The sequence below is a fragment of the Phalacrocorax aristotelis genome, unplaced genomic scaffold (assembly GCF_949628215.1).
Source record: "Phalacrocorax aristotelis unplaced genomic scaffold, bGulAri2.1 scaffold_34, whole genome shotgun sequence".
NCBI lineage: Eukaryota > Metazoa > Chordata > Aves > Suliformes > Phalacrocoracidae > Phalacrocorax > Phalacrocorax aristotelis.
The window spans coordinates 1-136,551 of NW_027441361.1; the positions used below are offsets into that span (position 1 = coordinate 1).

The 136,551-nt window shown below is 49.5% G+C and overlaps 3 protein-coding genes, 2 long non-coding RNA genes and 1 pseudogene across 5 annotated transcripts; 2 read left to right on the plus strand and 4 right to left on the minus strand.

Annotated features, from left to right (window-relative positions):
- Window positions 1–312: 312 nt before the first annotated feature.
- LOC142051417 (olfactory receptor 14C36-like) lies at window positions 313–1,238 on the minus strand (annotated as a pseudogene).
- Window positions 1,239–2,668: 1,430 nt separating this feature from the next.
- On the minus strand, window positions 2,669–27,991 carry LOC142051418 (protein ELYS-like). Its single transcript, XM_075080552.1, has 24 exons — window positions 27,768–27,991; window positions 26,305–26,558; window positions 23,353–23,533; window positions 22,358–22,565; window positions 20,970–21,086; window positions 19,924–20,008; window positions 17,790–17,940; window positions 15,216–15,348; window positions 14,947–15,128; window positions 14,410–14,471; window positions 11,658–11,748; window positions 11,481–11,570; window positions 11,174–11,318; window positions 10,669–10,673; window positions 10,308–10,403; window positions 9,447–9,540; window positions 7,849–7,972; window positions 7,663–7,719; window positions 6,305–6,451; window positions 5,368–5,555; window positions 5,053–5,197; window positions 4,845–4,958; window positions 3,553–3,700; window positions 2,669–3,467 (listed from the first exon to the last, which is right to left on the minus strand). The coding sequence occupies exons 1-24, from the start codon at window positions 27,886–27,888 to the stop codon at window positions 3,331–3,333; spliced, it is 3,075 nt and encodes a 1,024-aa protein (XP_074936653.1). The 5' UTR covers window positions 27,889–27,991; the 3' UTR covers window positions 2,669–3,330.
- Window positions 27,992–37,282: 9,291 nt separating this feature from the next.
- LOC142051437 (uncharacterized) lies at window positions 37,283–39,940 on the plus strand. The gene is made up of 3 exons (XR_012658472.1): window positions 37,283–37,805; window positions 39,214–39,380; window positions 39,841–39,940. It is a non-coding gene; the product is annotated as an uncharacterized LOC142051437 (long non-coding RNA).
- A 12,120-nt stretch (window positions 39,941–52,060) lies between these two features.
- On the minus strand, window positions 52,061–55,374 carry LOC142051447 (forkhead box protein J1-like). The gene is made up of 2 exons (XM_075080576.1): window positions 54,852–55,374; window positions 52,061–52,960 (listed from the first exon to the last, which is right to left on the minus strand). The coding sequence occupies exons 1-2, from the start codon at window positions 55,350–55,352 to the stop codon at window positions 52,160–52,162; spliced, it is 1,302 nt and encodes a 433-aa protein (XP_074936677.1). The 5' UTR covers window positions 55,353–55,374; the 3' UTR covers window positions 52,061–52,159.
- Window positions 55,375–58,064: 2,690 nt separating this feature from the next.
- Window positions 58,065–61,005, minus strand: LOC142051438 (uncharacterized). Its single transcript, XR_012658473.1, has 3 exons — window positions 60,834–61,005; window positions 60,298–60,359; window positions 58,065–60,131 (listed from the first exon to the last, which is right to left on the minus strand). It is a non-coding gene; the product is annotated as an uncharacterized LOC142051438 (long non-coding RNA).
- Window positions 61,006–76,761: 15,756 nt separating this feature from the next.
- Window positions 76,762–101,880, plus strand: LOC142051419 (protein ELYS-like). The gene is made up of 24 exons (XM_075080553.1): window positions 76,762–77,127; window positions 78,336–78,589; window positions 81,362–81,542; window positions 82,330–82,537; window positions 83,810–83,926; window positions 84,888–84,972; window positions 86,963–87,113; window positions 89,553–89,685; window positions 89,773–89,954; window positions 90,428–90,489; window positions 93,152–93,242; window positions 93,330–93,419; window positions 93,582–93,726; window positions 94,227–94,231; window positions 94,497–94,592; window positions 95,360–95,453; window positions 96,928–97,051; window positions 97,181–97,237; window positions 98,451–98,597; window positions 99,788–99,975; window positions 100,147–100,291; window positions 100,386–100,499; window positions 101,511–101,658; window positions 101,744–101,880. Exons 1-24 carry the CDS (start codon window positions 77,007–77,009, stop codon window positions 101,878–101,880), a joined length of 3,075 nt encoding a protein of 1,024 aa, XP_074936654.1. The 5' UTR covers window positions 76,762–77,006.
- Window positions 101,881–136,551: the final 34,671 nt, after the last annotated feature.

The window sequence follows — 136,551 nt, forward strand, 5'->3', positions numbered from 1 at the left end:
GACTCTTTTTCCCCCCACCTATGTCCACAGGCACGGCCCCTGCAGCTTCATAGAGGTCTCAGAGGAAGGGTCTTGCACAAAAAAATTGATGCAGAGTCCTTTTTTTTTCTGTTTAAATACACAGAGAGCACAGTTCCTCATTTACACAATCTCTGGGTCAAATTCAACAGTAGACAGTGAATTAGAAGTGGGATAGATAATAAAACTTTATTGTGCACTTGCACACACCCCAAAAGTATTTCAAGGTAAAATAGGCTTGTCATGAGTTCCATTCTGAGTGCTGTGGAGAAGGCAACAAGCAGTTTCTTGCACCTGAAAAACATCCAGTGATCAGTTTCCCCACTGCATCCTTGAGCTCCTGGTTCCTCATGCTGTAGAAGAGGGGGTTCACTGCTGGAGGCACCACCGAGTACAGCACTGCCACCACCAGGTCAAGCGATGGGGAGGAGATGGAGGGGGGCTTCAGGTAGGCAAATGTGCCAGTGCCAATAAACAGGGAGACCACGGCCAGGTGAGGGAGGCACGTGGAAAAGGCTTTGTGCCGTCCCTGCTCAGAGGGGAGCCTCAGCACGGCCCTGAAGATCTGCACGTAGGAGAAAAGGATGAAAACAAAACAGCCAAACACTAAACAGGCACTAACCACAAGAATCCCGACTTCCCTGAGGTAGGTGTCCGAGCAGGAGAGCTTGAGGATCTGGGGGGTTTCACAGAAGAACTGCTCCAGGGCATTGCCTTGGCAGAGGGGGAGTGAAAATGTACTGGCTGTGTGCAGCAGAGCATAGAAGAAACCCAGTGGCCCAGGCAGCTGCTGCCATTTGGACACAAGCTCTGCTGCCCAGCAGGGTCCCGTAGTGCAGGGGTTTGCAGATGGCCACGTAGCGGTCGTAGGCCATGACCGTGAGGAGAAAAAATTCTGCTGACATTAAAAAGACAAACAGAAAGGCTTGTGCAGCACATCCCATGTAGGAGATGTCCCTGGTGTCCCAGAGGGAATTGGCCATGGATTTGGGGAGAGTGGTGGTGATGGAGCCCAGGTCGAGGAGGGAGAGGTTGAGGAGGAAGAAGTACATGGGGGTGTGGAGGCGGTGGTCGCAGGCGGCGGCGGTGATGATGAGCCCGTTGCCCAGGAGGGCAGCCAGGTAGATGGCCAGGGAGAGCCAGAAGTGCAGGAGCTGCAGCTCCCGCGTGTCTGCAAATGCCAGGAGGAGGAGGTGGGTGATGGAGCTGCTGTTCGACATCTGCTGCCTCTGGGTATGGGTCCTATAGGAAAAGACAAAGACAAGTTAAGACAGGTTTCTCTGAGCAAAAACTATGTCTGGTTTCTGGTTTAAAGACGGTAGCGGGACTCGTCAATCCTCCCGCATCACCCCCAAGTGCACCCAGGTCCTCGAGCAAAAGCAATGCCACGAATGGGTTTGCCTTTGCCTGAGGCAGGAAGAACCCAGACTGTTTTCCCAGAGGCTGGTGCGTGACAGGGGGTGTGATACACCCGCTCTGTGCCGTGCCCTTTGGCCCAGGTGTCTGTGAGGGTGTTTCAGAAATGAGTCCCATTGTCTGACTCAGTTCTCTCTGGGGTGCCATGTCGCCACAGGACTTGGACTTGTTTTTCGAGCCCCAGGAGAGTGATCCGGGCGGTGGTGTGGGGCACGGGGTATGTTTCCAGCCAGCCGGGCGTTGCTTCCACCATTGTAAGCACATGGCGCTTGCCTTGGCGGCTCTGTGGGAGTGTGATATAGTCAATCTGCCGGGCCTGCCCATATCTGTATTTCAGCCATGGTCCACGTCCGATGCTTCCCCACAAGGCGACAGGACCCATCAGTGAGCAGGGCACACTGCTGCTCATTTTCTGGCAGTTTGTTCCACAGTGGGGCCTCTTCAGCACGTGGCACCCCCTCCTCTGGGGATATTCCAAAGCCTTTGCCCTCTGCCCAGTCCATGGTCACTTCCAGGATTCCTGGGCCGCTGGGGTTTCCTATTCAAGCCCGCTGGGTGATCAGTGCGACCCATTTACTCCATGTAGCATCACTTTGTGCTAATCCCACCTGGCACTGCTTGTGGTTCTCCCGAGTGCGGGGGGCTTTGAAGAGCTCTTGGCGCACAACGGGCACCCAGCCTCTGTTCGCACCATACCCGATCGTCGCTCATGGGCTCTTCCCTGAGCCGGTCACACACCGACTTCCTGCATCCTTCTCTTCCTGCCTATTAACATTACAATTGTAGTATCAAACTACCAGCAATCAGGCTTTCACTAATAATCCATGGTTTCGTCTGGGTTTAAACCAAGTTCGAGAGCAAGGCACACCACACCGATGGCTGCTGTGGGATAAGCCTGCTCTTGAACCACGCCGGGTGATGCACAGCCCAGGAGTGAGTGACCTGAACCAACAGGCACATCAGGAACCGTCACCTGCATTTTTCCCTCTACCTCACGTATGGGTCACCCACACAGCTCAGTGCATTGGAAAACGCTTTTTATTTGAGGAACAGCTGTAATTCAGAAGGAACCGCAGAACATTTCTCTCCGAGCATCTCAAAGGCACTCATTATCGTGACTGCTTTGGTGAGAACAGCATTCCTGCGATGGAAACCTGCAAGTTTTGCACAGAAGACAAAAGTACCAACAACATAAGAAACAAATGCTATCTTACTACGAGAAATTCTATTATTTCATAGCATTTGCCAACTGGCCTAGACTAAGAGGTTACAAGCATTGCCTAACAACTCACAAGAGGCTATGGGTTGGCTTCTGCCTGGAGCTTGTTTCTTCCCCACCAGAAGCTATTTATGGTTGGTTACATGGGAAGGGATGAAATTGGAGCAAAGACATGGATTGCGCTGACAACCCTGAGAGTCATCTTCCATGAGAAGGGGTTCTGATGGGGGATTAAACTACTTAGTTATCTGCGGCCTTATTTGCACGCCGGGCATGTTCTTGTAGTACGATCTGGCCAATGTCTTGGTCTTTTCTCATGGCAAAAGGACAGTAGAGAAGGGCAGTAACTGACCTTCATTGCCCTCAAGTCCAAATATACCAGTACTGAGGTTGATTTGGCCACACCACCTGTAGGAAAAACATCTGACAGCTACAGGCCTCTTTCCTGCTCTTTATCGTTCTGCCTATTTTTAAGTAAATAAGGCAGAAAAATGTCAGCAAGTGGGAAAAGGTTACTATCTGATCACACAATCAAGTCTAGCAAGATCCATACACCAATAGCTTGATGGTAATCAGGGTTTTAGTTTCAGCTCTCTTAAATTCTCTAAACATATTTACCATAATATAAATATATGTTTTTTGCATAACAAACATTATCATAACAGAAAAACTCTCTCTCAACTGGGTTTCTGCTCATTTCCTACCCATAACTCTCTAACTTTGGCCAACACACGACTGCTGAAAGGTGCCCTTGGATGCACATTTCCTGTATTAGCTGGTTTTGTTACTGTCGAGAATGGCTTTGGTCTTGCGGCTGTAAAGCACGAGGGAAAAACGATCAGCCTTGTGCAATCAGAGCGATGGTTAGTTGTGCGTTATATTCCCCCCCTAAAAATTACCTTCTCTTGGTCCGGACGAAGGCAGATGGTAAGGCTTGGCTCTCTCTACAGCCAGCTGCCTCTGACCTCTAGGAAGGGTCTTGCCGTGCTGGGCTGAGAGAGAATTTCTGGCAACTGCTCTCTGTCTCCAGCGAGGAGCACAGTCGTTCTGATGAACGAGAAGCGTAAAGCAAGAAGCTAAATAGTTACAAGAAGTTCATCGCACGGAGCTGTCGGTGCTATTTCGAATTAGGGAATAGGTTTCCTCTACAGGTGCAGTAAAATACACCCCCTGCACAGAACGGCAGCCAGTTCTGCCCATCAGCGCACACCAGCTTCACCCGGAATTTTTAGCCAAGTGGAAGGAAGACTAGAATAATAGCAGAACCTACAACTTTAAGGTAAAACCATGCCGGCACCCTGCAGAACCTCATTCTGACACACTTGTCAGCACCCACAAGTTTCACGTGGCTGACAAAACAGCAGCCTTTCCCTTGTTTTTCCTGAAACGCCACTGCCCCAGGTGACTGAATCTCCAGGGCAGCGGCAGGTTACGTTGGACAAGAGGAAGTGAGGATTAAAATGAGGAAGAGAAAGCTACCTACACACCCCTTCCCCCTGGATGGAAGCTTTCAAATGCAGGACCTCAACCTTCCAGAACCACCCCATAAGTTTGCTTCCCTGGAGAACTATGGTTCCGGAAAGCAGCACATGGATCACAGAACCACAACAGAAGTTCCCATAACACAGAATTTGATATGCCTATTTTGAGATACAGAAGTTAGGTAAGAATTTCTGTCCAAAAAGTGGTAAAACGAAAGCTGTGGAATTGCAGACCTCACGCTATAACTTGAGGAAATAATAAAAAGAACAACCCATGATGCAAATGTTGCCTGTGGGTTGGCACCCAGAGCTGCGTGTGAGATACAGGAGATGACATACAACACACTCTTCATTCCACAGTGACCCAAACAACTTCCAATAATCCGAACCCTATATAACGTACGTCCCTGAATAACTGAATGGTAAGAGTGGCTGACAGGAAAGATACTTATTTAATCCTCAGACACAAACAAACTCTTTGACGTGGAGTCAACAACAGCCTGTAACACTGAATTTCCAACTTCACAGGGTCGCTTTGGAGAAGTGAAATTTTTTGTTCAACTTTTAGGTTCAGCTGTAACATAAGAGACTTATTCCTAGAACTTTAAAGAACAGTGTGAAAAACAAAGCAGGATTTTTATCTGTAGTCTCAGAACCGGTCAGTAACCCCTAAGAGAACCTTGCACACTTGGCAGGACTTTTACGCTTACCATGAGATGAACGTTCATCGCCTGGTTCAGCTGTGGTGCTGCCGTACAGTTGGCACGCTGCAGATGCTGGACTAAAAGAATCTCATGAGTCCGTAAAAATTTCTCCAAACACTTCTACGAGAAATAACACATTTTAAAACATATATGATGACCCTGCCTCTTCTCTTGGCAAAGAAGGGATTCAGATTTTCCTCTTGCCCACACTTACTTGTTCAGAGTCTGTGAAAGGCAGCCTCAGGAAGTCTTCCACTAGTCCCATCTCCCGACAGATGTCATACATGTCTTTTAATAGCTCTTCCTCCTTTAACTTAGTGGTGTGTTCCTGCAGCAGAGCCCAAGCCTCCGCCATGCACCTGTAGTTAATTTTGTGAGACGTAAAGGCATATTAATGGTATCACCAAAAAGATGCCCCACAAATATTGTGCTCAAAGTTCAAAGGAAGTGTAGGGGATTGTGATTTCTAGTGTTTGTTCTCCACCTTTCACAGTATTTGAGTGCCAAATGGTGGCAGATATTTCTTTACCTATTGGACAACAGCACAGTGAGGAAAAGCCGCTCTTCACAACTGCTTGAGAATGGTGGCTTCATCACCTGCATGTATCTGAGGGCTCGCCTATGCTCTCCTTGGCACATGAGGGACCGAAGAATTCGCACGTGTTGCCACGACACAGGTTTGGTTGCAGCTGGTTCAACCAGCAGGGCCAGGGAGTTCTGCAGAAGGTAGAGATCAGGTTTCTTAAGATACATAGACACACACACGCACAACAAAACGATTCAAAAGTGTCTTCGGTAAGGGTGAATCTCTGTTGAATAAAGTTAGATGGTGACTAATGAAGGGCTTGGTACCGGACAGGTAAATATAAATGCTGAAGTCTGCAGAAAAAAATATTCAGTGAGCCGTACAGAACAAAGGGAGTCCTTTGACAGGAGTGATTCACACCTGGCCAGGATAACCAAATCTCCGTAGGCAAACATCACCTCTTATAAAGACAAGTCATTCTCCCAGGCAAACAGGTTATATTAACATTGTGACGGGCAAAGAACAACCTTCAGCATCAGAGGGAACATGGATTAGATTGAAAAGTCACTTTTGCGGTGTTCTGTCTCAAGTCTTGCTGCCAGGATGGTAGTTTGAATAGTTAAAGTACCCAAACCACTGCTTTTGAGAAAGCGCTCGACTGCTCTGCTGAGAACAACCTGAACAGACGGCTTTGGCAAGTCACATCTCAAGCATTATTAACGCTGACTTCTTCATTGTCTTAATCCATTTCCTCTCAACGTAATTAAAACCAAACTGCAGATCATCACGTATTGCTGAAGGTGCTGCTGAAGCAGGATTACAAAAGAAGCTTCCCATGTTTTATCACCTGTTATTAGCTAAGCACCAGGGTTTTTACATCATTTGATAGATCACAGCATTGTATTGCAATGTGTGCCCAACTAAACTGTCACATACTTACATCATAATCCTTGTGGTCTAGAAGCCAAAAACCTCGAATAAGCTTAACAAGGCTCCAAGGGATGGCAAAGGCAGCTGCGAAGGAGTCGACGGAAGGTTCTGTTTTAGTTGGAAAGGGATGCATGATGTCTAGCAGCAAGTAAATTGTCTGATATCAAGTATCTAATTAAGGCTAACAAATTGCAAGAACAACAATTTATCACATGAAATAATATTACTCCTATGATTAATATAATAGGAATAAATAATAAAAGGAAATAAGAATAACATAGTGGTAGGACGCAGAAAATACTCATGTATTAGTCTTGCCGTTTTATGCTGTTGCAACCTGAAGATAGTCAGGCCCTAACAACAAAATTGCATTCTGAATAAATAACCAGAAAGACAGACTCTCTGATTTCTCTAAGGCATTCAGAAAGGTTGCCTTTCGATATTTAAACAGTTTCGTTGGAAACTCAGGCTCCCTCTTTAGTCACTGGAGCCACCAGCTAGACATTCAAAACACGAGAACGGCCAATGCTTGATTATTAAAGCAAACAAATTCTACAGCTGGTTTCTTCCCTCCTTTCCAGCGTATATAAAACAAGTGAAATTAGGGTGTCCTTACAGCACAGCTTAGCTCTGAATGATTAAAACAGGATTTAAACCAGTATGTGGATCACTCATCGGCAGTGTCACTTTCTCTTTCTGACAGCTGGTTTGGGGGGTCTATTCTCATCAGAGAGCTCCGGGGTGCAACAGCTTTAAAGCCCCTGCTCTCTAGGCTCCCCTCTCGGCTCAGGCAACACACAACAAAAGCAACACAGTGTATTTCGGCAGCTTAAAAATTCAGTTTCTGCCCAATGACTTTTCCCTTCTCTCTCTCTATTATTCTGTGTGCCTGCACTTGTAACAGCACAAAAGCAAGCCCTCTTAGCTGTGCTGGAAAATGGATGATTTCAGCAAAATCAGGTCCTGGTAAACCGCTGTCAGAAATCCTTTTGCTCTGAAGCAGCACATTCTAGTGCATCGCTCGAGGAAGCAGCTGTTTGCTACAGCTGTGGGTGCTTCAAAAATGAAAACTGTGTCTAAATTTTGAGAAAATCTAGGGAGCTTTCTACATTAATATTGCTTAGTAAACCTGTTTCCTCATAGCAGAAAAGACTTTGCAACAAAACATTTTAAAAATTCCTAAAAAATCCACAGTACAAAGAAATCAAACAATGCTTCTGTCTGCGACTTAATTCTTAACTACACGTGTTCATCCGCAGTGTGTTTGAAGCACAAATTAGAAAATGCATCGAACACGTAGGTGACAGACATTTCAGACCCCTGATGCGCGTATACTGGAGGTGTAACAGAAATAACTCCAAGGGATACGATTGCATGTTTGTGGCTTTCTTCAACACCTTCTAGCAAATAGAGCTCCAGCAGTGCCTGGAATGAAAAGGTAGAAGCTTTTTAAAACTCCTCTCTTTGAGAAATCATTGGCTTTGGGGGAGGGCTGGGCTGGGGCTGGGGTTTGTTGTGGCTGTTGTTGTTGCCTTCAGCGAACACAACACTCACCCGTAAACTAGGAGGTGGGTATTTCCCCGTTCCTCCTTCATCTCTCTGCCACAACTTCTCAACTCGGTCTCCTAACTGGGAAACCATGCCATCGACCATCAGGCAGTCAGAGTCCCGTTTTCCTCTGGAACAAAACGTAGCGAGGATTTGCACAGAGGAAAACACTAATTCTGGCCTCTCAGTGTCACAGATTTCCTCCAGCCAAAACAAACCCAGCTAAAGCTCCCACGACTCCAAGAAAGGAACAAACAGACAAAGGCATGATCGTGACTTGAAATAGACTGGAAAGAAATTTCGGAGTCAGGTGAAAGGTGCTCATTAGATCCTAGTGAATTATTAAAGGAGCTCCAAATAGGAATCCAAAAAGCTCCCTTATTAAGGGGAAAGTTGCAGCGACCTTTTAGTTTTCAGGTTTTCTTTTGTGCCGCATTACTTGTAATACAAGGGCAGTGTGAGCAAAGCTAACCCAAACCCCATGCCTCCAGTGGGAGCGTTCCCACACACAGCGGTGAGACCACAGCACGGAAATGTCAGGCTTTGGTCTCAGCACCTCGCTTTTGTTACTGAAAAACAGTCACGGTCAGAAAGCTGAGCCCACAGCTGAATTCTGGTATCACCTGAAGCAGCACGTTTGTGCCTCTGCACATGCCATCACAGTGACGGAGGGCTGGCCTGTTAAACACGGCATTGCTCAGAAGCCCATCGCAGGCTCCTGCGGGCTGCGACGCCAGCCTTTCATTTCCCGAGGAGGACGAGCAGAAGCAGCACGCTGGAGGTGGTGCTTCTAAGGAGCCCGTGAGCCTGTACGAGAGTTACCTGAGAAGGACGCGCAGGAAGAGGAGCTTGAAAGCCAACGCCTGACATAGAGCAGCTTCCACCTGGACTCCTCCTGCTGCACCTTGCTCACGGTGCCACAGCCACGGCTACTTGAGGACTTTCTTTAGGTTACAGAACAGTTGCCAAAGAAAAATCTGTTCTCACCTAACCCAAGGCACATCACCATTATGCTCGTGAGCCAGCCCAGGAAAGGCAGTTCCCGTGAGGAAGGCACTTTTATCCAGTAGCCAGGAGCGCGCTGGCTGTGCCAGCTGCATGTGACTCTGCCCATCTCCTTCAATGACACCGCGGTGCTTGGGAGTAGGAGATTTGGGCCAATCCCCTTATCACCATCTATCACTGGTCATTGAGAGAGATTATTTTTGCTTTGTTTTTTGGTTTTTTTTTTCTAAAACATGCTTTCTTCTGTGTCCAGAACAATTGCTCTGCAAAGGCCGTGCCTTGCTGACCTGGCCGTGACTGATCCTGTCCTCACCACACGACCTTTTCCAGTGGTAACAAATGACACAGAATTGCCAATGAATTACGTGCACGTCTAAACAATGATGATACCAACAAAGGGCACTAAGCAGAGGTATATATCAACATTTCAACACAGGAAAGGAACCTCTCTGTTCAGCAGGACACACGCATCACTCCAGTCAAGAGTGTTGCCGGCAAATGCATGAAGCATAGCAAATACAGCTGCTGATGGAAAAGCCACTTGCTGCCGCTTCTGAATTTGCAGCGGAACTGCTCTAGAGCTTTCCTGCACGTCCTACCTTGATAAACGCTCCAGTTTCTGTCGATGACCAGCGTAGTAGCTCCGAATCAGAGGATAATTGTAGAAAGGTCTAGAGAAACGCATCTCATCACCTACAGGCAATAAATAAGAAGTAAGTTAAAGAAGTCATATCACATTTTCAACCTACAGTTTTTGACTAAAAAGACAGAAGAACACACAAGCTGAGCATCAAAAGCACAGGCCAGCCTCCGACTTTGAAAGAAGCCCATCCTCCTTCTGCCTTTGCTAAAAGAGACCTACGACACAGGAGTCAATTCCTCCTTGTCCTAAGTGCCATTTCAAGCTTACAGGTGATGTAGCATCCAGAACATGTAGTGTCAGCTGAAGTTCACTCTAAAAAAAACCCCCCAATTCTCAAAGGGAATGGGTTTTTAAACATGTCATGTGAACATGCGTAAGACAGTTAAGGCTGACAATAGGGTTTATAACCCATCCAAATGGTGAACTATTTCCAAGGTGTATTTTTTCCTCAAACAATCCGTAAAAAGTTCAAAACACGCACGTCAGGCTTTTACTGTAAAATCAAGCATTCCCGTGTTGGTGCTTTAGGAGTTACTTGTTTACAATCCCAAGGATTTCAAGCTGTGGGCACGAGCAACTCCTTCACTCAGAGGCTTAGTGCTGTTTCTGAGAAACACCCCAGAAAGAAACTGCTTCCATCATTCTACACGACGGAGTTGAAAAAACAGTGAAATCTCAATTTCAGCAGCAGAACTTCAGCATCTGCTGTCACTGAACCGGCACGACTTGGTATTGATGAAGCCTTGACAAAACCACGGGGAAGCACGTGTTCATAGGAAGCACTGACTGCTACAGATGCGTGACAGTTTAGGCTTACCTGAGCCCTCTGGCAGGAGACGGGACCCACAGAACCAGAGGACCACTCGTGCATACAAAGCTGCGAGGCTGGTCACCGCCAGCTTGTTTGTCAAGTCTGCAAAACATGAAAAGAAGCTTAAGAGGACTGTTGGTGTGCAATTTCTTTTGTTTTTTATAAAACTCCCCTCATTGCACTAAAGAGAAAGTAGAAAAATAACACGGTAGGAATCTTTGCCTGTGCATTTTTCACTCCGTATCACGTCCTTCTCTGAAGTAAAAGCCCACAATCACAAGCAACCCCTACAAAGAAGAAGATTCACTAAAGGTTTAATAAAAAAAAGTGAAGTCGGAACTACTAAATCCACTCATGGATAAGGCACCTGTTCTTCACGTAGCAGAGAGGTTTACTCTAGCAAAGGGATTTTTTCTTTTCTCCTCAATATGCCAGGAACAAGTTCTAATAGAAACAGCTACAGAAACTCATGCAACTCACTTCACATGTTACTCATTTAGGCTTCCTCTCTGATTTTAGTAATTTCCAGCCCAATATTTGCATGCAATTACGCACTGCTAGCTGACAATCAAAGGGAGTATTTGTCACAGTGCCACATCCCGTTGCTGTAATTTCAGGCCGGGTGCTTGCACAGCTCCTTGCTGAACGCAGCCTCCCCACCCACTCGCACGAGCTCCCCAACAAACTCGTGCCCTGAACTCAACGCACGTTAAGTGGCAGCCCCAACCCCTCCCATTTAAGCCCCTTCTCCCCGCTACATTTGACTTTCTGCCAATCAGCAAAACCAACAACAGCTCCTCTTTCCACAATTACAGCCCCAGCATCGTTCCAAATCTTCATAAGACACACCAGAGAGTTAGAAATACTGTGACAAACCTTTTCCAGCGAGCTCTTGTGCCTCTGTTAGAAAACAGTTTAAGACTGTGCTAAGGTTGCTCAAAAGCAACTGGCGGTGCTGCAGAGCCTGTAACCTCTCCGGGTCAACGGAGTTGCAGGAGCCGTCAAACAGCGCAACACCTTTTCAAGAACAAGTATGAAATCGTTAGCCTACAGAGCCATTTCAGAGTTTCAAAGTGCACTTCCAGATCTGCGGGCAAGACCATCTACCAGCAGATCACTGAATAAGCTCAACTGGAAAGACTGATTCTAGGTTTGCAGCATGGCTGCACTAGTACTCACAGATTTGCTCAAATGCGCCTTTTGTATAGATCACTCGGCTCCACGTCCAGTCAAGGGCCAACTCTAAATTAGCAGCAGAACTTGGCTGCTCTTTAAAAAGAGAGAACAAAAAAGAAATGAATCAAGAATTCCAAACGAAGAAACCATGCAACATAAAAACCACATAACAAGTCTTACCTTTAGATGTCCAAAGCTTAATGCAGCCAGTCAGAAGCCCTACAGAACCTGTCTGGGCAGCCGCTGACAAGACCGCCTCTAACTGCTCCTCCTAAAAGTAACAGGCGAAATCAAAGGAGAATCCTACCTGCTTTCAACATCCAAACCACCAACAGTAAGTGCTTGTTTCGAACTCTACACTCACTCAGGCATCACAGGCTGGGCTGCTTGTTGCTTTGAGGAGCACATGGAATTTTCCCCATGACATGACAACTTCCCAAAGGCTAATTCTAATCTTTATTTGCATGCCTCTGCATTATCCTCTCAATTTACTGCGTTCCAATTAACTATTCCCAGCAACGTGCCCTGCTTATACCCATGGCACATGGGGTGCAGAGAAGTTTGCCATCAGGAATGCGCGAAGGGGACAGAACAAACAGAACTCTGCAACGTTTGCATGGAAGCAGTGAAGCCAAGATCAAGCAGCTTTCCAGGCTATGAAGACATGAAGGAGTTACGACACCCCAAACATTAAGTTGTCATTTCCCAAAACGACAGAAAAGAAGTGAAACATTGATGTTCTAATAGGTTTCAGTTTTAGGCGCTTCAAACACTGTGTTCTAATGCCATGGCAATCCTTCAGAAGGGCAAAGCACAGGCAGGCACAGACGTGCACTGTTAAGGAGTAGCTGAGTGCAGCTGGTGTTCTGATACTTCTTCCAGGTGAAATGATCATCGAAACATAGAATCATAGAATCCTTAAGGTTGGAAAAGCCCTCTAGGATCATTGAGTGCAACTGTCAACCCAACACTACCATGTCTCCTAAATCGTGCCCTCAAGTGCCACGTCTACATGTCTTTTCAATACCTCCAGGGATGGTGAGTCCCCCACCTCTCTGGGCAGCCTCTTCCAACGCCTGACCACCCTTGCAGTGAAGGCATTTTCCCTAATATCCAACCTAAACCTCCCCTGATGCAGCTTGAAGCCGTTTCCTCTCGTTCTATCGCTAGTGACCTGGGAGAAGAGACCAAGCCCCACCTCACAACAGCCTCCTGTCAGGCAGTTGCAGAGAGCGATAAGGTCTCCCCTCAGCCTCCTCTCCTCCAGGCCAAACAACCCCAGGTCCCTCAACCTCTCCTCATGAGACCTGTTCTCCAGACCCTTCCCCAGCTTTGGTGCCCTTCTTTGGACACGCGCCGGCAACTCTATGTCCTTCTTGTCCCGAGGGGCCCAAGACTGAGCCCTCAGCAAATTTTCCTTTTTAGGGCTTTTGCTTTTTGTTTGCTTGTTTCTTTGGCTTTTTAAGCACATTCAGAAGTATCTTTCCCTTCTAAATAAAATCATCACATTCAAAGCCATTTCTACACATTCGAATACACACATCAGATTTCCATCTTTTTCTGAAAACCAGTCTCAGACAAGGAAACACACCGAGTACAACTTACGGTGGCAAACAAAACCCCAAACCAAGCTTCTTGTCCCTAATTCTGAGATTTGTCTTACTCACATTCACAAGCAATTCCTGCTCAAATGCCTAACAAGCCTCTGAATGATCTAGTCTCAATTCAGCAAAGGGTGTGACAAATTTCTGCATTTCCCAATTATTTCCAACGTGGAGCTGACATCAGATCACCCAATCTGAATGGAAGAGCCTACATCAGGCTTGCAAAAGAGACAGCCTATGGGCCAGGCCAACCTGCCAAGACGTTCATGTTAGCTACCACACTGTGCACAAGTGCTCTTTGCCCCAGCGCACCCCCACAGATCTGGTGAGGAATCCAGTAGAGAGGAAGATGAGGGCAGGGAAAGCCTGCTCTCCCCTTCCTACTAAGTGCTCCTCTGCCTGATGACTCGCTCGCTCAGCATTTCGCTTGGAGCCTGCCTGGGTGAAGATGGGTTCTTCATCACAAAGGCTGCATCTCTCAGGGAAATCCTTCAGAGGAGAGAGAAAGGTTGGTGCCCTGCAAATGGGAAACCTCTGAAGGAGGGGGGTGAAGTCACTGCGGTGGGATAAAGCAGAGAGAAGGTGGTGGGTGTCACGAGCTAAAGGTGACTGAGGTGTTGCAGCAACAAGAGGGCAGTCCCAGAGGAGTCAATTGGGCACCTGTAGCACAAGGCAAAGGCTACAGGGGTGAAGATCTGCTTTGAGAGGCTGCAGCAAAGCCGACCGATGAAGGGAAAATACAGGGAAGTCATCGGGTAGAGCTGCCAACAGCAATTGTTTGCTGCAGCTCACTGCCTTGGAAGCAAATGATCAGGTATAGTCCCGCAAGCGGATGTTCGCAGCCACTCGCATCCGAGTGAGACACCCCCATCGTCAGGTTCTGCACGGAACCTAATGCTTTGAGAGACCGACGGGGGAGAAGGTTGTTCTGAGGGAAAGATGCTTCCTTTTCTCCGTTCTGTCCTCTTTTCCAAGGTAATCAGGGATCAAAACCCGAACTCAGGACCACGCAGGCAGTTGCACTCATTGATGAGAGAGAAGGAACAGCTTTCCCCGACTTTCTCTTCCTGCTCCTAGAGCAGCACTCTCTTCCTTTCTAGACATTCAGGCCCTGATCGTGCTTCAACAGGAGACAACGGTGGGTTTACACTCCCAAGAGGGGACCTCAAACATTACATTTGATAAAACTGGTAGGGTACAATTGCAGTTACGCGTGTGGATGGGCAGGAGGAGCATTAAATGGTCCCTGACACCGAAAGCAGCGCCATGGAAAGCTTAGGAAAGGTCCATCTCTTGACATTCTCCATAAAGATACAGTAAAAGCTCACCTCCTTCTGGAAGCCGCTGCACGTCATATGAACAACACCAGAGCTCAGCAGGCACGTGCCATCTGCAGAGACAACGAACGTTGGACAACATTCCATACTCTCACCATGATGGTGGCACCAGTTTACATTTTTGTCACAGCAACCTCTGGAAAGGTACAACTGAGTACCCGTTCTCCTCATGACATCACTTACAGACTTTTTTAGAAAAATAATGGCTGAGTGTAGAAATTTTACCTCCGGGGCTATCGAGGTGCTGTGCTTTGAGCTTCAGCCCAGAGTCATTTCATTTGATCACCAGCACCACCTCACGGGCTGCGTTACAGAAGCACCCAACCCCCAGACCCAGCCGCCTGTCAGGCAGGTGTCACAACAGCACACACTTGGTCAGTACAACGTCACCAGAGTTGGGTGGGTGGGGGGTTGGGGTGTTTTGGTTTGGTTGGGTTTTTTGCGTGACAAACAGTGAACAGGAGAACCAATAAATGGCATTTGAGCTCGGTTTAAGCTTATCACTACTCAAAGCCGTGTAATACCTACCAAAATTATAGGTGCTTGGGTGAAAACACAGCTCAGGTTGTGGATAAGAAGGAGGAACTCTCCAGCTTAGGCTGCGCTCCTGCACCACAACATCCAGAAGGAGGTTTGGAGCAGTCGTGCTTGTTACAGCGTCCAGTGACCACAGTGCAAAATAGGGGCAGTCCTGAAGGGATTCTTCTGGCCTGAAAGAAAACAAGCGCAGAAGCTAAACGCCAACTTTCCAATGAATTATGGGGAGGGATACTGAAAACAGCTTCATAAAAACCTACCTTAGTGAGCCTGGCATTTGAGCCTGATACCAGCAGTCAAAGTCAAATACACCCAAATAAGTAGATGGTTTTTCCTGGCCGCGTGTATTCACTTGCCAGCTGAAGACTGAGACACTGGTGTCAGGAGATATGACTGGAAAAGACAAGACATTGTTTCTTAGTGGGAGAAAATACAATCTATCTGACATTTTCAAAACATCACTTTCTATTTTGGATTCATTCTGTTACGTCACTCATGAAACGCAACACTTGACTAAGAAGAATTTTAACAATGTACACCATAGCATCACCTCTGTGATAGGTTTCAGTCATGCTGCCCCCCTTTGCGAGTTCAACCTGTATCCGTCCTAAGACAAATCCAATACACAATTGTCAGGTAATCAAGTTTCCCATACAGTAAGAGTGCATCAAGATGGTTAGAAAAAAACAAAAACCAAAAAACCAACCCACCACCCTAGGAAAACATACATTGCTGCTTTTAGAAAGCATACAAATTCTTGTCATATACACTTGATCACTCAGCTGGCATTATTAATTTCCAGATTCGACTCGATTACGAGTGTTACGAATAGCTCCTTTCCAGCACAGTCAGAATGAAAGAACACAATTATCACACAAAACAAACACCAAAACCCAACCCCAACAAACAGGAGATTGGAACAAAGAGTTTAACATCAAACATTGACCATGTTACACTCGGGTTCTCTCAAGAAGTGGCATGGTCTGTCGCCTCTGGGGAGAAGGCATTCTCCAGATGTGAGCAAAGTGGGGGGTGCATCCTTTACCCTGACAGAGCAGGGAACCAGGAGACAGGTCATTTGGCAAAATGGGTCTCTGTTCTCTGCTGAGTTCATCAGGGCTGCTCAGGGAGCCTCCCACGCTTTACTGTGTTTCATCGTGAGCTTCTGTGCCCTTTCACTTGTGTGAGCCGCTGAAACTGCCTTTGAAGATGTCAATTAGTTTCATAAATCAGAAGCCAGCTGCATTTCTAACCTCAACCCACATCCAACAGAAGCTCATGTGGGCCTACAACTTGAATAGTTTCTGGATAAAAGCTAATGAGGAGCCATCAGAAAAATGACAAGCATTTTTCCATGCCTCAGACTTCATGAAAAGGGGACCGAAAGGGCCTTTTTTGTTGGTTTTGGTTTGGGTTTTTTGGTGGGTGTGCGTGTTGGTTGTTTTTGACAAGGTTTTAGAAGGCCCTCTCCTCAGAATCGTGACACAAGTGGAGAAAATCCAAAGGAGTTTTCATTAGATTTTGACACGCTGTTGTTAGAGGATGGCACCCCAAAAGAGGTGGAAGCTGCCTCTTCAGGACTAAGTCAAAGCTAATAAACACAAATAGCCTAGAAAGTCATGCCAGTGTCGTCTTTGTAACAAGCAGACATAAGTTAAGGCCAGTAAGAAGAGAGGGAAGGGCATTCACACACCCAAACAAAAGGCTGTGGAAGTTATCACTGCAGCCGGCTCAGAGATGTGCTCAGAGCATCACTGGATGTGCAAACCCAGAGATGCACATCTCATTATTGCAAGGTAATGAAAGACACCAGAGGAGTTTTAACTGTCGGTCCGGACGAGGGAAGCCAGAAGCTATTGCTTTAAGAGCTTGTAGGTGTAGGAACCTATTAGACACAGAGAGGGCAAAGTGCACAGGCAGATCATAGACTCGTAGAATCATTTAGGTAGGAAAAGGCCCTTAAGATCATCGAGCCCAACTGTAAACCTCATACTGCCAAGTCCACCACTAAACCCTGTCCCAAAGCGCCACGTCTGCACGTCTTTTAACTCCCTCCAGGGATGGTGACGCCACCACTTCCCTGGGTAGCCTGTTCCACTGCTTCGCAACCCTTTCTGTGAAGAAATTTTTCCTAAGATCCCAACTAAACCTTGTGCTCTAGACCCTTCACCAGCTTCGCTGCCCTTCTTTGGACACACTCAGCACCTCAGTGTCTTTCTCGTAGTGAGGGGCCCAAAGCTGAACACAGGATTCGAGGTGCAGCCTCACCACTGCCGAGTAGAGGGGGACGATCACTGCCCTACTCCTGCTGGCCACACTATCTCTCATACAAGCCAGGATGCTGGTGGCCTTCCTGGCCACCCTGGCACACTGCTGGCTCATCCAGGTGGTTGGGGAAGGTATCAAACAGATCTGACCCCAACACCAAGCCCTGGGGGACACCACTCGTGACCGGCCGCCAGCTGGATGCAGGTGCAGGCATAGGTTGGAAGAGGGGAAAAAAGAAAGTTGAGGGAACATTCCTAAGCAATGGAGGGGATGATCTTACTGTTCAAAGATGAGAGCTGGAGGAATAAAATGACTGACAGGCGTTATAGAGGTGACCCCACCATACATCGCTACAGCATGTCAGCAAGCATTGAAGGGAAAAATAGGGTTTATTTTAACAAGTCCCACAGAATTTCAGCACCCAGTTTTTCCTTTGAAATAAGCCCAAGAAGTTAGTCTATACAGATATTGAAGACTTTCAGGCTGTGGGTATGGAACAGCATTCATTGCTTGGATGCCAAAGCCATTTCGTTTAGAATCACCAAACACGGGCATCAGGAACAAACCTTCATCAACGCTGTCTTCTCTGTCAATGCAGTTGGGAAAGATTTCTACAGCCTGACAGCTGAGTAGTTTGGTCTTGCTGCCCTGCCCTCTCAGGGGAAAGGCTCCGCCCGCCAGATCCAACCTGTACTTTTCAACACAGGATGCCAAACGCTGCGGAAAAAATCACAGGAGAGAGAAAGGTCATTCTGAGAGAAAAGCAGACATTACACCTCAGTAGGAAAGAATGTCTATGTCTACTAGAACCTGCATATTGTACTGTATCTCTCCCAGGCGCTTAATCTGATGGCAAAGAGAAACTACAGCTGACACGCAAGAGAACTGAGTGTCAAACCGTAACGGGTAAGTTTGGCTGTAAAAGCTTTGCACATTTTCAAAACTGAGCATTTCCCTCACATTATTGGTTCTAAATGTGTTTTGCAGAATTCCCTGCACCATCCCGGTTTCTTCGCAAACCTACTTATTTATCTAGAAAGAGAGACCTGAAATAATGCCATACATAGGCATGCAAAGCGCTTTGTTCCATGACTTGATCACAGAACTGATGAAGTTAGAGGAGTCACGGCCTTCCAGCAGCCAAAGCTCTCTTGCGAGGCATTATCTATAGGCACACACCGCTAGAGTGAAAGCCCATCCCTCGGGAGTAGCCATGAGAACTTCTTACTGAGTCACACTCTTCTCTCAAACCACGTCAGCTCCTGCCAGCTCCTCCTCTCACCTCCTCAGGGACTAAAGGGTGAAATACGCCTCCCTTCCTTCACCAAGTGCAGCCAACAGCAAAACAACCCGGCGGACATGGCATGCACGTGGGCAAGGCGTTTAGGATCACAAATTCCTACAGAGTCAGCAAACTACTTTGAGACCTACAGAAACTCCAGCAGGATTGTGTGGAACCTCTGAGACCACCAATTGCTAAGCAAGCATTGACTGAAATACTGTCTTTCCAAATACAGCACTTGGTCAAATGATCTACCCTACAACACATGGGTGTGTGGATTGTGGACAAAGAGAAGCTCTACGGTTAAAAACCAACAAAACCAAAAGCTAAGCAGCTAAAAATCTCCAAAACCTACCAGAAAATAAAAAAATTGATTGTACCTCATTCTACCCAAGTTTCCTAAAGTTTCAGAGCTCTAGAAGGAACTGGCATGAGCTGGCACGAGACAATCCATTCTTGTATGACCTGATATGTTACATTTAACTCACCTACTCTGAGAACAGGCAAGCTTTCTCTTAACCATTCTAGGAAATACTACTAATAAATATCAAGGCTGTAGAGCACAGATCCTCTCCTACCGCACCTCAACAGGAAAGACATGCTCTGAATTAAGATTACTTTCCCATCAAAAAGATTTTGCAAGGGTTTCAGGCGTAACACTGAATAAAATTATACATTCTAAAAACGCATCTTCTATCTGTTAGATAACAGAGAGGTAAGGCTAGTTCATCTCTATTTTAAACACAACCTCTTTGGAGCCACTTCTAAAAATTTACATACACTTTTTTGACCAAATCAGACCACTCTTTACTGTATTTATGTATTTTGCTGGCTTCAAGAGCTGAGTTCGTAGGTAACACAGCCAAAAAGTAGAAAGAGTTCTCTTTAGAGCTACTAAGTTTCAGGACCAGCACCGAAGAGACCCTGCAGGTGAGCGTCATGTGAAGTCCTGCTGACAGAGCTCAAAGGGAAAGCAAGAATTTAAACCTGAAGACCGGAACAGAATAAAGCTGTACGCCCGTGTTTTAAGGAAGGGAGACAGACAGAACCTTATTCAACTCTGCATTTGGTTAAACAGAGCTACTCAAAGCCCTGTCTTCTCTTCCTACATGCCATTCAGTTGGTGTTTAAATGAAGAATCATTTTATTTGTAAAAGCTGCTGCCTCTTCAGGAACTGAATTTATACGGGCTCTTTGCAGACGGCTCTGGCTGGAACACACGACACGGCGGTATGAAATTGTACGACTTCTTTTCAAAAAGTATGGACAAAGGCCGTGCCCAGGAAGACTCAGCAAAAGATTCTTTCTTTTTAAGTCATCTCTGAATTGTCATGGTCAATATTCTCCCTGCCAACTTCACTGATGCTCCCTTAGGGAAAAGGACTCTTTCCAGCCTTTCACGAACGTGCACGTCTTACCTCGTACATGACTTGTCCTGAAGCCAAGCGCCTCCTGTCTGCGAACGCTAACTGCAACAGATGTAAACTCACGGCATCGCCTTCACTGGAAAAGGTATAAATGATGACATTTGGTTACAAAGCTGCTTTATAGTCCTCGTTACCCTTTCCTTAGATCTAGGCTGAGGTTTCCTGAATAGCACTGTCTTGCTGAAAAGAAAAACAGCCCTTCCCAAAACCTAAGAATTGGTCACATTTAGCCACCAAACCACAAAGGAGGAAATTTGGACACTAACAGCTTCTGGGGCAAAGGCTACCCATACAATCTGGAAGCTTCAAGGTGTTCTATGGAATAAAAATGGTTGGGAACAGTTGTTTGCATTGAAGAGCTCGCAGTCAAAACTGCTTTACAGTCAAACTGATAAAGATTGCCACTCCATGAGCAGCCGAGCTGAGTAAATAGCTTGCTGATGCGGAAGGGGGCAGATCTTTCTCCCCTTCCCTTCCCACCAAAGCTCCAGTCCCTCTCCTGCACACACGGCACCTTCCACACCCTCGTTTCAGTCATTAGCCCAGCAGGAAACCACCGACTTGGCTGCTGAACACCTTCCCTGCCAGCCGAGCTGAGCTGGCTCACCAGGGCTCAGGCTGGCACCAGGGAACCGGCCATGCTGTCACCTCCTCCTTTAGGGGCAGCAGGCTGGTGGATCCGCACCTTTAGTGCTCTGGAGCTGCAGCCTCCACTGCGCTCCATGGTATCTTAACACCACGGTGTGAATATCAAGCAAACCATGAAGCAGTCATCAGGAAACAAAGGAAGCCATTTAAGAATGCCAGCACAGAAATAGAGCCACTGTCGCTTTGCTGCCTTTCAGCAGGGAGGAACTAGTAGGTCCCTCTTCATCCCTGTTACATCCTGTACAAATCGCACCGTCAGCTCCTTCCATACCGGAGAGAATCTCCTGCACGGCTAATTCAACAAAACAAATACACGTGGGTCAACTCTAGGTGAACAAATACTCAAAAAAAAAAGAAAAATCAGTGGCCGATAGTAAGCTTTTATTCACCTTTCTTGCGTCGACTGAACAGCCCACAAGTAGCAACAGTTGCGAGGATCATGCTCAGGCTCTTGAAAAGTAACGGCGCAGACAGGAATCCTTCCTCCTTCAAGCTGACAGTGGTGCCTGCAGGGTTAAAAAAAAAAAGAAAGCAGGTGAGCCTGGTGGCCCTGCCTGTTTGTAGAAGGGGAGAAGCATCTTCTGAGCAAAGAGCCCCTGACGTGCTTCTCCTCAAGGCACAGAAGGTCACACTCCCGTCTCAAACAAGGGAGTCACGGGAGCGACTGCTTTTGATGCAACAGCCACGAGGTGAGGAAATTACTGTCCATCACGGGCAATAACCTGGCTTTATCTCCTCCTCTGCCTGCGGAGCAGGAACATGAAAGATTCCTTCAGCTGCCAGGCAAAAGATTCTTCCTACTCTTGTCGCCTGCTTCAATATTGAACTGAAAATGCAGCCTCTCTTCTGCACAAGCTGAAAACAGTGCCAAACACCAGTAGTGTCTTGTTTCTTTACTTGGACTATCTAAAGCGTTTCTCCTCCAGACTTCTGAACCTTCTTTGCACCTTCACAATCTATTCTTGCCACCTCACTATCCCTCCACTCTCTATTCATGCCGCCAATAGTTCCCGGTGAGTCACTGCAGATTTGCTTAAGTGAATCCCGATCTGAATTGGGTCAGATATTCCAGGGGGGATTGCTCTTTGGCAGAGCTGAAATCATCTCCCTAATTTCTCTGTTGCTTATCCCTTGACACAACCCTTATTCCACCTCCAAGTGTTCCAAGCAGACTTTCATTCCCATGCAACGCTGCCTTGGAATGGGTCAGTCCCCTCTTTTGGTCGAGGCTGAAATGTGGGAGAGAATGTCTTTTCAGCCACAGATCAGCTCTTGAGCTTTCATGTCTCACTCCTTTCAACCTGGACGCTTTAAAGAATATTATCACCACAATCCCATCATTAACATACTTCAGCCTTTCAATGGGTGCCCTCATTGCAGGAGCTGGTTCTGAGAAATAATGTCTACAATCTCTTTCATTGAAGCACACACAACTCCTGCTGTCACTGAATACTGCTGGTGGAACAAACTGCCTTATGGAAAGCAGCTCTCTCACGCCCTAACTGCTTGACAGAACCCAGAGAAGGGAGCTTTCCGCAGTTCCTCAGCCCACAGGCACAATAAGGAGAACAATCCCAGCCCGCTGGGGAGAAGGCGGCCCACTGAATCCAGGTATGGCTCAATGGTTACTTCAGAAGGGGATTCCTAAACTCTCCAAGATTACACTCCACATTTCCCTCCCTGAAAAAGGGCTCTTTAAATTAACAGACTTCCTCCTCAAGCAGAGCCTTGAGAGCCCTGCACCTCCAGGCGTGACCAAGTGCAAAGGCCGACTTACTCCCGCTGCAGAGTTTTCATATTCCACAGTGACAGGGAGCCGTCGGAAAAACCCACAGCGAGCTGGTTGCTTCTGCTGATGTAGCACAGGGTCGATATTGCTGTTCCTGAAGAACACTGTAACTGAAGGCAGAGATGTCTCCCTGCTCTGGTCACGGTTGCTCTTCCTTGTGAAACGCCAGCAGCAGCTCTAGTGACAACTGTTAGACCTGCACGCACAAAATCACACAATAAAGGAATGCGTTATGCCATTCAGGTTGCATTTGAAACACTGACGTGACAACATGTATGATCTAATTCTACCATCCCCGGCAAAATACCCATTGATGCAATACTTTGTCTGCTCTTCCCATTTTGTACGCATTCAGAGCACATAGGAACTCTCTGACTGGACAGGTATCCTCGCTCCTATTTCAAAACCAGGTGAAAGCGAAACCTCCATAGACAAATTCTTCCTGGGCTCTGCACATCAGGAGTTTGGGCCTCATGGTGAAGCTACTTGAAGTGACACCAGCTCCCGAGGCCACTCTTGTAAGAGCAAAAACAGCGTATGCAATCCGAGTACACCAAGTACAGGTTCCGTTTGGTCAAATGCAGGGATTTTGGTAAGGCATATTTACTTTAAAAAACAAGCCTAAACTTTGCCCCAAGTCAATGAACAGAAGCAGAAGAACATTCCCAGGAAATAGGGCACGTCCGACACACCTTCCTGTCAGGCAGCTGCACCGACTCGGATGGTCAAATTCCTACCCCTCACTGGCGAGAGTCACCGTGACAGAGGGACCCTGGTGGGAGGGGGTATTTGTAACCTTAGGAGGAGTATGAAGCCACTCCCATTTTTAATCCATTCAGGACTAGACGATGTCAAACCGCCACCTGTAATCAGCAGCCATACACGTCTGCACAGCAGTAGCTTCAAAGTGGGATGCGTGTTGGTGATTTAAAAGACACAAGTTTTCTTACTTTTCCATTCAAGTTTAGAAACCGCAAGCTCACCCGATGGTTCATTCTCCCTCTGACTGCAAGAGAGATCATCCAAACCAAGGTCCACCACAAGCAGATGACCAACATCTGTCGCCACTGCTGCCACGCCACAAAACCCTTGCAGAGCCTGGTGCAGGTGCCAAGGCCTCACGCTGGCTCCTCCGGGGTTAGTTATGGGCTCTACAGCAGTTACCTACAGGAAAACTACAAGTTAGTATTTAAGCTCTTTGACAAGCTAAATAGAAATCACTCAAAAGTGAAGCCAGAACCAGCCCATCAGAAGCAAGAAAGTAAATACAGGGTTGTAAGACTTAAAAACACAGCATTGATCCCAATTATATCCAGACAAAACAAACAAACAAACCAACCCCCAAAAATGTCCGGTACAAAAATCCGTTACTGCCTTCCGTTTACTGGGTTTCCTGCAGGGATTTCGCTGAGCTCACTCCAACTGCAATGGTGCAGTCTATTATCACAGCTTACCAAGTTCCATTTTCTACTTAGAAACCATTAACTCGAAGACAACACAGAAAATCCGTTAAATGCAAGAAACTTGACCGTATTTAAGGGACTGGAGTAAGAAAGACCAAACTCACTCTCGCTCTCCCACGGCCCCCAGCCCGTCAGCACTGGGGTACAGCCCACGCCTTCTTTGCCAAACAGGTATTAGGGCAAATCTCGGCTCTCAGTCAGACGCGGCAGCGGCCAAGTTGCAGGGGAGACACACCGCTGCCACGGCAATGGAGTATTGTTACAGATAGTGGAAGGGAGATACCAGCTTAGGGAAAGTTACACCAGTCCTCATTTAGAATCAAAAGAGCAACCAGGGAAAGCAGAAAAGTTTTCAGTGCCGAAACAGCGGCAAAAAGCCCAGCAGCTGGTTCGCCAAAAGCCAGCTCCCGCTGAGGAGAAGCGCACGCTGCTCTGTAACACACGGAGCCGCCTGCCAGCAGCTTTAGTACAAGGCCCTGATGAAGACAGACCTTTCAGCACCTGCAGCCCCTCCCGGGACAGCCCTGGCTGCTCCAGCAGAGACACCAGCACGTGAGGGCTCCTGCACTCAGGCTCCACAACAGAAGAACACGGGCTGCCCTTCAGCCTCCTTGCATAATGTCACACAGTGACACCAGGGAGCTTTACATCAACACCAACCTGTTACACGACAATGGAACAGAGCAGTGAGCACCACAAGGATTCCTTTTTTTATATATATTGGTTTTTCTCCCCAGAGGTGGGGAAAAATTGACCAAACCTCCAAGCCCCAAAGTTCTCTCCTCTCCCGTATCAAGCACTTGCTGTGACTGCGCTGCCTGGCAATCTGCTACAGCATTTACCTTTCCTTTGGGCCACAAGAATTCTACTCCTAGAAGTGCCCGCAGTAATTGAGACAACTTTATATTGTTTCACACTTCCTGGAAATCAGATGAAATCTCCAATCTTCTCAGCTACTCAAAGCACCACCAAAAGTGCGTTGATTATTCGAATTCTTGCTGCTCCAAGCCTTGATGACTCTCAGAAGGAAAGCAGAAACACTGCACATATCGTGCTGCAGAATCAGCCAAAGTTCCCGTGTTGCTGTTAACTTCTTTTTCTTTTAAGGTCTCGTTTTGTTGTTGTACAACTGGCCCCAAATCCACCTTTTCCACCTTTGCATACAGGTTCCCAGTTTTAATGCTTCAGTTTTCCCTGTAGAAGCTCCTGGAACTGCCTATTTTCCCACGGCACCAGGCACTCGCTTTGCACACTCTCCTACACTGCTGCCAGCTCATTCTGGGAACGAACGCAGAAATCCTGTCTCAGCTCCCTCACTCTGCATGCTGCCCTTCTGCCTCACACAAACCAGGAAGAGTGGGGAAAATACCATTCCAGAGCTCTGAAACATGCAACCGTTATAAACCAATTTAATACCATTAATATTTTCAATTCGGGTTTGCTTTTACAAGTCTGAATGGCTGCACGTCTATGTCAGCACACAGCTTGCCTTTCCATCTCAAACGCTGAGATTTACCAGGACGATCGGCAAACCCACACAGCGGAGCACCAACCCAGCTCAGCTCGTTAGAAATCACCACCACACAAACGCGCACTGCCAGCAATCACACTGTAGCGCTACAGACAAACAAACCCTGCCTGGATTCTAGCAAGTCAAACCCAATCACGCTCTGGAAAGCTGAGTAATACGGAAGTATTTATCTGTCGCAGATTCTAAGGTGGTAAAGATAGAGTGAACCTTGATGTTCCATTACCTTAAGGTGACTCTTGTCTACATTCAGATAAGGAGCCGAGGGGAAAGGACGTCATTTGAGTTTATGGGTTAGAGAAGGCAGGGAAAATTAGCAACATTACACCAGAGTATCCCACCGGCACAAGCACCATATGCAATAAGCAGAGGTTCAAGGGCTTCAGGCTGAAAGTCGGTCTGTAACCACCTGCCAGGTAACGCAGTGAATCCTGTTTTTTCCCATCCTAAGTCAACAGAAAAATGTGCTTTGCTCTAAAGTCACCTGCTTGCTAGTCCCAGACTCCTGGGAATGTGCCGAAGTCAGCTACAGCACAGCCATGGAAGTCTGAGATATTTTAAAGACAGTATTTCTGACATAATGAACCATTCAGGACATGTATGTTACCAACACTTGAAGGCAGGGTGAGGACGAGGTCTTTGTCACTCTGGCTAAAAAAAAAAGGTAGTTTTCAAGGCCTTTTTGTCAAAGTGGAGAATTAGGTAACTACGTGCTCTACTGTAAAACCAGAAAACTTGTTTGACTCTCTCAGCAAACTCAAAGGATAACGGTACCGTTAACCCCACGATTTCACATCAAGGTGCTCTCGACTGGACACTCTGCAGTGACAGTATGATGACACAATAGAGAAAATGGACGTCCTAGCAAAGAGACGCTCCAAAGCTGCTCCTGAAACAGCGTTATGCAGCACCTGACAACGTTTCCCCCATTAAAAAGGACCTACCCTTCCTGGCAGAACTACTGCTGTAACCACGCTTGATGTTCCAAGGTCGTACAGGCAGAGAACACTTCCCTCTGCTTCTCTCAAGCCAACCAGCAGCCCCGTTCCCGTCTGCCAGGAAACCTCCTTCACCACGCGGATGGTGGGAGGCTGCTCACGGGCTCCACTGAAACGGTGTGCAGAGAGCCGCTCTCCCGTCACAGCGCTCACGACCTCCAGCTGAGGGCCACACGCCAGCCAGGCCAGCCCATCTCTCCCTGGAAGAAGAGAAAAGGCTGGCTAAAGCAAACTCCCAAGAGAGGGTTGAAAACAACGGGAAAATCACAATCACTGCCCCTTTGCTTCAACAGAAGTACCTCACAGAGCAAGAGAGGCTTACCCAATTCCGGTCGATTATTGAAAATCACCCACTGAATCCTCAACCAATGCATCGTAAAATGAACCACCTTATTATTTTGCATTTGGACTTGTCATTCCTGCACTGAAGAATTCTGGTTGTTTGGGATAAAGATTACAATAGATTGGTCTCTAGTCTTTATACCATATTCAGCTTGGTTTTGCTAGAAATCATCTAAATACATAGGAGAATACAACTCCTAAAGCATATACTTCAAATATGGCAAAATCTCAGCCAATTCTTTTCTAGTTTACTAACTTTGCTCGACACACGCCTACTTTGGGCAGGGATTTGGACTTCAACAAGGAATTACCTTAAAATGGGCACTGCGGGAGCCAATTTCAACTTTTACACACGCTGATCACAGAGAGAAGTTAGCACATTTAGTTTCACTGAACTACTTCCAACACAAAGGGAGTATTAACTCAACTACTGCACTTACAGTCACACAGAGAGATCCTACATGGTCTTCACAGGCGCCCGGACACCCAGGCAGGCCCCCAGCGCTACCTTCAGATCACCGACAAAGTCAGCTACCTCATCTGCTCAGCCGCTCTCAGCAGCTCTCCCGGGACACTCCTCTTGCGTCCCATTAAATGCTCTGCAAACCTGGCTGCAGCGCCTAACAGGGCTTTCCTCTTCCTTCTGTTTTTAGTCAGGCTAGGAAAGAAAAAGCAGGGGGGGTTGCCTCTCTAACACTGTGGAAGAACTAGTTCTGCACGGGATGTTATGATGGTACAAATAAATACAGCCCAAAACCACACCAGGACTTTTTTGAAAACTGCCTTTCCTTCAATTAGAAGTTGAGGAGGGCTCACGGACTTGCCCGTGTTATTTTAATAGCTCAAGACTGGCGCAGGCTGTTGTCCTTTCAAAGTTTAACTCTACTAATGTTTTAATGTTAACATTTTTCATCATTTTGTCATAGTTCATCCTTTCTGTTCTCTCAAAACCTGACGCACCTGAGCAGCACCAACCTGACACAGCTGATACTGTGACCCCGTGCCTCAGGTCACCTCCAGGCAGTAACAACTTCACAGCAAGACCCAATTTCAAGGAAAAGGCTCACCTCTGGAAAACCGCCCACGCAGCACAGAACCTCGGGTGAGCTCATCTTCCCCAAGAGCCTGAATGGTCACCTCGGGAAACTGCAGCAGGCTGCTCGTTACCTGAGCCGCGAGGTCTCGCATTCTTCACTGTGAATAGAGAAAAAAATGCAAAAAGAGGCTCCTGACAGCCATCGACATTTTTGAGATTGACAGAACTTTCATCCCTTTGCCGTGAAAAATCTCCCGTCCACCTCCTGCGGCTCTTTTCCTTAACAAAAGGGCACTCAGGACAGGTTTGGATCTCACAGCAGAGCAAAAGGAGAATCCTTTGCTTTTCTGATGCCTACGAGATCACCAACAAAAAGGGACGCAGGGGTATTGACAGGATAAACAACACGGGGAAAAAGCCCAAGACACTGGAGTCAAGTCAAGCAAGGCGGCACGAGTCAGAGACCGAGTTTTGCATTAAAAAGCTCCAGAAAATAAATAAGAAAGAAGAAGTTGAGAAATTACATGTTTGAGCAGAATCACATACAGCCAAGTCAGTGTTCTGGGATGTCACCGTTGACTGACATGTAGTACATGAAAGTCAGATTCAAAGGCCAACAATGTTACGGGCTTACTGAAGGAAAAGCTAAAGATACGGTCAGTCGCAGCTGAAGACGTGATGTCACAAACCAGGTTCACTTCAGTGCCACCAAAAGAGAGGCCTTGCTGCTGCCCCCCTCTCTCCATCTGCTCCTTCCTTCTGCTCCTGTATCCCTGTGCCTTCCCTTGCCCTGACCTGCACACGTTTTAGAGCTCCTTAGGAGCCACATTAACTCCCCAAGCAGACAGGGAACGCACCCACAAGAGCAGAGAGATTTCCACCAGCTTAGAGAGTGAAACGGGGTTGCAGAGAGAGCCAGCAAGCATAAAAGCTGGCACAAGGAAGGAGGCAGGACACTGCACCGGGAAGAAGGAGAGGGGATTTGCCCATCTCCATTCTGTGGCCGTAAGCCGTCCTGCTAGCTCATGCACGTGTGAAACCACACACTCACTTTGCAAGGAGAGCTGCAAGAAACCCCTTCGCTTTTAGAAAGGGCAGCACCCAAGGCACTCTCAGTCAACTCTGGACTCCCTCGTGCACGTAGAGGCTCACTCTCGCACGGAGGGAGGCTGAGGCTGACGGGCGTCATTCTTTCACTCAGCCAGATGTGGAAGCTAAAGTGATCTCAGGGAAGCGTTAGTTACTTGGTGGTCAGAGAAGGGACACCATTGCCTGACACTGCTCAGGTCACATTGTCTAAGGAAAGAGGACAAAGAGTGGGAAGAAGCCAAAGAAGAAGAAATGGAAGAAAAACTATGCTGTGTTGAGAAAAACAGCATCCGCTTTGTTGAACAGCAGGGAAAGATCACAATTATAGAGCTTTCTGAATTACTATTAATGACTGGTTCAGTGACATTTTCCCCAGAAATACAGCCCCCAACAGCCCCGATCCCGTATCTGATGCAGACCACAGATTTCATTTCCCTTTAAACGAAAAACAAACAAACCTGAGACACATCAGCGTTTGACACTAGAGCCACTTTACCCAGCTGCCTCCTATGGTTATTCTCCAACACGACTATTCCTGCATGCAGGAGCTGCAGTCCCTCTCCAACGCGGCAAAGCTAGCAAAAGCTCCTCAGGTCACTCCTGAAAGTGTGCTCTGTTGCACACTGCTTGGCGTACCTGGACAGACGGGCGCAGGCGCCGAGTGTCTCAGGGCAGAGCACACACGCAGCCGTCCTGACAGAGGCAGAGCCCAGCGAAGACAACGTTCCCAGTGCTCCCACAGCGCTGGCCCCTCGCAGCACCGGTTCCAGAGTCACGGAGTCACAAGGGAGAGAAAGGCCTTCCGGAATCCCTGGGGGCAGCTGGTCCAGCCCCTGCGCAGGCAGGGTCACCCAGAGCAGGCTGCCCAGGGCCAGGGCCCGGCGGCTGCTGAACCCCCAGTGCTCAAACACACCCCTTGCAAACAGCCGCCCGACGAGGGGAACTGCGGAAACGTTGGCAGCCCACGCGACAGGCCCAGGGGTTTGGGGACTCGCTCCGACCAACTGAAGTATCCTCTCCTCCACACCAGTAAAACACCACCACACCAGCAGGGGCTTGTCACCATTCTTCCTCCAAAGCTCCGTCCGACGGCTCACTAGGCAGAAGACACAAAGTTAAGGGAAGCCTGATTAAGTTCGTTTCACTGCCTTAAACCAGCAAACCCCAGGCATGTGGATGCAGGAAAACGAGCTGAAGCAGGCAGGGAATGAGGAGCCGCCCTCAGCAGAGCAGGACACGGCACCGTGTGCCCAAACACAGGTGACAGCTGCCAGCCAAGGCTGACACAGCCACCCTGACTGACGGGCCTAAGGCGGCACTTGAACCACCGCGCTCAGCCCCACACCCCAGACGGGGGGTCAGCGGTGCCGACAGGATTAAGTCCTGACTGACTCCCGACAACAGACGCTGACGCTGACTGGCGCCAGCCAGCTGAGTCCGGGCAGGTGATGCTGGCCGACTGACGCTGGCCGACTCACTCTGGCCAACTGACGCACGGCTCGGGTCCTCCTTCTGCCCTCGCACCTGGGCATCACCCCTGATGGAGCTGGGCGGGCAGAGGGGTCCCTGGCGCTGCCACTCATACCTGTCGGGCAGAGCTCGGGAAGCTGGAGAGGCCCCTGACTAGTAGAGGCGCTACTTAGCGACACGGAGCCGCTACTTAACAGCAGCTGAAACATCAGTGTGCCCTCAGCACTATGCCAGCGACGCTGAAGGACATTAACTCTATCCCAGCTACAACCAGCACAGCTCTGAAGTTTTTAACCACCTCTCCCGTGGAGAAGAGTGTGGATGAAATGCCCAGCTCCCCGTTGGCTGCAGACCACAGGAAGGCACCAGAGATGGTTCTATAATTTTGTGTGAGGGAAAGGGCTGCGGACAAACCAAACGCATTCGATATCTAATACTGTAATCACCTGCGCAGTTAGGCTCTCTTCTCAAACTCCTCCTTCCACCTGTCAAGAGGATTTAACTACATACGTAAAAAGGGAAAAAAGCTTCCTGCCTTTTTTCCCTTTAAGTGAGACAAGTCCTTTCCTATTCAGGCTCTGCTTAAGTCTTAAATAGAACTGGTGACAAAGTAATTCCCTGATCTCCTCTTTCTGCTTTCAGAAGATCAGATGTGATGTTTTGAAGTAACAACCATGGGAGCTGCACTTACATCCGTCACAGGAACTGCTTCCACAGCAGGCACTAACAGCGGCATCGGACATTGTATCTTCACAAATGAGACACAACAACTCATCTGGACTAGGATCACCAGAGCAGGATGAGGAGGAAGAAGAGGGCGATGGCTCCTCTGGCAAAAAGGGAGGCTTTTCCTTCTTTCCTCGCACAGAAGCTTCCCTGGAGGGGGAGAGGGCCTGGTGGGAGAGAAAAGTTTAAAGATGGGTCAAAGAAAACTTTTCCAAGCTTTGGATTTTATCAAAGGAAGAGAACAGGTGGAATTCTTCTCACTCCACATTCGCCTCCTAAAACATAGGCCTTCAGATTAAACTACTCTTCTAGAGCCACACCACCAGAAGAGGGAGGGGGGAACAATTTTCCTGCTGCAGAACTCTCCCTTTCCTTTGATCAAGCAAGAAATTAGCTCAGACCAGAAAAATAACTTTTTGACAGCGAGAAATCAGGTGAAATGAATCCCACCTCTCCTTTGCCAGACGGCAAACGTACATTGCAGGCGCAGCACCAAGTTAGTCTCCGATCAAGTTAGTCTCTGAGTGATTACATTTTAGAAAGGAAAGGAGCCTGTGTTACAGCTTCTCCAGAAGGAGATCCATGGCAGCAAAACAGAAGTGCTACCAAGTGCAGTTTAAAACAGCCGCTCCTCTCAGCACACAGGAGTGTTTTCTTAATTTACAGCAACAGGAAAAGTTCCGTCTCTTCCACACACGGGAGTTCATAGAAGTCAGAGGGGGAGGACATCTCAGTCCAGCGGCAATTTCTTACGTTTTGCAAGGAGCCTTTGCAACATCAAACAGAACCAAAACGACCTCTCAAAGAGAACAACTCCGCTACAAACACCACCAAAACGCTTTGCAGAAATACACGTTCTTAGCACAGCACAGGTTTAACCAGCTTCCAGGGGCATGAACACGGGGACCACCCTACTGCGACGTTAGACAGTGTCACAGATTTTAAGATTAAGACGCAGTGACAGTGCTTCCTCCCCCGTAACTGCAGGCGCTGGCCAGTTCGGTTGCATTGCCACTCACACTTGTGCGCGTGGTTTCTCTTGTTCACTGCTCGGTCAGTCCAATTCATTCCATACTTACGCAGGAAGAGCTGGCATCGCATATTTCCCACTGCTTGTCAGCACAGCACCCTTTGGGTTGGGATCTTTCACCTCCACCATGGAACTCCACGGAATTCCTGTGCTCTTTCTATCTCTGGGAACAGGCTCAAAGGTTTTGTCCTGCTAAGAAAAGAGGTGCAGACTTATGTCGTCTGAAGAACCACGTTTAAAATGACATTTCCATGAGTATTTGAAGCAGCAAAAGCCTCTCATCCTCTCATTTTACCCAGCATAAGTGTTGCTCAACTAAAATACTCCTTTGCCTCAGTGAATAGAGCCGGGATATTCCAAAGGCTTGGGCAGGGTTTTGAACTCACTCGACATTCTTTGGCTTAACTTCAGGTTCCCTAAGGGCGAAACACCCCTCAGCTCACCATCCACTCAGAGAAGGGGCACAAACCCGCTCCTCCTCCAAAGCGCAGTGCAGAGTGAGAGCTTAATTCCCTGCTCTGGATCCGTCCCTGGGGAAACTCCTATTCGCCACCTGGGTACGAAGGTTGGATTCATGCCTCACGCACACACCTTCAGTGAGTAACGTTCAAGGGCATGAATACTCAGCCAGAGGCTTGGGCAATTAAAACACGCAACTATTCAATAGGTGGGGTCAGCAGCAACAGCTTGGTTTTATACGAAATACTAAAAACTGTGAACCGTCATTAAAGGACTTGAAAACTGAAAAAATTTCCAGCAATATTGAAATACATAAAAATATGCAAGCAAGCTCTCAGAGGGCAATTGATGGACTTATTTAACGTCTATGACCTGGAAAAAAGAGCGTTTCACGTTTATAACTCCAGGTGTCCCTTGAATCCTGAAGGGCTTTGCAACACTGCCTTAGAACCTCTCGATTTCAGTTTTACTGAAATAAACTCAGCAGTGTTTCTTGAGAGCTCAGGCTCAAGTGCAGCTTTACCACAAGGAAAAAGGGTAACTGTCCTCTTTCTCCTTTTCCAGCCTATTGAATTATATCATGCCCCCAGCCCCAGGTAAGCTTACGCTAGGAAAACATTATCAGAGAGACACGTGACTCACTGCTTATCGTCTCCTCAGTTGTTCAAAAGCGCAGAATCAAATCTCACAGTCGGCGCGGAGGGACGGACCGCGCGGAGGGACGGACCGTGTGGAAGGAGGGACCGCGCGGAGGGACGGACCCCGTGGAAGGACGGACCGCGCGGAGGGACGGACCCCGTGGAAGGACGGACCGCGCGGAGGGACGGACCGCAGAGAAGGACGGACCGCGGGGAGGGACGGACCCCGTGGAAGGAGGGACCGCGCGGAGGGACGGACCCCGTGGAGGGACGGACCCCGTGGAGGGACGGACCCCGTGGAAGGACGGACCGCACGGAGGGAGGGACCCCGTGGAAGGACGGACCGCGCGGAGGGACGGACCGCCCCAGACCCGCGGCGGTAGGTATTACAACACTCTGGTGTCGCTCTCGTTTTGTCTCTCCCCCCTTTCTCCCTTTTTTCTCTCTTTCTCTGCTTTTCTCTCGCGTCTCCATCGCTGGCCAAATGAAGGGACTTGGCACTTGGATTCCGTTTTGAGTCTTAGTTCTGTTCCCGAGAATGTAGAAGGAACGTGGCCACGGCAACACGTTGGAGTCAGTCAGAAGTTAAGCCCAGCCGCCCCCAACCTCCCAGAATTCCCTGAGGTCGGTTGGAAAGCAAGGGGGTTTAACCTCTGCCAAATTGTTCAGCCCGACAGTGGATCGTGACAGACTGGTAGGAGTGTTACGGAAAAACGCGGTAAAATCAGAAACAACTCTTTAACAGCAATTTAGTATTAAAGAGCAGGCATTCTTTATTCACAGCGCCGGATGCACGCGGGATCGCTGCTCCTAACGTGCGTACCTTACGCACCTTTCCCGTACAATTTATAGATCAAAAATTTACATATTCATAGATATTCATTATTGTCCTTTCTACCAATCAGCACAAACTTGCTCGTTCCATATGTAAATTACTGCGCAGACTCAGTTATCCTCTTTGTTGTTCTCTTTTGAGTAGGTGGTATTACTTGGGTCGGTGGTGGTCCGTGAGTCGGTGGTCGCGATCTCCCCCTGTCGGAATTACCTTTTACCTACTTGGCTCTTAATCTTGGCAGTCCTGGCCAGTTTTCTCAGTCCGCTACACGAAACCACATTTTGTCATCCTTTTCTGACAGAAGCGCATTGTCTATTGTTTCGTTCACATTAATGATTACCGAGGGACTAAAATGCAGATCAAAGAATGCACTGATTGGTATACTCCATGTCCCCAGACTTAACGTCCAGTTGGATAAGGCTGTACAAGGAGTATAGCAACATCTATGGTTGGTTAATTCGATCGCTCTGGTTACAGGAGCAGCAACAAAGAGGTGGTTTTAGCAGTTTTTCTCCAGCAGGTATGCCCTGCTGCAAGGTCTGGCCTATCGGCCCAAGGACTGGACTAGAAGCAAATAAAGAGGAAGCCATCAGCTGCTTCCGTTTGCAAGAAATACCAAGTCAACAATTGCTAAGTTCTTCCTGTTCATATCTCAGGGTCCTTTAGAGAGCTTGACATCTCCGCATGATTCCCGCGAGGCTTCGGCTACCACGCGGGCTGTGCCCCACAGCCTCGCAGTTAAATTCCCCTTCCTGCGCTGCAGCTGCTTCGTGCAGTGGCCATAAGCTGCTCTGTTCCTCCTGCGTTTTGCTGGTGAGACGGCTGTACGAGGGCGATGCTGGCGGCACACACCGGCTACGGGGCTGCTCCAGTCCTCCTCTACACCCTTCCCTGTTCCCTCTTGCTCCTTCTAGCAAGAGGTTGTAAAAGTAGCAAGTCACTTGAGCAACTCTTCTCTAGCATGCAAGTCCTGTCAAACCAGTAACATGATACACCTTAAAGTCTCTGTTCCTTTATGGATTATAGAGCTGAGACAGAACACCAGCAACACCACCATCACCACCCCCAGCCACGGCAAAAAAGATGACATTTCTTTACAGCCAGCCACCAGATGAGCCGGTAACAGGAGTGTGTGCCACTGGGTCGCTGAGGCCAGCAGGGACTGGGGTCCATTTCTGAGCAACGCTGTCCTGTATAGAAACAAACCCGTTCCTGCTTTTCAAAAGCTTTCAATATTAGACATGAATGAACTGGTCAGTAAGATACCTAAAACAGAGGTTTTCAAAAAAGAGGATTTCAAAAACATTATTTTAGCAAATGGATTCATGAGCAGAGGGACCACAGAGACCTTTCACGCTTCTACAAAAGCAGGTCTTATATAAAAATCACAAGCAAAACAAGCTGAAAGTAAAAATGCAAAAAAAAAATGAAATAAGAGAAAGAAAATGGATTGGGGGGCAGTGAAGACAAAGTATTGTCTAATCCTTTTGTTATTTAGCTGTATAATTATTGATTGTGCTGACAGGTCGCTGACAGGTTTTGGGGGGTGTGCCTGGGTCTGCTGGTTGCTGCCAATTTTGGGGGAAACTTGAGGATTTGGGGGTGTTGCTGTGTCAGGTGCATGCTGCTAGGTCTGGTGGGTGCAGCCAGGTGTGGGGTGCGTCTGGATTTAGGGTTTGTTCCTGGACTGGGGCAATGCTACCAGGTCTAAGGGTTATTTTGGGTTTGGCGGCTGCCGCTGGGTTGACGGCAGCCTCTGTTCCAGTGGACACAAACCCTGTCCCTGCAGCAGTGCCAGCAGTGCGTCTCGTAAGGCGCTGGGCACTGCTGTGGTCACGCTGCGCTCTCTGGCTGGTTGTTTCAGCAGGTCGGCTGCACGGCTGGCCTCCCTTGAGAGGCGCTGGGGTGCCACCCTCAGGTGGATTTCACTTGCTGTGTTTGAGGTGAAACTGTGTCCCTCATGTTCAGAGTGCTTTAGGATAGCACACACCATGCCGGCTGCTCCGCCTTGGTAGTAAACAGTGTGTTTCTGTTTGTGGTTTTGTAGTGCCGTTCCTTCTTTTGAATCTCTGATGCGGATCACTCGGGGCCATTGGTGGAGGCTGATTTTTGCACCGTGCCTGCTGTGTTGCTTGTCAGTGGTGCAGGAGGGGAGCCGGGCAGCGCTGCTCCACTGCTGCCCCACTGCTGCCCCACTGCTGCTTGCTGGGGTAGCCGTGGAGGAAAGAGGCTTTAGGAAGTCCCTTCCTAAGTCCAGCGGAAGCTGAAGAGGTTTTCTGCCAGTGGAGTTCCTGCTCTGTATGAGGTTGCTGCCAGGCACTGAATTTGTGCAGCCTGCGCTCCTGTTGACTTGCTGCTCTGTGTCACAAAGGGGTTTGTCAGGCAACTGTCTGGTGAACAAGGCTTCCGTGGTGCTTCGCTGTCTGGATATTCCAAAATAGGAGAGGGGCGCAAGTTAACATTTTTGAGGTGAGTTGAGCTTTTTAAGTTTTGGAGCTGACCGATCCAACAGAGTTGTGCTTAGGAAACCACAAATCTGGTATTTGAGGGCTTGTTGCACCCAGAAATCAAGCAGGCTGCATCAGTGTGACTCTAGGGATTGTTCTGCACAACGAAAGCTAAAGCGAGGCATACGTCACTAAAGGCGGCTGTGGGTTAGGCTAGATGAGCCACATCTACAAGCCTTCCCACCTCAGCATCTTCTGTGGTGTGCTTAGGAGATGAAGCTGTGCCTTGCTGTTGAACTTGGTCTAAACCCAGACGAAACCATGAGTTATTAGTGAAAGCCTGATTGCTGGTAGTTTGACGCTGCAATTGTAATGTTAATAGGCAGGGAGAGAAGGATGCGGGAAGCAGGTGTGTGACTTCTGTGAACAGCGGCAGCACAGGCGTGTGTGACCCTAGGAATCCAGGGCACAGGAAAGCCTTTGCTTCTGATCCAGCCTATTGGTCTCACAGGAGCTTCCGAAAGGACGAGAACGGCATGCTCATCTCCGCAGGATCCAGCAGTTCCGTGGTCCAGGTAAGCCTTGAGTCAAAGAACCAGCTGGAAGCAGCTGTCACTAATACGCAGCTGGAGGCCGGTCAGTTCCTTTATCTCCCGTTATTAACATCCATGTCAGCGTAACGCAAAAGACCGGCATTTATCACTTTCCTGGTGTGAAGCAGTGGCTAGATTTTATCTACGTGTCTTGTCATCCTGGAACTGAGTGTTGCTGTCAAGTGTGCTTGCCAGTCTTGATTGCTAATTTAAACTGCTAGTGAGGGCTCTCCTGGCAGAGAGCAGTGCTTGTGTGTGCATTTGGTGGCTCACTTATGAAGAGGAGGCACTTGATGGTTTGTTAGAGAGAGGTCTCTGGTGATCATGGTCAGGGAGTGCTGGAGAGCGCCTGGCAAGGTTATAACGCCACGCTGCCGGCGTACGGTCAGAGGGGCTCAGGGAAGAGCCCATGAGCGACGATCGGATACGGTGCAAGCAGTTCCTGGGCAGTGATCAGGAAATGGGGCAGTTGCCCAGAACTGCTACTTTTACTCTCTTCCCATCTCCCATCACTGGTTTTTTCTTTCTTTCTCTGTCTGACTCCCTGCCTGTGTTTTCTAACTCCTCCCTGTCTGTCCTACAGCCTGTTGCTATGGTCTCCTTTCTGTGAGGGACCCGTGTGAGCTGTGAGGCACCCGTGGGTTCCCTGAGGTGGAAGGCAGTCGAGTGAGCGGGGCTGCAGCACAGGGAGGGAGGGAGGGAGGGACAGACAGACACAGAGAGAGAGACAGAAGTGCCTGAGCTGTGCCATGTGCCTGGCAGTGCAGAGAGCAGGAACTGCGGTGAGTCCTGGGCCCCAGGGTCATGTCACCCCTCTCCTGCATCCCAGTCCCTCCTGACACCCCCTTCCCTTTCCCTCTGAGGATTTGTGGTAGGATACGTAGGTACATATCTATGTATGTGTGTATATGTTTATGATATTATACCTAGACATATACATAATACAAATATTATAATTTCAAAATATTTATTTGTAAAAAAATAAATCTATTCTTTATAAAAATAGAATCATATTATCTTAAACATAAAAAATACCTGTTTGTGGACGTAAGCCATCCCCAGCCCAGCTCAGCCACCCGTGGGGTGGGCAGGGGATGGGTTAACCCCCCACCCTCCCTCCCACTGAGCAAATGCCCGCAGGCAGAGAGAGGCGCTGCAAAGCCAACACCCAACTCTCTTAAGGAATTCAAGAAGAAACAGGGATGTGGGAGAGGGCTGGGGCTGGAGCAGCTGGGTGCTGGTCTCTGCCTCTGCATCTCTTCTGCATGTGGAAAGGAAAAGTCTTTTTCTATTCCCTGCCGGTGCTGGATTATGTGAGGTCTCCTGAGCTTATTCTTGGTGTGGGAGCACCAAGAAACAGAAAAACAAAAGTTGTGGGGGAAGGAACCAAAGATGCTGGTGAGCGTTGCCTTTCCCCTTTCCTTTGCTCCTCGAAGCTTTCTTCTCCTGCCTTCCTGCATGGACCTGCTCGCCTCCTGTCTCTCCCTGCTGAGTATTTTCTCCCCCGGAGTGCCCCAGGTCCTCTGGATGAGCTTCTAACGGGGTCGCTTGGTCCTGCAGTCTTTGTCTTCCCAGTCATCGTGAAAACTGTCAGCATGGCATGGAAGCAGAGTGGAAAAGGTGCCTGCAGAGGTCTCGGGCGTGAGCTCACGGGGGCTCTTAGTGAGCACAAGCGGGTGCTGAGAGCCTGCCCTGCTGGAGGGCCTCACGCTGCGTTTGCAAGCTGTCCTGGCACTGCCCCTGAGCTGCCTGCACAAGTTGAAGAGTTGGCTGGTGCCAGTGGGAGGAGGTGGGACTGGATGGCGGGAGCAATGGCTTCTCCTTACAGGAAAGGCTTGTCCAGGTGGGACCCTAGTTGCCACCTGCTCTGGGCCGGTGCCTTTCAGCCGCACCATCCCTTGCTTGTTCTTGGCGAGTTGCTGCACACCGAGAGAGGCCAGAGAGCTTCTTCAAGCAGCGCACCCAGCTCGCTGCCATGCAAGTGCTTCTCCACTGACGTGCTCTTGTGACCTGTGAATTCTCACGGCTGCTTCTCTGTTTGGTACCCGCAGGGTCCGACCGAAGGCACCGTCTGCGGTTCAGAGCCGAGCTGCTTGGCCAAATCAGTTCTTAACCCTGTGATGGTCATAGCAGGAATGAGAGCCAGGGCACCCTTCTCCATGTGAACGTAGTTTCTTCTTCTCCTTCCAGCCTGAAAACCATGCGGGAAAGTGCTGGCCCTTGCTGGGAAGTCGGGGACAAGCCTTCATCAAGCTGTCTGTGCCAATCCTTCCCAGAGCAGTCACCATGGACCACGTTTCAGGACAACGTTCCCTGGAGACAGTATCGGCAGAGCTCCAAAGGACATGGCTGTCTACGTGAGTGGTTTCTCCAGAGTGGGGGGCTGGGTGTTGCACAGCGTTTCTAAGCCGGGGGTGAGTATGGGTCAAAGAGTCCAGCGGCCTCTGGCCTCCTCCTGGCTCGCAGAAGCAGCAAGCTCCTTGGAGCTGTATTGCGCTTCTGTCCAATATACTGTTCGAAAGGAAGGTTCTGGGGCATGATGGAACTCGGGGAGCCACAGGGAAGAGGAGGTGGCACAGCGCACTGTCCTAGCCCTTCTGGCTTTCAATCCCCGTGGGCATTTGTGACCCTCAGGTTACCCCCCTCCCCCTGGGAACATCTGCTCCTTCTCTGAGTGGCAGCCTAGACTCGCTGAGTAGGCAAGCGTGGCGTGCTACCTAGGTGCAGCTTCTTGTCTGCTCCTTGCGCTCGTCTTCCTTTGACTGCGTAGCTGAAATAAACCCGTGCTTCACCGACTGAAGTTAAGTCTTCCCACAGTGTGTGAGGCGCTCTGGTTTCTCCACCCCCGTGTTTCTCTTGGGCCTGAAGTAGGAACCTGAGGAGCAGGGAAGGCTCCTGGGACAGTTCACTTTCCAGGCAGTGCTGAATCACAGTCAGGCCTTGCAGCTGAAGGTACGGAGACAGAGAGGGAGGAGAACTGTAGGAGAGGAGGAGAAATGCGCTTGGCTGGGGAGAAGCTTCCCTGCCAAAGGGCTATAGGCAGCCCTGTCCTTGAGCGTGTGCCACGCTGGCCTTTCTTCTGCTTTAACTTCCGAACAGCGTGTGCCTGGAGAGCTGTTCTTTTTCTCTTTCCTTTTGGGTTTAAGCTTCAGTGCCTACAACCACCGCAGCTGAAGCTAAAACCACCTTGAGTGTCTGGACTGCAAGTGGCTACAAGTGGCCACATCCCGTAGAACGCACTACTCCTGGCCTGCTGGTGAAAGACTCGAAATCCTGGCCTTTCTGAGGCCTCTGTTGCTGCTGGTAGCGAGTAGTGACAGGGAGGCCATTCTGCTTCAGTGCCTTTCTAGAGAAGGCAATGAGACATTATACTAACAGCACTGGGTCTTGTGACTGTGGAAGCAGGCTAGAAGACCTTGCCAAACTGTTTGCTGAAGCTTCTGGGAGCTGCTTCTTCCTTTACTCTTCTTGCAGCCAAATGAGGTAGAACAGGGTCACACTGTCTTGACCACGAGAGGTGCAAGGACCTCGCAGGGCAGCCGGAAGGAAGGTGTTGACCGAGGCCGTCACCGCGGCACTGCTCTGTCCTTAGTCAAATGCTAGAGAGGAAAAGGCAGCTCCGAAGAGGGGGGGACGGTTCTGGGCCGGTGGGTTATGGGTAGCCGTAGTCGTTGGCTATGTCCATGCTGGCCTCCTTCTGCACACAAATGTGCAGCTGCCCGGTGACACCTGCAGGGCCGCCCGCTCCCGCTCCTCCTGGGCCAGCGCCTTCACACGCTCCCGCTGGGGCCGCTGCTCGGGTGTGATGGGCACCGACTGCTCCTGCTCCTCCAGCGGGGTGGGCGCAGCCGTGAGCCCCCCCAGGGCCCGAAGGACAGCGGGGAGTCGTTGGGAGGTTGTGGCGGCATGTGCAGCTGCTGCGGCAGCCCCTCCCGTGGGGTTTGGCCTCCGTGGGCGACAAGCACAGCCCGCTCGGCTGCTGGGGTTTGGCGGCAGACCTGGTGCGTGCCTTGCTGCTCGATGGTGCCGCCGGTGCCGTGTCCTTCTTGCCGTCAGCGGGGGCTTGAGGCATCCAGTGCTGCGCTGGGTCTCGGGGCTGCCATCAAGGAATTGGGTTCCGGGTTGGGTGGTTGGGGCATCAGCCCCACCACCTTCACTGTGTGCCCCAGCAGGTGGAAACTGTGGCTGGAGTTGAGCAAGGGCACCCTCAGGACGATGCGGAGCGTCCTCAGCGCCGGGTGGGGATGCTGCTCCTGGGGATGCCGGTTCCAGGCTGCGGTGGGGATGCCGGCAGCGGCGCAGGGTCAAGGCGGTGGGATCAGAGGTGGCACCCAGTGGGCCTAGGACTGGCCCCATCAGGGCGGGCAGAGGGGACTCCCGTGTCTCACTGGAGCGGTGAGCGCGTCTGCCCTGCCTTGCCCCTGCACCCACTGCTCCGCGGCTTCATCCCGGGCCGGGGCCTCCTGGGGCCTCCCTGGGGTGCTGCAGGGGCGTGCGGCCCAGTGCTGCCGGGAGCTGCGGGGCCCGGCTGGGCCCTGACACCGGCTGTGCTGGCACCTGGCAATGCTGTGTGTTCCCTGGAACGTATCGCAGCCCCCGGGCAGCGGGGGGCCGTAGCTTCCAGCATGGGTCTGTGGGACTGGAGCAGTTGAGGGTCACAAGGCTGGGGTGGGGCGTGGGGTGGGAGTCCCAGAGCAGCAGTTCAAGGCCTCCGTGCTGTGGTGTCTGGGTGGGACGGCTGCTTTAAATCTGTCCCATCTGCTGCATGAAGGGCCTTTGCCCCTTGGTGTTGCCCTGGTTTCTAGGTTGCTTGGCGGGCACGCTGCTGATGTTGGACGCTCTGCGCTTGCTGCTTCCCGCCTGCAGCCCGCTGCTGCCTGCCCTGTGCCATCCCCGTGCAGCTCTGCCTTTGTGGTTTGCCTGCTTGCTGCCCACCTCTCCCCACCTGGGCCCCACCCGGCAGGAGGTGACACCCGGCGGCAGCGGCAAGTGGGTCAAAACCACCTGGGGCTGCCTCCACAGCGCCTCCTCCAGCAGCTGGGCCATGTGGGGCTGGTGACGCTGGGGGTGCACCTGGGCTCTGGCCAAGGGCGTCAGTAGTGGGGACTGCAGGACGCTGAGCAGGGGACTGTCCAGAGGAGCCTGCAGGGGGTCGTTCTGGGGACTGTCCACAGGACTGTCCTCAGAAGTCTCCTCTGCCGTCTCCGGAGGAGCCTGCAGGGGATCGTTCTGGGGACTGTCCACAGGTCTGTCCTCAGAAGTCTCCTCTGCAGTCTCCGGAGAGCTCTCCTCGGAGATATCCAAGGGCAGCCAGGTGGGGAGGACTGCCGACACCCCGCCCTGGTTCCCCTTGGTGTCTTGCAAGGGGGAGGCCGGCACACCCCTAAAGGGGTCGGCATCCCCCAGCATCCCCGATTGCAGGCAGCGGTTGCACCAGCCGCCCTCCGCCTCGTACTCCAGGAGGTCAGGGTCTTTGCTGCAGGAGGCAGTGGTGTCCAGGCTGTCGGGGAGATCGGCGAGGATATTTTCACCGTCCACCAGCATCACTGCTGCCAACTTCTCCACCTCGCAGCCGCCCTCTGCCCTGTACTCCAAGAGGTGGGGGAGCTTGTTAAGTGAAGTTGTTAAGTCGAGGACATTGGGGATGGTGTCCCCGCCATCCACCAGCCCCGCCGCCACCAGTGGCTCCTTGGGGCAGCCGCCGTCCGCCACATACCCACAGAGGTCAGGGTGCTCATCAAGGGCCTCGGCAGTCACGTTGGGGACACTGGTGGTCAGGGTGGTGTCCTCACTGTCCCCTAGCCCTGCCACCACCGCATGGTCCTGGGGGCAGGCGCTATCTGCCGTGTACATGGAGAAGTCGTGGAGGTCATCGAGGAAATCGGCGCTGATGAGGCTGTTGGGGAAATGAAGGCCATTAGGGATGGTGTCCTCGCTGTCCCCCAGCCCTGCTGCCACCACTTGCTGATGGGGGCAGCCACCCTCTGCCACGTACTCGGAGAAGTCAGGGACCCGGCTGAGGAAGCTGGTGAAGTCGTCGACGTCGTCGACAGAGACCTCGCCGACCCCCAGCCCCGCCGCCGCTGCTGGCTCCTTGGGGCAGCCGCCCTCCGCCACGTACTCGGAGAGGTCGGGGAGCTCGTGGAGGAAGGCGGCGAGGCTGGGGCTGTCAGGCCCATCGGGGAGGCTGTCCTCGCTCTCCAAGGTGTTGAGCCAGGAGAGCACCAAGCTGGCGATGGTGTCCTCTGCCAGCTCAGGACAGGCCTCAGCGAAGGCCTGTGGCCCCTGCTCGGGCAGGTCGACGGGCTTCTCTGGGGCTGCCGGGGTGGTCTCCACTGCTGAAAAAGCAAAGAGATCCAACCCAAGCGCGGGGTGATGCAAGCTTTCCTTGGCACAGGGCAGCTGCCCGCGGGTTCTGCCACCCCCCAGAGCTCACCTTTAGGCTCCATCCTGGTTCTGCAGGTCGGCAGAGCCAGGGCGGTCTGGTGGGGGCTGGCAGCAGGGACACTGTCCTCGATGGCCACCACTTCCTTCTTGAAGCCCTCTGATAGCTTCTGGGCGCTGCCGGGCAGGGTGTGGAGCACAGGGTGCTCCTGGACCCAAGGCTGAGCCGTGGGGCGGCACGGTGGTGGGTCGCCGGTGTGGGCAGGGGCACGCAGCAGGCAGGAGCCCGTGGGGTCCATGGGCTCTTGCTGGTCCAGGGTCCGTGGCCCCATCCCCCTCGGCTGGTGGGGCACCAGCGCCTGTGGCACCACCTGCTGTCCCCAGCCGTAGGCAGGGGGACAGGGAGCAGCCATGGTGGGGAGCGACACCCCATGGTTTAGCTGCACCCCGTGGGGGAGCTGCTCCCCATGGGGAAGCTGCACCCCACTGGGGAGCTGCACCCCACTGGGGAGCTGCAACCCAGCATGGAGCTGCATCCCATGGGGGAGAGGCACCCCAGCTGGAGCTGCACCCCAGCAGGGAGCTGTACCCCCATGGGCATCCGCACCCCACTGAGGAGCTGCACCCCAGCGGGGAGCTGCATGCCTTTCGGGTGCTGTACCCCCGTGAGGGAGCTGCACCCCAGTGGGGAGCTGCACCCTGTGAGGGAGCTGTGCCACTGGGGGAGGTGGCACCCTGCTGGGGAGCTGCACCACCTGCCCCGGGGCCCCCAGGGACCCTGGCACCGCCTGCCAGACGGTGGGCTGGGACAGCTGGTGGGTGACGGTGTGGAGCTGGGCAGGCTCACCAGACACTGCCAGCCCCGGGACAGAGGGCAGCACGTGGGCACTGACCGGTGCTGGCATGGCTGGGGTGGTGAAGCTCATGCTGGGCACCTGCGATGCCGTGGGCAGCCGGGGAGGGAACCTCTCTGTTGGGGGAAGCAAAGAGGGGTGGTGGGGTGAGGTATTGGTGGGCAGAGCCTGTTGGGGGGTTACCTGGAGGGCAGGAGCACCACGAGGAGCAGGAGCCTGATGCCGTACCTGCCTGGCGGTGGGTCAGTGTGGGGTTTGTTTGGGGCAAACACTGTTCTGGGGTTCTGTCCCCAGGGCGATCATTCCGCCAGCACCTGCCTGAGCCAGCCTTGCCAGGGCTGGATTTGTCATGCCTCAGCAACTGCCCATCACCATGATTTCCCATCCTGCTGATGATTTTCTGTCCTCTGTGCTGATTTCTCATCCGGATGAGGGTTTCCCATCCCCGCCATGAATTCCCATCCCAACGATGATTTCTCATCCCAGTGATGGCTTCCCATGCCAACAATGATTTCTCAGCCCTGGGATGGTTTCCTATCCCAATGGTTTCCCATGCCCACAATTTCCCTCCCAAGCATGATTTTTGTGGAGAGGTGAATTTCCTTCCCAAGGGGAAGGGATGCAGCCGGTACAGGCGGCCCTGCGGTGCTGCCATGGGTGAGCTGCCCCATCCCCACCACTGGGGCGGGATGGGGCCCTTTTTGGGGTTGTTTTTGTGCTGCCCCTCTCTGCCCCAGGGTGGGGATAATGCTGCTCCCAACCGTGGGGATACCTGGCGCTGGTGGTACCGGTACCTTGTGGCCATGCTGGGGAGCTCTCGGGCAAATCTGGCAACTGGCCTGTGCCAACTGAGGAGAGAGGCTGGGACGCAAAGTATAGCGGTACAGAGGCACCCTCACATTCGTGCCCTCGAGCTGTCCCGTTCAAACTGAGGCACCCCAGATGCAGTCTTACACGTGTTTTTAGACCGTTCAAGCGTTCATCTCCAACGCTAGTTGACCGGTTGATACTTAACACACACGCGTGCGCTGGTGTTTTGCAGAGCAACTCTGTGGTTCTGTGGTATTGTCATCCGTCTGCTTGCTTTTTCTGAGAGCCGAGTTGCAGATCCTGCTTCCTGTACCTGGAGAGATTCCCTATTCGATGTGTTTGCTTTTCTTGCTTTTAGACTAAAGGCAGATACGCACTGTAGTGTAAACTTCTAATTTGTTCCCATCCCAGAAGAGTCTGATTGTCAGTGTTTGACTATTTCTTGCATTTGGGGAGAGGGGGCAGGAGATGGCAGGTATTCTTCTGCCCCAAATCTGGGGTTTTTGCATACTAGCCATAGAGGAAAGAGCAAGGGTGCCAGCTGGCGAGCCATGCAAAAAAGCAGTTTCCTTCATAAGTGATTGCGACTAGTTTCCTAAAGACAATGTCCGTTTCAGGCAAGAGCAAAAGAACAATATCCCAAACAGTATTGTGTTTGTGCAGGTATTATGAAGGAAGCGTTAATCCTTTCCAAACTTGAAACGCAGTAATCAGTTTCGCATGTTAGCAAATGTTAGTAGTTCTCTTTCTAAGATCTCTTTTCTGCCCTAAGCTGGTCTCTGTGCTCCAGGTTGTCATTCTGTATTCTGTGTTCCTCAGATTTACGGAGGAGAGAGAATCAGGTGCAGTGATTGAAATTACCGCTATTGAAATGCAATCCTGGCTACAGGATTGTTGCTGTCATTCATGTATTCATACAGCCCAGTAGTATGTCAGCTCCGCCGGCCTTATTTGAACGGTCGTGTTTTCCAGCCTTCTTAAAGATTTGCCTCTCCACCACAATGAGTAGCCATTGTTAGCTTGTGGTTTTGCCATGTCTTTCTGGTGTTGGCTCTGAATAAATGAAGTACACTGGTGAGTTACAGCGTCTCTTGCACAAACACTACAGCAGCCTCCTGGTGCCCATGAAGCATCTGCAAGCAAAAAACCCTGAATTTATGTGGCTCTGCGTGCAAGCTTTGGGTGTATTGCTGCAGTAGTTGTTGCAGTGCTTTCAGGCCCTCCCCAGTAATTCTGGACACCACAGTGTTGCGCTTCTAAACGTGGCCTTGTTCTGGGGGTTAATTGAAATGGGTGTGCCTAGCGCTGTCTTGTCGATGCACGCTCCGTTTCTGGTTGGGCGGCACCCTCTCCTGGTATTGTAATGCTGCCCTAAATGAGAGGAGAGGTGCTGCTGTCGTCAAGGATCAGGTAAATAGCTGTATGCGGTTCAAGGCAAGAGTGGCACTGCTGTTCTGACACGGAAAATGAACCAGGCAGATGAGCTTTCTGTTCCTTCAGCTGGAAACATTGCAGAAACCACTGTTAGAGTGGCTCCTGTTTGGGAGCGAGGAATGGAGGCTGTAGTGGTGGAGAGGCCTTCCAAAATGCGTTACTGGCCTTGGAGTGTGTTCCTCAAGGTAAGTGGATGAAGCAACCCTTGTGTGGTGATGTAAAGTACGTCCTTGTCCTTCCTCCCCTTCGGGAGGTGCGTGGCTGTAAGTGCGAGCCCGGTGGTGTTCTAGCAGTGGCAGGCAGCATGAGCCTTCCTCTTTGCCCCTAAATTCCACAGCAGCCTCCGAATTGCCCTCTGCTCATGGGGCACTTTGGATGGTGTATGAGTTGTTTGTCAACAATATCCGTGGTTGTATGTCTGATTCATCATGAGTAGAGCGCAGCTACAGATCAATGAGTGTGTGAAATCTCAGCAAGTTTTCAAATGTAATAACTACTCCCTAAAATACTGCAGCATTTTCCAGATTATCTTAAAGCAAATTCTGGCAATTGAGACCTTTCTGGGTTTTTTCACAGGGCTCCTAAGTTGCGCCTAATCCTAGGAACTGCTTTCAGGTGACGTTTCCACTCCTATTTTCAGTCGATACAGCACACGTAACAGATTTAGTATTTTGGCGCTGTGATGGCTAAGTATGGCAGATATCTGAGCACAGGGCTTGGGCTTCCACAAAGAAACACTGTTCTAAAGGTGCTGCTGCTGACATTTCTGTGACTTCTTTGTCAGGTCACTGATGTTTGTCACTCAAGTAAACTTGCACCTCAGAGTGTCTGGGCTATGGCTGTTCTTTCTTAGAACTTGAAGTACTGCGTCTGGTAGCTGTCTGTAATCCTGGGGATATAGAGCCTGGCTAAAGGTACCTTCGTATTTTGATGGTTGGTTATTTAAGAACCCAAAACGGTAGCACAGACTTTGTATTTTTGATACTTCCGCAGCAGAGACAAAATACCTGAAGTCCCTGAAGGGGGGGATCACTGTCTGTGTATCCTCTTTCCTGGGCTTTTAGGACAGGAGCAGGGGTGAGGTTTTGGAGATAAGCACCTCTTCTCTGCCCTGGGTTCAGCACTGAGATTACAGACATTTTCTGTCCCTATTTTACAAGTCATCAGGTCTGTTCTCTGGGTGATGTGAGGGAGGAGAGGGGCCCTGTATATGGGAGAGAAAAGGCCGTTGCCCTAACAAAGGCAATAGGTAAAAAGGGACCTGAGAGGGCTCTAAAAGGATATGCTCTGAGAACAGCTATCCTCAGCCTTGGGATATGGAACATAGACTGTGCAGCAGCAAATAGAAAACTCAGACCTGATAAAACACTAGCACGTACCTCCCGCAGCAGCCCAGTGATGTTGTCCCTCTCTGTGTCACAGCACCCTGTCGTCTCCTCTGTAACAGTGACAAAAGTCAGACGAGTTCATATTTCTGTGGGTTTACATGGCCAATACTGTCCCACCCTCATATTTTTTCCTGTGTTGTCCAAATAACCTTACTGCGTTGAGGAAAATAATGAGAAGTGTGGTTAGGGACTGGAAACGGATGGGATGGGGTAAGGGAGGAAAAGAAATACCCATTTTAAGTGTGTTGTGTTTATTTTTATAATCCTGATGTGAATGCAGTCCTCGTCCCAGGTAATGTGCGTCTCTGTGCGTGTGCTGGCCCTGGTGCTCGCTCTCCACTCCGGTGTGTGGGGAGGCTTTGCTGGGCCTCTTCTTGCTAAAGTAGAGGGTGTGCCTGGGGTACCTGGAGTGGGAGGGCTGCCTGGGGAAGGCTGTGACACCCACAGATCACGCCTCTGGTCTTTTAAAATCAATCTGTGCCATTGCTGCTGTGCCCTGGAGCCGTTCCTGAAAGCTGCTGTGCGAGTTGCAGTTGGTGAATGCAGTCAGTCTGCGAATTTCAGTGGGTTTTCCCCTGTCAGCAGAGAGCCACGTGGAAAGGGGATGTCTCAGCCCACACTTGGTTTTCCTCGGGACTTTGGCAAGTAGTTATTTGTGTAAGAATTTGCCCCCAGAGTTGGGAGACGCGTGGAGGACAATATCCTCCTGCTAAGCAGAACTAGCTGTGCTGCAGGTGGCAGAAGGGCAGTGTTTCAAATCACTCCTAAGCACGATGGCAGTCATTTGTGTTCAGCTCCTGAACAGTGGCTCCTGCCCAGCAGCAGGATTACAACAGGTAAGAATTATTTTTGTGTGGTTCAGTAGCTCACTACTGGGAAGATGCCAGATGGGGATCTGTAGCTGAGCCGTGGGGAACTCAGGTGGACGATGCTTCAGATTTGGTCCTCAGCTGTCACCCGACACTGAGAAGTTACCTGGGATTTGATTGCTGTGAAGTCAGCATGGTCAGCAAATGTACTTCAGTGAAATTAAAAAGGGAGAAGAAAGTAGTCTTTGAGCAGAGACTCACAGTTTCTTCTGCAGTTCCGCCAGCTTTCAGGGATGGCTCTTGAGATGGAGGTCTGACCCCCTCTCTGCACTGGCATAGTGGCCCCCTTCATAGCAATAGTTGTCTGGTCGTGTTTGATTCCCCTGGTTTTAGCGTTTGTTCAATTACGGACAAAGCACTTTTTTTCTGTGCTATTGCTTCCGTAAGTCAAGTCAAGCTCTGCAAATTTGGGTTTCAGGGTTCCAACAATGAGTTGATTTCCTTATCCCTTGAGGACGAATATCCCCGTGCACACCCCAATGCACACTTTAACCTGTTGCGAGCGATAAATAACAGACGAAATCTGATGTGCTATAACTTGTTTACCCACAAAGCAAAGTGCAAGAGAGGCTCCAGCTAAAGGGAAGGTGAGGTATTAGGGACAGGGTAACAAGGCAGAGACCCCCCTCTCCCCCCGCTGCTGTGTTTGATTCTGGAGGACACGCTCCACATCCATGTGTTGTTTCAGAGGGTCTTCATCTCTCTGTTGTTGTTTTATTTGTTGGTGTACCCTGCACTGTCTCCTGTTGTTGAAAATCCGACTGCTGGTGCTGCTTCTAAAGCAGAGTTGTGTCCCCTTCAATGAAACTTGCCAAGTCAGGTTGAACTGATGAAGCAATCGCTGGGTTGTTTTTTTTTCCCAGTAGTTTGCTGTTTGAAATGTCAGCAGTCTGTCTCAGAGGGCAAGTGTATTCCGATTCCCAAATCATCCTGCTGCAAATGCATGCACATCAAATACCGCTTCTTTGTGATGCCCATAGGCCCAGTGCTCTTTCGCTGGCTTGAGAGCAGCAGGTAGCTCGGAAGCTCTGCAGCGCCAGGGAGGGATGGGGCCAGGCGGTGCTGGTAGGGGCACCTAGCCTGGCTGCCCACAAGCAAAGGCTGTTGGGGTTGAGCCGGCAACTGAGCCCCACACAGCCGCTTGCTCAGCCCCCCCACTGGCAGGATGGGGAGAGCATCAGAAGGGCAAAAGTGAGAAAGCTCGTGGGTTGAGATAAGAACAGTTTAATAATTAAAATAAAACCATAATAACAACAGCAATAATGCAAAGAAAAGGAAAATAAGGAGAGAGAGGCGAAACCCGGGCGGGGGGAAGGGGGAATGAACAACCCAGACACACGGCACGTGACGCGGCCGCTCAGCACCCGCCGACCCGCCGATGCCGGTCCCTGAGCAGCAGCCGCCCCTCTGTGCGCCCACTGCCCCGGGTAATAGGCTGGTCGTGGCGTCACATGGTACGGAATGAGCACCCCATTGGCCAGTCAGGGTCAGCTGTCTTGGCTGTGGCTCCGCCCCCCCGGCCCCTTGCCCACGGGGCGGAGCGTGGGAAGCTGGAAAGGTCCCTGGCTGCTTCGCCAGCTGCAGCGAAGAGGAGTGACCCTCTCCCAGCCAAAACCAGCGTGGTCGCCACCCCTTATTCCACACCGTTTTCGCCATGCCCAGGTCCCATACGATGCAACGCAACCTCACCAACCACCACCCCTCCCCTCCCCAGCCTTTGGCATCATACACAGACATCACTCCCTTTGTCTATGGCCCTTCCCTGTAAAATGTCCATAAAAACGTCCACTTGTGTTTCTCAGGGCAGCTGCGGTGCCGGGTCCGGCCCTGGCACAAGCAGAGGGACAGTCCCACGCGCTCCCATCATGTCACCCCCAGGAGCTCCCCGCAGGGGCAGGGAAGGATGCTCCGGGGGTTGGGAGCAGCTCCCAGGACTTCGGACACCAGGCACGGCCACCCTGGTGCCACACGGGCGGTGTGTAAGCGTTGCCGCGCAGGTGGGGGTTTGTGCCTCGGTTTCCCCGTGGAGAATTGCTGTGTCGCTGCAGAGGGGGGTGATGGCACCCCCGTACCGGGGCTGGGTGTACAGCCAGGGCTGGGCTGCTGAGGTGTCCCCTACCCACAGGAGAGAGGGTCAGACAGAGCCCGGCGGTGCTGGAGGGAAACAAGGAGGCAGAAGGGGTTTTTTCTTCTCTATTTTTGTTTTTAATTTGTAAATAACTTTCCATGAAAAACGTTAAATTGCACACGTGTATCTGCAGTTCTTCAGTATCATATAGAGGCCCCAAAACAGGAAAATATCACAAAAACAACAAATAAAAAGAAGCATCAGCAATACAGATACCAACACCTACAGTGACCCCCCCCCAAAACCCGCAAGAGGCATGACCCTTGCTCCCCAGCCCCGGGACACTGTCCCCAGCCTACGTCAGCTAGTGAAAGGCAGAGAGGGTTTATGGTGGTCTAGACCCCTTGGCAACGGCAGTGAGGGGTTTGGGTAGAAAAAATACCAAAGCCAGTTGTGGGAGCGACCCCGTCCCCGCTGCTCCTCTCCTGTCGCGGGCAATTCCGGGACCCTTGATGAAACCTGTTGCTGCTGCTGCAGGAATCCTCCCTTGCCTGGTCTTGGTTTACAGAACGATGAACACAAGCCTTTAAACAATGAAAATATAAACCAACTCCCAAACTGCATTTCCCCTAACCCCACTCTTAGGAAATTCTAGTGCTAAAAATACAGGTTCCTTTGAATATATAATCGATAATAGATTCTATAAAAACATCTAAAGAAGCAGACTTGCTGAATTTATAAACCTTTTGTTCTTCCCTAGGTAGAACCTCCCTAGGAGGGAGGTTGAACTCAGAGGATCTAGAAGGGACCTCTACGTACTTGCTAGCTAATTATCACACTATACCTATGACCTACCCTAGGCAGAAAATAGGAAAAAGAGAGAGAGAAACAGAGGGACGAAGGGGTGAGAAAATTGCACTTAGTCTGTCGAGCCCTAAGCCACCAGGATCTCATGTCTTGGATGGGATTTAGCGGGTGCTCTGTTAGCCCTGAAGGAACGTAGGCCGTGTCCTTTGCCACGGGGAAAAAGAAAAAGACAATTCACATGTATTCCTTTAAAAGCAAAAAAATAAGCAGTGTTGTATTTCTTCTCCTGAGGAAACTCATGGACTAGAGACTTCTGACGTGGCCTTTAAAGCTCTATCAAGCTGTTCCTGTGGTGTTGGTTTTTTCTCCCCGCGGTGTTTCTGTGAATAATCTTACAATGAAGCTGGTAAAAGTCCCTGTGAATGTCTCTGTCTCTAGAAACTCTTGTCCCTTGTAAGTCCCAGCAGCTCTGGGGGAGCATCCTACTAAAGCCTGTGCGGGCTTTGGAGAGTGACTGGCCCCTTATAAGAGGGACACCAGACTGCTCCAGTCGCTCACATCTGCTGGCAAAGAGCCGTCGCTGAGTTCAAACACCTCCTCCACGTTGCCGGAGTTGGAGAGGTAATCGTTTGCCCCTTGGTGCCAGGGGTGCTGCAGGAAGGCCGTGGCCATGAAGGTTTCATCAAAGTCCAGGTTGTCGTGGTTGGATTCGGTGAGGACGTGCTCCTGCCCCTGGGGAGAGGCGATGTGGTGCCCGTGTAGCATCAAGTCCAGGTCGCGTGTTAGGGGGCTGATGGGAGGCGTGAGCTCCAGGTCCCCAAAAGTGGAGAAGTCTCCATTCAGGGTGGTGTTGAGGATGGCTTCCCAGTCAAGGCTGCCTTTCAGTGATGCCAGCTCAGTCTGCTCTTCCTGGGTCAGCAAGGCAGGGTTGGAAAGCCGAGGCGCCTTGGCCGTTTGCTCGGGCAAGGGCTGCTTGCGCTTGTGCCCTGCTTTGCCATCCGCTGGGTTCCAGTTCTGGTCACCGGTGACTTCTTCAAACTCTTTCAACAGCTGCTGTAGCTCCACGCTGACGTTGAGGCTGTTACTGGAGGCGCAAGCTGAAGTGGTCGGGCTGGCGACGCTCTGTGCTTCTTGCTGGGCTCTGTCGGTGACAGCTGGGTGGATCTGCACCGGGGGCATCCTCCGCTTTTTGAAGGCACCACTCTTGAGCCGGTCGGCGTATTGGGGGTCAAGCTTCCAAAACCCACCTTTCCCTCGCTCGCCCTTCTCCCGGGGCACCTTGATGAAGCCCTTGTTCCAGGAGAGGTTGTGTCGGATGGAGTTCTAGACCCAAAACACGAAAAAACCAAGGCTGAACCTCCATTATCTTTGAAAGGTCGTGGAGGACAGGAGAGGTGCCCGAGGACTGGAGGAAAGCAAATGTCACTCTAATCCTCAAAAAGGGGAAGAAGGAGGACCCGGGAAACCATAGGCCAGGCAGCCTCAGTCGAGTGGTTCTGAAGCCCTGAATGTGCCTGGAGTGATGTGACTAATTCGAAAGGAAACTCAGCTATTGGGTAAATGCCCCAGCGTTGGACTTCACAAAGCTAAGACTGGATTAAGGGATTGGATATGGTAGAGGTGGGTGGTTTTTTTTGTAATGTTGCCTAGATACCTTTATGCTTATTTATCCATAACCCGTAGTGCTGAAGAGGAAAACCAAGGCTTGAACACTTAGAGCTGTTGAAAAACATGCGCACACCCACACCGCACCCCCCCCCCACCCCCAAAACCCCTCCTCCGGGCTGAAGCCCGGGTGTGTTGGCTCCTTTCCAAAGCACTCAGCTCCCACAGGGATATCTCCATCATCTCCCCCCAGAGTAGGTGGCATGACCTTTCCAGGCTGTCTTCATGTATGGGAATGAGGAGAGGGGATGAGAACACAGCCAAGAAGAGACCAAACCGAAGAGAGAAGAGACCTAAAAAAGTAGAGAAGAGACCAAAAAGAGAGAGGGAGGCAAGAGAAGCAATAAGAAAAAAAGAAAAAAAAAAGGAGAAAAAACAAAAATGAAAAAAAATTAAAAAAGAATAAAGAATAAATAAAAAAGAAGAAAAAATAAATAGAAGAGAAAAAAGAAAAAAGAAAAAAGAAAAAGGAGAAATAAAAAGTAGAAAAAATAAGAGAAAAAAGAATAAAGAATAAGAATAAGACAAAAGAATAAAGAAAAAAGGAAAAAAGAAGAACAGAAAGCACTGGGCTGCCAGAGGCGCTGGCGACCGCCCTGCGCAGGGAGAAGGTGGGCAGCACCCGGGCAGGGGGTTTGCAGCGCCGTCGCCCTGCCCTGCCCGGGCGAGCACCGCTGCCGGGATCGCTGGCGTGCTGCGGGCGCGGGCTGCGAATAACCCGAGCAGAGGGACGAGCCTCCCGGGTCCCTCCTGCCCTGCCACAGCCGAGAAAGCCCCCCGTGCCGGAGGTCCCGTCGTGTGCCGGGGGAGGGCAGCGAGCCAAGGTGGCTGGGAAAAGCCCCTGTGCTTCAGGCTGTCCCCAGAGCTGGTGAGCGTGGGGGAGCTGGCCCCTGCCCCCCGAGGGCACGCTTGTGCTGGCTGGGGACAGCAGCCCTATTTGACCTCTCTTGGGTTTCCCTCTGAGGCCTCACTGGCTCGTCACAGTGATGGAGCCTCCTTTGCCTGTCCCAGGGGTCAGGAGACCTGCCCTCTGCCCTGCTTGGAAAGCAGCAGCATTTCTGCTCTGGACCTCCGCAGCGAGGGATTTGCGCAACAATCTGCCTGGGGGTCGGCTCCGTCCCTCTCCTACACCTGCTCCTCAGCCCCCAGAGGCACTCGGCCTGGCGATTTCATGTGTGCTCACCCCCGAGGGACTGGGGACCCCACGAGAGCGCCAGGAAGGTGGAGCTGGGCACAGAGACGCCTTCGCCCCAGCACCAAGAGGAGCCGGAGGGACCAGCAGACCGGTGGGTACCTCCTCGCTCCCAACACGGCCCCGGGCTCTCCCCTAGAATGGCTCCTTCCCTCCGCCGCCCTCATGGCCGTGGCATTTCTGCACACCCAAGCTCTTTCCCGTTACAGCCCTTCCCCGCCGGCTGCCGGCATCGCTCTCCTGCCAGCGGGATCCAGCGTCCCCGCAGGACCTTGCCTTGCACCGTGGGGGCTGTGGAAAGCCCTCCCCAGCCCCGTGGGGAGAGGGGAGAAGGCAAGAAGTCTCCAAATCTCGTACCTGCCAGTTGGGATCGGCGTGTCGGAAGTAGCAGAAGTTGTCAGTAATCCACTTGTAGATGGCGGAGAGGGTGATTTTGGGCTTCTGGCTGGCTTCCATCGCCATGCAGATGAGGGTGGCGTAGGAGTAGGGTGGCTTGATGTGTGGGTTGGTCTTGTAGTCGATGTCCTGCATGAGCTGAGGGTGCGCGGCCGTGGGGTGGTGCGCCGTGCTCAAGGTGGGGGAGGAGATGGGCTTGCAGGGAGTGTGGGGCATGCCCATGCGTGCCGGGTCGGCGGCCGGGGGCGAGCACGGCGCGGCAGAGCTGGGGATGCTGTGACAGTCCTGGGGGTCCGGGTCACTGGGGCAGCAGGAGGACTTGCCCATGCAGGCGCTGATCGAGAAGTCCTGCAGCCACATGAGGCTGGTCAGGCTGTCGTCCAGGTCGTCCGAGTCCCCCACGCTGCCCTCCGGCCCTCCGTCCTTTCCTGCCTGCAGGCAGCGCAGCCACCCCTCAGCCATGCCTCGGCACTTCGGCAGCTCCTGCTTTCACGGGGTGCACGTGAAGGGAAGGGAGGGGATGGGGCAGATCCTGCAACAGCAACAGGGAGAGGGTTGAAGCTCCCTGAAGCGCAGCTGCTCTCCGGCACCCGGGCAGGGCTGGCCCTGGGTGCTCCGGGTGCCGCTGGGCGAGACCCATCCCCAGGGTGCTGCGCACTGGAGCCACAACACCTCCCCGGGTGCTTGAGCAGCCCCAAACTCAGGGAAATTCCCTCAAACCCCTGTGCCACGGTGTCACCCAGACCCCAGCAGGCCAGTGCTGCCCAACAAGCCTTCAGCCAAAGTAAGAAAGAATAAAAACAGCCAAACCCCCCTCAAACAGCCAAAATCCAGCCCTGCCATCCCGCAAAGCAAGAATGATTCTCCCACCTGCTGCTAGCAGGACAAAATCTCAGGCTACACCACCTCGCCAAAATATCTTAACGTTCCCCTCCTGCTACCAGCTTCCCTTGGTTTCCTGCTCTTTCTGCCTCTCCCTTCACCTAGCGGCCCTAAAACAACCCGGGGAGGGGGCACAGGCCCAGCCCAAGCACACCCTTACTCAGCGAGAGCCGGTGGATCCAGGCGTCCGTTATTCCCGGGCTGGGGCTGTGGTGTCCGGCTTCGCTGCCGGGCTGTGAGCCCAAACTCGCGTGTCTTTGGGCGAGGAGAGGCCCCCGAGGCCGAGGAGCCCAGCACCGGCTGCACTGGGGCAGCTGGGGCCGAGGGTTCCGTCATTCGAATGATGCTGCGACCAACAGTCAGGGGGTGTGGGCGGAGCGGAATCACCCGCTCTGCTCCCTCAAAACAGGCTTTTCCCCCCAGAATAAGGCTCAGCGGGGCGACAGCTTGTTTGGATGCCTGATCCCCAGTGTCACCACCCAGCCCTTGCACATTCCTGTGCCCCCGGTAAGGGAGAGCCCAGAAACCCTCACGGCAGTGGTTGGGGGGAGCGGCGGAGGGAATGCAAATAACAACAAAAATAACAATAACACAGCTCCTGGCCCTGCGGTTGGTCCTCGCATGGCCATGGGGAGGTGGAGGGGACCTGCCAGTTTGGGCTGAGACTCGGCTATTTGAGGGACGGAGCCCCGGGGTGGGGATGGGCAGGGTTGGGGTACGCGGGGAGGTGGCAGGGAGGATGCGGGATCCCACCGTACCCCGCACCCAGTGCCAAATCCATCCCCAGCAATCCCAAACCCCACATCCTGGTGCCCCCGTGGGGCTGGTGCAGGGGCAGCCCCAGCCCTTCCCTCCTGCCTGGGACCCCCCTCCACTTGTGACCGCTGAGGAGCCCACAGTGACCAGGGCAAAGCTGAAGGGGGGAGGGGGGCTGGTAGAGCCCCAGATTCAAGGATGGGGCCTGCCTTTATTTAATTAGAAGGATTACAGACACATGTCTCTCTAAGAACTCCCCAAGCCCCACCACTGCCCGCCCAAGGGCTTTAACAGAGACCAGGGAGGGACCCCCAGCACCCCAACCGAGGGGGCCAAGAGCAGCCATGAAACCCAAGGGAAGCCGTTTGCTTTCCCCTTACACTGTAAGGCCTGCCCTTTGCGGGGTGGGGGGCTTCGGGGTGTCTCCGGGAAGGTTTAACCACCAGGCACTCCTCCTGCCCACTGCCCCACGGGGGAAGGACCCCTGAGAGCAAGGGGCAGGGGGGCGGCCAGACCCGCTCTCGGGGGCTGCTGCTGCCACCAGTGGTGCGGACAACAAGGGCTTTTCCTGCCAGGACCCCCGGGGGTTTGGGCCAGACGAGCTGGGAGGGTCAAACCCTCTCCCCAGCACACGGGCAGAGTCCCCTCTGCTCGCGCCCTTCCCCAGCGGCCGCAGGCTGGGAGCTGGCGGGTGCTGGGACCAGCCGTGGAGGAGGGAGGAGGCGACTCCCAGGGGAGCGGGAATCTCTATCTCCCTTTTCAGCAGACCGACAGCCAGAAACCAACCCCAACCCTCAGTTTGCTGCCCTTCTAACAAGTCACCTCCCTCGGGAGCAGGGCCTGCCTCTGCAAAAACACACCTGAAGGCAGCAAGAGCTCGAGGGCTTTCCAGAGCAGCCTGCAGCAAAGCACTTCAGGCCTCAGCGCTCCCATCCCCACCCTCCCCCTGCGCAGGGTGGGGCTGTCTGCGAGCACCCCACTTGCCGCAAGGTGCTTCCCCCCACCACGCATCAGCCCCTCCATTAAAACCAAATTATAACCCCCCCTTACAGCCCTTCTCACCTTCAAGGCATCAGCTCCCAGCACGAGGTTTCTTCCCCGGCGCTGGAGGGATTTCTCTTCAGCGCTCCTCTTCTCCCCTTCCCCTCCAGGAAAGGTCCCCTCTGGGTGTCCTCATCCGTCCCCGCAGTGCCGGGGCCCCGGCGCCTGTGCCCACTGCCCGGCCACCCGCACCCCGCACCAGGAAGCTGCCGCTACCCCCGGCCAGGCTCTCCCTGCAGAGGTTTCGTTTGCATTTGCACCTTCTCCATCCTGGCAGGGCTCGGAGGAGGCAGGATTTAGGATGGGTCGGTAATGCGGGTTGAAAGGGACATTGGGAAGTGTTTAGGAGACTTGAAGCAGCTGGGCTGGTTTTGGGGAGGTGCAGGGGGACGGGTGGGTGGATGCTCCCAGCCAGAAAGGGTTTCCACCCACCGAGCCCCCAAGACCCCGACTGCCCTCGCCTTGTAACCACAGAATGACTCTGGACACTTTGTTGACATAAGATACCCTTTATTAAACGCGCTCTTCAAATCCAAAACACGCTCAAAGCAAAGCCGTAAGCAGCAATCTGGTTTCCTTCCTTCAATCCCTGGCGGGTGGATCCCTGGAACAAGGGGCTGCCCTGCGAGGCAAGGGGCCGTTGCTTTTCACGCCACGCTGCCGGCACTGGCAGCTCCTGCCCACCCCTCGTCCCTGCTGGGTGGCCGAGGGCAGCGCTGGCATCACCCACGCCAAAATCCCGTCTCTCCTGAGCCACGGCGGAGGATGCTCGTGGCTTTGCTCGCAGCACGCTGCATGGGCACAGCCTCCTCCCGGCTCCTCTCCATCGCCGTGCGCTCGCCGGCAGCCACGGCCCCTCTGAGCAAGCGTCAGGTGCCCGCACGCAGCCACCCCGCTCTGCAGCTGCCCCCTGAGCTTGCTGGGCCACTCCTGCAGCCTTGGGGACACACAGCTCGGAGCGGCCAGAAAACCCTCCTGGTCGCCTCCCAGGACCTGCCTGTCCTGCCCCGACCCGCCCCGACCACAAGCACTGTTGCAGCCCTACACCGGGGGGCCTGGCCAGGCCTGGAGAGCTCTCCTTGTCCCCTTTGAAACCACGAGGAAGGTTGGGCTTTGGTAGACAAGCCACCGCTGGAGCATCAGACTGATGTTCCCTTCCCTGGACACCATCCAGCGACACCGTCCCCCCGCCCCGCTCTGCCCCACCGCTGGGCCCCATGGCCACCTCCCTGGGGCTGCCCAGGTCCTGGAGCCCTGGTGGAGCTGGGAGGAGGAGGAGGAGGAGGGGGAGAGAGGGACAGAGCGGCAGAGAGGGGTGGGACAGGGCAGTGGGGGGGCCCCCACGCGCCAACTGCCCCCGTTAATACACCGGTCATGGTGTCACGTGGTATGGAATGATCATCCCATTGGCCAATCAGGGTCAGCTGCCCCGGCCGTGGCCCCGCCCCTCCCAGCCCCCTGCCCACACGGCAGAGCGCGGGAAGCTGGAAAGGTCCCTGACCACCGCAGTGAGGAGAATTAACCCCTTCTCACCCAAAACCAGCGCAGTCTCCAGCCCTTATTCCCTACCATTCACACCATGCCCAGGTCTACACCATGTCAGAGCCTACATCAGGCTTGCAAAAGAGACAGCCTATGGGCCAGGCCAACCTGCCAAGACGTTCATGTTAGCTACCACACTGTGCACAAGTGCTCTTTGCCCCAACGCACCCCCACAGATCTGGTGAGGAATCCAGTAGAGAGGAAGATGAGGGCAGGGAAAGCCTGCTCTCCCCTTCCTACTAAGTGCTCCTCTGCCTGATGACTCGCTCGCTCAGCATTTCGCTTGGAGCCTGCCTGGGTGAAGATGGGTTCTTCATCACAAAGGCTGCATCTCTCAGGGAAATCCTTCAGAGGAGAGAGAAAGGTTGGTGCCCTGCAAATGGGAAACCTCTGAAGGAGGGGGGTGAAGTCACTGCGGTGGGATAAAGCAGAGAGAAGGTGGTGGGTGTCACGAGCTAAAGGTGACTGAGGTGTTGCAGCAACAAGAGGGCAGTCCCAGAGGAGTCAATTGGGCACCTGTAGCACAAGGCAAAGGCTACAGAGGTGAAGATCTGCTTTGAGAGGCTGCAGCAAAGCCGACCGATGAAGGGAAAATACAGGGAAGTCATCGGGTAGAGCTGCCAACAGCAATTGTTTGCTGCAGCTCACTGCCTTGGAAGCAAATGATCAGGTATAGTCCCGCAAGCGGATGTTCGCAGCCACTCGCATCCGAGTGAGACACCCCCATCGTCAGGTCCTGCACGGAACCTAATGCTTTGAGAGACTGACGGGGGAGAAGGTTGTTCTGAGGGAACGATGCTTCCTTTTCTCCGTTCTGTCCTCTTTTCCAAGGTAATCAGGGATCAAAACCCGAACTCAGGACCACGCAGGCAGTTGCACTCATTGATGAGAGAGAAGGAACAGCTTTCCCCGACTTTCTCTTCCTGCTCCTAGAGCAGCGCTCTCTTCCTTTCTAGACATTCAGGCCCTGATCGTGCTTCAACGGGAGACAACGGTGGGTTTACACTCCCAAGAGGAGACCTAAAACATCACCATTTGCATAAAACTGGCAGGATACAGTTGCAGTTACACGTGTGGATGGGCAGGAAGAGCATAAAATGGTCCCTGACACCAAAAGCAGCGCCATGGAAAGCTTAGGAAAGGTCCATCTCTTGACATTCTCCATAAAGATACAGTAAAAGCTCACCTCCTTCTGGAAGCCGCTGCACGTCACATGAACAACACCAGAGCTCAGCAAGCACGTGCCATCTGCAGAGACAATGAACGTTGGACAACATTCCATACTCTCACCATGATGGTGGCACCAGTTTACATTTTTTTCATCACAACCTCTGGAAAGGTACAACCAAGTACCCATTTTCTTCATCACATCACTTACAACCTCTTTTAGAAAAACGATGACTGAGTGTAGAGATTTTACCTCCGGGGCTATCGAGGTGCTGCGCTTTGAGCTTCAGCCCAGAGTCATTTCATTTGATCACCAGCACCACCTCACGGGCTGCGTTACAGAAGCACCCAACTGCCAGACCCAGCTGCCTGTCAGGCAGGTGTCACAACAGCACACACTTGGTCAGTACAACGTCATCAGAGTTGGGTGGGTGGGGGGTTGGGGTGTTTCGGTTTGGTTGGGTTTTTTGCATGACAAACAGTGAACAGGAGAACCAATAAATGGCATTTGAGCTCGTTTAAGCTTATCACTACTCAAAGCCGTGTAATACCTACCAAAATTATAGGTGCTTGGGTGAAAACACAGCTCAGGTTGTGGATAAGAAGGAGGAACTCTCCAGCTTAGGCTGCGCTCCTGCACCACAACATCCAGAAGGAGGTTTGGAGCAGTCGTGCTTGTTACAGCGTCCAGTGACCACAGTGCAAAATAGGGGCAGTCCTGAAGGGATTCTTCTGGCCTGAAAGAAAACAAGCGCAGAAGCTAAACGCCGACTTTCCAATGAATTATGGGGAGGGATACTGAAACCAGCTTCATAAAAACCTACCTTAGTGAGCCTGGCTTTTGAGCCTGATACCAGTAGTCAAAGTCAAATACACCCAAATAAGTAGATGGTTTTCCCTGGCCGCGTGTATTCACTTGCCAGCTGAAGACTGAGACACTGGTGCCAGGAGATATGACTGGAAAAGGCAAGACATTGTTTCTTAGTGGTATAAAAACCAACATATCTGATATTTTTAAAACACCACTTTCTATTTTGGCTTCATTCTGTTACACCACTCATGAAACACAACACTTTGCTAAGAATCATTTTAAACATTTACACCACAGCAAACACCTCTGTGATAGGTTTCAGTCATGCTGCCCCCCTTTTCAAGTTCAGATTGTATCCATCCTAAGCCAAATCAAATACACAATTATTAGCTAATCAAGTTTTCTATAGAGTAAGAGTTGATCAAGAGGTTAGGAAAAAAAGAAATAAAACAAGCCCAACAAGTTAGCCTACACAGATACTGAAGACTTTCAGGCTGTGGGTATGGAACAGCATTCATTGCTCAGATTCCAAAGCCATTTCGTTTAGAATCACCAAACACGGGCATCAGGAACAAACCTTCATCAACGCTGTCTTCTCTGTCAATGCAGTTGGGAAAGGTTTCTATAGCCTGACAGCTGAGTAGTTTGGCCTTGCTGCCCTGCCCTCGCAAGGGAAAGGCTCCGCCCGCCAGATCTAAACTGTACTTTTCAACACAGGATGCCAAACGCTGCAGAAAAAATCACAGGAGAGAGAAGGGTCATTCTGAGAAAAAGCAGACGTTACACCTCAGTAGGAAAGAATGTCTATGTCTACTAGAACCTGCATATTGTACTGTATCTCTCCCAGGCGCTTAATCTGATGGCAAAGAGAAACTACAGCTGACAAGCAAGAGAACTGAGTGTCAAACCGTAACGGGTAAGTTTGGCCGTAAAAGCTTTGCACATTTTCAAAACTGAGCATTTCCCTCACATTATTGGTTCTAAATGTGTTTTGCAGAATTCCCTGCACCATCCCGGTTTCTTCACAGACCTACGTATTTAGCTACAAAGGGAGATCTGAAATAATGCCATACATAGGCATGCAAAGTGCTTTGTTCCATGACTTGATCACAGAACTGATGAAGTTAGAGGAGTCACGGCCTTCCAGCAGCCAAAGCTCTCTTGCAAGGGATTATCTATAGGCACACACCACTAGAGTGAATGCCCATCCCTCGGGAGTAGCCATGAGAACGTCTTACTGAGTCACACTCTTCTCTCAAACCACGTCAGCTCCTGCCAGCTCCTCCTCTCACCTCCTCAGGGACTGATGGGTGAAATATGCCTCCCTGCTTTCACCAAGTGCAGCCAACAGCAAAACAACCCGGCGGACATGGCATGCACGTGGGCAAGGCGTTTAGGATCACAAATCCCTACAGAGTCAGCAAACTACTTTGAGACCTACAGAAACTCCAGCAGGATTGTGTGGAACCTCTGAGACCACCATTTGCTAAGCAAGCATTGACTGAAATACTGTCTTTCCAAATACAGCACTTGGTCAAATGCTCTACCCTACGACACATGGGTATTACTCAGCCCTCAGCCCCACCACCCTCCTCCTTCTCCCACATCTGGCCATCTCTGAGGCCACCGCCCCCCCGCGCCCAAACCCCCCATATTTGGCCACACGCGTCGCCCACAGGCACAATCAACACCACAATGGGCTCCTGCTGCCAAGAGCCACCTCGCTGTTGCTCGGGACCTATAAAAGCAGGGCCCCTGCAGCTGGCCCACACCGCGCCGCGCTTTCAGGATGTCGCATGCCCAGCGTGCTGGGGAGGAAGAGGAAGAGGGGTTTAGAAGCTGAATGTGAGGGTTTGGGTGTTAAAAATGATGCTTTCCTGTTAAAAAGGGGTTTGGGTGCTTTAAAGTGAGTCTTTGGCACCTAAAAATGAGGTTTCATTCTTTAATAGAGGGGTTTGGACCCTGAAAGTGAGGGTTTGGCACCTAAAAGGGGAAGCTTTTAGCCTTAAACAAGGGGTTTGGAACACCAAAAATGAGGGTTTGGGACTTAAAATAAGGATTTCAGCATTAGAAGAGGGGTTTGGCACCTGAAAGTGAGGGTTTGGGACCTAAAACTGAGGCTTTGAACTTAAAAGACAGGTTTGGACTGTGAAAGTGAGGGTTTGGCTGTTAAAAATGAGGCTTTGAGCTTAAACAAGGGCTTTGGACTCTAAAACGCATGGTTTGTAATGAGAAAATGATGGTTTGAGCATTAAGAGACTGGATTTGATGCTAAAAGGGCACAGTTTGGGGCCTAAAAAGGAGGTACTGAGCATTAAAAGAGGGGGTTGGACCCTGAAGGTGAGGCTGTGAGACCTAAAGCTGAGGCTTTGAACCTAAAAGACAGGTTTGGACCCTAAAAGTGTGGGTTTGGGACCTAAAACTGAGGCTTTGCGGGTGAAAGGAGGGTTTTGATCATTAAAAATGAGGTTTTGGCACCTGAAAGTGAGGCTTTGGATGCTAAAAGTGAGGGTTTGGGGCTTTAAAAGTAGGCACTGAGCATTAAAAGAGGGGTTTCGACCCTAAAAATGAGGCCTTGGGTGGTAAAACTGAGGCTTTGAGCTTTAAAACTGGGGTTTGAACCCTAAAAGTGAGGGTTTGGGACCTAAGAATGAGGGTTTGACCCTAAAAAAGACAGGTTTGGACCTGAAAAGTGAGGGTTTGGCACCTAAAAATGAGGCTTTATTCCTTAATAGAGGGGTTTGGACCCTGAAAATGAGGGTGTGGCACATAAAAATGAGGCTTTGAGCCTTAAACAAGGGCTTTGGACTCTAAAATGCACGGTTTGGAACTAAAAAATGAAGGTTTGAGCATTAATATGCTGGATTCGATGCTAAAAGGGAGAGTTTTATGTCCCAAGCCTGTCTTTCAACACTCAAAGCCTCAGCTTTCAGTCCCAAACCCTCACTCTCAAGGTCGCAACCCCTCTTTTAAGGCTCAAAGCCTCATTTTTAACACCCAAACCCTCACTCTCAGGGCTCAAATCACTCTCTTGACTCTCAAAGTCTCAGTTTTCAGTTCCAAACCTTCACTTTCAGGGCCCAAACCCCACTTTTAAAACACAAGGCTCATTCAGGGGTCCCAAACCTTCACTGTTAGGGTCCAATCCTGTCTTTTAGGCTCAAAGCCTCAGTTTTAGATCCCAAACCCTCACTTTGGGGATCCAAACCCCTCCATTTCATGGAGTAACCCTCATTTTTAAATACCAAACTCTCCCTTTCATTGTCCAAACCCTTCTTTTAATGCTCAAAGCCTCATTTTCAGGTCCCAAACACTCACTTTATAGCACCCAGACCCCTCTTTTAACCTCAAAGCTTTATAGTTAGGACCGCAAACCTCACTTTTAGGGTTCAAACCCCTGTTTTAAAGCTCAAAGCCTCATTTGTAAGAGCCAAACCCTCACTTTCAGGGTCCAAAGCCCCATTTTCACACTCAAAGCCTCAGTTTTAACACCCAAAGCCACACTTTCATCATCGAAACCCCGCTTTTAATGCTCAGTGCCTCCCCTTTCGGTCCCAAATCCTCACTTTTAGCATCAACTCTGGTCCTTTAAGGCACAAACCATCATTTTTTTCTTTCCAAAGCCTCACGTTTTAGAGTCCAAATCCCTCGTTTAAGGCTAAAAGCCTCATCTTCAGGTACGAAACCCTCACTTTCAGGGTCTAAACCCCTCTGTTAAGGAACAAAGCCTCAGTTTTAAATTCCAGATCTTCAGTTTTAGGGTCCAAACACCTACTTTTAAGGGACAAACCCTCATTTTTAGGTCCCAAACCCTCACTTCTAGCATCGAATCTGGTCTTCTAATGCTCAAACAGTCATTTTTTCGTTCCAAACCGTGAGTTTCAGAGTCCAAACCCCTGTTTTAAGGCTCAAAGCCTCATTCTTAACACTCAAATCCTCACTTTCAGGGTTCAAATCCCTCTTTTAACTCTCAAAGCCTCAGTTTTCAGTTCCAAACCTTCACTGTCAGGGTCCAAACCTGTCTTTTTTACTGTCAAAGCCTCATTTGTATGTTGCAAAGCCTCACGTTTAGGGTCTAAATCTGTCGTTTAAGGCTCAAAGCATCATTTTTACGTCCCAAACCCTCCCTTTCAGGGTCCAAACCCCTTTATTATGGCTCAAAGCCTCATTTTTAACACCCAAACCCTCACTTCTAGGAACCAAAGCCCTTGTTTAACAGTCAAAGCCTCATTTGTAACACCCAACGACTCACGTTCAGTGTCCAAACCCCTATTTTAATACTCATTGCCTCCTTTTTAGGTCCCAAACACTCACATTTTTTGCTCCAAACTGTGAGTTTCAGGGTTCAAACCCCTCTTTTAAGGCTAAAAGCCTCAGTTTTAGGTTCCAAACCTTCACTTTCAGGGTACAAACCCCTCCCTTAAGGTTCAAAGCCTCATTTTTAAATTCCAAACCTTCACTTTTAGGGTCAAAACCCCTACTTTTAAGGGACAAACCCTCATTTTAGGTCCCAAACCCCCCCTTTAAAGCACCAAAAACTTCACCTGTAACAGCAAAGCCTTATAGTTAGGACCGCAAACCTCACTTTCAGGGTCCAAATCCCGCTTTTTAAGCTCAAAGCCTTATTTTTAGCAGCCAAAGCTGCACTTTCAGGGTTCAAATCCCTCTTTTAGCTCTCAGTTTTATGTTCCAAACCTTCACTTTCAAGGTGCAAACCCCACTTTTAAGGCACAAAGCCTCATTCAGAGGTCCCAAAGTCTCACTGTTAGGGTCCAAACTCCTCATTTTCATGGACTAAATCTCATTTTTAAATTCCAAACCCTCCCTTTGATTATTCAAACCCTTCTTTTAATGCTCAAAGCCTCATTTTAAGGTCCCAAAGACTCTCTTTATAGCACCCAAACCCCTCTTTTAGTCTCAAAGCCTTATAGTTAGGACTGCAAACCTCACTTTCAGGGTCCAAACCCTTGTTTTAAAGCTCAAAGCCTCATTCTTAACACCCAAATCCTCACTTCCAGGGCTCAAATCCCTCTTTTCACCCTCAAAGCCTCAGTTTTCAGTTCCAAACCTTCACTTTCAGGGTACAAGCCCCTCTTTTAAGGCACAAAGCCACAGAGCAAATGCTTGATATGGGAGAGGAGGAAACCTTGGGGCTCAGGGGTTGGGTCATTTTTGCCCACCTCTGTGGGGAAAAAACAATGTATAAAGAAAAGGATACCTTGTGATGCTCACTCCTCTGTGTTCCTGTCCTGTGACACGTTGCTGTTGATGTAAAGCTCCCTGTTGTCACTGGGGTGCATTTTGCAAGGAGGCCAAAGGATCGCCGGTATTCAACTTATGGGCTGTTCCGTCTGCACAAGCTGGCGGAGACGGCGCTGCGGAGGCAGCCTCGGATGGGTCTGACCCACGTGCTGCTGCCGCCGGGCGTTGTGTCCTGCCAAGAGGGGCCCCAATGGGGAGAAGCGGGCGGCAAGCAGGCCAAGGGAAAGCTGGACGGCGACAGGGCAGTGCAGGTGGCAGCGGGCTGCGGGTGGGAAGCAGCAAGCGCAGAGCATCCAATACCACCAACGTGCCTGCCAAGCAACGTAGGACCCGAGAGGAAGCCAGAAGGCAAAGGCTCTTCATGGGGCGGAGAAGAAAGGTTTAATGCAGCGGCCCACCCAGACACCACAGCACGGAGGCCTTGAACTGCTGCTCTGGGACTCCCACCCCACGCCCCACCCCAGCCTTGTGACCCTCAACTGCTCCAGTCCCACAGACCCATGCTGGAAGCTACGGCCCCCCGCTGCCCGGGGGCTGCAGTACGTTCCAGGGAACACACAGCATTGCCAGGTGCCAGCACAGCCGGTGTCAGGGCCCAGCCGGGCCCCGCAGCTCCCGGCAGCACTGGGCCGCACGCCCCTGCAGCACCCCAGGGAGGCCCCAGGAGGCCCCGGCCCAGGAGGAAGCCGCGGAGCAGTGGGCGCAGGGGCGAGGCAGGGCAGACGCGCTCACCGCTCCAGTGAGACACGGGAGTCCCCTCTGCCCGCCCTGATGGGGCCAGTCCTAGGCCCACTGGGTGCCACCTCTGATCCCACCGCCTTGACCCTGCGCCGCTGCCGGCATCCCCACCGCAGCCTGGAACCAGAGTCCCCAGGAGCAGCATCCCCACCCGGCGCTGAGGACGCTCCGCATCGTCCTGAGGGTGCCCTTGCTCAACTCCAGCCACAGTTTCCACCTGCTGGGGCACACAGTGAAGGTGGTGGGGCTGATGCCCCAACCACCCAACCCGGAACCCAATTCCTTGATGGCAGCCCTAAGACCCAGCGCAGCACTGGATGCCTCAAGCCCCCGCTGACGGCAAGAAGGACACGGCACCGGCGGCACCATCGAGCAGCAAGGCACGCACCAGGTCTGCCGCCAAACCCCAGCAGCCGAGCGGGCTGTGCTTGTCGCCCACGGAGGCCAAACCCCACGGGAGGGGCTGCCGCAGCAGCTGCACATGCCGCCACAACCTCCCAACAACTCCCTGCTGTCCTTCGGGCCCTGGGGGGGCTCACGGCTGCGCCCACCCCACTGGAGGAGCAGGAGCAGTCGGTGCCCATCACACGCAAGCAGCGGCCCCAGCGGGAGCGTGTGAAGGCGCTGGCCCAGGAGGAGCGGGAGTGGGCGGCCCTGCAGGTGTCACCGGGCAGCTGCACGTTTGTGTGCAGAAGGAGGCCAGCATGGACATAGCCAACGACTACGGCTACCCATAACCCACCGGCCCAGAACCGTCCCCCCTCTTCGGAGCTGCCTTTTCCTCTCTAGCATTTGACTAAGGACAGAGCAGTGCCGCGGTGACGGCCTCGGTCAACATCTTCCTTCCGGCTGCCCTGCGAGGTCTTTGCACCTCTCGTGGTCAAGACAGTGTGATCCTGTTCTACCTCATTTGGCTGCAAGAAGAGTAAAAGAAGAAGCAGCTCCCAGAAGCTTCAGCAAACAGTTTGGCAAGGTCTTCTAGCCTGCTTCCACAGTCACAAGACCCAGTGCTGTTAGTATAATGTCTCATTGCCTTCTCTAGAAAGGCACTGAAGCAGAATGGCCTCCCTGTCACTACTCGCTACCAGCAGCAACAGAGGCCTCAGAAAGGCCAGGATTTCGAGTCTTTCACCAGCAGGCCAGGAGTAGTGCGTACTACGGGATGTGGCCACTTGTAGCCACTTGCAGTCCAGACACTCAAGGTGGTTTTAGCTTCAGCTGCGGTGGTTGTAGGCACTGAAGCTTAAACCCAAAAGGAAAGAGAAAAAGAACAGCTCTCCAGGCACACGCTGTTCGGAAGTTAAAGCAGAAGAAAGGCCAGCGTGGCACACGCTCAAGGACAGGGCTGCCTATAGCCCTTTGGCAGGGAAGCTTCTCCCCAGCCAAGCGCATTTCTCCTCCTCTCCTACAGTTCTCCTCCCTCTCTGTCCCCGTACCTTCAGCTGCAAGGCCTGACTGCGATTCAGCACTGCCCGGAAAGTGAACTGTCCCAGGAGCCTTCCCTGCTCCTCAGGTTCCTACTTCAGGCCCAAGAGAAACACGGGGGTGGAGAAACCAGAGCGCCTCACACACTGTGGGAAGACTTAACTTCAGTCGGTGAAGCACGGATTTATTTCAGCTACGCAGTCAAAGGAAGACGAGCGCAAGGAGCAGACAAGAAGCTGCACCTAGGTAGCACGCCACGCTTGCCTACTCAGCGAGTCTAGGCTGCCACTCAGAGAAGGAGCAGATGTTCCCAGGGGGAGGGGGGTAACCTGAGGGTCACAAATGCCCACGGGGATTGAAAGCCAGAAGGGCTAGGACAGTGCGCTGTGCCACCTCCTCTTCCCTGTGGCTCCCCGAGTTCCATCATGCCCCAGAACCTTCCTTTCGAACAGTATATTGGACAGAAGCGCAATACAGCTCCAAGGAGCTTGCTGCTTCTGCGAGCCAGGAGGAGGCCAGAGGCCGCTGGACTCTTTGACCCATACTCACCCCCGGCTTAGAAACGCTGTGCAACACCCAGCCCCCCACTCTGGAGAAACCACTCACGTAGACAGCCGTGTCCTTTGGAGCTCTCCTAAGCTATCTGAAAGCACTCTGAACATGAGGGACACAGTTTCACCTCAAACACAGCAAGTGAAATCCACCTGAGGGTGGCACCCCAGCGCCTCTCAAGGGAGGCCAGCCGTGCAGCCGACCTGCTGAAACAACCAGCCAGAGAGCGCAGCGTGACCACAGCAGTGCCCAGCGCCTTACGAGACGCACTGCTGGCGCTGCTGCAGGGACAGGGTTTGTGTCCACTGGAACAGAGGCTGCCGTCAACCCAGCGGCAGCCGCCAAACCCAAAATAACCCTTAGACCTGGTAGCATTGCCCCAGTCCAGGAACAAACCCTAAATCCAGACGCACCCCACACCTGGCTGCTCCCACCAGACCTAGCAGCATGCACCTGACACAGCAACACCCCCAAATCCTCAAGTTTCCCCCAAAATTGGCAGCAACCAGCAGACCCAGGCACACCCCCCAAAACCTGTCAGCGACCTGTCAGCACAATCAATAATTATACAGCTAAATAACAAAAGGATTAGACAATACTTTGTCTTCACTGCCCCCCAATCCATTTTCTTTCTCTTATTTCTTTTTTTTTTCCATTTTAATTTCAGCTTGTTTTGCTTGTGATTTTTATATAAGACCTGCTTTTGTAGAAGCGTGAAAGGTCTCTGTGGTCCCTCTGCTCATGAATCCATTTGCTAAAATAATGTTTTTGAAATCCTCTTTTTTGAAAACCTCTGTTTTAGGTATCTTACTGACCAGTTCATTCATGTCTAATATTGAAAGCTTTTGAAAAGCAGGAACCGGTTCGGTTCTATACAGGACAGCGTTGCTCAGAAATGGACCCCAGTCCCTGCTGGCCTCAGCGACCCAGTGGCACACACTCCTGTTACCGGCTCATCTGGTGGCTGGCTGTAAAGAAATGTCATCTTTTTTGCCGTGGCTGGGGGTGGTGATGGTGGTGTTGCTGGTGTTCTGTCTCAGCTCTATAATCCATAAAGGAACAGAGACTTTAAGGTGTATCATGTTACTGGTTTGACAGGACTTGCATGCTAGAGAAGAGTTGCTCAAGTGACTTGCTACTTTTACAACCTCTTGCTAGAAGGAGCAAGAGGGAACAGGGAAGGGTGTAGAGGAGGACTGGAGCAGCCCCGTAGCCGGTGTGTGCCGCCAGCATCGCCCTCGTACAGCCGTCTCACCAGCAAAACGCAGGAGGAACAGAGCAGCTTATGGCCACTGCACGAAGCAGCTGCAGCGCAGGAAGGGGAATTTAACTGCGAGGCTGTGGGGCACAGCCCGCGTGGTAGCCGAAGCCTCGCGGGAATCACGCGGAGATGTCAAGCTCTCTAAAGGACCCTGAGATATGAACAGGAAGAACTTAGCAATTGTTGACTTGGTATTTCTTGCAAACGGAAGCAGCTGACGGCTTCCTCTTTATTTGCTTCTAGTCCAGTCCTTGGGCCGATAGGCCAGACCTTGCAGCAGGGCATGCCTGCTGGAGAAAAACTGCTAAAACCACCTCTTTGTTGCTGCTCCTGTAACCAGAGCGATCGAATTAACCAACCATAGATGTTGCTATACTCCTTGTACAGCCTTATCCAACTGGACGTTAAGTCTGGGGACATGGAGTATACCAATCAGTGTATTCTTTGATCTGCGTTTTAGTCCCTCGGTAATCATTAATGTGAACGAAACAATAGACAATGTGCTTCTGTCAGAAAAGGATGACAAAATGTGGTTTCGTGTAGCGGACTGAGAAAACTGGCCAGGACTGCCAAGATTAAGAGCCAAGTAGGTAAAAGGTAATTCCGACAGGGGGAGATCGCGACCACCGACTCACGGACCACCACCGACCCAAGTAATACCACCTACTCAAAAGAGAACAACAAAGAGGATAACTGAGTCTGCGCAGTAATTTACATATGGAACGAGCAAGTTTGTACCAATCGGTAGAAAGGACAATAATGAATATCTATGAATATGTAAATTTTTGATCTATAAATTGTACGGGAAAGGTGCGTAAGGTACGCACGTTAGGAGCAGCGATCCCGCGTGCATCCGGCGCTGTGAATAAAGAATGCCTGCTCTTTAATACTAAATTGCTGTTAAAGAGTTGTTTCTGATTTTACCGCGTTTTTCGGTAACACTCCTACCAGTCTGTCACGATCCACTGTCGGGCTGAACAATTTGGCAGAGGTTAAACCCCCTTGCTTTCCAACCGACCTCAGGGAATTCTGGGAGGTTGGGGGCGGCTGGGCTTAACTTCTGACTGACTCCAACGTGTTGCCGTGGCCACGTTCCTTCTACATTCTCGGGAACAGAACTAAGACTCAAAACGGAATCAAAGTGCCAAGTCCCTTCATTTGGCCAGCGATGGAGACGCGAGAGAAAAGCAGAGAAAGAGAGAAAAAAGGGAGAAAGGGGGGAGAGACAAAACGAGAGCGACACGAGAGTGTTGTAATACCTACCGCCGCGGGTCTGGGGCGGTCCGTCCTTCCGCGGGGTCCGTCCCTCCGTGCGGTCCGTCCTTCTCTGCGGTCCGTCCCTCCGCGCGGTCCGTCCCTCCGTGCCGACTGTGAGATTTGATTCTGCGCTTTTGAACAACTGAGGAGACGATAAGCAGTGAGTCACGTGTCTCTCTGATAATGTTTTCCTAGCGTAAGCTTACCTGGGGCTGGGGGCATGATATAATTCAATAGGCTGGAAAAGGAGAAAGAGGACAGTTACCCTTTTTCCTTGTGGTAAAGCTGCACTTGAGCCTGAGCTCTCAAGAAACACTGCTGAGTTTATTTCAGTAAAACTGAAATCGAGAGGTTCTAAGGCAGTGTTGCAAAGCCCTTCAGGATTCAAGGGACACCTGGAGTTATAAACGTGAAACGCTCTTTTTTCCAGGTCATAGACGTTAAATAAGTCCATCAATCGCTCTCTGAGAGCTTGCTTGCATATTTTTATGTATTTCAATATTGCTGGAAATTTTTTCAGTTTTCAAGTCCTTTAATGACGGTTCACGGTTTTTAGTATTTCGTATAAAACCAAGATGTTGCTGCTGACCCCACCTATTGAATAGTTGCGTGTTTTAATTGCCCAAGCCTCTGGCTGAGTATTCATGCCATTGAACGTTACTCACTGAAGGTGTGTGCGTGAGGCATGAATCCAACCTTCGTACCCAGGTGGCAAATAGGAGTTTCCCCAGGGACGGATCCAGAGCAGGGAATTAAGCTCTCACTGCACTGCGCTTTGGAGGAGGAGCGGGTTTGTGCCCCTTCTCTGAGTGGATGGTGAGCTGAGGGGTGTTTCGCCCTTAGGGAACCTGAAGCTAAGCCAAAGAATGTCGAGTGAGTTCAAAACCCTGCCCAAGCCTTTGGAACATCCCGGCTCTATTCACTGAGGCAAAGGAGTATTTTAGTTGAGCAACACTTATGCTGGGTAAAATGAGAGGATGAGAGGCTTTTGCTGCTTCAAATACTCATGGAAATGTCATTTTAAACGTGGTTCTTCAGACGAGATAAGTCTGCACCTCTTTTCTTAGCAGGACAAAACTTCTGAGCCTGTTCCCAGAGATAGAAAGAGCACAGGAATTCCGTGGAGTTCCATGGTGGAGGTGAAAGATCCCAACCCAAAGGGTGCTGTGCTGACAAGCAGTGGGAAATACGCGATGCCAGCTCTTCCTGCGTAAGTATGGAATGAATTGGACTGACCGAGCAGTGAACAAGAGAAACCACGCGCACAAGTGTGAGTGGCAATGCAACCGAACTGGCCAGCGCCTGCAGTTACGGGGGAGGAAGCACTGTCACTGCGTCTTAATCTTAAAATCTGTGACACTGTCTAACGTCGCAGTAGGGTGGTCCCCGTGTTCATGCCCCTGGAAGCTGGTTAAACCTGTGCTGTGCTAAGAACGTGTATTTCTGCAAAGCATTTTGGTGGTGTTTGTAGCGGAGTTGTTCTCTTTGAGAGGTCGTTTTGGTTCTGTTTGATGTTGCAAAGGCTCCTTGCAAAACGTAAGAAATTGCCGCTGGACTGAGATGTCCTCCCCCTCTGACTTCTATGAACTCCCGTGTGTGGAAGAGACAGAACTTTTCCTGTTGCTGTAAATTAAGAAAACACTCCTGTGTGCTGAGAGAAGCGGCTGTTTTAAACTGCACTTGGTAGCACTTCTGTTTTGCTGCCATGGATCTCCTTCTGGAGAAGCTGTAACACAGGCTCCTTCCCTTTCTAAAATGTAATCACTCAGAGACTAACTTGATCGGAGACTAACTTGGTGCTGCGCCTGCAATGTACGTTTGCCGTCTGGCAAAGGAGAGGTGGGATTCATTTCACCTGATTTCTCGCTGTCAAAAAGTTATTTTTCTGGTCTGAGCTAATTTCTTGCTTGATCAAAGGAAAGGGAGAGTTCTGCAGCAGGAAAATTGTTCCCCCCTCCCTCTTCTGGTGTTGTGGCTCTAGAAGAGTAGTTTAATCTGAAGGCCTATGTTTTAGAAGGCGAATGTGGAGTGAGAAGAATTCCACCTGTTCTCTTCCTTTGATAAAATCCAAAGCTTGGAAGAGTTTTCTTTGACCCATCTTTAAACTTTTCTCTCCCACCAGGCCCTCTCCCCCTCCAGGGAAGCTTCTGTGCGAGGAAAGAAGGAAAAGCCTCCCTTTTTGCCAGAGGAGCCATCGCCCTCTTCTTCCTCCTCATCCTGCTCTGGTGATCCTAGTCCAGATGAGTTGTTGTGTCTCATTTGTGAAGATACAATGTCCGATGCCGCTGTTAGTGCCTGCTGTGGAAGCAGTTCCTGTGACGGATGTAAGTGCAGCTCCCATGGTTGTTACTTCAAAACATCACATCTGATCTTCTGAAAGCAGAAAGAGGAGATCAGGGAATTACTTTGTCACCAGTTCTATTTAAGACTTAAGCAGAGCCTGAATAGGAAAGGACTTGTCTCACTTAAAGGGAAAAAAGGCAGGAAGCTTTTTTCCCTTTTTACGTATGTAGTTAAATCCTCTTGACAGGTGGAAGGAGGAGTTTGAGAAGAGAGCCTAACTGCGCAGGTGATTACAGTATTAGATATCAAACGCGTTTGGTTTGTCCGCAGCCCTTTCCCTCACACAAAATTATAGAGCCATCTCTGGTGCCTTCCTGTGGTCTGCAGCCAACGGGGAGCTGGGCATTTCATCCACACTCTTCTCCACGGGAGAGGTGGTTAAAAACTTCAGAGCTGTGCTGGTTGTAGCTGGGATAGAGTTAACGTCCTTCAGCGTCGCTGGCATAGTGCTGAGGGCACACTGATGTTTCAGCTGCTGTTAAGTAGCGGCTCCGTGTCGCTAAGTAGCGCCTCTACTAGTCAGGGGCCTCTCCAGCTTCCCGAGCTCTGCCCGACAGGTATGAGTGGCAGCGCCAGGGACCCCTCTGCCCGCCCAGCTCCATCACGGGTGATGCCCAGGTGCGAGGGCAGAAGGAGGCCCCGAGCCGTGCGTCAGTTGGCCAGAGTGAGTCGGCCAGCGTCAGTCGGCCAGCATCACCTGCCCGGACTCAGCTGGCTGGCGCCAGTCAGCGTCAGCGTCTGTTGTCGGGAGTCAGTCAGGACTTAATCCTGTCGGCACCGCTGACCCCCCGTCTGGGGTGTGGGGCTGAGCGCGGTGGTTCAAGTGCCGCCTTAGGCCCGTCAGTCAGGGTGGCTGTGTCAGCCTTGGCTGGCAGCTGTCACCTGTGTTTGGGCACACGGTGCCGTGTCCTGCTCTGCTGAGGGCGGCTCCTCATTCCCTGCCTGCTTCAGCTCGTTTTCCTGCATCCACATGCCTGGGGTTTGCTGGTTTAAGGCAGTGAAACGAACTTAATCAGGCTTCCCTTAACTTTGTGTCTTCTGCCTAGTGAGCCGTCGGACAGAGCTTTGGAGGAAGAATGGTGACAAGCCCCTGCTGGTGTGGTGGTGTTTTACTGGTGTGGAGGAGAGGATACTTCAGTTGGTCGGAACGAGTCCCCAAACCCCTGGGCCTGTCGCGTGGGCTGCCAACGTTTCCGCAGTTCCCCTCGTCGGGCGGCTGTTTGCAAGGGGTGTGTTTGAGCACTGGGGGTTCAGCAGCCGCCGGGCCCTGGCCCTGGGCAGCCTGCTCTGGGTGACCCTGCCTGCGCAGGGGCTGGACCAGCTGCCCCCAGGGATTCCGGAAGGCCTTTCTCTCCCTTGTGACTCCGTGACTCTGGAACCGGTGCTGCGAGGGGCCAGCGCTGTGGGAGCACTGGGAACGTTGTCTTCGCTGGGCTCTGCCTCTGTCAGGACGGCTGCGTGTGTGCTCTGCCCTGAGACACTCGGCGCCTGCGCCCGTCTGTCCAGGTACGCCAAGCAGTGTGCAACAGAGCACACTTTCAGGAGTGACCTGAGGAGCTTTTGCTAGCTTTGCCGCGTTGGAGAGGGACTGCAGCTCCTGCATGCAGGAATAGTCGTGTTGGAGAATAACCATAGGAGGCAGCTGGGTAAAGTGGCTCTAGTGTCAAACGCTGATGTGTCTTGGGTTTGGGTTTTTTCATGTAAAGGGAAATGAAATCTGTGGTCTGCATCAGATACGGGATCGGGGCTGTTGGGGGCTGTATTTCTGGGGAAAATGTCACTGAACCAGTCATTAATAGTGATTCAGAAAGCTCTATAATTGTGATCTTTCCCTGCTGTTCAACAAAGCGGATGCTGTTTTTTCTCAACAGAGCATAGTTTTTCTTCCATTTCTTCTTCTTTGGCTTCTTCCCACTCTTTGTCCTCTTTCCTTAGACAATGTGACCCGAGCAGTGTCAGGCAATGGTGTCCCTTCTCTGACCACCAAGTAACTAACGCTTCCCTGAGATCACTTTAGCTTCCACATCTGGCTGAGTGAAAGAATGACGCCCGTCAGCCTCAGCCTCCCTCCGTGCGAGAGTGAGCCTCTACGTGCACGAGGGAGTCCAGAGTTGACTGAGAGTGCCTTGGGTGCTGCCCTTTCTAAAAGCAAAGGGGTTTCTTGCAGCTCTCCTTGCAAAGTGAGTGTGTGGTTTCACACGTGCATGAGCTAGCAGGACGGCTTACGGCCACAGAATGGAGATGGGCAAATCCCCTCTCGTTCTCCCCAGTGCAGTGTCCTGCCTCCTTCCTTGTGCCAGCTTTTATGCTTGCTGGCTCTCTCTGCAACCCCGTTTCACTCTCTAAGCTGGTGGGAAACTCTCTGCTCTTGTGGGTGCGTTCCCTGTCTGCTTGGGGAGTTAATGTGGCTCCTAAGGAGCTCTAAAACGTGTGCAGGTCAGGGCAAGGGAAGGCACAGGGATACAGGAGCAGAAGGAAGGAGCAGATGGAGAGAGGGGGGCAGCAGCAAGGCCTCTCTTTTGGTGGCACTGAAGTGAACCTGGTTTGTGACATCACGTCTTCAGCTGCGACTGACCGTATCTTTAGCTTTTCCTTCAGTAAGCCCGTAACATTGTTGGCCTTTGAATCTGACTTTCATGTACTACATGTCAGTCAACGGTGACATCCCAGAACACTGACTTGGCTGTATGTGATTCTGCTCAAACATGTAATTTCTCAGCTTGTTCTTTTTTGTTTATTTTCTGGAGCTTTTTAATGCAAAACTCGGTCTCTGACTCGTGCCGCCTTGCTTGACTTGACTCCAGTGTCTTGGGCTTTTTCCCCGTGTTGTTTATCCTGTCAATACCCCTGCGTCCCTTTTTGTTGGTGATCTCGTAGGCATCAGAAAAGCAAAGGATTCTCCTTTTGCTCTGCTGTGAGATCCAAACCTGTCCTGAGTGCCCTTTTGTTAAGGAAAAGAGCCGCAGGAGGTGGACGGGAGATTATTCACGGCAAAGGGATGAAAGTTCTGTCAATCTCAAAAATGTCGATGGCTGTCAGGAGCCTCTTTTTTCATTTTTTTCTCTATTCACAGTGAAGAATGCGAGACCTCGCGGCTCAGGTAACGAGCAGCCTGCTGCAGTTTCCCGAGGTGACCATTCAGGCTCTTGGGGAAGATGAGCTCACCCGAGGTTCTGTGCTGCGTGGGCGGTTTTCCAGAGGTGAGCCTTTTCCTTGAAATTGGGTCTTGCTGTGAAGTTGTTACTGCCTGGAGGTGACCTGAGGCACGGGGTCACAGTATCAGCTGTGTCAGGTTGGTGCTGCTCAGGTGCGTCAGGTTTTGAGAGAACAGAAACGATGAACTATGACAAAATGATGAAAAATGTTAACATTAAAACATTAGTAGAGTTAAACTTTGAAAGGACAACAGCCTGCGCCAGTCTTGAGCTATTAAAATAACACGGGCAAGTCCGTGAGCCCTCCTCAACTTCTAATTGAAGGAAAGGCAGTTTTCAAAAAAGTCCTGGTGTGGTTTTGGGCTGTATTTATTTGTACCATCATAACATCCCGTGCAGAACTAGTTCTTCCACAGTGTTAGAGAGGCAACCCCCCCTGCTTTTTCTTTCCTAGCCTGACTAAAAACAGAAGGAAGAGGAAAGCCCTGTTAGGCGCTGCAGCCAGGTTTGCAGAGTATTTAATGGGACGCAGAGGAGTGTCCCGGGAGAGCTGCTGAGAGCGGCTGAGCAGATGAGGTAGCTGACTTTGTCGGTGATCTGAAGGTAGCGCTGGGGGCCTGCCTGGGTGTCCGGGCGCCTGTGAAGACCATGTAGGATCTCTCTGTGTGACTGTAAGTGCAGTAGTTGAGTTAATACTCCCTTTGTGTTGGAAGTAGTTCAGTGAAACTAAATGTGCTAACTTCTCTCTGTGATCAGCGTGTGTAAAAGTTGAAATTGGCTCCCGCAGTGCCCATTTTAAGGTAATTCCTTGTTGAAGTCCAAATCCCTGCCCAAAGTAGGCGTGTGTCGAGCAAAGTTAGTAAACTAGAAAAGAATTGGCTGAGATTTTGCCATATTTGAAGTATATGCTTTAGGAGTTGTATTCTCCTATGTATTTAGGTGATTTCTAGCAAAACCAAGCTGAATATGGTATAAAGACTAGAGACCAATCTATTGTAATCTTTATCCCAAACAACCAGAATTCTTCAGTGCAGGAATGACAAGTCCAAATGCAAAATAATAAGGTGGTTCATTTTACGATGCATTGGTTGAGGATTCAGTGGGTGATTTTCAATAATCGACCGGAATTGGGTAAGCCTCTCTTGCTCTGTGAGGTACTTCTGTTGAAGCAAAGGGGCAGTGATTGTGATTTTCCTGTTGTTTTCAACCCTCTCTTGGGAGTTTGCTTTAGCCAGCCTTTTCTCTTCTTCCAGGGAGAGATGGGCTGGCCTGGCTGGCGTGTGGCCCTCAGCTGGAGGTCGTGAGCGCTGTGACGGGAGAGCGGCTCTCTGCACACCGTTTCAGTGGAGCCCGTGAGCAGCCTCCCACCATCCGCGTGGTGAAGGAGGTTTCCTGGCAGACGGGAACGGGGCTGCTGGTTGGCTTGAGAGAAGCAGAGGGAAGTGTTCTCTGCCTGTACGACCTTGGAACATCAAGCGTGGTTACAGCAGTAGTTCTGCCAGGAAGGGTAGGTCCTTTTTAATGGGGGAAACGTTGTCAGGTGCTGCATAACGCTGTTTCAGGAGCAGCTTTGGAGCGTCTCTTTGCTAGGACGTCCATTTTCTCTATTGTGTCATCATACTGTCACTGCAGAGTGTCCAGTCGAGAGCACCTTGATGTGAAATGGTGGGGTTAACGGTACCGTTATCCTTTGAGTTTGCTGAGAGAGTCAAACAAGTTTTCTGGTTTTACAGTAGAGCACGTAGTTACCTAATTCTCCACTTTGACAAAAAGGCCTTGAAAACTACCTTTTTTTTTAGCCAGAGTGACAAAGACCTCGTCCTCACCCTGCCTTTCAAGTGTTGGTAACATACATGTCCTGAATGGTTCATTATGTCAGAAATACTGTCTTTAAAATATCTCAGACTTCCATGGCTGTGCTGTAGCTGACTTCGGCACATTCCCAGGAGTCTGGGACTAGCAAGCAGGTGACTTTAGAGCAAAGCACATTTTTCTGTTGACTTAGGATGGGAAAAAACAGGCTTCACTGCGTTACCTGGCAGGTGGTTACAGACCGACTTTCAGCCTGAAGCCCTTGAACCTCTGCTTATTGCATATGGTGCTTGTGCCGGTGGGATACTCTGGTGTAATGTTGCTAATTTTCCCTGCCTTCTCTAACCCATAAACTCAAATGACGTCCTTTCCCCTCGGCTCCTTATCTGAATGTAGACAAGAGTCACCTTAAGGTAATGGAACATCAAGATTCACTCTATCTTTACCACCTTAGAATCTGCGACAGATAAATACTTCCGTATTACTCAGCTTTCCAGAGCGTGATTGGGTTTGACTTGCTAGAATCCAGGCGGGGTTTGTTTGTCTGTAGCGCTACAGTGTGATTGCTGGCAGTGAGCGTTTGTGTGGTGGTGATTTCTAACGAGCTGAGCTGGGTTGGTGCTCCGCTGTGTGGGTTTGCCGATCGTCCTGATAAATCTCAGCGTTTGAGATGGAAAGGCAAGCTGTGTGCTGACATAGACGTGCAGTCATTCAGACTTGTAAAAGCAAACCCGAATTGAAAATATTAATGGTATTAAATTGGTTTATAACGGTTGCATGTTTCAGAGCTCTGGAATGGTATTTTCCCCACTCTTCCTGGTTTGTGTGAGGCAGAAGGGCAGCTTTCAGAGTGAGGGAGCTGAGACAGGATTTCTGCGTTCGTTCCCAGAATGAGCTGGCAGCAGTGTAGGAGAGTGTGCAAAGCCAGTGCCTGGTGCCGTGGGAAAATAGGCAGTTCCAGGAGCTTCTACAGGGAAAACTGAAGCGTTAAAACTGGGAACCTGTATGCAAAGGTGGAAAAGGTGGATTTGGGGCCAGTTGTACAACAACAAAACGAGACCTTAAAAGAAAAAGAAGTTAACAGCAACACGGGAACTTTGGCTGATTCTGCAGCACGATATGTGCAGTGTTTCTGCTTTCCTCCTGAGAGTCATCAAGGCTTGGAGCAGCAAGAATTCGAATAATCAACGCACTTTTGGTGGTGCTTTGAGTAGCTGAGAAGATTGGAGATTTCATCTGATTTCCAGGAAGTGTGAAACAATATAAAGTTGTCTCAATTACTGCGGGCACTTCTAGGAGTAGAATTCTTGTGGCCCAAAGGAAAGGTAAATTCTGTAGCAGATTGCCAGGCAGCGCAGTCACAGCAAGTGCTTGATACGGGAGAGGAGAGAACTTTGGGGCTTGGAGGTTTGGTCAATTTTTCCCCACCTCTGGGGAGAAAAACCAATATATATAAAAAAAGGAATCCTTGTGGTGCTCACTGCTCTGTTCCATTGTCGTGTAACAGGTTGGTGTTGATGTAAAGCTCCCTGGTGTCACTGTGTGACATTATGCAAGGAGGCTGAAGGGCAGCCCGTGTTCTTTTGTTGTGGAGCCTTAGTGCAGGAGCCCTCACGTGCTGGTGTCTCTGCTGGAGCAGTCAGGGCTGTCCCGGGAGGGGCTGCAGGTGCTGAAAGGTCTGTCTTCATCAGGGCCTTGTACTAAAGCTGCTGGCAGGCGGCTCCGCGTGTTACAGAGCAGCGTGCGCTTCTCCTCAGCGGGAGCTGGCTTTTGGCGAACCAGCTGCTGGGCTTTTTGCCGCTGTTTCGGCACTGAAAACTTTTCTGCTTTCCCTGGTTGCTCTTTTGATTCTAAATGAGGACTGGTGTAACTTTCCCTAAGCTGGTATCTCCCTTCCACTATCTGTAACAATACTCCATTGCCGTGGCAGCGGTGTGTCTCCCCTGCAACTTGGCCGCTGCCGCGTCTGACTGAGAGCCGAGATTTGCCCTAATACCTGTTTGGCAAAGAAGGCGTGGGCTGTATCCCAGTGCTGACGGGCTGGGGGCCGTGGGAGAGCGAGAGTGAGTTTGGTCTTTCTTACTCCAGTCCCTTAAATACGGTCAAGTTTCTTGCATTTAACGGATTTTCTGTGTTGTCTTCGAGTTAATGGTTTCTAAGTAGAAAATGGAACTTGGTAAGCTGTGATAATAGACTGCACCATTGCAGTTGGAGTGAGCTCAGCGAAATCCCTGCAGGAAACCCAGTAAACGGAAGGCAGTAACGGATTTTTGTACCGGACATTTTTGGGGGTTGGTTTGTTTGTTTGTTTTGTCTGGATATAATTGGGATCAATGCTGTGTTTTTAAGTCTGAGAAACCTGTATTTACTTTCTTGCTTCTGATGGGCTGGTTCTGGTTTCACTTTTGAGTGATTTCTATCAAAGCTTGTCAAAGAGCTTAAATACTAACTTGTAGTTTTCCTGTAGGTAACTGCTGTAGAGCCCATAACTAACCCCGGAGGAGCCAGCGTGAGGCCTTGGCACCTGCACCAGGCTCTGCAAGGGTTTTGTGGCGTGGCAGCAGTGGCGACAGATGTTGGTCATCTGCTTGTGGTGGACCTTGGTTTGGATGATCTCTCTTGCAGTCAGAGGGAGAATGAACCATCGGGTGAGCTTGCGGTTTCTAAACTTGAATGGAAAAGTAAGAAAACTTGTGTCTTTTAAATCACCAACACACATCCCACTTTGAAGCTACTGCTGTGCAGACGTTTATGGCTGCTGATTACAGGTGGCGGTTTGACATCGTCTAGTCCTGAATGGATTAAAAATGGGAGTGGCTTCATACTCCTCCTAAGGTTACAAATACCCCCTCCCACCAGGGTCCCTCTGTCACGGTGACTCTCGCCAGTGAGGGGTAGGAATTTGACCATCCGAGTCGGTGCAGCTGCCTGACAGGAAGGTGTGTCGGACGTGCCCTATTTCCTGGGAATGTTCTTCTGCTTCTGTTCATTGACTTGGGGCAAAGTTTAGGCTTGTTTTTTAAAGTAAATATGCCTTACCAAAATCCCTGCATTTGACCAAACGGAACCTGTACTTGGTGTACTCGGATTGCATACGCTGTTTTTGCTCTTACAAGAGTGGCCTCGGGAGCTGGTGTCACTTCAAGTAGCTTCACGATGAGGCCCAAACTCCTGATGTGCAGAGCCCAGGAAGAATTTGTCTATGGAGGTTTCGCTTTCACCTGGTTTTGAAATAGGAGCGAGGATACCTGTCCAGTCAGAGAGTTCCTATGTGCTCTGAATGCGTACAAAATGGGAAGAGCAGACAAAGTATTGCATCAATGGGTATTTTGCCGGGGGTGGTAGAATTAGATCATACATGTTGTCACGTCAGTGTTTCAAATGCAACCTGAATGGCATAACGCATTCCTTTATTGTGTGGTTTTGTGCGTGCAGGTCTAACAGTTGTCACTAGAGCTGCTGCTGGCGTTTCACAAGGAAGAGCAACCGTGACCAGAGCAGGGAGACATCTCTGCCTTCAGTTACAGTGTTCTTCAGGAACAGCAATATCGACCCTGTGCTACATCAGCAGAAGCAACCAGCTCACCGTGGGTTTTTCCGACGGCTCCCTGTCACTGTGGAATATGAAAACTCTGCAGCGGGAGTAAGTCGGCCTTTGCACTTGGTCACGCCTGGAGGTGCAGGGCTCTCAAGGCTCTGCTTGAGGAGGAAGTCTGTTAATTTAAAGAGCCCTTTTTCAGGGAGGGAAATGTGGAGTGTAATCTTGGAGTGTTTAGGAATCCCCTTCTGAAGTAACCATTGAGCCATACCTGGATTCAGTGGGCCGCCTTCTCCCCAGCGGGCTGGGATTGTTCTCCTTATTGTGCCTGTGGGCTGAGGAACTGCGGAAAGCTCCCTTCTCTGGGTTCTGTCAAGCAGTTAGGGCGTGAGAGAGCTGCTTTCCATAAGGCAGTTTGTTCCACCAGCAGTATTCAGTGACAGCAGGAGCTGTGTGTGTTTCAATGAAAGAGATTGTAGACATTATTTCTCAGAACCAGCTCCTGCAATGAGGGCACCCATTGAAAGGCTGAAGTATGTTAATGATGGGATTGTGGTGATAATATTCTTTAAAGCGTCCAGGTTGAAAGGAGTGAGACATGAAAGCTCAAGAGCTGATCTGTGGCTGAAAAGACATTCTCTCCCACATTTCAGCCTCGACCAAAAGAGGGGACTGACCCATTCCAAGGCAGCGATGCATGGGAATGAAAGTCTGCTTGGAACACTTGGAGGTGGAATAAGGGTCGTGTCAAGGGATAAGCAACAGAGAAATTAGGGAGATGATTTCAGCTCTGCCAAAGAGCAATCCCCCCTGGAATATCTGACCCAATTCAGATCGGGATTCACTTAAGCAAATCTGCAGTGACTCACCGGGAACTATTGGCGGCATGAATAGAGAGTGGAGGGATAGTGAGGTGGCAAGAATAGATTGTGAAGGTGCAAAGAAGGTTCAGAAGTCTGGAGGAGAAACGCTTTAGATAGTCCAAGTAAAGAAACAAGACACTACTGGTGTTTGGCACTGTTTTCAGCTTGTGCAGAAGAGAGGCTGCATTTTCAGTTCAATATTGAAGCAGGCGACAAGAGTAGGAAGAATCTTTTGCCTGGCAGCTGAAGGAATCTTTCATGTTCCTGCTCCGCAGGCAGAGGAGGAGATAAAGCCAGGTTATTGCCCGTGATGGACAGTAATTTCCTCACCTCGTGGCTGTTGCATCAAAAGCAGTCGCTCCCATGACTCCCTTGTTTGAGACGGGAGTGTGACCTTCTGTGCCTTGAGGAGAAGCACGTCAGGGGCTCTTTGCTCAGAAGATGCTTCTCCCGTTCTACAAACAGGCAGGGCCACCAGGCTCACCTGCTTTCTTTGTTTTTTTTAACCCTGCAGGCACCACTGTCAGCTTGAAGGAGGAAGGATTCCTGTCTGCGCCGTTACTTTTCAAGAGCCTGAGCATGATCCTCGCAACTGTTGCTACTTGTGGGCTGTTCAGTCGACGCAAGAAAGGTGAATAAAAGCTTACTATCGGCCACTGATTTTTCTTTTTTTTTTGAGTATTTGTTCACCTAGAGTTGACCCACGTGTATTTGTTTTGTTGAATTAGCCGTGCAGGAGATTCTCTCCAGTATGGAAGGAGCTGACGGTGCGATTTGTACAGGATGTAACAGGGATGAAGAGGGACCTACTAGTTCCTCCCTGCTGAAAGGCAGCAAAGCGACAGTGGCTCTATTTCTGTGCTGGCATTCTTAAATGGCTTCCTTTGTTTCCTGATGACTGCTTCATGGTTTGCTTGATATTCACACCGTGGTATTAAGATACCATGGAGCGCAGTGGAGGCTGCAGCTCCAGAGCACTAAAGGTGCGGATCCACCAGCCTGCTGCCCCTAAAGGAGGAGGTGACAGCATGGCCGGTTCCCTGGTGCCAGCCTGAGCCTTGGTGAGCCAGCTCAGCTCGGCTGGCAGGGAAGGTGTTCAGCAGCCAAGTCGGTGGTTTCCTGCTGGGCTAATGACTGAAACGAGGGTGTGGAAGGTGCCGTGTGTGCAGGGGAGGGACTGGAGCTTTGGTGGGAAGGGAAGGGGAGAAAGATCTGCCCCCTTCAGCATCAGCAAGCTATTTACTCAGCTCGGCTGCTCATGGAGTGGCAATCTTTTTCAGTTTGACTGTAAAGCAGTTTTGATTGCGAGCTCTTCAATGCAAAGAACTGTTCCCAACCATTTTTATTCCATAGAACACCTTGAAGCTTCCAGATTGTATGGGTAGCCTTTGCCCCAGAAGCTGTTAGTGTCCAAATTTCCTCCTTTGTGGTTTGGTGGCTAAATGTGACCAATTCTCAGGTTTTGGGAAGGGCTGTTTTTCTTTTGAGCCAGACAATGCTATTAAGGAAACCTCAGCCTAGATCTAAGGAAAGGGTAACGAGGACTATAAAGCAGCTTTGTAACCAAATGTCATCATTTATACCTTTTCCAGTGAAGGCGATGCCGTGAGTTTACATCTGTTGCAGTTAGCGTTCGCAGACAGGAGGCGCTTGGCTTCAGGACAAGTCATGTACGAGGTAAGACGTGCACGTCCGTGAAAGGCTGGAAAGAGTCCTTTTCCCTAAGGGAGTATCAGTGAAGTTGGCAGGGAGAATATTGACCATGACAATTCAGAGATGACTTAAAAAGAAAGAATCTTTTGCTGAGTCTTCCTGGGCACGGCCTTTGTCCATACTTTTTGAAAAGAAGTCGTACAATTTCATACCGCCGTGTCGTGTGTTCCAGCCAGGGCCGTCTGCAAAGAGCCCGTATAAATTCAGTTCCTGAAGAGGCAGCAGCTTTTACAAATAAAATGATTCTTCATTTAAACACCAACTGAATGGCATGTAGGAAGAGAAGACAGGGCTTTGAGTAGCTCTGTTTAACCAAACTGCAGAGTTGAATAAGGTTCTGTCTGTCTCCCTTCCTTAAAACACGGGCGTACAGCTTTATTCTGTTCCGGTCTTCAGGTTTAAATTCTTGTTTTCCCTTTGAGCTCTGTCAGCAGGACTTCACATGATGCTCACCTGCAGGGTCTCTTCGGTGCTGGTCCTGAAACTTAGTAGCTCTAAAGAGAACTCTTTCTACTTTTTGGCTGCGTTACCTATGAACTCTGCTCTTGAAGCCAGCAAAATACGCAAATACAGTAAAGAGTGGTCTGATTTGATCAAAAAAGTATATGTAAATTTTTAGAAGTGGCTCCAAAGAGGTTGTGTTTAAACTAGAGATGAAGTAGCCTTACCTCTCTGTTATCTAACAGATAGAAGATGCGTTTTTAGAACGTATAATTTTATTCAGTGTTATGCCTGAAACCCTTGCAAAATCTTTTTGATGGGAAAGTAATCTTAATTCAGAGCATGTCTTTCCTGTTGAGGTGCAGTAGGAGAGGATCTGTGCTCTACATCCTTGATATTTATTAGTAGTATTTCCTAGAATGGTTAAGAGAAAGCTTGCCTGTTCTCAGAGTAGGTGAGTTAAATGTAACATATCAGGTCATACGAGAATGGATTGTCTTGTGCCAGCTCATGCCAGTTCCTTCTAGAGCTCTGAAACTTTAGGAAACTTGGGTAGAATGAGGTACAATCAATTTTTTTATTTTCTGGTAGGTTTTTGGAGACTTTTAGCTGCTTGGTTTTTGGTTTTGTTTGGTTGGTTTTTAATTGTAGAGCTGCTCTTTGTCCACAATCCACACACCCATGTGCTGTAGGGTAGATCATTTGACCAAGTGCTGTATTTGGAAAGACAGTATTTCAGTCAATGCTTGCTTAGCAAATGGTGGTCTCAGAGGTTCCACACAATCCTGCTGGAGTTTCTGTAGGTCTCAAAGTAGTTTGCTGACTCTGTAGGGATTTGTGATCCTAAACGCCTTGCCCACGTGCATGCCATGTCCGCCGGGTTGTTTTGCTGTTGGCTGCACTTGGTGAAGGAAGGGAGGCATATTTCACCCTTTAGTCCCTGAGGAGGTGAGAGGAGGAGCTGGCAGGAGCTGACGTGGTTTGAGAGAAGAGTGTGACTCAGTAAGAAGTTCTCATGGCTACTCCCGAGGGATGGGCATTCACTCTAGCGGTGTGTGCCTATAGATAATGCCTCGCAAGAGAGCTTTGGCTGCTGGAAGGCCGTGACTCCTCTAACTTCATCAGTTCTGTGATCAAGTCATGGAGCAAAGCGCTTTGCATGCCTATGTATGGCATTATTTCAGATCTCCCTTTCTAGCTAAATATGTAGGTTTGTGAAGAAACCGGGATGGTGCAGGGAATTCTGCAAAACACTTTTAGAACCAATATTGTGAGGGAAATGCTCAGTTTTGAAAATGTGCAAAGCTTTTACGGCCAAACTTACCCGTTACGGTTTGACACTCAGTTCTCTTGCTTGTCAGCTGTAGTTTCTCTTTGCCATCAGATTAAGCGCCTGGGAGAGATACAGTACAATATGCAGGTTCTAATAGACATAGACATTCTTTCCTACTGAGGTGTAATGTCTGCTTTTCTCTCAGAATGACCCTTCTCTCTCCTGTGATTTTTTCCGCAGCATTTGGCATCCTGTGTTGAAAAGTACAGTTTAGATCTGACGGGCGGAGCCTTTCCCTTGAGAGGGCAGAGCAGCAAGACCAAACTACTCAGCTGTCAGGCTGTAGAAATCTTTCCCAACCGCGCAGCCAGAGAAGGCAGCGTTGATGAAGGTTTGTTCCTGATGTCCCTGTTTGGTTTTTCTAAACTAAATGGTTTTGGCATCCAAGCAATGAATGCTGTTCCATACCCACAGCCTGAAAGTCTTAAGTCTCTGTATAAACTAACTTCTTGGGCTTATTTCAAAGGAAAAACTGGGTGCTGAAATTCTGTGGGACTTGTTAAAATAAACCCTATTTTTCCCTTCAATGCTTGCTGACATGCTGTAGCGATGTATGGTGGGGTCACCTCTATAACGCCTGTCAGTCATTTTATTCCTCCAGCTCTCGTCTTTGAACAGTAAGATCATCCCCTCCATTGCTTAGGAATGTTCCCTCAACTTTCTTTTTTCCCCTCTTCCAACCTATGCCTGCACCTGCATCCAGCTGGCGGCCGGTCAGGAGTGCTGTTCCCCAGGGCTCGGTGTTGGGGCCAGATCTGTTTGATACCTTCCCCAACCACCTGGATGAGCCGGCAGTGTGCCCGCATGGCCAGGAAGGCCACCAGCATCCTGGCTTGTATGAGAGATAGTGTGGCCAGCAGGAGTAGGGCAGTGATCGTCCCCCTCTACTCGGCAGTGGTGAGGCTGCACCTCGAATCCTGTGTTCAGTTTTGGGCCCCTCACTATGAGAAAGACACTGAGGTGCTGAGTGTGTCCAAAGAAGGGCAGCGAAGCTGGTGAAGGGTCTAGAGCACAAGGTTTAGTTGGGATCTTAGGAAAAATTTCTTCACAGAAAGGGTTGCGAAGCAGTGGAACAGGCTGCCCAGGGAAGTGGTGGCGTCACCATCCCTGGAGGGAGTTAAAAGACGTGCAGACGTGGCGCTTTGGGACAGGGTTTAGTGGTGGACTTGGCAGTATGAGGTTTACAGTTGGGCTCGATGATCTTAAGGGCCTTTTCCAACCTAAATGATTCTACGAGTCTATGATCTGCCCGTGCACTTTGCCCTCTCTGTGTCTAATAGGTTCCTACACCTACAAGCTCTTAAAGCAATAGCTTCTGGCTTCCCTCGTCCGGACCGACAGTTAAAACTCCTCTGGTGTCTTTCATTACCTTGCAATAATGAGATGTGCATCTCTGGGTTTGCACATCCAGTGATGCTCTGAGCACATCTCTGAGCCGGCTGCAGTGATAACTTTCACAGCCTTTTGTTTGGGTGTGTGAATGCCCTTCCCTCTCTTCTTACTGGCCTTAACTTATGTCTGCTTGTTACAAAGACGACACTGGCATGACTTTCTAGGCTATTTGTGTTTATTAGCTTTGACTTAGTCCTGAAGAGGCAGCTTCCACCTCTTTTGGGGTGCCATCCTCTAACAACAGCGTGTCAAAATCTAATGAAAACCCCTTTGGATTTTCTCCACTTGTGTCACGATTCTGAGGAGAGGGCCTTCTAAAACCTTGTCAAAAACAACCAACACACACACCCACCAAAAAACCCAAACCAAAACCAACAAAAAAGGCCCTTTCGGTCCCCTTTTCATGAAGTCTGAGGCATGGAAAAATGCTTGTCATTTTTCTGATGGCTCCTCATTAGCTTTTATCCAGAAACTATTCAAGTTGTAGGCCCACATGAGCTTCTGTTGGATGTGGGTTGAGGTTAGAAATGCAGCTGGCTTCTGATTTATGAAACTAATTGACATCTTCAAAGGCAGTTTCAGCGGCTCACACAACTGAAAGGGCACAGAAGCTCACGATGACACACAGTAAAGCGTGGGAGGCTCCCTGAGCAGCCCTGATGAACTCAGCAGAGAACAGAGACCCATTTTGCCAAATGACCTGTCTCCTGGTTCCCTGCTCTGTCAGGGTAAAGGATGCACCCCCCACTTTGCTCACATCTGGAGAATGCTTTCTCCCCAGAGGCGACAGACCATGCCACTTCTTGAGAGAACCCGAGTGTAACATGGTCAATGTTTGATGTTAAACTCTTTGTTCCAATCTCCTGTTTGTTGGGGTTGGATTTTGGTGTTTGTTTTGTGTGATAATTGTGTTCTTTCATTCTGACTGTGCTGGAAAGGAGCTATTCGTAACACTCGTAATCGAGTCGAATCTGGAAATTAATCATGCCAGCTGAGTGATCAAGTGTATATGACAAGAATTTGTATGCTTTCTAAAAGCAGCAAAGTATGTTTTCCTAGGGTGGTGGGTTGGTTTTTGGTTTTTGTTTTTTTCTAACCATCTTGATGCACTCTTACTGTATGGGAAACTTGATTACCTGACAATTGTGAATTGGATTTGTCTTAGGACGGATACAGGTTGAACTCGCAAAGGGGGCAGCATGACTGAAACCTATCACAGAGGTGATGCTATGGTGTACATTGTTAAAATTCTTCTTAGTCAAGTGTTGCGTTTCATGAGTGACGTAACAGAATGAATCCAAAATAGAAAGTGATGTTTTGAAAATGTCAGATAGATTGTATTTTCTCCCACTAAGAAACAATGTCTTGCCTTTTCCAGTCATATCTCCTGGCACCAGTGTCTCAGTCTTCAGCTGGCAAGTGAATACACGCGGCCAGGGAAAACCATCTACTTATTTGGGTGTATTTGACTTTGACTGCTGGTATCAGGCTCAAATGCCAGGCTCGCTAAGGTAGGTTTTTATGAAGCTGGTTTCAGTATCCCTCCCCATAATTCATTGGAAAGTTGGCGTTTAGCTTCTGCGCTTGTTTTCTTTCAGGCCAGAAGAATCCCTTCAGGACTGCCCCTATTTTGCACTGTGGTCACTGGACGCTGTAACAAGCACGACTGCTCCAAACCTCCTTCTGGATGTTGTGGTGCAGGAGCGCAGCCTAAGCTGGAGAGTTCCTCCTTCTTATCCACAACCTGAGCTGTGTTTTCATCCAAGCACCTATAATTTTGGTAGGTATTACACGGCTTTGAATAGTGATAAGCTTAAACGAGCTCAAATGCCATTTATTGGTTCTCCTGTTCACTGTTTGTCACGCAAAAACCCAACCAAACCGAAACACCCCAACCCCCCACCCACCCAACTGTGATGACGTTGTACTGACCAAGTGTGTGCTGTTGTGACACCTGCCTGACAGGCGGCTGGGTCTGGGGGTTGGGTGCTTCTGTAACGCAGCCCGTGAGGTGGTGCTGGTGATCAAATGAAATGACTCTGGGCTGAAGCTCAAAGCGCAGCACCTCGATAGCCCCGGAGGGAAAATCTCTACACTCAGTCATCGTTTTTCTAAAAAAGGCTGTAAGTGATGTGATGAGAAGAACGGGTATTCAGTTGTACCTTTCCAGAGGTTGCTGTGACAAAAATGTAAACTGGTGCTACCATCACGGTGAGAGTATGGAATGTTGTCCAACGTTCATTGTCTCTGCAGATGGCACGTGCCTGCTGAGCTCTGGAGTTGTTCATGTGACGTGCAGCAGCTTCCAGAAGGAGGTGAGCTTTTACTGTGTCTTTATTGAGAATGTCAAGAGATGGACCTTTCCTAAGCTTTCCATGGCGCTGCTTTCGGTGTCAGGGACCATTTAATGCTCCTCCTGCCCATCCACACGCGTAACTGCAATTGTACCCTACCAGTTTTATCAAATGTAATGTTTGAGGTCCCCTCTTGGGAGTGTAAACGAACCGTTGTCTCCTGTTGAAGCACGATCAGGGCCTGAATGTTTAGAAAGGAAGAGAGTGCTGCTCTAGGAGCAGGAAGAGAAAGTCGGGGAAAGCTGTTCCTTCTCTCTCATCAATGAGTGCAACTGCCTGCGTGGTCCTGAGTTCGGGTTTTGATCCCTGATTACCTTGGAAAAGAGGACAGAACGGAGAAAAGGAAGCATCGTTCCCTCAGAACAACCTTCCCCCCCCGTCAGTCTCTCAAAGCATTAGGTTCCGTGCAGGACCTGACGATGGGGGTGTCTCACTCGGATGCGAGTGGCTGCGAACATCCGCTTGCGGGACTATACCTGATCATTTGCTTCCAAGGCAGTGAGCTGCAGCAAACAATTGCTGTTGGCAGCTCTACCCGATGACTTCCCTGTATTTTCCCTTCATCGGTCGGCTTTGCTGCAGCCTCTCAAAGCAGATCTTCACCTCTGTAGCCTTTGCCTTGTGCTACAGGTGCCCAATTGACTCCTCTGGGACTGCCCTCTTGTTGCTGCAACACCTCAGTCACCTTTAGCTCGTGACACCCACCACCTTCTCTCTGCTTTATCCCACCGCAGTGACTTCACCCCCCTCCTTCAGAGGTTTCCTATTTGCAGGGCACCAACCTTTCTCTCTCCTCTGAAGGATTTCCCTGAGAGATGCAGCCTTTGTGATGAAGAACCCATCTTCACCCAGGCAGGCTCCAAGCGAAATGCTGAGCGAGCGAGTCATCAGGCAGAGGAGCACTTAGTAGGAAGGGGAGAGCAGGCTTTCCCTGCCCTCATCTTCCTCTCTACTGGATTCCTCACCAGATCTGTGGGGGTGCGCTGGGGCAAAGAGCACTTGTGCACAGTGTGGTAGCTAACATGAACGTCTTGGCAGGTTGGCCTGGCCCATAGGCTGTCTCTTTTGCAAGCCTGATGTAGGCTCTTCCATTCAGATTGGGTGATCTGATGTCAGCTCCACGTTGGAAATAATTGGGAAATGCAGAAATTTGTCATACCCTTTGCTGAATTGAGACTAGATCATTCAGAGGCTTGTTAGGCATTTGAGCAGGAATTGCTTGTGAATGTGAGTAAGACAAATCTCAGAATTAGGGGCAAGAAGCTTGGTTTGGGGTTTTGTTTGCCACTGTAAGTTGTACTCGGTGTGTTTCCTTGTCTGAGACTGGTTTTCAGAAAAAGATGGAAATCTGATGTGTGTATTCGAATGTGTAGAAATGGCTTTGAATGTGATGATTTTATTTAGAAGGGAAAGATACTTCTGAATGTGCTTAAAAAGCCAAAGAAACAAGCAAACAAAAAGCAAAAGCCCTAAAAAGGAAAATTTGCTGAGGGCTCAGTCTTGGGCCCCTCGGGACAAGAAGGACATAGCGTTGCCGGCGCGTGTCCAAAGAAGGGCACCAAAGCTGGGGAAGGGTCTGGAGAACAGGTCTCATGAGGAGAGGTTGAGGGACCTGGGGTTGTTTGGCCTGGAGGAGAGGAGGCTGAGGGGAGACCTTATCGCTCCCTGCAACTGCCTGACAGGAGGCTGTTGTGAGGTGGGGCTTGGTCTCTTCTCCCAGGTCACTAGCGATAGAACGAGAGGAAACAGCTTTAAGCTGCATCAGGGGAGGTTTAGGTTGGATATTAGGGAAAATGCCTTCACTGCAAGGGTGGTCAGGCGTTGGAAGAGGCTGCCCAGAGAGGTGGGGGACTCACCATCCCTGGAGGTATTGAAAAGACATGTAGACGTGGCACTTGAGGGCACGATTTAGGAGACATGGTAGTGTTGGGTTGACAGTTGCACTCAATGATCCTAGAGGGCTTTTCCAACCTTAATGATTCTATGATTCTATGTTTCTATGATCATTTCACCTGGAAGAAGTATCAGAACACCAGCTGCACTCAGCTACTCCTTAACAGTGCACGTCTGTGCCTGCCTGTGCTTTGCCCTTCTGAAGGATTGCCACGGCATTAGAACACAGTGTTTGAAGCACCTAAAACTGAAACCTATTAGAACATCAATGTTTCACTTCTTTTCTGTCGTTTTGGGAAATGACAACTTAATGTTTGGGGTGTCGTAACTCCTTCATGTCTTCATAGCCTGGAAAGCTGCTTGATCTTGGCTTCACTGCTTCCATGCAAATGTTGCAGAGTTCTGTTTGTTCTGTCCCCTTCGCGCATTCCTGATGGCAAACTTCTCTGCACCCCATGTGCCATGGGTATAAGCAGGGCACGTTGCTGGGAATAGTTAATTGGAACGCAGTAAATTGAGAGGATAATGCAGAGGCATGCAAATAAAGATTAGAATTAGCCTTTGGGAAGTTGTCATGTCATGGGGAAAATTCCATGTGCTCCTCAAAGCAACAAGCAGCCCAGCCTGTGATGCCTGAGTGAGTGTAGAGTTAGAAACAAGCACTTACTGTTGGTGGTTTGGATGTTGAAAGCAGGTAGGATTCTCCTTTGATTTTGCCTGTTACTTTTAGGAGGAGCAGTTAGAGGCGGTCTTGTCAGCTGCTGCCCAGACAGGTTCTGTAGGGCTTCTGACTGGCTGCATTAAGCTTTGGACATCTAAAGGTAAGACTTGTTATGTGGTTTTTATGTTGCATGGTTTCTTCGTTTGGAATTCTTGATTCATTTCTTTTTTGTTCTCTCTTTTTAAAGAGCAGCCAAGTTCTGCTGCTAATTTAGAGTTGGCCCTTGACTGGACGTGGAGCCGAGTGATCTATACAAAAGGCGCATTTGAGCAAATCTGTGAGTACTAGTGCAGCCATGCTGCAAACCTAGAATCAGTCTTTCCAGTTGAGCTTATTCAGTGATCTGCTGGTAGATGGTCTTGCCCGCAGATCTGGAAGTGCACTTTGAAACTCTGAAATGGCTCTGTAGGCTAACGATTTCATACTTGTTCTTGAAAAGGTGTTGCGCTGTTTGACGGCTCCTGCAGCTCCACTGACCCGCAGAGGTTACAGGCTCTGCAGCACCGCCAGTTGCTTTTGAGCAACCTTAGCACAGTCTTAAACTGTTTTCTAACAGAGGCACAAGAGCTCGCTGGAAAAGGTTTGTCACAGTATTTCTAACTCTCTGGTGTGTCTTATGAAGATTTGGAACGATGCTGGGGCTGTAATTGTGGAAAGAGGAGCTGTTGTTGGTTTTGCTGATTGGCAGAAAGTCAAATGTAGCGGGGAGAAGGGGCTTAAATGGGAGGGGTTGGGGCTGCCACTTAACGCGCGTTGAGTTCAGGGCACGAGTTTGTTGGGGAGCTCGTGCGAGTGGGTGGGGAGGCTGCGTTCAGCAAGGAGCTGTGCAGGCACCCGGCTTGAAATTACAGCAACGGGATGTGGCACTGTGACAAATACTCCCTTTGACTGTCAGCTAGCAGTGCGTAATTGCATGCAAATATTGGATTGGAAATTACTAAAATCAGAGAGGAAGCCTAAATGAGTAACATGTGAAGTGAGTTGCATGAGTTTCTGTAGCTGTTTCTATTAGAACTTGTTCCTGGCATATTGAGGAGAAAAGAGAAAATCCCTTTGCTAGAGTAAACCTCTCTGCTACGTGAAGAACAGGTGCCTTATCCATGAGTGGATTTAGTAGTTCCGACTTCACTTTTTTTTATTAAACCTTTAGTGAATCTTCTTCTTTGTAGGGGTTGCTTGTGATTGTGGGCTTTTTCTTCAGTTAAGGAAGTGATACGGAGTGAAAAATGCACAGGCAAAGATTCCTACCGTGTTATTTTTCTACTTTCTCTTTAGTGCAATGAGGAGAGTTTTATAAAAAACAAAAGAAATTGCACACCAACAGTCCTCTTAAGCTTCTTTTCATGTTTTGCAGACCTGACAAACAAGCTGGCGGTGACCAGCCTCGCAGCTTTGTATGCACGAGTGGTCCTCTGGTTCTGTGGGTCCCGTCTCCTGCCAGAGGGCTCAGGTAAGCCTAAACTGTCACGCATCTGTAGCAGTCGGTGCTTCCTATGAACACGTGCTTCCCCGTGGTTTTGTCAAGGCTTCATCAACACCAAGTCGTGCTGGTTCAGTGACAGCAGATGCTGAAGTTCTGCTGCTGAAATTGAGATTTCACTGTTTTTTCAACTCCGTCGTGTAGAATGATGGAAGCAGTTTCTTTCCAGGGTGTTTCTCAGAAACAGCACTAAGCCTCTGAGTGAAGGAGTTGCTCGTGGCCACAGCTTGAAATCCTTGGGATTGTAAACAAGTAACTCCTAAAGCACCAACACGGGAATGCTTGATTTTACAGTAAAAGCCTGACGTGCGTGTTTTGAACTTTTTACGGATTGTTTGAGGAAAAAATACACCTTGGAAATAGTTCATCATTTGGATGGGTTATAAACCCTATTGTCAGCCTTAACTGTCTTACGCATGTTCACATGACATGTTTAAAAACCCATTCCCTTTGAGAATTGGGGGGTTTTTTTTAGAGTGAACTTCAGCTGACACTACATGTTCTGGATGCTACATCACCTGTAAGCTTGAAATGGCACTTAGGACAAGGAGGAATTGACTCCTGTGTCGTAGGTCTCTTTTAGCAAAGGCAGAAGGAGGATGGGCTTCTTTCAAAGTCGGAGGCTGGCCTGTGCTTTTGATGCTCAGCTTGTGTGTTCTTCTGTCTTTTTAGTCAAAAACTGTAGGTTGAAAATGTGATATGACTTCTTTAACTTACTTCTTATTTATTGCCTGTAGGTGATGAGATGCGTTTCTCTAGACCTTTCTACAATTATCCTCTGATTCGGAGCTACTACGCTGGTCATCGACAGAAACTGGAGCGTTTATCAAGGTAGGACGTGCAGGAAAGCTCTAGAGCAGTTCCGCTGCAAATTTAGAAGCGGCAGCAAGTGGCTTTTCCATCAGCAGCTGTATTTGCTATGCTTCATGCGTTTGCTGGCAACACTCTTGACTGGAGTGATGCGTGTGTCCTGCTGAACAGAGAGGTTCCTTTCCTGTGTTGAAATGTTGATATATACCTCTGCTTAGTGCCCTTTGTTGGTATCATCATTGTTTTGACGTGCACGTAATTCATTGGCAATTCTGTGTCATTTGTTACCACTGGAAAAGGTCGTGTGGTGAGGACAGGATCAGTCACGGCCAGGTCAGCAAGGCACGGCCTTTGCAGAGCAATTGTTCTGGACACAGAAGAAAGCATGTTTTAGGAAAAAAAAAACAAAAAACAAAGGAAAAATAATCTCTCTCAATGACCAGTGATAGATGGCGATAAGGGGATTGGCCCAAATCTCCTACTCCCAAGCACCGCGGTGTCATTGAAGGAGATGGGCAGAGTCACATGCAGCTGGCACAGCCAGCGCGCTCCTGGCTACTGGATAAAAGTGCCTTCCTCACGGGAACTGCCTTTCCTGGGCTGGCTCACGAGCATAATGGTGATGTGCCTTGGGTTAGGTGAGAACAGATTTTTCTTTGGCAACTGTTCTGTAACCTAAAGAAAGTCCTCAAGTAGCCGTGGCTGTGGCACCGTGAGCAAGGTGCAGCAGGAGGAGCCCAGGTGGAAGCTGCTCTATGTCAGGTGTTGGCTTTCAAGCTCCTCTTCCTGCGCGTCCTTCTCAGGTAACTCTCGTACAGGCTCACGGGCTCCTTAGAAGCACCACCTCCAGCGTGCTGCTTCTGCTCGTCCTCCTCGGGAAATGAAAGGCTGGCGTCGCAGCCCGCAGGAGCCTGCGATGGGCTTCTGAGCAATGCCGTGTTTAACAGGCCAGCCCTCCGTCACTGTGATGGCATGTGCAGAGGCACAAACGTGCTGCTTCAGGTGATACCAGAATTCAGCTGTGGGCTCAGCTTTCTGACCGTGACTGTTTTTCAGTAACAAAAGCGAGGTGCTGAGACCAAAGCCTGACATTTCCGTGCTGTGGTCTCACCGCTGTGTGTGGGAACGCTCCCACTGGAGGCGTGGGGTTTGGGTTAGCTTTGCTCACACTGCCCTTGTATTACAAGTAATGTGGCACAAAAGAAAACCTGAAAACTAAAAGGTCGCTGCAACTTTCCCCTTAATAAGGGAGCTTTTTGGATTCCTATTTGGAGCTCCTTTAATAATTCACTAGGATCTAATGAGCACCTTTCACCTGACTCCAAAATTTCTTTCCAGTCTATTTTAAGTCACGATCATGCCTTTGTCTGTTTGTTCCTTTCTTGGAGTCGTGGGAGCTTTAGCTGGGTTTGTTTTGGCTGGAGGAAATCTGTGACACCGAGAAGCTGGAATTAGTGTTTTCCTCTGTGCAAATCCTCGCTAGGTTTTGTTCCAGAAGAAAATGGGACTCTGACTGCCTGATGGTCGATGGCATGGTTTCCCAGTTAGGAGACCGAGTTGAGAAGTTGTGGCAGAGAGATGAAGGAGGAACGGGGAAATACCCACCTCCTAGTTTACGGGTGAGTGTTGTGTTCGCTGAAGGCAACAACAACAGCCACAACAAACCCCAGCCCCAGCCCAGCCCTCCCCCAAAGTCAATGATTTCTCAAAGAGAGGAGTTTTAAAAAGCTTCTACCTTTTCATTCCAGGCACTGCTGGAGCTCTATTTGCTAGAAGGTGTTGAAGAAAGCCACAAACATGCAATCGTATCCCTTGGAGTTATTTCTGTTACACCTCCAGTATACGCGCATCAGGGGTCTGAAATGTCTGTCACCTACGTGTTCGATGCATTTTCTAATTTGTGCTTCAAACACACTGCGGATGAACACGTGTAGTTAAGAATTAAGTCGCAGACAGAAGCATTGTTTGATTTCTTTGTACTGTGGATTTTTTAGGAATTTTTAAAATGGTTTGTTGCAAAGTCTTTTCTGATGTGAGAAAACAGGTCTACTAAGCAATGTTAAAGGTAGAAAGCTCCCCTAGATTTTCTCAAAATGTAAACTGTTTTTCATTTTTGAAGCACCCATAGCTGTAGCAAACAGCTGCTTCCTCAAGCGCTGCACTAGAATGTGCTGCTTCAGAGCAAAAGGATTTCTGACAGCGGTTTACCAGGACCTGATGTTGCTGAAATCATCCATTTTCCAGCACAGCTAAGAGGGCTTGCTTTTGTGCTGTTACAAGTGCAGGCACACAGAATAATAGAGAGAGAGAAGGGAAAAGCCATTAGGCAGAAACTGAATTTTTAAGCTGCCGAAATACACTGTGTTGCTTTGGTTGTTTGTTGCCTGAGCCGAGAGGGGAGCCTAGAGAGCAGGGGCTTTAAAGCTGTTGCACCCCGGAGCTCTCTGATGAGAATAGACCCCCCAAACCAGCTGTCAGAAAGAGAAAGTGACACTGCCGATGAGTGATCCACATACTGGTTTAAATCCAGTTTTAATCATTCAGAGCTAAGCTGTGCTGTAAGGACACCCGAATTTCACTTGTTTTATATACGCTGGAAAGGAGGGAAGAAACCAACTGTAGAATTTGTTTGCTTTAATAATCAAGCATTGGCCGTTCTCGTGTTTTGAATGTCCAGCTGGTGGCTCCAGTGACTAAAGAGGGAGCCTGAGTTTCCAACAGAACTGTTTAAATATCGAAAGGCAACCTTTCTGAATGCCTTAGAGAAATCAAAGAGTCTGTCTTTCTGGTTATTTATTCAGAATGCAATTTTGTTGTTAGGGCCTGACTATCTTCAGGTTGCAACAGCATAAAACGGCAAGACTAATACAAGAGTATTTTCTGCGTCCTACCACTATGTTATTCTTATTTCCTTTTATTATTTATTCCTATTATATTAATCATAGGAATAATATTATTTCATGTGATAAATTGTTGGTCTTGCAAATTTATTAGCCTTAATTAGATACTTGATATCAGACAATTTACTTGCTGCTGGACATCATACATTCCTTTCCGAACAAAGCAGAAACTTCCGTCGACTCCTTCGCAGCTGCCTTTGCCATCCCTTCGGGCCTTGTTAAGCTTATCCAAGGATTTTGGCTTCTAGACCACAAGGACTATGAAGTAAGCATGTGACAGTTTAGTTAGGCATACGTTGTAGTGCAAGGCTATGATCTAGCAAATGACTTTAAAAACCTGGTGCTTAGCTAATAACAGGTGATAAAACATGGGAAGCTTCTTTTGTAATCCTGCTTCAGCAGCACCTTCAGCAATACGTGATGATCTGCAGTTTGGTTTTAATTGCGTTGAGAGGAAATGGATTAAGACAATGAAGAAGTCAGCGTTAATAATGCTTGAGATGTGAATTGCCAAAGCCGTCTGTTCAGGTTGTTCTCAGCAGAGCAGTCGAGCGCTTTCTCAAAAGCAGTGGTTTGGGTACTTTAAATAGTCAAATGACCATCCTGGCAGCAAGATTTGAGACAGAAGACCGCAAAAGTGACTCTTCAATCTAATTCATGTTCCTTCTGATGCTGAGGGTTGCTCTTTGCCTGTCACAATTTTAATACAACCTGTCTGGGAGAATAACTTGTATTTATAAGAAGTGATGTTTGCCTATGGGGATTTGGTTACCCTAGCCGAGTGTGAATCACTCCTTTTAAAAGACTCTGGTTTTTTTCTGTATGGCTAACTGATTTTTTTTTCCTGCAAATAGTAAAGAATGTATATTTACCTGTCCGGTATCAGGGACATTCACCCTTACTGAAGAAACTTTTGAACAGTTTTGTTGTGTGCTTGTGTGTCCAGTCTGATCCCCTCTATACAAACAGGCTGTGGCCAGGCTGGAAGGGGCCCAGAGAGGGGCCACCAGGATGATCAGAGGACTGGGAAGCTGCCATACGAGGATGGGCTGGGAGAGCTGGGTTTGTTCAGCCTTGAGAAAAGGAGGCTCAGAGGGGATCTCATCCCCGTGTACCAGGACTTAGGGGGTAGCTACAAAGAAGGTGGAGACTCCCTTTTTACACGGAGTCCCATAGAGAGGACAAGGGGGATGGACACAGGTTGCTCTTGGGGAGATTCCGACTGGCCACCAGAGGGAAATTTTTCACACTGAGGACAGTCACCGTTGGAATAATCTCCCCAGGGACGTGGTTGACTTGGCCACGTTGGACACCGTCAAGAGTTGTCTGGACAGGGTGCTGGGCCATCTTGTCTAGACTGGGCTCTTCCCAGAAAGGTTGGGCTAGATGATTGCTGAGGTCCCTTCCAACCTGGGATTCTGTGATCTTAGTAAACCTGATCTCCACCTTCTGCAGAATTCCCTGGCCCTGCTCTTTCACCCAGCTACAACCAAACCTGTGTCGTGGCAACACGTGAGAATTCTTCGGTCCCTCATGTGCCAAGGAGAGCATGGGCGAGCCCTCAGATACATGCAGGTGATGAAGCCACCATTCGCAAGCAGTTGTGAAGAGCGACTTTTCCTCACTGTGCTGTTGTCCAATAGGTAAAGAAATATCTGCCACCATTTTGGCATTGAAATACTGTGAAAGGTGGAGAACAAACACTAGAAATCACAATCCCCTAAATTTCCTTTAAACTTTGAGCACAATAACTGTGGGGCATCTTTTTAGTTATACTATTAATACACCTTTACATCTCAAAAAATTAACTACAGGTGCATGGCGGAGGCTTGGGCTCTGCTGCAGGAAGACGCCGCTCAGTTAAAGGAGGAAGAGCTATTAAAAGACATGTATGACATCTGTCGGGAGATGGGACTAGTGAGAGACTTCCTGAGGCTGCCTTTCACAGACTCTGAACAAGTAAGTGTGGGCAAGAGGAAAATCTGAATCCCTTCTTTGCCAAGAGAAGAGGCAGGATCATGATATATGTTTTAAAATGTGTTATTTCTCATAGAAGTGTTTGGAGAAATTTTTACGGATTCATGAAATTCTTTTAGCCCGGCAACTGCAGCGTGCCAACTGTATGGCAGCAGCACGGCTGAACCAGGCGATGAAGGTTCATCTCATGGTAAGCGTAAAAGTCCTGCCAAGTGTGCCAGTTTCTCTCAGGGGTTACTGACCGGTTTAACAGCGCTCAGTAAGAATCCTGCTTTCTTTATCACACCCTTCTTTGAAATACTTGCAATAAGCCTCTGCACCTTACGTTACAGCTGAACCTAAAAGTTGAACAGAATGTGTCACTACTCCAGAGCTACCCCGTGCAGTTGGAAATTCTGTGTTCCAGGCTGTTGTTGACTCCACTTCGAACAGTTTGTTTGTGTCTGAGGATTAAATAAGTATCTCCTGTCAGCCACTCTTACCATTCAGATATTCAGCGACGTACGTTATGTAGGGTTCGGATGATTGGAAGTTGTTTGGGTTACTGTGGAATGAAGAGTGTGTTGTATGTCATCTCCTGTATCTCACACGCAGCTCTGGGTGCCAACCCACAGGCAACATTTGCATCATGGGTTGATGTTTTTATTATTTCCTCAAGTTATAGCGTGAGGTCTGCAATTCCACAGCTTTCATTTTACCACTTTTTGGACAGAAATTCTTACCTAACTTCTGTATCTCAAAGTAGCCATATCAAATTCTGTGTTATGTGAACTTCTGTTGTGGTTCTGTGATCCATGTGCTGCTTTCCGGAACCATAGTTCTCCGGGGAAGCAAACTTATGGGGTGGTTCTGGAAGGTTGAGGTCCTGCATTTGAAAGCTTCCATCCAGGGGGAAGGGGTGTGTAGGTAGCTTTCTCTTCCTCATTTTAATCCTTACTTCCTCTTGTCGAACGTAACCCGCCGCTGCCCTGGAGATTCAGTCACCTGGGGCAGTGGCGTTTCCGGAAAAACAAGGGAAAGGCTGCTGTTTTGTCAGCCACGTGAAACTTGTGGGTGCTGACAAGTGTGTCAGAATGAGGTTCTGCAGGGTGCCGGCATGGTTTTACCTTAAAGTTGTAGGTTCTGCTATTATTCTAGTCTTCCTTCCACTTGGCTAAAGATACAGGGTGAAACTTCTTGCTTTACGCTTTTTGTTCACCAGAATGATCGTGCTCCTCGCTGGAGACAGAGAGCAGTTGCCAGAAATTCTCTCTCAGCCCAGCACGGCAAGACCCTTCCTAGAGGTCAGAGGCAGCTGGCTGTAGAGAGAGCCAAGCCTTACCATCTGCCTTCGTCCGGACCAAGAGAAGGTAATTTTTAGGGGGGGAATATAACGCACAACTAACCATTGCATTGATTGCACAAGGCTGATCGTTTTTCCCTCGTGCTTTACAGCTGCAAGACCAAAGCCATTCTCGACAGTAACAAAGCCAGCTAATGCAGGAAATGTGCATCCAAGGGCACCGTTCAGCAGTCGTGTGTTGGCCAAAGTTAGAGAGTTATGGGTAGGAAATGAGCAGAAACCCAGCTGAGAGAGAGTTTTTCTGCTATGATAATGTTTGTTATGCAAAATACATATATTTATATTATGGTAAATATGTTTAGAGAATTTAAGAGAGCTGAAACTAAAACAATGATTAGCATCAAGCTATTGGTGTACACATCTTGCTAGACTTGATTGTGTGATCAAATAGTGATCTCTTCCCACTTGCTGACACCTTTCTGCTTTGTTTCTGCCTCTTTTACTTAAAAATAGGCAGAACGATAAAGAGCAGGAAAGAGGCCAGTAGATGTCAGATGATTTTCCTACAGGTGGTGTGGCCAAATCAACCTCAGTTCTGGTATATTTGGACTTGAGGGCAATGAAGGTCAGTTACTGTCCTTCTCTACTGTCCTTTTGCCATGAGAAAAGACCAAGACCTTGGGCAGATCGTACTATAAGGACATGCCCAGCGTGCAAATAAGGCCGCAGATAACTAAAAGTAGTTTAATCCCCCATCAGAACTTCTTCTCATGGAAGATGACTCTCAGGGTTGTCAGCACACTCCATTTATTTGCTGCAATTCATCCCTTCCCACGTAACCAACCATAAATAGCTTCTGGTGAGGAAGAAGCAAGCTCCAGGCAGGAGCCAACCCATAGTCTCTTGTGAGTTGTTAGGCAATGCTTGTAACCTCTTAGCCTAGGCCAGTCGGAAAATGCAATGAAAGAATAGAATTTCTCGTAGTAAGATAGCATTTGTTTCTTATGTTGTTGGTACTTTTGTCTTCTGTGCAAAACTTGCAGGTTTCCATCGCAGGAATGCTGTTCTCACCAAAGCAGTCACGATAATGAGTGCCTTTGAGATGCTCGGAGAGAAATGTTCTGCGGTTCCTTCTGAATTACAGCTGTTCCTCAAATAAAAAGCGTTTTCCAATGCACTGAGCTGTGTGGGTGACCCATACGTGAGGCAGAGGGAAAAATGCAAGTGGCGGTTCCTGATGTGCCTGTTGGTTCAGGTCACTCACTCCTGGGCCGTGCATCACCCGGCGTGGTTCAAGAGCAGGCTTATCCCACAGCAGCCATCGGTGTGGTGTGCCTTGCTGTTGAACTTGGTTTAAACCCAGACTAGACCATGAGTTATTAGTGAAAGCCTGATTGCTGGTAGTTTGATACTACAATTGTAATGTTAATAGGCAGGGAGAGAAGGATGCGGGAAGCAGGTGTGTGACTTCTGTGAACAGCGGCAGCACAGGCGTGTGTGACCCTAGGAATCCAGGGCACAGCAAAGCCTTTGCTTCTGATCCAGCCTATTGGTCTCAGAGGAGCTTCCGAAAGGACGAGAACGGCGTGCTCATCTCCGCAGGATCCAGCAGTTCCGTGGTCCAGGTAAGCCTTGAGTCAAAGAACCAGCTGGAAGCAGCTGTCACTAATACGCAGCTGGAGGCCGGTCAGTTCCTTTATCTCCCGTTATTAACATCCATGTCAGCGTAACCGGCATTTATCACTTTCCTGGTGTGAAGCAGTGGCTAGATTTTATAGACGTGTCTTGTCACCCTGGAACTGAGTGTTGCTGTCAAGTGTGCTTGCCAGTCTTGATTGCTAATTTAAACTGCTAGTGAGGGCTCTCCTGGCAGAGAGCAGTGCTTGTGTGTGCATTTGGTGGCTCGCTTATGAAGAGGAGGCACTTGATGGTTTGTTAGAGAGAGGTCTCTGGTGATCATGGTCAGGGAGTGCTGGAGAGCGCCTGGCAAGGTTATAACGCCACGCTGCCGGCGTACGGTCAGAGGGGCTCAGGGAAGAGCCCATGAGCAACGATCGGGTATGGTGCGAACAGAGGCTGGGTGCCCGTTGTGCGCCAAGAGCTCTTCAAAGCCCCCCGCACTCGGGAGAACCACAAGCAGTGCCAGGTGGGATTAGCACAAAGTGATGCTACATGGAGTAAATGGGTCGCACTGATCACCCAGCGGGCTTGAATAGGAAACCCCAGCGGCCCAGGAGTCTTGGAAGTGACCATGGGCTGGCCAGAAGGCAAAGACTTGGGAATATCCCCAGAGGAGGGGGTGCCACATGCTGAAGAGGCCCCACTGTATAACAAACTCTCAGAAAATGAAAAGCAACACGCCCTGTTCATTGTAAGCGCCATGTGCTTACAATGGTGGATGCAGCGACCGGCTGGCTGGAAACATATCCCATCCCCCCCACCCCTGCCCAGACACCATCCTGGGTCTGGAAAAACAAGTCCTGAGGTGACGTGGCACCCCAGAGAGTGGTCAGACAGCGGACTCATTTCCGAAACAACCTCATAGACACCTGGGCCAAAGAGCGCGGCACTGAGTGGGTGTATCACACCCCCTGTCACGCACCAGCCTCTGGGAAAATGGAGCGGTACAATGGACTGTTAAAAACTACGCTGAGAGCAAGGGGGGGTGGGACATTCAGGCCCTGGGATGCACATTTGGCAAAAGCCACGTGGTTAGTCAACACGAGGGGATCTGCCAGGCGAGCTGGCCCTGCCCAGTCAGAAATCCTACATGCTGTGGGAGGGGATGGAGTCCCAGTAGCGCACGCAAAAAGTACGCTGGGCAACACAGTCTGGGTCCTCCCTGCCTCAGGCAAAGGCAAAGCCATTCGTGGGATTGCTTTTGCTCGAGGACCTGGGTGCACTTGGTGGGTGATGCGGGAGGACGGAGAAGTCCGATGTGTGCCTCAAGGGGGGTTGATTTGGGCGAAAACAGGCAATGAACTGAATGGGGCAATGCGAACTGCTATATAATACTGTGTGTCACCTCTGTGTTGTATCCATGATATCAGAGTACGAGCCTCCCAAGCCATGGACGATAAACTGCGACACAAGCAGAGTGCAGCAGTGACGGAACGATGCCTGACTCGGCGTGCAGCAGCCCAGGTATGGGACCTGGGCATGGCGTGAGCGGTGTGGAATAGGGGGAGGCGGCTGTGCTGGTTTTGGCTGAGAAGGGGTTAATTCTCCTCACCGTGGGGGGCGGCTGCCTTTCCGGCTTCCCGCGCTCTGCCGCGGGGGGGGGGGGGGGGGGGGCTGGGAGGGGCGGGGCCGCGGTGGGGGCGGCTGACCCCGACTGGCCAGTGGCAGGTTCACTCCATACCACGTGACACCACGACCAGGATATTAAGGGGGGGTGGGGGGGGGGGGGGCAGTTGCGGCTCGGGAGCGGCGCGGCGGCGGGTCGGCGGTGGGGGAGCGGCTGCGGCGCGTGGGGTTTGTTCCGGCGGTTCGTTCCCCCTCTCCCGCCCCCCCCCCCCTTCCCACCCCTTTCCCCCCACCCCGCGGGGCTTTGCGCCTCTCGTTGTTCTCCTTTCCATTGCATTTCTGTTGTTGTTTTTTACTTTCATTTATGAAACTGTTCTTATCCCAACCCACGAGCGTTACCCTTCTGATTCCCTCCCCCATCTACCGGTGGGGAGGGGGCGAGCGACTGTGTGGGGCTGAGCTGCCGGGCAAACCACAGGCCCTAGAAGTGAAGTTTTGGAATTTAACGGGGAGGCCTTTAGCTTTAAAAGTGGGGTTTGGACCCTGAAAGTGAGGGTTGGGGCCTATAGATGAGGCTTTTAGCCTTATACGAGGGGTTTGGATTCTAAAACGCACGGTTTTCAAAGAAAAAATGCTGGTTAGAGCATGAAAGGACCGGAGTCGATGCTAAAAGTGAGGGTTTGGGAGCTAAAGAGGAGGCACTGAGCGTTACAGGTGGGGTTTGGATGCTGGAAGTGCGGCTTCGGGTGTTAAAACTGAGGCTTTGACTTTTAAAAGAGGAATTTGAACCCTGAAAGGGGGGGTTTGGCTGTTACAAATGAGGCTTTGAGCGTTAAAAGAGGGGTTTGGACCCTAAAAGTGAGGTTTGCAGTCCTAACTATAAGGCTTTGATGTTAAAAGAGGAGTTTGGGTGCTTTAAAGTGAGTCTTTGGGACCTGGAAATGAGGCTTTGAGCGTTAAAATAAAGGTTTGGACGACGAAAGGGAGGGTTTGGAATTTTAAAATGAGGGTTAGTCCATGAAAAGGATGGGTTTGGGACCTCTGAATGAGGCTTTGTGCCTGAAAAGTGGGGTTTGGACGCTTGAAGTGAAGGCTTGGACCTAAAAACGGAGGCTTTGAGAGTTAAAAGAAGGCTTTGAACCCTGAAAGTGAGGGTTTGGCTGTTAAAAATGAGCCTTTGAGCTTTAAAAGAGGGGTCTGGACAATAAAATGGAGGCTTTTGAACTTAAAAATGAGGGGTTGTCCCTAAAAAGGAAGGGTTTGGGTCCTAAAAGTGAGGGTTTGGGACCAAAAAATGATGCTTTGAGCCCTAAACGATGATTTAGACCCTAAATGTGAGGCTTTGCAAGATATAAATGAGGTTTTGACAGTAAAAAAGACAGGTCTGGACCCTAACAGTGAGGGTTTGGGACATCTAAATGAGTCTTTTAGATTTAAAAGAGGGGTTTGCACTCTAAAACTCATGATTTGCAACAAAAAATCTATAGTTTGAGCAATAATATAGTCGATTTGATGCTAAAAGTGAGGGTTGGTTTGGCACCTAAAAATGAAGCACTGAGCGCTAAAAGAGGGGTTTTGATGCTGAAATGGAGGCTTTAGCTGTGTTAAGAGGGCTTTGGGTCCTAAAAGTGAGGGTTTGGGACTCCTAAATGAGGCTTTGTGCCTTAAAAGTGGGGTTTGGACCCACAAGACAGGGTTTGGCTGTTAAAAAAGGAGGCTTTGTGCCTTAAATGAGGGGTTTCGACCTTGAAAGTGAGGGTTTGGGACTGAAAAAATGAGGCTTTAAGTGTTGAAAGACGGGCTTGGGACATAAAACCCTCCCTTCTAGCATCGAATCCTGTCTATTAATGCTCAAATCATGATTTTTTCCTTCCAAACGGTACGTTTTAGAGTCAAACCCCCTTGTTTAAGGCTCAAAGCCTCATTTTTATGTGCCAGACCCTCACATTCAGGTTTCAAACCCCCCCTTTTAACACTCAAAGCCTCATTTCTAGGTGCCAAAGTTTCACTTTTAGCACCCAAACCTGAGCTCACTTTTAGGAGCCAAGACCTCATTTTTTATGTCCAAAGCCCTATTTCCACCGGCAAAGCCTCATTTTTAGATCCCAAACCCTCATGTTCAGGGTCCAAACCCCTCTTTTTATGCTCAAAGCCTCATTTTCACCACCCAAAGCCTCACTTTCAGTGTCTAAACCCGTTTTAAACCTTGCAGCCTCTGCTTATGGGGTCCCACAGCCTCTGCTTCTGGGGTCCTGCCGCCCCTCATTTTTTGAGTTCCAAACCCCTCTTTTAAGGCTCAAAGCCTCCTCTTAAGGTCCCAGACCCTCACTCTCAGCGTGCAAACATGTCATTTTTACTCTCAAAGCCTCTTTTATATCTTGCAAAGCCTCACGTTTAGCTGCCAAACCCGTCTTTTAAGGCTCAAAGCCTCAGTTTTCTTTTCTAAACCGCCACTTTCAGGGTCCAAACTGCTCTATTAAGCATTAAAACCTCACTTTTAGGTATCAAAACCTCATTTGTAATGTCCAAAGCCCTATTTTCAACTGCAAACCCTCATTTGTAGATCCCAAACCCTCACTTTCAGGATCGAAACACCTGTTTTAAGGCCCAAAGCCTTATTTTAGGTCCCAAAGCCTCATTTTTTTGGTTCCAAACCCGTGTTTTAAGGCTCAAAGCTTCATTTTTAACTCCCAAACCCTCACATTGACGGTCCAAACCTGTCTTTTGGGTTCAAAGCCTCATTTTTATCACTCGAAGCCTCACTTTCATGGTCCAAACCCCTCTTTTAATGCCCAATGCCTACTTTTAAAGTCCCAAAGCCTCACTTGTAGCATCCAAAGCCTCACTTCTAGGTGCCAAAACCTCATTTTTTAGATCCAAAGCTCTATTTTCACCCTCAAAGCCTCATTTTTGTATCCCAAAGCCTCACTATCACGGTCCAAACCTGACTTTTAAGGCTCAAAGCCTTATTTTAAGTCCCAAACCCTCATTTTTGGTGTTCCAAATCCCTGTTTTAAGTCTAAAAGCCTCCTTTTCATATCCCAAACCCTCACTTTCAGGGTCCAAACCCCTCTAGTAAGGAATAAAGCCTCATTTTTAGGTGCCAAACCCTCACTTTTCAGGTCCAAACCTGTCTTTTTTAGGGTCAAACCCTCATTCTTAGGTCCCAAGCCCTCACTTTTAGGGTCCAAACCCCAGTTTTAAAGCTCACAGCCTCATTTTTACCACCCAAAGCCACACTCCAAGCATCCAAACCCCTCTTTTAACGCTCAGTGCCTCCTTTAAAGGCCCAAAGCCTCACTTGTAGCATCCAAAAGCTCACTTTGAAGTGCCAAAACCTCATTTTTACTGTCCAAAGCCCTGTTTTCACCTGCAAAGCCTCAGTTTTAGGTCCCAAAGCCTCACTTTCAGGGTCCAAACCCCTCTTAATACTCAGTGGCCTCCTTTTTAGGTCCCAAAGCCTCCCATTTAGCATCAAATCTGCTCTATTAATGCTCAAACCGTGCGTTTCAGTCCAAACCCCTTGATTAATCCTCAAAGTCTCATTTTTAACAGCCAAGAGGGGCCCAAACCCCTTTTTTAATGCTCAGTGCCTCCTTTAAAGCCCCAAGCCCTCACATTTAGGTACTAAAACCTCATTTTTATTATCCAAGCCTCCTTTTTATATCCCAAACCTTTACTGTTGGCATCAAATGAGGTCTTCTAATGCTCAAACCGTCATTTTCTCTTTCCACACTGAGTTTTAGAGCCCAAAGCCATCTTTTAACGCACAAAGCCTCATTTAGTGGTCCCAAACCCTCACTGTTAGGGTCCAAACCTGACGTGAGGCTCTTCGCTCTTGCTGCAAAAGCTATTTCAAATCACAGCTTTGAATAAGAAACACTCTACTAGGTTTGTTCCAGGTACATTCATCATCCACTTGTTTCTTTCAATATCTGATCATTTCTATTCAAGCCAAGTAAGAACAGGGTCTCTCCCAATGTCAGGCAACACTGGACCTGTCCAGCAAGCATCAGTCATACTAGAGAGACAGTAAAAAGCTGAGTATTGTAAAACTCCTGCTTCGGCCCTATTGGTGAGAGAACTTTTGAAGGGAAATATTTCTGACCTTCAAGTCAGTCAAAAGCCAAAGTCAGTCAGCTATTGCATTTCCTCTGGCTGTGGTTCCACGAATGGATCACACTCAGGTGGAATAAATCTGCTTGAGATGCTTGCAAGCACAAATGCTTACAAACCAAATCATTTCTCTTAGTCTGGCACTGCTTAGCTCATGCAAGGACGTAAGTTTACTTGGTTTAGGTGTAAGGACGTCAGCGGCAAGTCCTCTGGAACCGGGGCTGGAAGTTGTATTTTAGCTTTACGTATCTGGAAATCACAACTCCTGCTCCTTTTTCTTGTTCACTAAGTAGCATCTACGTGAAGGGCATGAACAAACGTAGGCGAGTGCACAGAAACGTTCACCGTCCTTTAACTCTGCCGCATTTCCGATTTTTAACATTATTGTATTTGTGTGTATATACCATATATTAAGTTTATTGGTTAATTTCATATTTGATAAAAATAGTCCATTTGCTTTCCCCTGCCATTTAATTTTAATGGTGTTTACTGACTGTGACAGAAATGTACTTTGTTCACTCAACACACTTTCCCCTGCGCTTTAATAGCCTACTTTTTACTAAAGCATATTTTCACATTTTCTTGCTGTGTCAATATTCCAAACATCCATTTTGCACAAAGTATTTCACCAAGTAATTACGTTCGGCTGCTCCTTGGCTACTGGCTCTAAAAAAAAATTAAATTTTTGAGGTTAATGGGTTTTCTTTATTACAGCTTAAAATACTTCATTGTCACACTTTACTAAATTGCTAGCCTTCCATGTCTCTGTTGGGGGGAAATACACACACACACACCCCCAGCAGTGGGTTGTTGATTGATTTTTGTTCACATCTGCACAAACACATTTCTTATCCCGTGAAGTAGTTCTCTTTATTCCAGAGGACAACGCCCGTGCCATTATTCCTCAAAAGGAAACAAAACCATCTGCTTCTCATAATTTGCACTTGTATTTCCAGATTTCCTGATTATTTAAAAACCTAAATACTTTGGTATGTGCCACAAGACTTGGATCAACATGCTGTCTTCAGGTTATGCCATGCACGTGCGGTGAGTCTTTTATACAAGCACCAGATCAAATTCACCCCCTGCTGATCAAGTATTTGACAAAATGTTTTTTTGTCAGTGATAACGAACAGCTGACCTGATACATCCATCAGTTAACTCACAAAGTGTAAGGTCAGCTCAGTAAGCGTGACATTTGGAGCTAGCTTAAAAAGAAGTCTGGCAGTCACCTAAGGGCTCAGAAATCTTTCAGTAATTTTATTGACTTGTTCTTTGCCGCTAAATACTGTAGCTTCATTCTGAAAAGCTACTCTCAACGTTGCCTAAAGGCTGATGCTTTCCTACAGCACTCTCAGGCTAGCTTAACCCCTGAGCTTAAGGAGCAAAGGGATAGGAAACCAAGTCACGCCATCAAGTATCGCTAATAGTCATGCTGTAACCAAAGTGATGAACTTAATCAACCAGGGATGTTGTTATATTCTGGGGACATGGAGTGTACGAATCAGCGTATCTGTCGACCTGTGTTTTAGTCCCTCGGCAATCATTAATGTGACCGAAACAACAGAAAACGTGCTGCTGTCAGAAAATGATGACAAAATGTAGTTTCGTGTAGCGGGCTGAGAAAACCGGCCAGGACCGCCAAGATAAAGGGCGAAGTAGGTAAGAGGTAATTCCGGCAGGGGGAGATCTGGACCCAGGAAGATTTAAGGTTGCTGGGAGGTGTGAAGGTCTGCATGTGGGATCAAGTCAGCTCAGCCCTTTAAGGTTTTGAACTGCTTTTCATTTGGAGGAAAACTAAAAGCTTATAACACTGGGAAGCCCTTTACTGGGAAGCCCTGGGATCTGTGCTCCCCAGCCCCACGGGAGTGTGCCGCACCAGAGGTTAATGATGGGGAAACCTCAAAACATCCTGCCCGAGGGAAAGCTGCAAACCTTGAAGTCCTTCTAGGCAGGGATACTCTCACTGCCAATGTGTTTGTTCTCCTTTTCCCCTTTATAACCGTTCCCTTCCCGGAGCTTTCTATTTGCTGATGCCCTTAATATCCAGAGCTGTCAGGGATGAAAACCGAAGCCCTGCCAGCAGCTCAGGGAGGGTGAGCGGCTGCCCTTTTCCAAGCAAGCGGCTGAAATACAGCACGGTCAGCGGCACTCTCAGTGTCCAGGCCTGTCACTGTCACGCTCCCACAGCACCTCCATCTGCCCAGACCCTGCCAGGGGCTCAGCCACCGAGAGCAGCTGTCCTGGGAAGAGACTGGGGGGGCCTCGCAGGTCCTGGGGGTGTTGGCATGGCCCAGGCCCCTCTCTCCCTTCGTCCCCTCTCCAAAGCCCTGCCTGGGAGGGAGGCTGCTCATCTCTCTCGGGAAGTGCAACCTGTTGATAGTCTTAAAAGAGGTTAAATGCAGCTTCTGTGGGGTCTGGTACCCCCATGCAGCCCCCTCAGGGCAGCCTCACAGAACTTGCTTCCTCAGCAGGCACAAAGTGATACCTGAATCAATACTGAGCTGCAGCAAAGTGATGAAGCAGGAAAAAATTCCGTGCAAGTTTTCATACTCTGGGCAAGTTTGATGCGAGATGTGGTCATGCGAGGCTCTCAATAGGATCAGGTTAGGAGCGCACAATAAATACCGCCAGCTGTCCCCTGCAGCACTGGGGCTTGTTAGCTGACTTGTGAGCCAGGCTGAGCGTTGCAGTAAGGAGCCGTTCCTCCGGCCCCAGGGACCGTTACGCGCTCACCTGAGGCTGAAGTGAAGCATGGGTTCAGAGCTCAGTGTCAGCGTGCCTGGGCAGAAGCCCAAGCTGCCACCCCTTTGCATCCAAGGGGTAAGTGCCATCAGTGGGTGCAGACGCTGGGGTGCATTTCCCACAGCTCATGGCACTCTCTGTTTATACCAACACGGTGCATTAGAATGGCTAAGCCGCGCTTTATTAGCTCGCCAGCCCAAAGGGCTGTGATTCAGGCCGATAGTGGTGTTGCTCAGCTGGTTGCGAGCTGGTTACAGCACAGCCTCACCCTGTGGGGTCTGTTTCCCAGCAAACAGCGGGAACAGATGAGGAACAGAGGGCTCTGCAAGGGGCGAGTTGTTCGATCTGAAGTGAAACACGAAGGCACGAGCGAGCTGGAGCGACGCACTGAGTCCCTCCTGCAAGAGCTGAGTACGGGGAGGTGCTGGCGGAGGGGAGATAATTTGGCAGCCTGGAGAGCAAAGCAGGCACTTGGAGGAAGCGGAGAGAGAAAGAAACAAGAACGACTGGCAAGAGCCTGTGGAGGGTGTGAGAAGCAAAGATTTAAAATCAGACCTTGAAATAATGCTGACTCAGCACAGCTGCTGCACGCTATTGCTAATGGTGAAAAGCCTCAGGGATTTTTAGAAGCAAAACCAACAAGCAAACCAACAAAAAACCAGCTGGGTGATTTTTTCCCCCTCAGCTCGGTTACTTTTCCCCAGCCCTGGCCACTCTGCAAGGCGATGCTCGTCACCCATATCAGGGTGCAGGATTGGGCCCAGGGCAGGGCTTTTGCAGGCAGCACATTTCTTGTTCCCAGTAACACAGTCGCTGGGCATTGATCAACAACTGGGGCAGTTGCCCAGAATTACCATTCTTGCTCTCTCCCCAGTTCCCTTCACTTTTGCTCTTCCTTTTTCTTTCTTTCTCTGTCTGACTCCCTGCCTGTATTTTCTAACTCCTCCCTGTCTGTCCTACAGCCTGATGCTGTGTTTTCCTTTCCCTACACCTCTCTCCCGCTCCCTGGCCTTCTCCTTCCTCTGTCGCCGTGTCCTGGCCACCTGGTTCCCCTCTGTGCTGCAGCCTGTCCCCTCTCTCCCGCCTGTATCCCCCGCTCAGCTGGCCCTGCTGCTCTCGGGGCCTCCGTCCTGCTCCCCGGCCCCTTCTGCTCCTCCTGCGTGAACCCTGAAACTCACGGTTTGGGACCTAAAAAGGAGGCAATGAGTGTTAAAATAGGGGTTTGGACGCTGAAAGTGAGTCGTTGGGTGTTACAAATGAGGATTTGGCTGTTAAACAAGGGCTTTGGTTCCTAGAAGTGAGGGTTTGGCTGTTAAAAATGAGTCTTTGAGCCTTAATAAAGGGGTTTGGACCCTGGAAGGGAGGGTTTGGGACCTAAAAATGATGCTTTGAGCCTTAAACAACGGATTTAGACCCTAAACGTGAGGCTTTGTGACATACAAATGAGGCTTTGACAGTAAAAAAGACAGGTTTGGACCCTGACAGTGAGGGTTTGGGAGCTCTAAATGCAGCCTTGAGCCTTAAAAGTGGGGTTTGGACCTTGAGAGTGAAGGTTTGGAACTGAAAACTGAGGCTTTGAGAGTTAGAAGAGGGGATTTGAACCCTGAAAGTGAGGATTTGGGTGTTAAGAAGGAGGCTTTGAGCCTTAAAACAGGGGTTTGGACTCTGAAACTCACGGTTTGGAATGAAAATATGACTGTTTGAGCATTAGAAGACCAGATTCGATGCTAGAAGTGAGGGTTTGGGACCTAAAAATGAGGGTTTGTCCCTTAAAAGTAGGGGTTTGGACCCTAAAACTGAAGATTTGGAATGAAAAACTGAGGCTTTTAGCCTTAAAAGAGGGGTTTGGACCCTGAAAGTGAGGGTCTGGGACCAAAAGATGAGACTTTTAGCCTTAAACGAGGGGTTTGGAGTCTAAAACGTGAGGCTTTGGAAAGAAAAACTGATGGTTTGAGCATAAAAGGACTGGGGCCGCTGCTAAAAGTGAGGGTTTGGGACCTAAAGAGGAGGCACTGAGCGTTAAAAGAGGGGTTTGGACATTGGAAGTGTGGCTTTGGGTGTTAAAAATGAGGCTTTGAGTGTTAAAAGGGGGCTTTGGACCCTAAAAGTGAGGTTTGCGGTCCTAACTATAGGGCTTGAGGTTGAAATAGGGGTCTGGACAATAAAAGGGAGGCTTTGGAACTTAAAAATGAGGGTTTGTCCCTAAAAAGGAGGGGTTTGGATCCTAAAAGTGAGGGTTTGGGATCCAAATTAATGCTTTGAGCCCTAAAGGATGGTTTTAGACCCTAAACGTGAGGCTTTTCAAAATATAAATGAGGCTTTGACATTAAAAAAGACAGGTCTGGACCCTAACAGTGAGGGTTTGGGACATCTAAATGAGGCTTTGAGAGTTAAAAGAGGGGTTTGGACCCTGAAAGTGAGGGTTTGGCACCTAAAAATGAGGCTTTATTCCTTATTAGAGGGGTTTGGACCCTGAAAGTGAGGGTTTGGGATATAAAAAGGAGGCTTTTGCCCTTAAAACAGGGATTAGGAAAACAGAAAAATGAGGGTTTTGGACTTGAAAGAGGGGTTTGGACCCTGAAAGTGAGGGTTTGGGACCTAAAACTGAGGCTTTGAACCTAAAAAAATGGAATGAAAAAAATGACGGTTTGAGCATTAATAGGCTGGATTCAATGCTAAAAGGGAGGGTTTTATGTCCCAAGCCTGTCTTTCAACACTCAAAGCCTCATTTTTTAGTCCCAAACCCTCACTTTCACGGTCCAAACCCCTCCTTTTTAGGGACAAACCCTCATTTTTAACAGCCAAAGCCTGACTTTTATTGTCCAAACCCATCTTTTAACGCTCAAACCCTTATAGTTAGGACCGCAAACCTCACTTCTAGGGTCCAAACCCCTCCTTTTTTAGGGACAAACCCTCATTTTTAGGTCCCAAAGAATCACTTTAAAGCACCCAAAACCTCACTTTTAACATCACAGCCTTAATAGGTAGGACAGTAAACCTCACTTTTAGGGTCCAAATCCCCGTTTTAAAAATCAAAGCCTCATTTTTAACAGCCAAAACCTCACTTTCAGGGTCCTAACCCCTCTTTCAACGCTCGGTGCCTCATTTAGATGTCCCAAACCCTCACTGTTAGGGTCCAGACCTGTCTTTTTTTACTGTCAAAGACTCATTTATTTGTTGCAAAGCCTCACGCTGAGGATCTAAATCCATCCTTTAGGGCTCAAGGCATTGTATTTAGGTCCCCAACCCTCCCTTTTGGTCTCCAAACTTGCCTTTTCTAGTGTCAAAGCCTCATTTTTAGGTCCCAAACCCTCACTTTCAGGGTCCAAACCCCTATACTAACCTCTCAAAGCCTCAGTTTTAAGTTCCAAACCTTTAATTTCAGGGCCCAAACCCCACTTTTAAGGCACAAAGCCTCATTTAGAGGTCCCAAACCCTCACTTTGAGGCTCCAAACCTATCTTTTCTGTGCAAAGCCTTATTTTTATATCCCAAGCCTTCACTTTTAGGGTCCAAATTCCTCCTTTTTAGGGACAAACCCTCATTTTTTCACCTCCAAAGCCTCTCTTTTATTGTCCAAACCCAGCTTTTAACACTCAAAGCCTTATAGTTAAGACGGCAAACCTCACTTTTAGGGTCCAATGCCCTGTTTTAAAGCTCAAAGTCTCCTTCTTAACACCCAAATCCTCACTTTCAGGGTTCAAATCCCTCTTCTAACTCTCAAAGCCTCAGTTTTCAGTTCCAAACCTTCACTCTCAAGGTCCAAACCCCACTTTTAAGGCTCAAGGCTGCATTTAGAGCTCCCAAACCCTCACTGTCAGGGTCCAAACCTGTCTTTTTTACTGTCAAAGCCTCATTTGTATGTCACAAAGCCTCACGTTTAGGGTCTAAATCCATTGTTTGAGGCTCAAAGCATCATTTTTACGTCCTAAACCCTCCCTTTCAGGGTCCAAACCCCTTTATTAAGGCTCAAAGACTCATTTTTAACACCCAAAGACTCACTTTCAGCGTCCAAACCCCTATTTTAACACTCATTGCCTCCTTTTTAGGTCCCAAACGCTCACAGTTTTTGCTCCAAACTGTGAGGTTTTCAAGGTTCAAACCCCTCTTGTAAGGCTAAAAGCCTCAGTTTTAAGTTCTGAACCTTCATTTTCAGGGTACAACCCCCTCCTTTAAGGCACAAAGAGTCATTTTTAAATTCCATACCTTCACTTTTAGGGTCCAAACCCCTACTTTTAAGGGACAAACCCTTATTTTTAGGTCCTGAACCCTCACTTTAAAGCACCCAAAACCTCACTTTTAACAGCAAAGCCTTATAGTTAGGACCGTAAATGAAACTTTTAGGGTCCAAACCCCTCCTTTGTAGCGATGTCGTGGTTTAGCCGGCAGCTCCGCCCCACACAGTCGCTCGCTCACTCCCCCACCAGTAGATGGGGGAGAGAATCAGAAGGGTAACGCTCGTAGGTTGGGATAAGAACAGTTTCATAAATGAAAGTAAAAAACAACAACAGAAATGCAATGTAAAGGAGAACAACGAGAGGCGCAAAGCCCCGGGGCAGGGGGAAGGGAGGGGAGAGGGGGAACGAACCGCCGGAACAAACCGCACGCGCTGCAGCCGCTCGCCGCCCGCCGACCCGACGCCGCGCCGCCCCCGCGCTGCCACTGCGCCCCCCCAATATCCTGGTCATGGTGTCACGTGGTATGGAATGGACCTGCCATTGGCCAGTCGGGGTCAGCCGCCCCCACCGCGGCCCCGCCCCTCCCAGCCCCGCCCCCGCCACGCGGCAGAGCGCGGGAAGCTGGAAAGGCAGCCAACCCCCACAGTGAGGAGAAATAACCCCTTCTCAGCCAAAACCAGCACATTCTCCACCCCTTATTCCATACCATTTACACCATGCCCAGGTCCCATACGATGCAATACAACCGTACCAACCACCACCCCTCCCCTTCCCATCCTTTAACATAATACACAGACATCATTCCCTTAGTTCATGGACCTTCCCTGTTGTCGTGGTTCAGCCTCAGCTGGCAACTGAACACCACGCAGCCGCTCGCTCACACCCCCCCCACCCCTGTGGGATGGGGAAGAGAATCGGACGAGCAAAAGAACTTGTGGGTTGAGATAAGCACAGTTTAATGATTACGATAAAATGATGATGATAAATGATTATGATAATAATGACAATAATGTTAATATAATAAAAGGGAAAAGGAAGGAAAGGGAAAACAGGGAAAAAAAACCACGGAAACACAAACGATACAGCCGCTCACCACCCGCCGACCGACGCTGCCCGTCCCCGAGCCGCGATTGCTCCCTCCCTCCCCCGGCCAGCCCCTCCCAGGTAGCATACTGGGCATGACGTTACATGATATGGAATATCCCTTTGGTCAGTTTGAATCCGCTCTCTTAGCTGTGCCCCCTCCCCTCCCAGCTTCTTGTGCACCCAGCAGAGCATGGGAGGATGGACATGTCCTTGACTAGCGTAAGCGCTACCCAGCAACAGCCCAAACATCTCTGTGTTATCTCAACAGGGTTTTTTTCCATGCTAATTTCAAAGCACAGCACTATACCAGCTAGAGTGAAGAAAATTAACTCTATCCCAGCTGAAACCATGACAGTATCCACCCCTTATTCCATATCATTGACATCATGCTCAGGTCCCATACTATTCAGTACAAATTCAATAATCCCTATCCATCTTCTCATCCTTTAACAATATATATCTCTCTCTCTATACAGATTTTCATTTATCATTCCACTAGTCTATGGAACACCCCTGTAGAATGCCTGTGAAATGTCCATTGAGTTCATTTAGTCCATGACTTTGGATTTCATCTCTTGTAAGGGTCCTTCAGAGAGGCGGTGTGCGTGGGGTCAGGTTGTTGCATGTCAGTCCTTGTTCCATCACCGCTGCACTGGTAGTTCTTGTTCTCTCACTGCTGCACTTTGCCGGGTTCCATTGAAGGTTCATTCGCTATTATTATTAATTGGGAGATTCCCACCATGATAACATTCCATTGATGCAACCATAGTAGTGATGACATACAACATCATATAGCAATTAACAGCATATTATTCAGTTCATTGGCTGTTTTCACCCAAAATCAAATCCCCCTGAGGTGTGGGAAACTATAAGCTTGAATCCACATGTGGGTCCCATGATAAGTTGTTTGAGATAGAAAGCGGGCTGGAGGATTATAGGTACGCGATGGAATTAGCTTGACTACAGACCCAGTGTCAGACCCGCTGATGGGAAATCACAGAGAATCTGCAAGTCACCAGGAGGAGGAAGAAAGGCGAGAGATATCTCGGCCTTGAGAGCAAAGAAGAAAGGCAGGGATATCTCTCGGCCTTGAGAGCAAACGATAAACAAGAACAAGGAGTTTAGGCACGAAGTACAGAAATAGACTGTTCGTTAAGGAGGTGTCGCAACCCGTATTAAGTAATTGTTGAAGCTTGTTTACAAGAGCATATAAAAGCGCTGTGACTTAAAAATAAAGCTGAAGCTTGCTCTATCACTCACGTTGAGTTGGCTGCTTGCTTTCCTCGCTCGCCACAACTGGCGCCCGAACAGGGACCTGAAAAGGACTATTTCTGATACGGCAGCGAGAGACGGAGACGCACTGGCAGACGGCGGCCAGGGGGCAAAAGAGGAGTCGATTTATGCATCATTTCTGATACGTTCCGACCCTCCGGCCTGGATCCAACCTCGGAATTCAAGAGGGGATCCGCTTTCCGCAGTTGAAGCTAACCCGGGAGCGAGAGCCGTACAAACGACGCTGATTTATCCTCACATCGGGCGATGGAGGTCGAGGTAGCTTTTGAATTATTAAAGTGCTTTTTAGAAAAGCGGGGAGTAAGTCAGTTAAAAGACTTGTCAAGGCTAGTTACAGTGGGCAAAGTGAAAGAGTTCTTTAAAGAACCGGAGTCGATTTTTGAAGTAGAGGAGTGGAGAGCTTATGGTGATTGTTTGTGGGACTTGGTGATAGATGACGATAAGACAGCGAAAAAGCTAATGAAACCTTGGCGGGAAGTGATTAACTGTATGAAAAAATATAAAACTGAAAAAAGATTAGCAACAGCCGCCTCTGATCGGCTAGACAATTGTGACCCCAATGCTGGAAAGATTGGAATTGGCTTAGGCAATCCTTCGCCTCCCTTCTCGGGGATCCCAGTTACCGTACCTCGAAGGCCCCTTATTCCTCCTCCTCCCCCTCCTGGTAGATCTACATCTGTAGAAACTAGCAGAGAAGGAATAAGCTTGGGTAAGGGAGGTGAAGATATTGAAAATGTATGTGATGTAGTTTCTCCGGTGGAGGAAAATAAGCCGAGCACCCCGTCTAGTCACCGTTCTGTGCCTAGTGTGCGCAGCCGAGTTGACTGGCGGAAAATCGGGTTAGAGGCATTACAAAATGGGGACCTAGAGACCGCCGACTTGTTGGCTCAGGCTTTCCCTGTCATCTATCAACCGGACCCTGCTAACAATCAAAATTTATTCGCACACCATACTCCTCTTGATTGGAAAATCTTGAACCAGCTGAGAAGTACGGTCAGCGAATCGGGTGTACACAGTGAGCCGACCAGACAGATGCTAAATTACATTTGGGGAAGCGGGCTGCTTTGTCCCGAGGATATTAAAAACATTATGAAGTTCATACTGACACAGTCGCAGCAGCTTTTATGGCAGGCTCACTGGCACGCCCTATGCGATAGATCGGCAAACACCCAGCGCCAGCAAAACGATCCGCTAGCAGGAGTAATAGTAGAGCAACTTATGGGAATAGGACCCTTCTCGTCTCTAGACATGCAAATGCAGACAGGCCCTGATGTATTAAGAGAATCAATGAGGCTAGCAAGGGACGCCTTACAGCGCGTCAAAACAGCACCAATCACCCCTTCTTACATGTCGATTAAGCAAGGGAGGGAAGAGCTTTTTGCCACATTTGTAGATCGAGTTACAGAAGCGTTAGATCGTACCGACTTACCTGAGTTTATGAAGGGCCCATTGCTGCGTCAATGTGTTATGGAAAACTCCAACCAAGCTACTAAAAGTATTTTAATTACACTTCCCGTAGACGCAGGCATTGAGGTGATGCTTGAACGCATGAGTCGAGTACCTACCGGTCCTCAAGCTATGTTAGTTGAGGCACTGAGGGAAGTTGGGCAGGGAATGGTACAGGTTCAACAACAGGTTTGTGCCGCTCTCGCCCCATTGGGTCCAGCTAAAAACCCTAACAGAAGGCCAGCTACTTTTAGATGCTTCCGCTGCGGAAAAGCAGAACACATGAAGAGACAGTGCAGCGAAGCTAACTTATGGTGCAAACACTGCCAGGCTCAAGGCCACAATACAACTGCCTGCCAGCGTTCGGGAAACGGGAAGCTGAGCGCCCAGAGTCGCAGCGCGCAGGCACCAATTGCGGCTCCAGTGACTTATCAGCACTCCGTCACCACGCCACCAGGCATGCCGAGCAACTCCAGCCAGCTTCCAATTTGCAACCCGCCACCAGAGGAAGCCTCGGCTTGGACTTGGCAACAGCAGTAGATGTCACTTTGATGGACACTCGTCCACAGAAGATCAGCATGGCTCACAGAAGAGCCAGTATGGGTCGGGCAGTGGCCGCTCAAACGGGAAAGTCTACAGCAAGCCCACATATTAATAAAAGAACAATTAGATCAAGGACATCTCTGACCGTCGACAAGCCCCTGGAACACCCCTATTTTTGTTATCAAGAAAAAGTCAGGGAAATACAGGCTGTTACATGATTTACGGGCAGTAAATCAGCAAATGCAAGCGATGGGGGCTTTACAGCCTGGCCTTCCAAGTCCAGCCATGTTACCAGCTGGTTGGCATTTGCTAATTATCGACTTAAAGGACTGCTTCTTTACTATAAAGCTGCATCCTCAGGATACCCAGCGATTTGCATTTACATTACCAGCAATCAACAGAGAGGGTCCTGACTTACGTTTCGAATGGACAGTATTGCCACAAGGCATGAAGAATAGCCCTACTCTGTGTCAACTTTTCGTAGATGCTGCATTAAAAGACGTGAGGCAGCAATGGCCGGACACTATAATTTACCATTACATGGATGACATCTTGTTTGCGCTACAACAACCCTTCTCGGCACAGCAAGAATTATATTTACAGCAACAGCTCCAGCTACACGACCTAGTAATAGCAGCAGAGAAAGCTCAACGTTCGCCAGTATGGAAATGCCTCGGATGGCGCATCAGTGACTCTCAAGTCAGTCCACAGAAACTTACGTTACACACGGCAATCAAAACCCTTAATGATGCTCGACGGCTGTTAGGAGACCTACAATGGCTACGGCCAGTAGCCGGAATCACTAATGATGACTTGGAGGTTCTTCGCCCTATGTTAAAGGGCACTGACCCTGCCACGCCGGTCCCACCGACTGCCGAACAAACCTCGATGATACAACGCCTCAGCTCCCAGATCGTTCAGAGAGCAGTAGACCGGCTGGACCCCGATCTCCCCATCAATCTCACCATACTCCATGGTTCTACTCACATTTTGGGTGCACTTACTCAGTGCAAAAAGAAAAAGGGGGAGAAGATAAGGGTGTTGGAATGGATATTTACAAGCCTACAGCCGAAGACAAGCCTGCCCTACCTGCAGCCATCACGGAGCAGGCATAGGGCTAGGAGTTAATCCCAGAGGCCTTCAGGCCAGGGAAATATGGCAAATGGACGTTACGCATGTGTCAGAATTTGGGAAACTAAAATATGTTCACATTACTATCGATACTTATAGCAAGTTTTTATGGCCAACAGCACAGTCAGGGGAAAGGCCGTCCATGTTATACGTCATTTAACAGTCTGTTTTGCTGTAATGGGAACGCCAACACAGATTAAGACAGACAATGGGTCAGCATACTGTAGTCAGAAGGTTAGGAAATTTTTACAGGCATGGGGGGTACGCCATCTCACGGGCACTCCACATTCACCCACAGGGCAAGCAATAATTGAGAGGGCACACCAGACTCTAAAACAATATCTAAACAAATTTTGAGACGTAAAAGATGTACAAGAACGGCTTGCAAAAGTTTTGTTTGTATTAAATCACTTGTGCATATTTGCAGAACACGATAACCCTCCTGCGTGGGTGCATGGGAATGACGGTAGGAAGGAGTCAAGACAGGCAGTAATGGTAAAGTATCGAGACCCTTCCACTGGTCTATGGCAAGGGCCCGTAGAAGTCAAATACTTTGGTCGAGGTTACATGTGTGTGCTTACCCCCACAGGTCCAAGGTGGATACCCAGTAGATGGGTAAAGGCTATGCCTAATGAACAGAAGAACGAAATCTGCGAAGTGACAGGAGACAGTGAAGACGTATGACTGCACCGGTAGAGGTAGCCAGGATACGGATAGAATGTCCCCAATGTAATAAGTGCCGACCCTGGGGACTAAGAGAGTGTCATAGCTGTCAACAGCGCGGGTGGGTAAGAGCCCATCGAGCTAGGAGGTGGTGTGACAGTTGCTACTATCACCCATTACAGACACATAAGGTTTTAATTATCGCAGGCCACGAAATAGAGGGTTCTAGACGATATGAATTGCACACCCTTGACTGGATTAGACAAATCAATAGTACTCCCATTAGTCATCGTAAGTATCGTGCTAAGAATCACCGAGGGCATATACATACCGCCCCAGCCAAAACAGAATGTATGGGTTACCCTGGCAAATCTAACAGGCCAAGATTCCATCTGCCTATCATTGTCATCGCCAGGAAATCCCCTCTCCACCTGTTTGGTTGGAGTGCCGGTTGATAATTGGACGCTAGTGATACCACAAAATACACCACACTTAGGGAGCCTTTGTGATACTCCCCAGAATTGTGTGAATAATTGGGACGGTTGGGCAGTCCATCGCCCTCAAACTAATCTTGAGCCACAAGAGCTTGAGCTATTGGGTTCTTTGTCAATGGATGCTTGCTTATACTTTAATTATACGGAACGAAACCAGTCTCTTTCTTGGCCTGTGAATGCCACCCTAAGTGTATATAAAAATGCCACTGCTTGGTGTAACTACACCTCTGCAAATATCTCACGCTCTAGCAATATGCCTATTGCGCTACCTGCAGGTTTGTTTTTAATTTGTGGAGACCGGGCTTGGCCTGGCATCCCGTCACATATAAAGGGAGGGCCTTGCTCTATAGGTCACCTAACACTTCTTACTCCTAACACTTCAATAATTTATCAACATTATAGAAAGATGAGAAGCAAAAGGAGCACTCATAAGTTTGAGAACAGCTGTGACTCTACAGCTGAGTTTTGGAATCCGGCAAAGATCATAGCTGCTTCCTTCTTGGCTCCTGGAGTTGGTGTTGCTCAAAGCCTCACGACATTAAACAAGCTAGGGTGTTGGCTAGCTAAGCAAACAAATGCCACATCAAAGGCGTTATCTGACTTATTACTAGATGTAGGCTCTGTAAGACACGCTACGCTGCAAAACCGCGCAGCCATAGATTTTTTGCTTTTAGCCCAAGGACATGGGTGTGCTGAGTTTGAAGGGATGTGTTGCATGAATCTATCAGATCATTCAGAGTCAATACATGCAAGTATTGAGAGCTTAAGAAGGAGGGTCTCAGAACTTAGGGAGGATGATCCATGGCATTGGTTTAACAGCTTGTTTAACGGATGGGGCATTGGCAATTGGATTAAGAGTATTTTGCAGATGGGACTAATGATATTTATACTGTTTATCATCGTATTAATGTGTGTTCCTTGTATATCGCAATGTATGCGACGAATGATGGAAAGAAGTATGAGTGCCGTGTTCCTTTCTCAAGGAACAAAAGAAAAAGGGGGAAATGTGGGAAACTATAAGCTTGAATCCACATGTGGGTCCCATGATAAGTTGTTTGAGATAGAAAGCGGGCTGGAGGATTATAGGTACGCGATGGAATTAGCTTGACTACAGACCCGGTGTCAGACCCGCTGATGGGAAATCACAGAGAATCTGCAAGTCACCAGGAGGAGGAAGAAAGGCGAGAGATATCTCGGCCTTGAGAGCAAAGAAGAAAGGCAGGGATATCTCTCGGCCTTGAGAGCAAACGATAAACAAGAACAAGGAGTTTAGGCACGAAGTACAGAAATAGACTGTTCGTTAAGGAGGTGTCGCAACCCGTATTAAGTAATTGTTGAAGCTTGTTTACAAGAGCATATAAAAGCGCTGTGACTTAAAAATAAAGCTGAAGCTTGCTCTATCACTCACGTTGAGTTGGCTGCTTGCTTTCCTCGCTCGCCGCACTGAGGTACACACCGGACTCCTCCATCCTCCTGCATCACCCACCAAGTGCACCCAGGTCCTCGAGCAAACGCAATCCCACGAGTGGGTTTGCCTCTGCTGGAAGCAGGAATAACCCAGACTGTCTTGCCCAGCATATTTTTTATGTGCACTACAGGGACTCTATCCCCTTCCACAGTACGTAAGGATTCTGATTGGGCAGGGCCAGCTCGCCTGGCAGATCTCCTCGTGTTGACTAACCACGTGGCTTTTGCTAAATGTGTATCCCAGTGTTTAAATGTTCCACCCCCCATTGCTCTCAGTGTCATCTTTAATAGTCCATTGTATCTTTTGATTTTCCCAGAGGCTGGTGCGTGACAGGGGGTGTGATACACCCACTCAATGCCGTGCTCTTTGGCCCAGCTGTCTATGAGGCTATTTCGGAAATGAGTCCCGTTGTCTGACTCAATTCTCTCTGGGGTGCCATATCGCCACAGCACTTGTTTTTCCAGACCCAGGATAGTGTTCCGGGCAGTGGCGTGGGGGACAGGATATATTTCCAGCCAGCCAGTGGTTGCTTCTACCATGGTGAGAACATGGCGCTTGCCTTGGCGGGTCTGTGCGAGTGCGATATAGTCAATTTGCCAGGCCTCCCCATATTTATATTTCAGCCATCGTCCCCCACACCACAGAGGCTTTACCCGCTTCGCTTGCTTGATTGCAGCGCATGTGTCACATTCGTGGATAACCTGTGCAATAATATCCATGGTCAAGTCCACCCCTCGATCACGAGCCCACCTGTATGTTGCATCTCTCCCTTGATGGCCTGAGGTGTCATGGGCCCGCCGAGCTAGAAATAGTTCACCCTTTTGCTGCCGGTCCAGATCCACCTCAGCCACTTCAATCTTGGCAGCCTGATCCACCTGCTGGTTGTTTCGATGTTCTTCAGTGGCTCGACTCTTGGGGACGTGAGCATCCACATGCCGTACCTTTACAACCAGGTTCTCTACCCGGGCAGCAATATCTTGCCACAATGTGGCAGCCCAGATGGGTTTGCCTCTGCGCTGCCAGTTGCTTTGCTTCCATTGCTGCAGCCAGCCCCACAGGGCATTTGCCACCATCCAGGAGTCAGTATAGAGATAGAGCACTGGCCACTTTTCCCGTTCAGCGATGTCTAAGGCCAGCTGGATGGCCTTTACCTCTGCAAACCGGCTCCATTCACCTTCTCCTTCAGCAGTTTCTGCTACTTGTAGTGAGGTTTGCGGTCTTAACTATAAGGCTTTGAGTGTTAAAAGCTGGGTTTGGACAATAAAAGAGAGGCTTTGGAGGTGAAAAAATGAGGGTTTGTCCCTAAAAAGGAGGAATTTGGACCCTAAAAGTGAAGGCTTGGGATATAAAAATAAGGCTTTGCACAGAAAAGATAGGTTTGGAGCCTCAAAGTGAGGGTTTGGGACCTCTAAATGAGGCTTTGTGCCTTAAAAGTGGGGTTTGGGCCCTGAAATTAAAGGTTTGGAACTTAAAACTGAGGCTTTGAGAGGTTAGTATAGGGGTTTGGACCCTGAAAGTGAGGGTTTGGGACCTAAAAATGAGGCTTTGACACTAGAAAAGGCAAGTTTGGAGACCAAAAGGGAGGGTTGGGGACCTAAATACAATGCCTTGAGCCCTAAAGGATGGATTTAGATCCTCAGCGTGAGGCTTTGCAACAAATAAATGAGTCTTTGACAGTAAAAAAAGACAGGTCTGGACCCTAACAGTGAGGGTTTGGGACATCTAAATGAGGCACCGAGCGTTGAAAGAGGGGTTAGGACCCTGAAAGTGAGGTTTTGGCTGTTAAAAATGAGGCTTTGATTTTTAAAACGGGGATTTGGACCCTAAAAGTGAGGTTTACTGTCCTACCTATTAAGGCTGTGATGTTAAAAGTGAGGTTTTGGGTGCTTTAAAGTGATTCTTTGGGACCTAAAAATGAGGGTTTGTCCCTAAAAAAGGAGGGGTTTGGACCCTAGAAGTGAGGTTTGCGGTCCTAACTATAAGGGTTTGAGCGTTAAAAGATGGGTTTGGACAATAAAAGTCAGGCTTTGGCTGTTAAAAATGAGGGTTTGTCCCTAAAAAGGAGGGGTTTGGACCGTGAAAGTGAGGGTTTGGGACTAAAAAATGAGGCTTTGAGTGTTGAAAGACAGGCTTGGGACATAAAACCCTCCCTTTTAGCATTGAATCCAGCCTATTAATGCTCAAACCGTCATTTTTTTCATTCCATTTTTTTAGGTTCAAAGCCTCAGTTTTAGGTCCCAAACCCTCACTTTCAGGGTCCAAACCCCTCTTTCAAGTCCAAAACCCTCATTTTTCTGTTTTCCTAATCCCTGTTTTAAGGGCAAAAGCCTCCTTTTTATATCCCAAACCCTCACTTTCAGGGTCCAAACCCCTCTAATAAGGAATAAAGCCTCATTTTTAGGTGCCAAACCCTCACTTTCAGGGTCCAAACCCCTCTTTTAACTCTCAAAGCCTCATTTAGATGTCCCAAACCCTCACTGTTAGGGTCCAGACCTGTCTTTTTTAATGTCAAAGCCTCATTTATATTTTGAAAAGCCTCACGTTTAGGGTCTAAAACCATCCTTTAGGGCTCAAAGCATTAATTTGGATCCCAAACCCTCACTTTTAGGATCCAAACCCCTCCTTTTTAGGGACAAACCCTCATTTTTAAGTTCCAAAGCCTCCCTTTTATTGTCCAGACCCCTATTTCAACCTCAAGCCCTATAGTTAGGACCGCAAACCTCACTTTTAGGGTCCAAAGCCCCCTTTTAACACTCAAAGCCTCATTTTTAACACCCAAAGCCACACTTCCAATGTCCAAACCCCTCTTTTAACGCTCAGTGCCTCCTCTTTAGGTCCCAAACCCTCACTTTTAGCAGCGGCCCCAGTCCTTTTATGCTCAAACCATCAGTTTTTCTTTCCAAAGCCTCACGTTTTAGACTCCAAACCCCTCGTTTAAGGCTAAAAGTCTCATCTTTTGGTCCCAGACCCTCACTTTCAGGGTCCAAACCCCTCTTTTAAGGCTAAAAGCCTCAGTTTTTCATTCCAAATCTTCAGTTTTAGGGTCCAAACCCCTACTTTTAAGGGACAAACCCTCATTTTTAGGTCCCAAACCCTCACTTCTAGCATCGAATCTGGTCTTCTAATGCTCAAACAGTCATATTTTCATTCCAAACCGTGAGTTTCAGAGTCCAAACCCCTGTTTTAAGGCTCAAAGCCTCCTTCTTAACACCCAAATCCTCACTTTCAGGGTTCAAATCCCCTCTTCTAACTCTCAAAGCCTCAGTTTTCAGTTCCAAACCTTCACTCTCAAGGTCCAAACCCCACTTTTAAGGCTCAAGGCTGCATTTAGAGCTCCCAAACCCTCACTGTCAGGGTCCAAACCTGTCTTTTTTACTGTCAAAGCCTCATTTGTATGTCACAAAGCCTCACGTTTAGGGTCTAAATCCGTTGTTTAAGGCTCAAAGCATCATTTTTAGGTCCCAAACCCTCCCTTCCAGGGTCCAAACCCCTTTATTAAGGCTCAAAGCCTCATTTTTAACAGCCAAACCCTCACTTCTAGGAACCAAAGCCCTTGTTTAACAGCCAAATCCTCATTTGTAACACCCAACGACTCACTTTCAGCGTCCAAACCCCTATTTTAACACTCATTGCCTCCTTTTTAGGTCCCAAACCGTGAGTTTCAGGGTTCATGCAGGAGGAGCAGAAGGGGTCGGGGAGCAGGACGGAGGCCCCGAGAGCAGCAGGGCCAGCCGAGCGGGGGACACAGGCGGGAGAGAGGGGACAGGCGGCAGCACAGAGGGGAACCAGGTGGCCAGGACACGGCAACAGAGGAAGGAGAAGGCCAGGGAGCGGGAGAGAGGTGTAGGGAAAGGAAAACATAGCATCAGGCTGTAGGACAGACAGGGAGGAGTTAGAAAATACAGGCAGGGAGTCAGACAGAGAAAGAAAGAAAAAGGAAGAGCAAAAGTGAAGGGAACTGGGGAGAGAGCAAGAATGGTAATTCTGGGCAACTGCCCCAGTTGTTGATCAATGCCCAGCGACTGTGTTACTGGGAACAAGAAATGTGCTGCCTGCAAAAGCCCTGCCCTGGGCCCAATCCTGCACCCTGATATGGGTGACGAGCATCGCCTTGCAGAGTGGCCAGGGCTGGGGAAAAGTAACCAAGCTGAGGGGGAAAAAAATCACCCAGCTGGTTTTTTGTTGGTTTGCTTGTTGGTTTTGCTTCTAAAAATCCCTGAGGCTTTTCACCATTAGCAATAGCGTGCAGCAGCTGTGCTGAGTCAGCATTATTTCAAGGTCTGATTTTAAATCTTTGCTTCTCACACCCTCCACAGGCTCTTGCCAGTCGTTCTTGTTTCTTTCTCTCTCTGCTTCCTCCAAGTGCCTGCTTTGCTCTCCAGGCTGCCAAATTATCTCCCCTCCGCCAGCACCTCCCCGTACTCAGCTCTTGCAGGAGGGACTCAGTGCGTCGCTCCAGCTCGCTCGTGCCTTCGTGTTTCACTTCAGATCGAACAACTCGCCCCTTGCAGAGCCCTCTGTTCCTCATCTGTTCCCGCTGTTTGCTGGGAAACAGACCCCACAGGGTGAGGCTGTGCTGTAACCAGCTCGCAACCAGCTGAGCAACACCACTATCGGCCTGAATCACAGCCCTTTGGGCTGGCGAGCTAATAAAGCGCGGCTTAGCCATTCTAATGCACCGTGTTGGTATAAACAGAGAGTGCCATGAGCTGTGGGAAATGCACCCCAGCGTCTGCACCCACTGATGGCACTTACCCCTTGGATGCAAAGGGGTGGCAGCTTGGGCTTCTGCCCAGGCACGCTGACACTGAGCTCTGAACCCATGCTTCACTTCAGCCTCAGGTGAGCGCGTAACGGTCCCTGGGGCCGGAGGAACGGCTCCTTACTGCAACGCTCAGCCTGGCTCACAAGTCAGCTAACAAGCCCCAGTGCTGCAGGGGACAGCTGGCGGTATTTATTGTGCGCTCCTAACCTGATCCTATTGAGAGCCTCGCGTGACCACATCTCGCATCAAACTTGCCCAGAGTATGAAAACTTGCACGGAATTTTTTCCTGCTTCATCACTTTGCTGCAGCTCAGTATTGATTCAGGTATCGCTTTGTGCCTGCTGAGGAAGCAAGTTCTGTGAGGCTGCCCTGAGGGGGCTGCATGGGGGTACCAGACCCCACAGAGGCTGCATTTAACCTCTTTTAAGACTATCAACAGGTTGCACTTCCCAAGAGAGATGAGCAGCCTCCCTCCCAGGCAGGGCTTTGGAGAGGGGACGAAGGGAGAGAGGGGCCTGGGCCATGCCAACACCCCCAGGGCCTGCGAGGCCCCCCCAGTCTCTCCCCAGGACAGCTGCTCTCGGTGGCTGAGCCCCCGGCGGGGTCTGGGCAGGTGGAGGTGCTCTGGGAGCGTGACAGTGACAGGCCTGGACACTGAGAGCGCCGCTGACCGTGCTGTATTTCAGCCGCTTGCTTGGAAAAGGGCAGACGCTCACCCTCCCTGAGCTGCCGGCAGGGCTTTGGTTTTCATCCCTGACAGCTCTGGATATTAAGGGCACCAGCAAATAGAAAGCTCCGGGAAGGGAACGGTTATAAAGGGGAAAAGGAGAACAAACACATTGGCAGTGAGAGTATCCCTGCATGAAGGGCAGTGCACGCTCCGAGCTTGAGGGGGAAGGAAAACTTTGGGGCTAAGATGTGGCTTATGGCACAGCAGTCCTCAAAGAAATGCAGCTGTGTTGCGCAGGCTTTACTACTCGACGTACACAGATATTTGTATAGTAAGAAAGCAGCTGAGACACAGTCCAGGGATGTAGCTTCTGCTGCACAGCACTACATCCGGGGCTCTGTTACGGTGGCCACCGCGGTGACAATGTGGCATCAGCAAGTCTGCGCTTAATCGGATCTGTGCTCCCCAGCCCCACGGGAGTGCGCCGCACCAGAGGTTAATAATGGGGAAACCTCAGAACATCCCGCCCAAGGGAAAGCTGCAAACCTTGAAGTCCTTCAGGCCGGAGTGTCTCAATAGCCCTTTGATTTCGTGCTGTAAAGGGCTTCCCAGTGTTATAAGCTTTTAGTTTTCCTCCAAATGAAAAGCAGTTCAAAACCGTAAAGGGCTGAGCTGACTTGATCCCACATGCAGACCTTCACACCTCCCAGCAACCTTAAATCTTCCCGGGTCCAGATCTCCCCCTGCCGGAATTGCCTCTTACCTACTTCGCCCTTTATCTTGGCGGTCCTGGCCGGTTTTCTCAGCCCGCTACACGAAACTACATTTTGTCATCATTTTCTGACAGCAGCACGTTGTCTGTTGTTTCGGTCACATTAATGATTGCCGAGGGACTAAAACACAGGTCGACAGATACGCTGATTCGTACACTCCATGTCCCCAGAATATAACAACGTCCCTGGTTGATTAAGTTCATCACTTTGGTTACAGCATGACTATTAGCGATACTTGATGGCGTGACTTGGTTTCCTGTCCCTTTGCTCCTTAAGCTCAGGGGTTAAGCTAGCCTGAGAGTGCTGTAGGAAAGCATCAGCCTTTAGGCAACGTTGAGAGTAGCTTTTCAGAATGAAGCTACAGTATTTAGCGGCAAAGAACAAGCCAATAAAATTATTGAAAGATTTCTGAGCCCTTAGGTGACTGCCAGACTTCTTTTTAAGCTAGCTCCAAATGTCACGCTTACTGAGCTGACCTTACACTTTGTGAGTTAACTGATGGATGTATCAGGTCAGCTGTTCGTTATCGCTAACGAAAAAACATTTTGTCAAATACTTGATCAGCAGGGGGTGAATTTGATCTGGTGCTTGTATAAAAGACTCACCGCACGTGCATGGCATAACCTGAAGACAGCATGTTGATCCAAGTCTTGTGGCACATACCAAAGTATTTAGGTTTTTAAATAACCAGGAAATCTGGAAATACAAGTGCAAATTATGAGAAGCAGATGGTTTTGTTTCCTTTTGAGGAATAACGGCACGGGCGTTGTCCTCTGGAATAAAGAGAACTACTTCATGAGATAAGAAATGTGTTTGTGCAGATGTGAACAAAAATCAATCAACAACGCACTGCTGGGGGTGTGTGTGTGTATTTCCCCCCAACAGAGACATGGAAGGCTAGCAATTTAGTAAAGTGTGACAATGAAGTATTTTAAGCTGTAATAAAGAAAACCCATTAACCTCAAAAATTTAATTTTTTTTTAGAGCCAGTAGCCAAGGAGCAGCCAAACGTAATTACTTGGTGAAATACTTTGTGCAAAATGGATGTTTGGAATATTGACACGGCAAGAAAATGTGAAAATATGCTTTAGTAAAAAGTAGGATATTAAAGCGCAGGGGAAAGGGTGTTGAGTGAACAAAGTACATTGCTGTCACAGTCAGTAAACACCATTAAAATTAAATGGCAGGGGAAAGCAAATGGACTATTTTTATCAAATATGAAATTAACCAATAAACTTAATATATGGTATATACACACAAATACAATAATGTTAAAAATCGGAAATGCAGCAGAGTTAAAGGACGATGAATGTTTCTGTGCACTCGCCTACGTTTGTTCATGCCCTTCACGTAGATGCTACTTAGTGAACAAGAAAAAGGAGGAGGAGTTGTGATTTCCAGATACGTAAAGCTAAAATACAGCTTCCAGCCCCGGTTCCAGAGGACTTGCCGCTGACGTCCTTACACCTAAACCAAGTAAACTTACGTCCTTGCATGAGCTAAGCAGTGCCAGACTAAGAGAAATGATTTGGTTTGTAAGCATTTGTGCTTGCAAGCATCTCAAGCAGATTTATTCCACCTGAGTGTGATCCATTCGTGGAACCACAGCCAGAGGAAATGCAATAGCTGACTGACTTTGGCTTTTGACTGACTTGAAGGTCAGAAATATTTCCCTTCAAAAGTTCTCTCACCAATAGGGCCGAAGCAGGAGTTTTACAATACTCAGCTTTTTACTGTCTCTCTAGTATGACTGACGCTTGCTGGACAGGTCCAGTGTTGCCTGACATTGGGAGAGACCCTGTTCTTACTTGGCTTGAATAGAAATGATCAGATATTGAAAGAAACAAGTGGATGATGAATGTACTTGGACCAAACCTAGTATAGTGTTTCTTATTCAAAGCTGTGATTTGAAATAGCTTTTGCAGCAAGAGCGAAGAGCCTCACATCAGGTTTGGACCCTAACAGTGAGGGTTTGGGACCACTAAATGAGGCTTTGTGCGTTAAAAGATGGCTTTGGGCTCTAAAACTCAGTGTGGAAAGAGAAAATGACGGTTTGAGCATTAAAAGACCGCATTCGATGCCAACAGTAAAGGTTTGGGATATAAAAAGGAGGCTTGGATAATAAAAATGAGGTTTTAGTACCTAAATGTGAGGGCTTGGGGCTTTAAAGGAGGCACTGAGCATTAAAAAAGGGGTTTGGGCCCCTCTTGGCTGTTAAAAATGAGACTTTGAGGATTAATCAAGGGGTTTGGACTGAAACGCACGGTTTGAGCATTAATAGAGCAGATTTGATGCTAAATGGGAGGCTTTGGGACCTAAAAAGGAGGCCACTGAGTATTAAGAGGGGTTTGGACCCTGCAAGTGAGGCTTTGGGACCTAAAACTGAGGCTTTGCAGGTGAAAACAGGGCTTTGGACAGTAAAAATGAGGTTTTGGCACTTCAAAGTGAGCTTTTGGATGCTACAAGTGAGGCTTTGGGCCTTTAAAGGAGGCACTGAGCTTTAAAACAGAGGTTTGGATGCTTGGAGTGTGGCTTTGGGTGGTAAAAATGAGGCTGTGAGCTTTAAAACTGGGGTTTGGACCCTAAAAGTGAGGGCTTGGGACCTAAGAATGAGGGTTTGACCCTAAAAAAGACAGGTTTGGACCTGAAAAGTGAGGGTTTGGCACCTAAAAATGAGGCTTTATTCCTTACTAGAGGGGTTTGGACCCTGAAAGTGAGGGTTTGGGATATGAAAAGGAGGCTTTTAGACTTAAAACAGGGATTTGGAACACCAAAAATGAGGGTTTGGGACTTAAAATAAGGCTTTGAGCCTTAAAAGACAGGTTTGGACCGTGATAGTGAGGCTTTGGGATACAAAAATGAGGCTTTGAGGGTGAAAATAGAGCTTTGGATCTAAAAAATGAGGTTTTGGCACCTAGAAGTGAGGCTTTGGATGCTACAAGTGAGGCTTTGGGACTTTAAAAGTAGGCATTGGGCATTAAAAGAGGGGTTTGGACCATGAAAGTGAGGCTTAGAGTGATAAAAATGAGGCTTTGAACCCAAAAGACAGGTTTGGACCGTGATAGTGAGGCTTTGGGATACAAAAATGAGGCTTTGAGGGTGAAAATAGAGCTTTGGATCTAAAAAATGAGGTTTTGGCACCTAGAAGTGAGGCTTTGGATGCTACAAGCGAGGCTTTGGGACTTTAAAAGTAGGCATTGGGCATTAAAAGAGGGGTTTGGACCATGAAAGTGAGGCTTCGAGTGATAAAAATGAGGCTTTGAACCCAAAAGACAGGTTTGGACCGTCAATGTGAGGGTTTGGGAGTTAAAAATGAAGCTTTGAGCCTTAAAACACGGGTTTGGAACAAAAAAAAATGAGGCTTTGGGACCTAAAATAAGGCTTTGGGCCTTAAAAGAGGTGTTTCGACCCTCAAAGTGAGGGTTTGGGATCTACAAATGAGGGTTTGCAGAAAATAGGGCTTTGGACATTACAAATGAGGTTTTGATACCTAAAAGTGAGGTTTTAATGCTTAATAGAGCAGTTTGGACCCTGAAAGTGGCAGTTTAGAAAAGAAAACTGAGGCTTTGAGCCTTAAAAGACGGGTTTGGCAGCTAAACGTGAGGCTTTGCAAGATATAAAAGAGGCTTTGAGAGTAAAAATGACACGTTTGCACCCTGAGAGTGAGGGTCTGGGACCTTAAGAGGAGGCTTTGAGCCTTAAAAGAGGAGTTTGGAACTCAAAAAATGAGGGGCGGCAGGACCCCAGAAGCAGAGGCTGTGGGACCCCATAAGCAGAGGCTGCAAGGTTTAAAACGGGTTTAGACACTGAAAGTGAGGCTTTGAGCATAAAAAGAGGTGTTTGGACCCTGAACATGAGGGTTTGGGATCTAAACATAAGCCTTTGCCAGTGGAAATAGGGCTTTGGACACAAAAAATGAGGTCTTGGCTCCTAAAAGTGAGCTCAGGTTTGGGTGCTAAAAGTGAAACTTTGGCACCTAGAAATGAGACTTTGAGTGTTAAAAGGGGGGGTTTGAAACCTGAATGTGAGGGTCTGGCACATAAAAATGAGGCTTTGAGCCTTAAACAAGGGGTTTTGACTCTAAAACGTAGCGTTTGGAAGGAAAAAAATCATGACTTGAGCATTAATAGACAGGATTCGATGCTAGAAGTGAGGGTTTTATGTCCCAAGCCCGTCTTTCAACACTCAAAGCCTCATTTTTTCAGTCCCAAACCCTCATTTTTAGGACCCAAACCCCTCCTTTTTAGGGACAACCCCTCATTTTTAAGTTCAAAAGCCTCCATTTTATTGTCCAGACCCCTCTTTTAAAGCTCAAAGGCTCATTTTTAACAGCCAAACCCTCACTTTCAGGGTTCAAAGCCTTCTTTTAACTCTCAAAGCCTCCGTTTTTAGGTCCAAGCCTTCACTTCAAGCGTCCAAACCCCACTTTTCAGGCACAAAGCCTCATTCAGAGGTCCCAAACCCATCCTTTTCATGGACTAACCCTCATTTTAAAATTCCAAACCCTCCCTTTCGTTGTCCAAACCTTTATTTTAACGCTCAAAGCCTCATTTCCAGGTCCCAAAGACTCACTTTAAAGCACCCAAACTCCTCTTTTAACATCAAAGCCTTATAGTTAGGACTGCAAACCTCACTTTTAGGGTCCAAACCCCTCTTTTAACGCTCAAAGCCTCATTTGTAACAGCCAAACCCCCCCTTTCAGGGTTCAAATTCCTCTTTTAAAAGTCAAAGCCTCAGTTTTAACACCCGAAGCCGCACTTCCAGCATCCAAACCCCACCTGTAACGCTCAGTGCCTCCTCTTTAGCTCCCAAACCCTCACTTTTAGCATCGACTCCGGTCCTTTCATGCACTAACCAGCATTTTTTCTTTGAAAACCGTGCGTTTTAGAATCCAAACCCCTCGTATAAGGCTAAAAGCCTCATCTATAGGCACCAACCCTCACTTTCAGGGTCCAAACCCCACTTTTAAAGCTAAAAGCCTCCCCATTAAATTCCAAAACTTCACTTCTAGGGCCTGTGGTTTGCCCGGCAGCTCAGCCCCACACAGTCGCTCGCCCCCTCCCCACCGGTAGATGGGGGAGGGAATCAGAAGGGTAACGCTCGTGGGTTGGGATAAAAACAGTTTCATAAATGAAAGTAAAAGAAACAACAACAGAAATGCAATGGAAAGGAGAACAACGAGAGGCGCAAAGCCCCGCGGGGTGGGGGGAAAGGGGTGGGAAGGGGGGGGGGGCGGGAGAGGGGGAACGAACCGCCGGAACAAACCCCACGCGCCGCAGCCGCTCCCCCACCGCCGACCCGCCGCCGCGCCGCTCCCGAGCCGCAACTGCCCCCCCCACCCCCCTTAATATCCTGGTCGTGGTGTCACGTGGTATGGAGTGAACCTGCCACTGGCCAGTCGGGGTCAGCCGCCCCCACCGCGGCCCCGCCCCTCCCAGCCCCCCCCCCCCCCCCCCCCGCGGCAGAGCGCGGGAAGCCGGAAAGGCAGCCGCCCCCCACGGTGAGGAGAATTAACCCCTTCTCAGCCAAAACCAGCACAGCCGCCTCCCCCTATTCCACACCGCTCACGCCATGCCCAGGTCCCATACCTGGGCTGCTGCACGCCGAGTCAGGCACCGTTCCGTCACTGCTGCACTCTGCTTGTGTCGCAGTTTATCGTCCATGGCTTGGGAGGCTCGTACTCTGATATCATGGATACAACACAGAGGTGACACACAGTATTATATAGCAGTTCGCATTGCCCCATTCAGTTCATTGCCTGTTTTCGCCCAAAATCAAACCCCCTTGAGGCACACATCGGACTTCTCCGTCCTCCCACATCACCCACCAAGTGCACCCAGGTCCTCGAGCAAAAGCAATCCCACGAATGGCTTTGCCTTTGCCTGAGGCAGGGAGGACCCAGACTGTGTTGCCCAGCGTACTTTTTGCGTGCGCTACAGGGACTCCATCCCCTCCCACAGCATGTAGGATTTCTGACTGGGCAGGGCCAGCTCGCCTGGCAGATCCCCTCGTGTTGACTAACCACGTGGCTTTTGCCAAATGTGCACCCCAGGGCCTGAATGTCCCACCCCCCCTGGCTCTCAGCGTAGTTTTTAACAGTCCATTGTACCGCTCCATTTTCCCAGAGGCTGGTGCATGACAGGGGGTGTGATACACCCACTCAGTGCCGTGCTCTTTGGCCCAGGTGTCTATGAGGTTGTTTCGGAAATGAGTCCGTTGTCTGACCACTCTCTGGGGTGCCATGTCGCCTCAGGACTTGTTTTTCCAGACCCAGGATGGTGTCTGGGGAGGGGCGGGGGGGATGGGATATGTTTCCAGCCAGCCGGTCGCTGCATCCACCATT

What these genes read in the sequence shown, in the direction of transcription:
- LOC142051419 (XM_075080553.1), top strand. Translation starts at nt 77,007, where the DNA reads ATGCGAGACCTCGCGGCTCAGGTAACGAGCAGCCTGCTGCAGTTTCCC. An exon ending in CAGTAGTTCTGCCAGGAAGG is followed by an intron (nt 78,590 to 81,361) that starts GTAGGTCCTTTT and finishes GTTTTCCTGTAG; the next exon opens with GTAACTGCTGTAGAGCCCAT. An exon ending in AGGCGCATTTGAGCAAATCT is followed by an intron (nt 93,420 to 93,581) that starts GTGAGTACTAGT and finishes GTTCTTGAAAAG; the next exon opens with GTGTTGCGCTGTTTGACGGC.
- LOC142051418 (XM_075080552.1), bottom strand. Translation starts at nt 27,888, where the DNA reads ATGCGAGACCTCGCGGCTCAGGTAACGAGCAGCCTGCTGCAGTTTCCC. An exon ending in CAGTAGTTCTGCCAGGAAGG is followed by an intron (nt 23,534 to 26,304) that starts GTAGGTCCTTTT and finishes GTTTTCCTGTAG; the next exon opens with GTAACTGCTGTAGAGCCCAT. An exon ending in CCCAAGCACCTATAATTTTG is followed by an intron (nt 14,472 to 14,946) that starts GTAGGTATTACA and finishes TTGTCTCTGCAG; the next exon opens with ATGGCACGTGCCTGCTGAGC.
- LOC142051447 (XM_075080576.1), bottom strand. Translation starts at nt 55,352, where the DNA reads ATGGCTGAGGGGTGGCTGCGCTGCCTGCAGGCAGGAAAGGACGGAGGG. An exon ending in ACGCCGATCCCAACTGGCAG is followed by an intron (nt 52,961 to 54,851) that starts GTACGAGATTTG and finishes TTTTGGGTCTAG; the next exon opens with AACTCCATCCGACACAACCT.